The sequence below is a fragment of the Trichosurus vulpecula genome, chromosome 4, assembly GCF_011100635.1.
Source record: "Trichosurus vulpecula isolate mTriVul1 chromosome 4, mTriVul1.pri, whole genome shotgun sequence".
NCBI lineage: Eukaryota > Metazoa > Chordata > Mammalia > Diprotodontia > Phalangeridae > Trichosurus > Trichosurus vulpecula.
This window is the reverse complement of record NC_050576.1, coordinates 32269665-32384107: the sequence shown is the minus strand read 5'-3', so window position 1 is coordinate 32384107 and position 114443 is coordinate 32269665. Positions and strand designations below refer to the sequence as shown.

The 114443-nt window shown below is 42.3% G+C and overlaps 2 protein-coding genes across 2 annotated transcripts; both read left to right on the top strand.

Annotated features, from left to right (window-relative positions):
* The first annotated feature begins 21036 nt into the window (after window positions 1-21036).
* Window positions 21037-50546, top strand: LOC118846386 (cytochrome P450 4B1-like). Its single transcript, XM_036754887.1, has 12 exons — window positions 21037-21279; window positions 29483-29624; window positions 31536-31580; window positions 34844-34971; window positions 35231-35355; window positions 35698-35852; window positions 40960-41066; window positions 41729-41919; window positions 46076-46209; window positions 48131-48195; window positions 49110-49192; window positions 49682-50546. The coding sequence occupies exons 1-12, from the start codon at window positions 21091-21093 to the stop codon at window positions 49848-49850; spliced, it is 1533 nt and encodes a 510-aa protein (XP_036610782.1). The 5' UTR covers window positions 21037-21090; the 3' UTR covers window positions 49851-50546.
* A 13714-nt stretch (window positions 50547-64260) lies between these two features.
* LOC118848612 (cytochrome P450 4B1-like) lies at window positions 64261-96044 on the top strand. The gene is made up of 12 exons (XM_036757573.1): window positions 64261-64449; window positions 71957-72098; window positions 76986-77030; window positions 80008-80135; window positions 80395-80519; window positions 80834-80988; window positions 86034-86140; window positions 86803-86993; window positions 92018-92151; window positions 94053-94117; window positions 95032-95114; window positions 95604-96044. The coding sequence occupies exons 1-12, from the start codon at window positions 64261-64263 to the stop codon at window positions 95770-95772; spliced, it is 1533 nt and encodes a 510-aa protein (XP_036613468.1). The 3' UTR covers window positions 95773-96044.
* Window positions 96045-114443: the final 18399 nt, after the last annotated feature.

The following is a 114443-nucleotide window of genomic DNA, read 5'->3' as shown; positions in this document are numbered from 1 at the left end:
AGAGTTTAACTATGACAGTCCCATAGGTTTTCCCCACAGGATCTCCTTCAGGTGCTGATTGGTGGATTTTGTCTAATTCTACTTTCCCCTCTTGTTCTAATGCTTCAGGACAGTTTTCTTTAATTATTTCTTGTATTATTCTATCAAGATTCTTTTTTTGATCATAACTTTAAGGTAGTCTTATGTTTTCTCCTCTTGATCTGTTCTCCAGATCAGTTATTTTTGTTATGAGATGTTTTCACATTCTCTTCCATTTTTTCATTCTTTATATTTTGTTTTATTATGTCTTGAACTCTTATGACTTCACTGGCTTCCCCTCACCCCAATTCTGATTTTCAAGGAGTCATTATCTTCCTTAGATTCTTTCTTAATTGGTTGGATTTATTTTCATAATCTTCTTTTTCTTGGATTGTTCTTATTTTTTTTAGTTTTTTTCCTCAATCTCTCTCATCCAATTTTTAAAGTCTTTTTAAAGTTTTTTCTATGAATTCTTTTTTGGGCAGGTGACCATCTGTGGTTACTCTTTGGGGTAAGAGAGTTTGCTTTAGTATCCTCCTCTGAAGACAGACCACGGTCTTCTCTATTACCATTGTAACTATCTATGATTGGATTCTTTCTTCTTTTCTTACTCATTTTTTCAAAATTTGTAGCAGCTTATTTTTTGTAATCACCTCTAGTCCTGGGGTATGGAGGATGGTGCCTCTGGCTTCAGATCCTCCTTTAGTTCTCCCCTCTGGTCCAGCACTGAAATGACTTCCGGCCTCCTATAGGTGCCCACAGCCAGCAGTGTCCTCGCCCTGCGGCTTCTGCACTCACCAGGCATATTCTGGTTCCTTCTTGCCCAAGGCTGCATGTCTATAGCACAGTTAGATCTGGCCTTCCTTAACAGCAGAGGTTCCTTCAATCTTCCCAGGATCAGACACCCAATGCCTCCCAATGTCTGGGAGGTAAAAGTTCCTGTGGCTGGAATTGAGGCTGCCACCCAACCCAGCTAACCCCAGGGCTCACAGCTTGTTATTTAAGTAGAACTAGCCTGGAGATGTTTCTTCTTTAGAAGAATGAAACCTCATTTTTTTCAGACCTTCTCCATTGTCCCAAGAGGACCACTGTTTTCCTCCTATTGTTTATTTATAATCACTATATGTTTGCCCTGAGGTGCTATTTTATCTCACTTGTGGGGGAACCTGGAGAGCTTGGAATTTTCTGACCTACTCCACCATCTTCCCAGAGTCCTTTGTCATTTTTTATAAGGTAGAGTTGAACTCAATTCTCTGAGGAAATGATTTTTCTTAGTCTTTTCTATCCATCTTCCCACAGTTTCTCTTCAGCTTTCACAGAAGACTCCAGAATGTCAGTTAAACTATTAGTGAAATTTACCTCTATAGTCACTGTCCTTGAACCCCAGTTTTTGTATGGGATACTGAGTTTCCTTGTCACCTAATCCTCCTTTGGCAAAGGTAATGATTTTCTGATGACCATCCCCATCTTTTTACAAGACAGCTCCTAAGCCTTCCCAGCTACCATCTGTTTATAGGACAAAGGACTTATTTTACCCTGCATAGACCAACATTGTTACAAGTTCTATATATACCTACATACATACTGTGGAAAATATTATACTATTTTATATCATTTCTTATTTCAACTAGACCCAGAGCCTGAATTAATGAGTAACTGGATGAAGATCCATGACCTGGGCTTCTATGTTCTCTCTAAAAGTTTGCTCAGGAAATACCCTTACCACTGTCAACAAGGCCAGATACCTGTTAGCCATTAAGGGATGAGACCCTAAACCCAAGAGAGACTACCTCACTTAATATTAACTGACCTTTGTCAACATTCTTTCCATTAAGGAAAATCCTCTTCTTGTATCATGGTTAAACATACATGGGGGTCATAAAAAATGAGGTAATACAGGATTGCTAGGTCTGCTAAAATAACGTATATAAGTTTTCCCATTCCTTTGTTCAGACAGCCAGAGCTTGTGCTCTGACTCCTTGTACGTACAAGTAAGCTAGCCTAGCTATGCTCTAAGGGAAAATCAGGTTTAACAGTTATGGTGCTGTGAATTGGGTGGAAATGATGGAAACGGGACAATGCAGGCCAACCTTGCCAACACTTTTGGGCACCATAGGATTAATTTTTCCTGGAATTTTGGCCTTGACAAGGTGGGGGTAAGTTGTCTCTCTTCCCAGCTTCCAAAAAGGACTCCCACAAAATTGGTTGAAGTCTGAAAATTCCCTTTAAGCTAGCTCTAGGGGCAGGGCTCAAATCTGTGGTCAAACACACATAGATCCCCTGGAAACACTGATTGATCTAGAAAATTAACTATGGATCAGTCAAAAACTAGAATTAGAAGTCCAACCATTCCTCCACTCCCTCCCTTCCTTCCCTTGGAAGCCCGGATTCAGGGGAGAAAAACTTCACTTTGCTGTGCTTTTTCCCTCCCCCTCTGCCTCCCAGGAAAGGCTCTGATCCAGAGGGAGGTAACTCTGTTCTGCTTCCTCCATCTCCCCTTTCCCCCTTCCTAAGGGATAGGATATGGAGAGTCAGAAAAATCAGGAACACCAAGGCTTCTCCAAAGACCATAGGGGTGCTAATAGTGAACTCATGAAGGCTTCTAATTCTCTGTTGTTTAAACTCTGAGCTCAGTCTGTATTTGTTCTGTATTTGTTTTGTTGATTATTTGTTAACTGTCTGTGTGAGAGCCTGTGCTGTGAAATATCTATACCATGTAAAATCTGAAACACAGGTAACCAGAAAATTCTAAGGCTGCAGTTAGGGAAACAGAGACTCTTTTTTCTTTTTCAATGTCTGGTCTGGCCAACCGGACTTGAAGAAAAAAATAGAGCTGAAACATCTTAGCAGATTCTGGGATTGATTATTCATTAAAAAGTTTGGAAACTGATTAGTTGGAATTTTGGGAGACAGAACTACTGAGACTATAGATCACTCCAGGAACTCTCACTGGTGCTAAAACATTCTCCCGATGCTGATCACTTAGGTGAAGTTTACTTGAGTTACAATCATTGAGATCTTTCACCATTGTTTCATCTCTGACCGAGCCAGAGCTGTAGTAAGAGTTAGAGCAGTTAAAACAAACCTCTCTCATCCCAAATCAGATTAGAAGAGAATGCAGGAGAACTGTAGGAAAAACTTAAATCACCCTTCCCCACCTGGCAAAAGGAGGAGAAGGACAGAAATTCACAGACTGACAGTATCATGACATTCCTGTGCCCCATGGATACCTTTGCAGCCCATCCTTTTTGGCAAAGCTTGGAAATTGTCACCCAGGTCCTATGCATTCTGCCCACTCTGTCCTCAACAGCTGCAAACTGCCCTAGGCTCAGTAACTTCTGCAGTTGTGGGGGAAGTGTGAGGTAGATGGATTTGGACTTTCTGCCTCCCAGAATTGTCACCACTGGGATAATAGCTTCTGCTCTAGGTAACTTCACACTTCTTGTTCCAATTGCAAAACTGTATTTTAATCTCTGTTTGACCTGTTTCCTGATTTGTAAAGGGAAAAATAATAATGATGGTTGTTATGGGATCGAAATGATAACAATTGTAAAATGCATAACATAGAGTCTGGTATATGTTAGATACAACATTATTATTATCTCTCTCTGATTTAATGAAATTGTTAACTTTTGAAGTGGTTTTAAATACCAAAGGTAATAAGCTGAATAATTTGTATATGTGGAAATCTGGAAATGCAATAGATGTGATCTGAAAATTATTGTTTCTGTATTTCTAAACTTGTATTGTGTTCCCAAAATTCTCTTAGATTGTGAAATTTGAGAAGACCATTGTGTGGTAAGAAATGATATTATAGCAATTTTAAGCTGATTTTGATATATGTGAATTGGGTTTTCAAAGGGATGTGATAAAATTTGGAACTGTTATATGTGGTTATAACAAGTAAATAATTAATAATACTGATATTTAACCATGAGAACAGACTTTCTGTGTGAAAAAGTTTTCCATTATGAGAATATATGTGGTGATTTAAAGTTATAGTTTCAAATAATGATATGAAAGATTCTTTGTGCAAGGAGATTTAGAAATATGTTCACCTAACTGATAAATGGGTTGTTTCAAGTTTTAAAATGCATAATTATGTTTAGGGCACTGTTACATTTCTAAATTGTGTAATTTGACAAACAGATGTATCAGCAATATTGAAAAATGTGGTAATCTTTTACAATGCAGAGACTATTGGGCCTTAGAAATTAAAATGTTACCACTAGTGATTAAAATAATTCCTCTTATAATCTGGATGTTGTTAGATTAAGAATTGTAGTTAATTAAGAAATTGAGGTTATTAACTGAAACAAGAACTTTTGAAACCATCTAGTCATGAATTCTTATCAATCTTGTGTGGTTTCCTGTGTAGAGGAATTCTTATGGAAAAAGCTTTTTTAAGTCCTGGTAAACCTTGTTATTGCAATAAGGTAAATTTAATTGGGTATGTAATTATAGAAACTAAGTGTCCTCCACATTACAACATGTTTTTGACTAAGGAACTTTGTAATATCTAGGAATTCTGTGCAATATTTGAGAATGAGGACATTTGGCACCAACTTAGTTAATGAATTCCAGCATTTAAGGGTTAATTTGCTGTAAGGAAAAAGAAGGAGATGTCTATCATTTTAAAACCTTCTAAAAAAATTGTCTTCAGGAAAGTTTAGTGAGCATGCCTTTTAACATCAGGATAAAAAATTTTAAACTGTTTTTAAGAAAGAGAAATAATTCCAGAAATGTTTTGGAAAATGTGTTTGTGGTTTTAAGCAAAAGTTAGAGCTTATCAATGTATATAAGATTTGATTCCTGAGATGTCCCTTTCCTCAACCTGTGAGGTTGGTCATTAACCTCTTTGCTTTGTTTAAGCTGGAATGGATTCCAGTATACAGAGTTATGTCAGTAAAAAGTATTAAGTTATGAGCTATCTTGTCTTATGGTTGAAACATAAAGGAAGACTAAATAATGGGTTTGAGAGATTGGAAAGGTAAATAAAGGTTTTATTGGAAATACAAAAGGCAGATAAGAAAGTTTGGGGACAAATTGGAGTTTGCTAAGCCTCTCCTGTCTCAAGAAAATACTAGTTTCAGATGGTTTAAATAAGTTGGGAAAGAGTGTGAGGAAGTATTTAGAAGATGGAAGTTATGTAGCTTGATTTGATAATTATTAGCTCAATGAAATTTGGGACAGTCCTATCTGAAGGATATTTATTTGCTACTTAAGATTTTATGGGACTACAATTTAATATTGTCTTAAGCTCTGATTACAGGGATAGGTCATGTGAAGCCAGTAATGGTATGACAGGCATTACAAGCTGAGAATTTTTAAGGTGAATGTGCCTGGGAAAAAGTCTTGAAGACGACCTTGGACATAACCTAGGTAGGATATTCCTGACTCTATTTCCCAATTCTGCTATTTCCTTTCTGTAAAGGAAAATCCCCACCTGGTTACTCCTAAGCCCTGCTTCCAACACCTGGTGACTATAAGATTGGCTATCAGATATGACTCGTGCCTGGAATCAAACAGAGCTAAGGAAGTTCTTTCCTTCTGTTAAGATAAATGAAATTGTCCCTCTTTTGTTTCATAGCAAATTTATATTATCAAGAAGTTTTGTGAGCGCAATGCTAAATCCATTAGGTAATAGATGGATATTGGAATATCTCTGAGTTATTATAATAGGATACAGGAATGAATAGCTTACAATTTTAACCTATGTTCATCACCAAATAAAGATTAGAAGGATATAGAGATAACATCCTCCAAAAGGAGGAAATGATTAGACAAAGTAATAAGGCAAAGATGTAATGTGATAAATGTCTAATTAAATACGATAGCAAATTTTGAGGAAAAGGCAATAGGATCAGATTGATTCCTCTAAGAATTATATACAGATGTGTATGACTGGCTCCAAAATTTATCAGTCAATAAGTGTGTTTTGGTAATAAGATCTTAAATGTGGATTTTTGCACAAGAAAATTGTATAACATAGTGGTACAGGTGAAATTGTATCTCCTTTATTAAGGTATCTGTCTGATAATTTAAAAAGGAAGATGAATTCAATTTATGTTTGTACCTTCATATTTTAAAGGATTCTTATACCAGGTACAAAATTTAGGTAAGGACAGAAACAGTAGATGATATATAAACTGAAATACTCTGAAGTTTAAAAAAGGAGAGCCAAATTTAAGTGATTGTACTAAGTTATATTAAGTAAGTAAGAATTGTCTGAGAATTTGTAGATCTGAACCAGAGAAGCAGAACTCTTTTTTACTATCTAGGAACCAGGTAACTACAATCAGGCACCTGAAAAAAGGTGCTGCTTTAAATGGTGTGTTGGCAATTTCATCTTGCCCACCTGGCACACGATATTGCCTCAAAGTAATTATTTTAGAAGGTTTGGGCAAAGTGATTGGATCCATCTTGATTTTCCCCACTAAGACTGCATTAATGCCCATTTTCCTCACAGCAAATTGGTATTTCCCTTCTGGTAAATTTAAGGTCATACCCTTCAATATGTCTATTCCAATGAAGTATTCGGGAATAGGCACAATAACCACACTATATTCTTTCTTGGGCAACTGTCCAATTTTCATCATTAATTTAACTTGCCTGGCTGATATTTCAGTCCCTCCTAGTCCTGTAATGGTAATAGGAGTTCCATGGCTGAACTTGTCTGGATTTCCATAAATAAGGGTGGCCTCGGCCCCAGTATCTATTAATGCCTCAGTTACCGTACTTGACCCATTTTTCCAATATATGGTCAAGTTAATGTGAGGTCTGCAATCCAGCCTGTGTATTTCCTTAATTTGGACTGGGGCTCGGCCTGTTCCCTAGTATTCCCTTTCATGTGACTCACTTGGGTTTGAAGGTTCAACATCTGTAGCATTTGCAGGAGCAGTTCTTATTTCCCTATCTCTCCTGTTATCAAGTCCTTTATCTCTATACATTCTGTATAATTCATTGGTTGGAATGCCATCTATCATTTCAAAACCTACCCCTGCTCTCAATAGAGCAGTAAACATTTCTTTCCTTGTTACTCTCCTTTGGCGCCAAGTTTGCTGGTTATTCACCCTTCTCTCTCAAGGAGATCTATCCCTTCCCCAGTCACCTAAGTCATGTAACTGTAAAATCTTATTTATCACTGTTGTAAGACAGCTCCCTACTTCTCCAAGTAATAAATTCAAAATTAGTTGTTTATAAGCAGGGGGAGCTGTCCTAATTATTAAATTCCTATGAGGCAGTCCCATTGGATCATTGTAATATTTGTCTGCGGTTCCTATCATAATGGCAGTCTTCATCACCTCCTCCTTTAGTCTCATGATACAATCTCTAAGTGAATACCAGGGTCTGTGCTCAGTGGGCCACATAGAATCAGTAGCATATCTCTTATTGCATCCCACAGCGGCTAACGCCAACAGAGTAGTCCTGCTATCACCATCTCCTTGCTGATGATGTTCCCTAAAAGCTTGTTGAACTAGAGGATCATGGCTGATACCTATGAATCTCATACAGTCTGTCCTATCTACTGATATTCCACTGGCCCCTTGATCACTGAGTCTTACCATCCAAGATATTAATGGTTCTCCTATTCTTTGGCTGAATCTACTCAAAATATCTGTGACCTCTTGCGGTGAGAAATCTTCCTGAATTTCCCTTGTAACTGAATCTTCACCTCGGGTTTCATTCTCCCCCCACTCACTTCCTCTGCCACAACGGCTAGGACGAAGCAGGCAGTCAGGCTCTTTCTGGGCTGGGTTGGAATGCACTCTTGGCTTATTTGGTCTCCTGTTGCTCCTAGCCACATTAATAGAAAAGTTATCATTTGAGTCAGTTTGGTCTCCTGCTATCTGAGATTACCCTTCTTGCTGTGGGGTAGGAGTGCCCCCATGTCTTTCACTTAATCTCAATCTTTCGTATACTAGCCGGTAGGCTGATAACACTATCCAGCTTTGCCTAGATAGTGATGCCCCTGACTGAATCCCAACTTCTTGTAAACACTTTTCCAAATCCCTAGGATCTCCTCTCCGTAGCCTTGGTTCCCAGTTTTCACAGGGTCCAGCTTTTTTAGCCAATTCTTTTGCTAGGGAGGAATAAAATGGATCCTCCCATCCTGGGATATTCATCTCTTCCTCTGAAATTGTTCTGCTTCTAAATAGAGATCTTATACCTAGCGATCCCATTCTCATCGCCAAATGCATTAGGAGGGCAGAGTTTATAATCTCAAAGAGGATCATATACATGTCTGAAAGGTTCGGAACCTCCGGATATAAGAAACTCTCAAAGTAGAAGGCAGAAGAATCAAAACATATATTTAGGCTCCACAGTAACCAACCCATGAACCAGCAACCACATTTTGATATGTTGATCAAAAGCTTCCAGACCCAATAAGTACGCCTTGAAAGAGTAACCAGGAGGCTACAGAGAAGCATGATTGCATAAAGCAAAATCATGCTTCCCCCTCTATGGTAAAAAGATTACCCACTGGCCTGAAGTCCTTGTTCAGCTTCCTCCCGTAGGTCAGCTCTACCACTGGCAGCTCCTGCTTCAGCTGTGGCTGTGGCTGTGGCTATAGCAGCCTTTGGCTCCAACGGGAGCTGCTTTTAAACATCCGGCTTCTGCGGGGGTGTAAGGTACGCCGGGGAAAGCACAGGTTCTTTCAATTTGCTTAAGCAAGGTGAAGGGGTTGACCAGGAAAGCACAGGTTCTTTCCATCAGCTTAAGCAAGGTGAAGGGGTTGACCGGGAAAGCACAGGTTCTTTCCATCAGCTTAAGCAAGGGAAGCAAGGTGAAGGGGCCAACAAGCTTACTCCAGTCCAACATACAAACAGCATTCAGTTCAGGGGAAAAAGTCAAACTAGTCAAGGGCACTTGTTGACTAAGTGCTAAGGAGCCCATTTTTGGTTGCCAACACAAATGGACATTGGAAATAGGTAACTGGGATTTAAAGCTATTTTGTATACAAATTGTGCAATTAATTGCTGGAATTAAATCAGAAACATTGTAAGTTTTGTTAAGAATGGTTTATGGATTATTTTGTAAATGCCATCAAAGAGACATGGCATGACTAAAAGTTTATGATGCTATATGTACTGTGTTACTGGGATACAAGGAAATTTATGATGTTCAACATTGTTAATAATGATTGCATTACTTTGTATGGTTCATGTTTAAGTTTTCTTGGTTATCTAATTTGTAAATGTAAAGCATGTGAATCATCTAAGTCTGTACCTGACTCAATGTAGTTGTACAGTTTTGTGAATTATGGAAAAAAACTTTATTGTAATTGTTTAAACTCAGCCCTGTGTGGCTGGGATACTGAACCATTTATTGCACTGTTTGAACTTAGCCCTGCGTGGCTGGGACCTATGTTGTGCTGTTTTTCTCTCAATTATCAAATCATATGTGTTCTGGGAGCTCCTGTCAGATCTGATTACTTCTATAGCTGCCAACATGTGGATATGGACTCCTTGATCCTTCTATCACATCTGATGATTGCCCGTGCTCCTGAGTGGACATCTGAGACCATAGGACACCTTGCCCTCCGGTTTCAAAGAGCCTGAAGGGGACAGCATCAGAAGCAGGCAGCCCCTCCCGACACTCTGGACCAGAACCTGTACGAAGGACGGCTCCCTTTCTCAGTCCCTTGCATTCCCAAGACTGTTTACCTGTACTTTTGGTGTCTTTGGCTTATTGCCCCTTGCAACTTGCTCCCTCTGCTTGTTTACAATTAGTTTACAGTTACTGTCCATCTCTGGGGATGTCCAAACACAGAAAGAAAAGAAAAAAAAACCTGAATCCACCTAGATAAGGATTTTTAGAACTTTACCCCTGAGGAAGATAGAGGTTTTTCCATACCTTAATTGGTCTTCAGGTGAAACTTTCAGTTTGCCTTTGACCAAAACGAGGAAATGTGGAAAATATTATATTATTTTATATCATTTCTTATTTCAACTAGACCCAGAGCCTGAATTAATGAGTAACTGGATGAAGATCCAGGACCTGGGCTTCTTTCTTCTCTCTAAAAGTTTGCTCAGGAAATACCCTTACCACTGTCAACAAGGCCAGATACCTGTTAGCCATTAAGGGATGAGAGCCTAAACCCAAGAGAGACTACCTTGCTTAATATTAACTGACCTTTGTCAACATTCTTTCCATTAAGGAGAATCCTCTTCTTGTATCATGGTTAAACATACATGGGGGTCATAAAAATGAGGTAATACAGGCTTGCTAGGTCTGCTAAAATAACGTATATAAGTTTTCTCATTTCTTTGTTCAGACTGCCAGAGCTTGTGCTCTGACTCCTTGAACGTACAAGTAAGCTAGCCTAGCTATGCTCTCAGGGAAAATAATAAACAACATGGATTTTTCTATCACCTAGCTCTGTTGTTTCCTTCAACCAAATTTTCAGGTTTAACAATACATACACACATACATGCATATGTATATATCTGACACACGACTTCTAAAAGTTTTTGAGTATATTGACCTTTTATGCATTTCTATTTTAGGTTCTCTTTAATCAGGCCTGCATAACTTGCAACCCATGGTCTGCTTACAGCTCTTGGGCTGCTTATGGCAAACCAAAGGATTTCAAGTGGCCTACAAAAAATGTAGAGGAAAACTTTCTATGTGGAAGAAATCCTTTGGCATGCCACAGATTGTGTAAGCCTGTCTTTAATCATATATCCACTAGTAAGATTATTCAGGAGTTGAGCAAAGATGTCATTCTTTTCCAATTTGCTATAGTAAAATATAAATTCTAGAAATATTTTAAAGTCTTTTAGGTTATTTGGAAGTAGCCTTTTAAGGAGCGGCATTTTAAAAATTTTCTCTGGGTTAATGCTCAGTCCTTGTTGACTTAGTAAATGTAAAAGGCACAGGATGTGCTTGAATTTTCCCTTCCTTTTGGATTATGCAGAGAATGTACATATATTTTCTGCTGATTTCTAGTCCACCATTTAGAATGTAGGGACCCGACTTCTAGCCATGTGTGACTTGGGGAGATTTCACTGTGTACATACCAAAAAGTTTTTCATTGGCTACTACATTAAAATAACTGATAGTTCAGCTAGAACTTGGTGAATAAACACAGTGAAATCGGAGCCTCCATTGCTCATTGCTTTGCTTCTGTGACTGAGGAAGTTTTGCTTTGAGCTACCTCTCCCAGGTCAAGTCAAGGAAGGAGAGTTCCCCTCTCTCTCATCTGGCTGTCATGTGTGTGTGATCACATGGCTACTCCTTTCTCTTTCTTATTCTTTCATGATTTTAGACTGAGTATGCCAAGATGGGATTGTCTAAACCACTTGAGTTTAAAAAGGTCTGGAGTTGGCAGCTGCAATTGAATTAGCAGTGGCCACTAGAACAGTAGTGTATGAAGGCAACACCTACATTGAGAGAGCACAGACACACAAAGGACAGAGAGACATGAGGTGCTGGTCAGTTGAGAAAAGTTAGCTTCAGGGAACTTGACTCCTCCTGGTAGAGAGAAATGCTAGGTGAGGACTCCAGAAAGACATAGGTAAAGGAAGCCTGGCTGAGTGTCCCATATAGCATAGAGTTCTACATAAAGAGGTCATCATAAGGACTCCACAAAGAAAGAAAAGGACTTTCAGGCCTTTAAGTTGTGAGGTTCCCCTTTGCCAGACAGGTCCTCTATATGCCATAGTCACTAAGAAGGAAGGAAGGAAAGAAGGAAGGTAGGAAGGAAGGAAGGCATGCCAATCATGGCCAATAGGAAATTTGTTTTGTTTGACTGCACATGTTTGTAATGTAAGAGAGCGTTTTGTGTGTGTGTGTGTGTGTGTGTGTGTGTGTGTGTGTGTTTGTGTTTAATATGTCAGGAGGATAGTATGTTTCATCCAGAGCAGATAGTATGTTTCATCAGTCTGCAACTATGGTTGATCATTTCGTGGCAGGTAGTGGGTGCAGTGGACTGAGTGCCAGACCTTGATTCATGAAAACCTGAGTCCAAATACAGCCTCAGAAACTAGCTGTGACATTGGGCAAGCCACTTAATCTCTGTGTGCTTCAGTTTCTTCATCTGTAAAATGGAGATACTAACAGCACTTACTTCCCAGGGGTATTGTGAAGACTTAATCACATAATAATTGGCACGTAGTAATCACTATATTTAGCACTAAATATGGCAATAAATTTTTGCCTTTACAATAGTGCTGTTATTATACAAATCGTTCCCCTGGTTCTGCTCACTTCACTTCAAACTACTCCATACATCTTCCCAGTGTCTCTTTGTTTTTGTTTTTTTTTTAGTGTTTTCATGACCCACACAACTCAAATCAACAACATCTATTTTCAGGTTCCCATCCATTTTGTATACCTTCTCCACATACTCATGTGTACATGTGGTCATCTCCCACATTAGAACAGAAACCCCTTGAGGTCAGAGGCTGTTTCATTTTTGTCTTTGTATGCCCAGCACTCAGCTTTGTTCCTGGCACATAGTAGGTGCTTAATAAATACTTATTGATTGAGTGATTCTTCTTCTGTGGCCAGTTCTGTCAGTGGTTATTTCAAACCTTCTTTATCTCCTCAAGCCTCCTATGCCATTTCTTGCCTCCCTCTCTCAGAGGACCTGACTTCTTACTTTCCTGATAAAGCAGATACTATTCAGGATGAGAACCCTCTTCTCCTCAGTCCCACATCTCAGAACCACTTGTCACCATCCATTCTTTCTACTTTTGAGGAAGTCATCATTTCCAAGATCAGTTTCTCTACTTCTGCTATTGATCCTAGCCCCTTTCAGCTCTTATGGGAGTCAGCCATTCCTTCTCTTTGGCTTTCTATCTTTTATCTGGTACCATTTTTGCTGCCTAGACATAATTCTCCTCTCTTTAAGAAAACTCCACTGATCCTTGACTCCTTATGCTATCATGTCATCTGATTTCCCATTCAGAGTCGGATTTCTAGAGTGGGTCATTTGTATTCATTGATTCTACGACCCCATCATTCACTGATTTCTCAACTCTTTCCATTCTTGTTTCCCACCCCATTACTTAATGGAAATTGCTTTTTTCCAAAGGTTATTAACAATTTTAATGGCTAAATCCACTGGCCTCTTCCTAGTCTTCAACCCACTCAACTTATCTATACTTTTTTTTTATTTTTAGTTTGCAACACATGGTTCTACATAATTTTGAGTTCCAGATTTTCTCCCCTCCCTCCCAGCTCCCTCCCCAAGATGGCATGGAATCTCATATAACTACCATGTATAACTTCTCATTGAATTAATTTATACACTAGTCAAGTTGTGGAGAAGAATTATGACCAATGGAATGACTCATGAGAAAGAAGAAGTAGAACCAAGAAAAAAAAACAAAACCCAAAAACAAAAAGAGAAGAAAAAAAGGCGAGCATGAAGTGTGCCTCATTCTGCATTCATACTTCATAGTTCTTTCTCTGGATATAGATAGCATTCTCCATCATGAGTCCTTTGGAGTTGTCCTTGCACCTTGTGTTGCTGAGAAGAGCGAAGTTTGTCAGGGTTGGTCCTCACAGAATCCATATATCTGTGGTTGTGTACAATGTTCTCCTGGCTCTGCTCCACACACTCAGCATTATGTCATGTAGGTTTTTCCAGGTTGTTGTGAAGTCCGTATCATCCCCATTTCTTATGGCACAATAGTATTCCATTACCTTCATATACCACAGCTTGTTCAGCCATTCCCTAATTGATGGGCATCCCTTTGATTTCCAATTCTTGGCTACCACAAAAAGAGCCGCTATAAATATTTTTGTACATATGGGTCATTTTCCCACTTGTGTGATTTCTTTGGGATACAACCCTAGAAGTAGTATTGCTGGGTCAAAGGGTATGAACATTTTTATAGCCCTTTGGGCATAGTTCCAAATTGCTGTCCAAAATGGCTGGATCAGTTCACAACTCCACCAGCAATGTAACAATGTTCCAATTTTCCCACATTCTCTCCAGCATTTATAATTTTCCTGTTTTGTTATTTTAGCCAATCTGACAGGAGAGACGTGGTATCTAAGAGTTATTTTGATTTGCATTTCTCTAATCAGTAGTGATTTAGAGCATTTTTTCATATGCCTATAGATAGCTTTAATGTCTTCCTCTGAAAACTGCCTGTTCATGTCCTTTGACCATTTCTCAATTGGGGAATGGCTTGTATTCCTATATATTTGGCTCAGTTCCCTGAATATTTTAGAAATGAGGCCTTTATCAGAGATACTAGTTGTAAAGATTTTCTCCCAATTTTCTGCTTCCCTCCTAATTTTTATTGCATTGGCTTTTTTGTACAAAAACCTTTCAGTTTAACATAATAAACATTATCCATTTTGCATTTTGTAATGCTCTCTAACTCTTGTTGGGTCATGAATTCTTTTCTTTTCCATAAATCTGATAAGTAAACTATTCCTTGCTCTCCCAAAATACTTATAGTATCAGCCTTTACTCCTAAATCTTGAACCCATTTTGACTTTATTTTGGTATATGGTGTAAGATATTGGTCTATGCCCAGTTTCTGCCCTACCATTTTCCAATTTTCCCAACAGTTTTTGTGAAATAGTGAATTATTAGCCCAGAAGCTGGCCTCTTTGGGTTTATCAAAGAGTAGATTGCTAGAGTTGTTGACTTCTCCATCTTGTATTCCTATCCTATTCCACTGATCTATGCCTCTGTTTATTAGCCAGTACAAGGTAGTTTTGATGACTGCTGCTCTGTAGTACAGTTTAATATCTGGTATGGCTAGGCCAACTTCTCTAGCATTTCTTTTCATTAATACCCTAGATATTCTAGACCTCTTGTTTTTCCAGATGAATTTTGTTATTATTTTGTCCAGCTCAGTAAAATAATTTTTTGGTAGTTCAATTGGTATGGCACTGAATAGAGTAATTTAGGTAAAATTGTCATTTTTATTATATTAGCTTGGCCTAACCATGAGCAACTGATATTTTTCCATTTATTTAGATCTGACTTTATTCATGTGAAAAGTGTTTCATAGTTATGTTCATATAGGCCCTGGGTTTGTCTTGGCAAATAGACTCCCAAACATTTTATAGTGTCTACAGTAACTTTGAATGGAATTTCTCTTTCTATCTCTTGCCATTGGGCTTTGTCAGTAATGTATAGGAATGCTAAGGATTTATGTGGGTTTATTTTATATCCTGTAACTTTATTAAAGTTATTTATTATTTCAAGTAGTTTTTTTACTTGATTCTCTAGGATTCTCTAAATAAATCATCATATCATCTGCAAAAAGTGATAATTAAAGATAGATTTAATTAAAAGAGATAAGGAAGGACATTATATCCTGCTAAAAGGCACCATAAACAATTAAGCAATATCATTGTTTAACATATATGCACCAAGTGGTAAGGCATACAAATTCTTAGAGGAGAGGTTAAGGGAGTTACAGGAAGAAACAGACAGTAAAACTATAATATTGGGAGACCTCAACCTCCCCCTTTCTGAACTTGATAAATCTAACCTCAAAATAAATAAGAAAGAAGTTAAGGAGGTAAACAGAATTTTAGAAAAGGCAGATATGATAGACCTCTGGAGAAAACTGAATGGGGATAAAAAGGAATACACTTTCTTCTCAGTGGTACATGGCACATACTCAAAAATTGACCATGTACAAGGGCAACCTCACAATCCAGTGCAGAAAGGCAGAAGTAGTCAAAGCACACTTTTCAGATCATGATGCAATAAGAATTATTTGTAACAAAGAACCACAGAAAAATAAGCTAAAAATTAATTGGAAACTAAATAATCTAATTCTAAAGAATGAGTGGGCCAAAGAACAAATCAGAGAAACAATTAATAACTTCATTCAAGAGAATGACAATGATGAAACAACATACCAAAACTTATGGGATGCAGCAAAAGCAGTTCTTAGGGGAAGTTTTATATCCCTAAATGCTTACATGAATAAAATAGGGAAAAAGGAGATCAATGATCTGGGCATACAGCTGAAAAAGCTAGAAAAAGAGCAAATTGAAAATCCCCAATTAAATACTAAATTGGAAATACTGAAAATCAAAGGAGAGATTAATAAAATTGAAACCAAGAAAACTATTGAATTAATAAATAAAACAAAGAGCTGGTTTTATGAAAAAACCAATAAAATTGACAAACCTTTGGTCAATTTGATTAAAAAAAAAGAAAGAAGAAAATCAAAAATAAAAAGTATCAAAAATAAAAAGGGTGAGTTCACCTCTAATGAAGAGGAAATCAAAACAATAATAAGGAATTATTTTGCCCAATTGTATGCCCATAAATTTGACAACCTTAGAGATATGGATGAATATCTACAAAAATATAAACTGCCCAGGTTAACAGAAAAGGAAGTAAAATTTCTAAATAACCCCATCTCAGAAAAAGAAATTGAGCATGCCATCAATGAACTCCCTAGGAAAAAATCTCCAGGACCAGATGGTTTTACATGCAAATTCTATCAAACATTTAAAGAACAACTAATTCCAATACTTTGCAGACTATTTGGGAAAATAGGTGAAGAAGGAGTCCTACCAAATTCTTTTTATGACACGAATATGGTACCAATACCCAAACCAGGTAGAGTCAAAACAGAGAAAGAAAATTATAGACCAATTTCTCTAATGAATATTGATGCAAAAATTTTCAATAAAATATTAGCAAAAAGATTGCAGCAACTTATCTTGACAATAATACACTATGACCAGGTAGGATTTATTCCAGGAATGCAAGGCTGGTTCAATATTAGGAAAACTATTAGCATAATTGACCATATCAACAACAAAAATAGCAGAAACCATATGATCATCTCAATAGATGCATAAAAAACCTTTGACAAAATACAACACCCATTCCTATTAAAAACACTAGAAAGCATAGGAATAAACGGAACCCTCCTTAAAATTATAAATAGCATCTACCTAAAACCATCAACAAGCATTATTTGTAATAGGGATAAGCTAGATGCATTCCCAATAAGATCAGGGGTGAAACAAGGGTGTCCATTATCACCCCTACTATTCAATTTGGTACTAGAAACATTAGCTGTAGCAATAAGAGAAGAAAAAGAAATTGAAGGAATTAGAATAGGAAAAGAAGAAACTGAATTATCACTTTTTGCAGATGATATGATGATTTATTTACACTTTTTTGGTCTTTTTTTTCTATTCTTTTTTAATGGACATTTATTTGTTTATTTAATATATTTAGTTTTCAGCATTGATTTTCACAAGAGTTTTAATTACAAATTTTCTCCCCATTTCTACCCTCCCCCCACTCAAAGACGGTGTATATTCTGGTTGCCCTGTTCCCCAGTCAGCCCTCCCTTCTGTCCCCCACTCCCCTCCCATCCCCTTTTCCCTTCCTTTCTTGTAGGGCAAGATAAATTTCTATACCCCATTGCCTGTGTATCTTATTTTCTAGTTGCATGCAAAAACTTTTTTTTCTGTTTTTGAACATCTGTTTTTAAACCTTTGAGTTCCAAATTCTCTCCCCTCTTCCCTTCCCACCCACCCTCCTTAAGAAGTCAAGCAATTCAACATAGGCCATATGTGTATCACTATGTATAACACTTCCACAATACTCATGCTGTGAAAGACTAACTATATTTTGCTCCTTCCCAACCCATCCCCCTTTATTGAATTTTCTCCCTTGACCCTGTCCCCTTTTGAAAGTGTTTGTTTTTTACTTCTCTACACTTTTAAAACTAACGCCCCTTTCTCGTGGATTCCATCTCTTTCCTTGACTCTCTTCACACTGTTCATTACTAGTTTTCTTCTGTCAAAAACTCCTTCTCAATCCCTTTTTTAAAGGATTATTCATCTTCTGTCCATTGTGTGGTATCTCCCAAGTATCTGTCCTGGGTCCTCTCCTGTTCTCTCCCTAAACTCTCCCTTGATGGTCTCATCAGCTCCCATGGGTTTAACTATCATCTCTGCTGATGAATCCCAAACCCATACATTAAACTCTAATCTCTCTTCTGAATTTCAGTCCCAAATTGCTAATGCCCTTCGGAATTTCTTTATCTGGATTGATGTCTCAAACTCAATATGTCCACAGCTGAACTTAGGTTTTCTTCAAACACATCTCTCTCCAAACCTATCTAATTCATTCTCTGAAGTAGTTAACCAGGATAAAAAAAAACTAGGTGCTTTCTTGATGCTTCTCTCTCTGTCTGTCTTTGTCCCTCTGTCTCTCACCTCTCCCATCACCTTTTTTCTCTATTTACAGACTCTTACTGTATTTCAGACCCTCATCATTTCTCAATTGGAAGTGTCTACCTCTAAGCGGTATGTGTGTGTATGTGTGTGTGTGTGTGTGTGTGTGTGTGTGTGTGTGTGTGTGATTGCCACTAGTTACTGGGGGAAATGTTTATATATTTGTTTTCACTATATCTGTAAATATCCTTTTGTAAAAGCTACCCAGTGTTAAGAGGTTAAATGGACTTGAGATGCTAATTTCTGGCCCCCTAAAATAGGAAGAGCAGAATTTGTTGGGGCTTGAGTAGAGAGCAAAGAGACACCCGCAAAGTCCATAGGGTATCCTGGAACCCCGTGGGAAGCTGTAGTCTGCCTATCCCAGAGCAATCCTCCTTACACAATGCAAATTCTCTGAGGGCAGGGACTGTCTTAGCTTTTGGCTTTATTTCCAAAGTGCTTGTCATAGTGATGGGTGCTTGGGTGCCTGTGCTTGGACCCCAATTCCAAGATCACATTTCTCCCTAGCCTTAAAACCCTATCTCTGACAGTTTTCTCTGCAGTCCAAGGAATATGCCTAGCAATAACTCATGAGTAGTCCCCAAAGAAGCAAACTATCCCTCCCTGTTGCAAGAACAAGTTGAACACTGTAGAATTTCCCTTGTATGAACAGCATTGTGTAAGAACAGTTCTTGTACCAGCAGAACTCTCATGTACTGATTCATTTACCATATACAGTTGTATGGGACAGAATTTTTAAATAATAGGAGAGACATCTTTAAGAGAAACAAAGTAAATTTATTCTACAAACCTTGCAAGATTTGAGCACACGTCCATAATGGAGGAGGCGAGGTAAAAGGGAACCTGTCTTAATTTATACTCTTTAATGTAAAGATTCCCACCCACCTCTATCCCTTCTCACCATTGGCTGGAAGGTGGGCTTACAGTCTAGGTGCAAAAACTACACAGAGGACCAAGATTGATCTGGTCCATTCAGGTTTTTCCCTATCAGAATTCAACTGCCAGGGTGGCGTCTGAAAGTCTAGGAGAAGAAATGGGGTGGGGGAAGGAGAGACCCTTCCTGGAATAGAGAACAAATAGCTCACAGGAAGTTCATTATCTTCTAACATCTGAGAGAGAGGAGGAAGGACATGCCTTCCAAAATTGCAAGGCCAAATCCCCAAACCTCTCCATTAGACATACCCTGTGAAGTCTTCACAATTATCCATCCCATTCACAATTCAGAGGTCACACTATAGATGTCAACTCCTGAAGCTATCTTTTTACAGATATAATAGACCAAAAATACGCCTCCTAGGAACCCTCACCCCCTTCCCCAGTAATGAATGACACCTGTGAAGGTTGTGTGTTATCACCTAAGCAGCGTACTTGCCACATAATCCACAACTTTTCCTATATAAGCTTTAGCATCATTGCTATAAGGCTGCAAGTTCCATAAGGAGCTCTGCCTGCCATATTAGCATTGCAATAAACCTTTGCCAATTTGACTTAAAGAATGCTTGAGTCTATGAATTCTTTCCTGATGACCCTTTCCCATACTCCTGTTCTTGAGGGGTCCCTGAATCCCTTAAAATGTATCATTTCTTTGGTGCCCAATGTGGGGCATATCTGAGGTCTCAAGCATTCTCCTAGTCAAAGTAAGCCAGTAGAGGCTTGATAAATAAGTAAATGCTCATTCATTCATTCTCCTGGTGGTGATAGAGAAGGGAAAACAGCAGGGTTTCTGGACAAAGTCTCTTTCATTATGCAGGGGCTAGAAATCACTGGCTCTGCTCTTCTAGTTGGTTTCTGGTTATAATAAAAGATCACTTTCATGCTTAGCCTCCATGATCCAGACACTCCCCTCATTTCTCCTCTAAGGCCTGACCATCATGACTGATCTTTTAGTTGCTGGTCCTGATAGCCCCTCTTAGGCCTCTCCCTACTTGTAATACTTTCTGCCCCCCATTTCAAGGTTAGATGCATCAATCTTGCTGTTTGAAAAATCCAGGGGGAAAACCCCCTCACCCATCTGGGTGGTATCTGAGTGTCTTGAATTACTGTCCCTGTCGGTGGGGCCAACAATGGGCTAGGTAAGAAAATGAAAATATCTACAAAGTAATTCACAGGGGAAGGACCCTCATTTACTCCACAGGACAACTTATTAACAGCAGAATAAAGGCATCACCAGAGGGCACCTGGGATGGGTAGGGCAGCAATAGGAGAGGAACATCAGAAGCAGTGCTAGTTAGGGATTATGCTAAGAAGCTGAGATTCCACCCTTCCTAGTAGCGCATTTGATGTGGACTTGCTGAACAATCTCTGAGAAAGAGGGGGAAGAGAAGGCAGGGAAGGGTTGGGGAACATGAGGGTGGTGGCATAATGGATATCCTCTTTCTGTTCTTGTGTTTTGGTCAGAATTATTGGGCTGAAACTGGTTCTAGAGAAGTGAGGTATATTTGAGGGGGAGCCAGGTCATTTGTATCCAGGACTCACTGCACCATTGGTTACACCAGGTCGGGCATATTGCCCATGGCATACAATTCATTTAAACAAACACAAAGGCAAGGAGAAAGGTCTCCCAGAAGTTGCACTTTATTTCTTCTTGGGATTTATTGGCTTCTTTCTTTGGGACTTATTTGTTGCTTTGTTTTGGAGTCAATGCTGGAATTCTGGCAAGTTCACCAATGAAGAGATCAAAGTTCTCTCTCAGATTCTTTCCTCCCCACAGTCTGTATTGTGGACTAGTCCTGGGATCCAACTGTACAGAACACTGTTTGCTTAGGGTGTGGCCAAGAGGTGGAGTTCTGGAGTTGGTCAAGTGCTCAGGCCAGTGGTATAAGGGAGGAAGTCTGTCTCTAGCAGGACAATCCTTGTGTCCAGAGCAGAGCTCTCTCCATGTTCTCGTGGCTCTCCTCATGGCTCCCTGTGAGCCTCCCCAGGCTGTGGCTGTGGGCATCTTCCCTGGTCCTGACCCTGGGCTTGTTACAACTGACCCGAATCTTATCCAGGAGGCAGAAGCTTCTTCAAGGCCTAAAGAGCTTCCCTGGGCCACCCACACACTGGCTCTTTGGGCATTCCAAGGAGGTAGGTCCAGGCTCTTGGCTAGGGGTAAAGGCAAGAGTGATGGATTTGAAGAGGTAGAAGAAAGGCATATAAAGAGAAAGAAAGAAAAGGGGAGAGGGAAAGGAGGAAGAAAGACAAGAGGAGGGGATGACAAATAAAGGCAGAAAATGAAACACAGGATCTCAGTAATGAAAAGCTCAGAGGCAGCCAGCTCCCTTAATACCTGACCAAGACATTTCCCGCCCCCTGCCCAGAAGCATTACTGATGAATGAGTAGTAATCTGCCTCTGCTAGAAAGTTAATGGGGAACGGGAAGGAGAAGGGAGCCCACTACCTTCTGGCCCCACATCCCTTTCCCTATTAGACCAGCTCCCATTGTTAGGAAGGTTTTATGATGTCCAGGTGAAATCTGCAACAACTACTTGCCTCCACTTTCAATTTTTCCTCCATCTGCCCTTGGGCAGAGAGGAGTGAAAGAGTGGGAAGATGATTGCCAACACATTGGCCCTTTGGATTCCCTGGAGCTAGAGCTGTGCCTCAGGATGGAGAGAAAGAAGGAGAGGGCAAAGGAGAAGATAAGATCTGGTGATAATAGAGGAGAAAAGAGAAGAGGAGGAGAGAGACAAGGAAAGACAGGGAGGGGATTGCAGAGGAAGAGGTGGAGGGAGTAGAGAGGGGGAAAGGAGAGACAAAGAGGAGAAAGTGAGGAGGAAGAAGAGAGGAGGGCAGTGGGAAGGGGGAGAGGGAGGTGTGGGGATAGGGAGAGGATGAAGAGGAGGAGAACTATTTGTTTTTTTCCCTGAGAAATGGACTTTGGGCTTTTCTGTGTCAGTAAATCTGAGGCCTTTTCTCAGCTCTCACTCTCCTCGATTCTGACAAGCCTGTCCATCTGGACATTTTGTAGTCTCTTGTCTTCTGTACTACTCCTCTCTACAGGGTGTTCCTAAAGTCTGGACACATAGGAAAAAATGCATATTTTCAAGAAATGAAATGAATGAAATTTTCAACCACATTTTATTTAATTGGAATATTAACAAATAACATCTTCAATATGATTTCCATCATTTGTGATGGAAAGATTGAAGAAAAATGGCCCCAACACGTGAGCTTTCCGCAAACCACACCCCATCATAATTTTTGTGCTCCTTGCTGTTTGAAATGGTCCACCCAATGCGGATTGCTTTGGGACCGGTATTGAACATTCTATCTGTTAACCTCACCATCCACATAAAACAAAGCTTCATTGCTGAACAACACAGAGTGTTTGGTGAAACGGCTAATGAGATATTAATGAGATTCCCTACGTGTCCAGACCTTAGGGACACCCTGTACTGGTTCTCCTAGCTCGTCTTCTTTATCGGATCAGTGTCCAAGTCCTGTTTGTTCTCTTAGAGGGATGGTCCCAAGTCTCTGTCCCGAGCCTTTTTCTCTGCTCTCTCTACACTCTCTCCTGTGGTGATCCCAACAGCTTTCGTGAGTCTAGCCCATCATCTCCGTTCTGATGACTCTGAGGGCTACCTCTGCCCGTCCCCAGTCCCACATTGTTGTTGCCTTCTTGCCATGCCTTTCCCTGTGGCTGTCCCATTGGCATCTCCAATTCAGCAAGTCCAAAACAGAACTAGGTATTCTTCCCTCCCCTGGGCTGGCAGGTAGTGTCCCCAGGAGGCGGCTGGGAGGGAAGGTGGTTCTAGTACTTCAGCTGACAGGCTTCTACCAGTGTGCTCCCCACCCCATCATAATATAAAATCAGTATAAGTTACCCAGCCAGGCTTAATTGGCTTTTATAAAAGGGCATTTATGAGACGGATATTGTCAGAAGAGTTGGTACAAAACAACCCACAGTGTTCCCTCCAACCTGGGTACTTTCTCCCCTAAGTGCCTGTAGAAAGTATGCGTAAAGGCAGAGTGTATGTGGCAAAGGGGATCATGCGCACTTCCTGGAAGTCCTTTATCCCCTTCCTCGAGCCCTCATGATGATCCCCTTGGGCAGGGGAAAGCCCAGCTTTCCAATGGGCTCTTTGGAGAGTTGCAAAACTCCCTTCCTCAGAGTAGCTCATCCATCCTCTGTAGACAACACCACCAGGGCTTCCAACTGTTCCAATGAGAAATCCAAATCTCCTCATCTTTTTCCGTTCATGAGGTTATTCTCTGGTCAGTAACAGAAGAGGAGACCTGAAGTCTTCTTGTTTCTCCCCTAAGAGCTTAGTGGAAACATTCTCCTCCATCTGCAGCCTTGAATGATGGAATCTGGACTGCCTCACTCACTATTCAAGCCCATGGGGCATGCCGGAGTCTCTTTAATCAATCACAACATACTTCCTGTGTAGAATAATTTGATTTCCTTCTTCACAAATTGATGAACTAGCTTCCTTTGATGAATCACTGCCCATGTCTTGCTCCCTTAGCAGAGACTTATACTAGGCTGCACTCTGGGGGTCCCCATCTCTTCTCTTCTCTTCTCTTCTCTTCTCTTCTCTTCTCTTCTCTTCTCTTCTCTTCTCTTCTCTTCTCTTCTCTTCTCCTCTGTTCTCCTCTCCTCTCCTCTCTTCTCTTCTCTTCTGTTCTCTTCTGTCCTCTCCTCTCCTTTCTTCTCTTCTCTTCTCTTCTCTTCTCTTCTCTTCTCTTCTCTTCTCTTCTCTTCTCTTCTCTTCTCTCTCTCTCTCTCTCTCTCTCTCTCTCTCTCTCTCTCTCTCCTCTCTTCATAGTCACCTAATACAATTTTGTGGGTTCACCCTTAGTTCAATGAACCTAACAGATTGACTAATTGAAATGTTCACACCCATTAATCAATCCAACTCCCAGAACAATTATAATAAGGTACAGGCCTAATCATGTTGCTGCTTTGCCCCCAAATTGAGAATGGTTTCCCATTGCCCACAAATAACATATAAATGGCTCAGGCTGGCATGTTAGCCTGGGGCAGTAATCCCCAGTTGCCTCCCACTTACTCTTCTAGCCTTATTTAATAGTACTCCCCTTCATGTACTCCTTTTTTATTGGCACCCTCAGCCTCTAGCCATTCCTTCATTTTAAAACCGTATCTCCCATTCCCAAGCATTTGCAGAAGCCATTGCCCTTGCTTGGAAAGAACTCCCTCAGTTTGCCTCTTTAAATCCTTTCTCCAAGCCTCAGCTCAGAACTTGCCTTCCCAGTGAAGCATTCCCTGAGGCCTCTGCCTCACATTGGCTAATACTTTCTCTTTTCTCACTAAAATGGATAGATTGTGCTGATAGACATTCTTGTTCAGTCATGTCCAGCTCTTTGTTATCCCTTTTGGGGTTTTCTTGGCAAAGATATTGGAGTGGTTTGCCATTTCCTTATCCAGCTCACTTTACAGATGAGAAAACTGAGGCAAACAGGTTAAGTGACAGCTAGTAAGGTTCTGAGACCAGATTTGATCTTAGGAAGATGACTTTTCCTGACTCCAGGCCTCATACATTATCTACTGTGCCGCTTAGCTGCCCCAAACTGTCTTAATGCCTATTATAAACAGGGATACCTTTGGAACAAGCAGATATCACTTTACTGAGCAAAGTCAAGGCTGAGAACAGGGCCAAGACACATGCCAAACGTAACTAAAAGGGCTTTGCCTCTAGAGCTTTTGAAGTTGCCAAGATGGATGAGTAGAGTCCAAAGGCTCTCCATGGGTGACATCCATCTGAATTCATCTGTGGCATGGCAACAATATAGCACCATCCAAATGGCCAAGTCATGGGCATTTGTCTGTAGAAAGAGTGGTTTTGTGATAGCAATTCTGAAACATATCATGGCTATGCGAAACTAGCTTAAGGAACCCAGATTTAATAATCAACGTGAATTATACAAGGGAATATATAGACTATGCAATCCATCCCTGAAGGTAGCTAAAAAAACCCAAAGCTTGTGCAAGGCCTAACAATACATAACCTGATGGCTGGAATTGTACATGATAGGTTGCTCTTTTGCATTGACATACAAGTGGCAAATTTCCATACAGATCTAAAAATATTCTGGAGAACTCAACCACTGAAGAGAACTGAAACCAGGATATTATCAGAGACTTGCTGTTGCCCACAATCTCCTTGATGATATTTATTTAAAAAAACAACCTTAAGAGGAATGTTGTTACTAGATGGCACCATGCCAATGTAACAAGAGCCCATGTGTAGTGACAGGGTTCCACAAGTAGTGAGGTCCATATATAGTGAGAGCTGTCCCTCTGCCTGTAGGAAAGGGGAGTACCACTGTGTGACTCAAAGTGGGGAGGCAGAATAGACATCTCTTGCCTCTTCTCCTCCTCCTCTTCTCCAATGGAGACTTTCATTCTTGCCAGGAGGGGATGCAGGATGTTGGGGCTGGAGGTCACTCTGCTCTTCTCAGAGTGACAGGGTACCTCTAGAATAATATATTTCTCCTCCCTTCAATTTTGTTAGTCTAGGGAATATGTTGTAGTTCAATCTAACTTCTGCTCATTGCATCATTATTAATGGGGAAGGAGGACTCCAAGCTCTATATGCAAGGCTTGACCCCTTTCTGGTCATATACTACCAGTTCTACAATGAACACATGGGGCAAATAACAAAGAAACCTATTTATCCAAATGGCCGCAAAACAGACATTAAAACAGTGACCCTACAGGGGTGAACTTGCATCTTCATGCCTTTATTCAACTACAAAAATGTATTGTTATTTGTTCCCTCTGAGCAATTGTCCTTAGAAAGGAATAATAGCAAGGCAGCAGCTTGTCTCAGGACCATTTCTCTCTGAACCTCAGCAGAAAAGACAAGAAAGAGATAGCAAAGACAACAAAACCCACAATGATAATATAGGGATAATAGTGCTAGGTAGCTTGGTGGTGCAGAATGGTGGAGAATGTTCTATACTAAGAGTCAGGAAGACCTACCTTCAAACCCCACCTTTCAACCTAACTAGCTCTGTGACTCTGAGAAAGCCTCTTCACTTCTGTTTGTCTCAGTTGTCTTATCTATAAAATGGGGATGATGATAATAGTACTTACCCTCCAGGGTTGTTGTGAGGGTAAAATGAAGTAATATTTGTAAAGCACTTCACATACCTTAACTGCTAACTATTATTTGGCAAGGCAGCTACATGACAGTACATAGAGTGCCAGGCCAAGAGTCAGGAAGAGTATGCTAGCATATTTCCTGTGTGTGTGTGTGTGTGTGTGTGTGTGTGTGTGTGTGTGTGTGTATGTATTCTTCCTCCTTTGAATCAATTCTGATGAGAGCGAGGTTCAAGCATTGCCCCCCCATTTCCCCCTTTACTATAAAAGCTCTTCCTATTGTGCCTCCTTTATGTGAGAAATTTTTCTTCCATTCTCCCTCTCCCTTCCCCCTTCTCCCTCTTTCTCACCCCTACATTCTTTTCTTGGAGAGCATCCCAACATGATCAACGGACACCCACACCCTCTGTCTATGCAGATGCCTTCTAACTTCCCTAATAACGATAAAATTCTTAGGAGTTCCATGTATCATCTTCTCATATAGAAAAGTAATCAGCTTAACTCCATTAAGTCCCTTTCATTTTTACCTTTGTATGCTTCTCTTGAGTCTTCTATTTGAATGTTGAATTTTTTATTCATCTCTGGCCTTTTCATCAGGAATGCTTGGAAGGCTTGTATTTCACTAAATGTCCATTTGTGCACCCTCCCCTCCCCCCAGCTTGAAGAATAATACTCAGTTTTGCTGCATAGGTTATTCTTGGTTGTAATCCTAGCTCCTTTAGTGTCTGGAATATGTTATTCCAAGACCTCTACTTCTTGAAGGTGGAAGCTGCTAAATCTTGTGTGATCCTGATACAAGTTTACCTTATTAAAGTTTACCTTAATTTTCAAATGTAGCATTGATGAGTTCCCTATATCTACATCATTCTCTTTTGACAACCCTTTTTCTTCCTCATTGAAATTGTTTCATTGTATCTTTAGAATTCCCTTCTTGATTACTTTCCTTCCTCCTTGTGTTTCTCCCCATCTGTTCCTGTCCATGTCTTCCTCCCTTTTATTTCCCCATTTATCTTTTCCTCTACAATCCCTTCTCTCTCCATTTCTTCTCCCTCTTCTGATCCCCTCATCTCTTTTTCTCTACCTCATCCTTCCTACATCTCCTTCCACAAGTTACTCATTTTCTATATTTTACTATTACTCTGACAATTCATCCTCCCCACCACTTCTAACACATCTCTTATTTCTTCATCTCTTTCTCTCATAAGCTGAATTCAAGTCACCTTACTGAAGTGAACTTTCCGAGGTGCTGATTTCTGAGTCACTGTCAGTTAAATCTAAGTGATTCTGGAGAGCATGATGGGTACTGGAAATGGTTAAGTGTGCTGATCATCAAAAAAAGGAAGAGAATGAAATGTGTAAACCATAGACTTATGAGCTTGCCTTTGATTTCTTGCAAAATTCTGGAATATGTTGAAGAGATGGCTAGTGAGCATCTGCAAAAAGAAGTCATGATCACAGCAGATCAACCTGGCCTCAAGAAAAGATCATGCCAGACTAGTTTATTTCCTTTTTTGACAAGGTTATTAAACTAGTGGATAAGTGATTAAATTGCTGTTGGTAGAGCTTACCTAGATTTTAGCATAGCATTTGAATAAACATTTAATGCTACTTTTATAGAAAATGTCGGGGGGGGGCAGCGAGGTGGTACAGTGAGTAGAGCACCGGCCCTAGAGTCAAGAGGACCTGAGTTCAAATCCAGGCTCAGATACTCTGCACACTTATTAGCTGTGTGACCTTGGGCAAGTCACTTAACCCCAATTGCCCTTCCTTCCCCCTCAAAAAAAAAGAAAAGGTGGGGAATTTGAGTTGGATGATATGTAGATTTGGACCTGGCTAAATGGATGAATTTAACCTAGTCATCAATGGCTCTATAGAAATGTATTGTAGATCTGAAGTGGAGTATCCCAGAGACCTGTGCTCAGCCCTTTCCTGTTTAACATTCATACAAATGACTTGGATAAAGCATAGATGATATCCTTTTCAAATATATCACTGATGCAAAGATAGGGTGATTAGCTTACATACTGGAAGACAGGTTCAGGGCCCTAAAAGATCTTGACTAAAACAGGGCTATATTTTAAAAAATGAAATGTAATAAGGACAAATGGAAAGTCATCTATTGGTACCAAAAAATTAACATCACCAGTACAAGATTGTGGGGAGCAGGGGCTGCCCAGATATCAGTCTGTCTGGGAAAGGTCTGGGAATTTCAGTGGACTATAAAGCTTCATATAAGCCAGCATGGTGATATGGAAGCCAAAATTTTAACGTGGTTTTCACCTACATTAAAGAAGGAAGAGGACTTCGAGAAAAGGGAGATGATACTTACATTGTCCTATGTTCTGTATCAACTACATTTGGAATATTGTGTTCAGTCCTGGGCACTGCCTTCTAGAAAGGATATTGATGAGCTGGTAAATGACCACAGAAGACCAAATTGGTTAGTGGAAGGCCTTGTATCCATACTTGGAGGATGGGAGTGGGGATGTTCAGCCTGGAAGGAAGGCTCAGGAGGGTAACTGTCATCATGTAATAGAAAGGCTGTCAAGTGGAAGACTGTGTGTCATTGGCCCCACAGGGAAGAACTAGAGGAAATAAGTAAACATATAAAGAGACAACTTTTAATATAAGAAAAAAATTCTAATGTTAGAGCTATCCAAATGTTAATAATCCAAATTGGCTACATTGGGAGGTAGTGGGCTTACCCTCACTGAAGGTCTTCAAGCCGGGCTTTAACTGAATGATCACTTGGAAGTATGTTTTATTGAGGTTTTCACATGTTTTTTAGGTATGGACTGGACTAGGTGGCTGATAAAATACCTTGCAACTGAAATTCTATGATTCTGTGATTACTCCTCCCATATTTCTCTCTCTTCCTATTCTCAGTCTTCCTTATTTCTGCTTCCATCTTTCTTATTTTTTTCTTCCCATATCTTCTTCCCAATTTTTTCCCTTACATATCCACTTATCCTAGAACTTCTTCCTTCAAATAATCTTCCCCTTGGATTTCTTTCTTTGTTGTGATAGACAGCTCGTTCACTGATAGGGTCTTAAAGGACTGTCATCTGTCATAATACGTATAGAATTCTCTAACTTGTGGGAATTTGTTTTTGTCCTCTCCTGACCTCCAGTAACATGGTCTCTGTGATCTCTCTTCCCTTCACCCTTCCCCCTTCCTTCTTCCCCCTTCCCCCTTCCCCCTCCCTCTTTCTCCAATTGCAGATGAAGAAGGAAGGTGAATTGGACAAGGTTCTGTCGTGGGCCAACATTTACCCCTGTGCACACCAGCTATGGTTGGGGAATTTCCTTGGTTTCCTGAACATCTATGACCCTGACTACACCAAGGCTGTGTACAGTCGAGGAGGTGAGGGAACTTGAGACTTCCCAGTGGGGTCTAAAGTGGAGCCAGGAGGGTAAATATGGGAAAGAAGGAATGGAGAAGGGGAATGGGAGGGTAAAGGAGAGGGATCCCAAGTAATAGAATGCTCAGAGGCTTGAACTGTGGAAATGGCAAACCACTCCTGTATCTTTACCATAAAAACCCCAAAAGGGGTCACGAAAAGTTAAAAAAGACTGGAAAATGATTCAATAGCAACAACATTCATTAAATGTGTTTAGGTTGGAGAAGAGAAGGTTTAGAGGTAAAATTATAAGTTCTTTCAAGAATTTGAAGAGTCCTCATACAGAAGAAGGACCAGCCTTGCTCTACTTGGCCCCTGAGGGGTGAACTAATAGCAGGGGGGGAGAAGGAGTTGCTGAAAGGCAGCTTTCATCTTGATGTCAATATGGCAGAAGCATGGGGTGATCTACCCCCACTCTAGCTTCTCATATCTCTCATATAGTCATGTAGACATGTCCTTAGTCTCTTTGATGGTTATCTCACTCCCTAGCTTCCCATAAACAGACTACTACTTTGCTGCTAAACTAAAATTCTCTCAGAGTCCTAGAGGTAACACTATTAAGGGACAAATCCACTCTTCCTGTAGACCACTCTAACTATTTAGCCCCCACCAGTCCATTTCTATTTGAAAAGTCACTCAGAATGATACTTCTAGATCTTTAGCAGAACTATTGACTTAATAATAAGGCAAAATAAATAGTGATGATAATAGTAAAGGTACTCATATTTTAAAGCAGATAAACATGTCACAATCCATACATAAATCTGGGTCACATACTCTCACAAAACAATCAATATCTATTGGCACCAGTGCACATACACTTACAGAAATCTGCGAAGGAGGCAAATGAACAACGAAAAGCTGTGTGCTCAAGACAGCTCACAGATGTACAACTATAAAATTAAGTATGGTCTTTATATCTCAGGAACTGTTCAGAAATGTTCCTTGATGAATGGAATTTCTCTGTTGAAAAATTCCTTCAGCTAATAAGTTCAGCTGAAACTGTACTTGACTAATACCTTACTGGACAACATTTTAACCAATGCAGGTGATAAAGTTCTGAAGCCTCCTCTACCTCCTCCTACACTCTCTTCCTCTCTCTCACCTTTCTTCCTTCTGTCTCTGCCTCTTACTACAATTCTGTTCGGGGTTAGACTATGGTCAAATTGATCATACTTGTTCCATAATAATACAACAGCTCGGGTTTTCATATTGTCCCATATATTGACTTAAATGTTGTCCTAATCATTGAAGCTGATTGTCTTTTTCATTTGCTCTAAACTTCACAAATTTGTTACCAACAAAAGTCAGCAACAAGTGGCTCCGAATTCACTCAGATAGCAAGTGCTTCAATAAGTGTAACTCTCATAGGTTTGTGAGCAGGCTTAACTTGGCACAAGCACATCCACAAGCAATTGTTTACCATGTGCTTACTGTATTCCAGGCACAGTGCTAAGGGCTAGGGATATGGAGAAAAGCAAGAACAGCCTTTGACCTCAAGTAGTTTACCATCTAATCCAATCAGCCTTAAAGGGAAAGTGCCATAATGAAGACAAAATTCCTCAGAATTAGAATTAGCCACCAGGGGAATGGGCTTCCTGGGGATATGTGGGGGAGGTGGCAGCAGCAGTGCTGGATGTCACTGAAGTCAGTGCAGGATGGCCACTGGCCACAGATGCTGGAAAAGAGCTTCTTACTTGAGCAATGATTGGATTCGATGGCCACTGTAAATCCTTCTACCCCTGAGATGCGGTGTTTCTGAGCCTCTGGGCTCCTAGACCTAGACCTTGTATCCTCAGGGTAAAGACAGGATTGGTCCTATTCTCTGCCAGCCTGAGCATGCTTTCGCTGACTGCACCTTTTTCCCTCTACAGATCCCAAGGCCTTCGACATATATGGTTTCCTCTTACCATGGACTGGTGAGTGGGATTCCTCTGCCTCCCTTAACTCTCTCATCCCCTTTAGGTATGGTATGGAAAGCAGAAGTGCTGGTCTGAATAGTGGGATGATTGGATCTGGGGGAAGAAGCAAGAGTATCCAACCCCTTCTTCTTCTCCCTCCCCATCATACACTCTTTCAGTCTTCACCCTACCCATAGTCCTAGCTCTGTGCCAAATCCTGAGTTTGACCAAGCAGTCAGTGGGTTCTTCCTTTCCAGGAGCTCCTAGTTTCCCTGAGAAGATAAATCATGCATATGCCATCTTCCTAAGATTGAGCAAAAGCCTTAAATGGGAACTCAGGAAACCTGGGTCCTGACCCTGACTATGCCCCCATACCACCATGTGATCTTAGGCAAGACTCCTCCCCTGTCTAGACCTCTTTCCTCCTTTATAATAGAGGAATAATAATATATCCTCTGGTCCTTATAGGCTGGCTGGGAAGAGAGCACCATTATGACCTCTTGAGGAATGATAGCTATCTGAAACATTATCAGTGCAGTCTATCAAATGATCATATCAGGCCGTAGGATATCCTGGGGCCCAGCCCTCCTCTGCTTTGTATTTCACCTCTGTTCATTTCTGTGACACTCTATCTCTCCCTTCTTGGGACCTTCCTATATCTCTCCTCCTTATCACAGATATAGTTACTGTCTTTACTCAAATATTTTTTTCAAATTTTAATTTTCTTTATTATTCAAAAAACATACCCTTTTTATCTATTTTTTTGACTCTGTGCTTGTGCCTTCAACACCTTCACAACAATTTTCTGCTCCTCAATCAGGAAAGCACGCTTGATCCTGTCATGGACACACTTAGCACACATGGAGCTACCATAAGCCCTGCTGACATGCTTTTTTGTCTTCGATAGCCTCATAAGAACTTTAGGTCTCACTGCACGATCACCTCGAAGTCTTCCTGGGCATACACAACAGCCTGATTTTGGTGCTTTTCCAACTTTCTTGGTATAAAGGTAAACAATTCTGTTACCCAGGGTTCGTGACAGCCGAGTTTTGTTGGAAGCTGTATTGTAGGACAGCCTACAGTGATATTTCAGATGCTGAAACATTTTTAATTTTTGTCAGATCTGTCACTGGAAGAGCTTTACTCATATTTTAACACCTTGCAATGGCTTCTGACCCTTTCTCTCCAGTGGGCTTACTTTCTCCATGATTACCAGTAATCTCTTCACAGATACTATATCCAGTGGCTTTTCTTCAATCCTCACCCTTCTAGATGTCTCTGCCACTTTCGTGACTGTTAACCACTCCCACCTTCTGCATAGTCTTTCTTCCCTTTGCATCCTTGATAATTCTCCTTCCTGTTTCTGCTGCTCCATCTCTGACTATTTATCAGTCTCCTTTGCTAGATTACCAGGCTGCAAAGTATCTTACTTTCTTCAATAAGCATCCAGCAAATAGTAGCTGAATTCCATTGAGTTTATGGCTGCATCAACTCTCCAATTTGAGACTCTAAAGCAAATGTAAACATTCAATCAATCAGCAACCATTTTTTAAGCATTTCTTACAAAAATACAAAGATAAATATGGAGCAATCTCTGTCCTGGGGAGTTTATATTCTTGCGGGGTGTAGGTAGCAACCTGAACAAAGCAAGTAGGTACAAAGCGTAATTTCCGCTGCTGGTGGAAGACCCTAGAAGCTGGGGGTGTGGGGGGAAGGGGGTGGCAGGGATCTTTCCAGTCTTCTCTTTCCCACATGACATGCATTCTGGCCAAGTTTCTTCCAGCATTTCTGTGTACGTGCCATTCTACAGTCAATCCTTGACTTTGGGAGGGGTAAGGCTCCTAGAAAATGGTGCAAAAGAAAAAAATGCAAATGTTGCTACATTGAACATATGGGAAATAAGGGGCTAGGTACCTTTGCAAGTAAAGACTGTAATCTTTCATTAGAGATTGCTGAAGATTTGCTTTTCTGCCTTCAAATCTCAGTAACAAAACGTCAATGCTGATAATAAGCACTTTCTGGAGCAGATTCACAAACACTTTTATGACTGCTTTCCTCCTTTTTGTGGATATAACAAATCTTTGATTCACTGACACCAAACTTGGGCTGACAGTGGCTGAAGATACTGTAGCATCAAGCTTATGTAACCTTTATTTTCTCACTGAGCCACTTCATTGACTTTGCACCCTTGGCCTTAGAGCCCACAGGACTTGCACAATGCTTTGGGGGCAGGATTGCAACACAAAACTTGAGTTTTAAAGGCAACCAATGAAAATATGCAATGAATGTGTGAGGAGCTGTTTACTATAGTAGGGTGAAGAACCTCAGTGGCGTGCCCAGTAGACTACCAGCTGCTCCACACACTTGTAAGCATCACACCTCTCAGTTTTTCTGTACTGAGCATAGCTGTGAATGTGTGTGGTTGTCAACATGAAGCTGAAAATAAAGTTACTAATAGAATCACGTGAATGCTTGAAGTCACAAAAGTTAAAGGTGTGAATGTTGAAGATGGACTGTGTTTCTATGCCTTTGCACAAGCTGGCTCCAATGCCTGGAAGACTTTTTCTCCTCACCTCCAGCTCTTGGAATCCTCAGCCTCCTTCATGACACACCTCCCATGGAAAGTCTTTTCTGATCTTTCCAGAGTTTCTTTCTCTCCTGCCATTACCTTGCATTTACTTTTCCTAGAGTATTTGCAGTCCATTAGATTATAAGCTCCATGAGGGCAGGAACTGTCTTTTGCCTCTTTTTGCATCCCCAGTGCTTGGCACAGTGCTTGACATGTAGTAGATGTTTAATAAATATTTCTTGATTAATTTATTGCTACTTCCCCTGGGAGAATGTGAATCTGTTGTGTGGAGCCTTGGAGGGGTCATTGTGGAGAGAACATAAGGGTTTTTGTTCTTCTATTCCCATAGTGCTATGTGTTCTAACCTTCCTCTCAGCTCTAGAATTCTCTTTTCTATGGTCTCAAGTCCCTTCATGTTTGAACACTCTGTGTGTTCTGTGGCTCAAGGTCATTCCCAGCACTGCCATTCTGTCATTGTCTTTGTATGTTTTCTTAAGTAGGTGAAACCTCCCCAATGAAGTCTTATTCCATGACTAAGGTCTTCAGAAAACCCCTTCAATTTCAATTTTATTGAGGATTGACTGCGTGCTCCTAGAAGGTGGAATGGGCTCCTTATTCCTCTCAGTATTTCCATGTGCCTGAATCCTGGACAGGAAGTGACTGTCCTGATGATATTCTCTACTCTGTCATGTCTTCTCCCTCCTAATCCCAGGCATGGGCCTACTGGTTTTGGATGGGCCCAAGTGGTTTCAGCACCGGAAACTGCTCACCCCTGCCTTTCACTCAGAGGTCCTAAAACCATATGTGGACCTGTTTGTGGAGTCTACCAAAGCTATGCTGGTGAGAAGCTTCTTGAAGTCTTGCTCTAATCCTTGTCCCTCTCCTGGGGATAAAACTAAAGCTTGGGGTACCTTAGAGGGGAAGTTTAGGTTGGAGCCTATAGTGCTGCACTGGAGAGAATGTACTTTGGAATAGATAAGAGAAGAAAACTGGGTGGTTTGGGAAGGGGTACAGGAAGAGCTGTGAGCCCTGGGAACAAGTCCTGTAGGTCTATGGAGCTTGGAGTTCAAAGGGGTCTCTGATTTCCTATCTTTTTCAGAACAAATGGGAGAAGAAGATTCAGAAAGACAAGTGTGTGGATATCTTCCCAGATGTGGGTCACATGGCTCTGGACAGTTTGATGAAATGTGTCTTTGGAAGGAGCAGTAGGAGCCAGACACAGAGGTCAGTGAAAGCACCCTGAATGTCCTAGGGGAGCTGTCTTTACCTGTCCCCTAGGGAGGAAGCCCCTCGTTTGAGAGGAGACACAACCTTGTCCTGGGGAGCCTCTGTTTGGGGAGGAGAGACACAAATACCACAAGGAAATATCACTGAAGTCTGGATGGTAAGGGTCCTGATGGAAGATATGGGACTTTGAGTGATCCCCCAGTACAGAGCTTGCTTTTCCAACATGTCTAAGTCCAGGGGGGAGGGGAATGACTACTCAAAATGCCAAAACACAGCTATCCCTTCTTCCCTCCTCCCTAACCTAATTGCTTCAATTCTTCCCCTCCTTGGCCCCTGCAGTGACACCAGATATTATCAGGCCATCGGGGAACTCACCTTGTTGATGCAAGAGCGAATGGCAGCCTTCCAGTATCACAACGACTTCTTCTACTACTGGTTTACGCATCATGGCCGAAAGTTCCTTCAGGCCTGCAAGGTTGCTCATGACTACACTGGTGTGTCTTCAGCCTGGGGCTGCTCTTCTTTTATCCCACCTTCTCTCTCCCTCCTTCCTTCCTTCCTTCCTTCCTTCCATCCTTCCTCTTTCCCTCCCTCCTTTCTTTCTTTCTTCCTTCCTTCCTTCCTTCCTTCCTTCCTTCTTTCCTTCCTTCCTTCCTTCCTTCCTTCCTTCCTTCCTTCCTTCCTTCCTTCCTTCCTTCCTCCTTCCCTCCCTCCCTCCTTCCTTCCTTCCTCTCTCCCCCTCCCTCCCTCCCTCCTTCCTTCCTTCCCTCCTTCTTTTCTGTACTTTCTTCTTTCATCCCTCCTCCTTATAAGCTCTACCCCAAGGGTTATTCCTCATTACCCTTCCCCCATGAAGTGCAGCCTTTCTGTGACCCTGTGGCCCCCTGTCCTCTACTCTTTCTCTAGCGAAATCATGCCATATAACTCTTCCCTTTGAGGCTGGGGAGAATATTTCACAGAATCACAGAATCTCTGAGTTAGAGGAAATATCAGTGAGCATGTATACAACCTCTATCTGAGAAGGGAAGTTTACTACAACATGTCCAACAAGAGGTTATCTAAACTCTCATTTGAAGATGTCAGAGGATAGGAACACACTAGTACTCCAAGCATCCCAGTTCCACCTTTGGACAGCTCCAATTATCAGGAAGTTTTTGCTTATATGAAGGACAAATCTGCCCCTGAAATTTCCACCAGTTGGTCCTGGCTCTGCTTTCAGAGGCTGAGAAAAGTAAGTCTAATCTCCTTCCTATCTGATAGCCATCCAAATATTGAACACATGGTCACTCATTCTAGAAATCTTCCCTTCTCCAGGACAAACATGTTTACTACCTTCAATTAATCCTTATATCTCAAGATCTTTCATTAGTCCAGTCCTCCTCTTCTGGAGGCTGTCCTGTTTCTCAATATCCAGAACTGAATACAGTCATTCAAACGAAGTCAGAAAAGGTCAGCAGGTAACAGGACCGTCAGCTACATCATTAGGGCCTCTGTGCTTTTCTTGAAGCACACTGAGATCATGTTAGCTTTTCATTGGATGTTCTGTTTTACTCTCAACTCTTATTGTCTTTGTAGCTCCCTCAGTTACTCAGATCTTTTTCAGATGAACAGGATTCTCTCAGACATCTTGTAATTGTGAAGTTGATTTTTTGAACCAGAGCATTAAACTTTACATTTATCTATCCATATAAAAATTCATCTTCTTATATTTGGCTTATTGTTATACCCTTTGGAGATTTTTTTGGTTTTCATCTCCATGGCTAAATGCTGTTAATGGTCTTTCTCAGCTTTGTGATATCTTTATGTTTGATAAGCACATTATCTAGGTCTTTATCCAAGTAACTGATAAAATGTCAAAAGTTACATAGTTGACTGGAGAATGGATTTCTAGGGTAGTTTGTCTGAGATCGCCCTCAAGGTTCATACTGAGGCATTAATAATGACAAGCTTTTGGGTTCAGCCAAACTGAGATATCTAGTTTTGCTAGGAACAAGTCCATTTTGCCCACTAGAAAAGTATGCAAGACGTTTCCAAATGCTTTATTAAAATTTAGATCAACCATATCTTTAGCATTCCCTGAATAAACTAGCCTAGTAACATTGTCAAATAAGCAAATGAGGCTACCCTGACATAACTTACCCTTGATGACCTCTGGTAGTTTTTTAATCATCACTACTTCCTTGCTAAAAAAAACTACTAAATGTTTTAAGTATAACTTTTGTTTTTCATTACTAGTCATTTTCTAATACTTTTCATTACTGTGTGTTTCTAGTAACATAGGCAATTTCTAGATATAATCTTTCCTCCCATCTTCAGTCTTCACCGCCTAGAATGTAACCCTAACATATGACAAGAAATAACACTTCAGCAAAAAATGGCTGCACATAACAGTATATGCAAACTTATTTCCTTGTGGTCCTTGAGGTTTCTTGCCAAGAGAAATGGCACATGGATCTTGGGATCTCTCATTACCTGTTCTCAGGGAACAGGCAATGTTTTTGTTGATATTTCTTTAGAGTTTGGCTTCCTTTTTATGATGTTTCCATTTTCATTGTTGTAGTCATTGTGCATATCATTCATCTATTTCTGTTTATTTCTCTTTGAACCTCTTCATACAAATCTTCCCATGTTTTTTGGTTTCCCCAGATCTGTCATTTCTTGCTGAATGATGACATTTCATTATATTCACCTGTCACCTTTCCTAGCCATTCTCTAAATGATGGATACTCATTTTGTTTCCAGGTCTTTGCTGTAAATAAAAAAAGATGTGGCTATGACCATATTATTATATATTGGAACTGTGTTTCTGTCTTTGACCTCCACAAGCTATATGCCCAGTAATGGGAACAATGGGTTAAAGGTTACAAACAATTCAGTCACTTTTAGTGTGCAATTCCACATTGATATCTGGAAACCCATGAAAACTTAGAATTTGCATGTCTTGAATCATTATTGATTTGAAGTATATTTTTATGTAGTTTTTCATAACATAACATGTTTAAATCTTCTGGTTCTTTATTGAATGAAAAAAGAATCTTGGTCTTATAAATTTATGTCAATTCCCTATAGTCTCTTGGATATAAGACTTTTATCTGTAATAGGGAATGCAAAGATTTTCCCTGTTCAATAGTTTCTATTCTTATTCTATTTGCACTGACTTTGTGCAACAGATTTTACATTTTATTAATAAAAATTATTAGTTTTGTCTTTTAGGTACACCTCTATCTCAGAACAGCATAAGGGCTAGAGAGGTGTCTTTGTAGCCAGGAAGAGATGAGTTCAAATCTCAATTGCGACATATACTTGTGTTATTCTGGGAAAATTACTTAACCCCTTGGTGTTCTAAGTGACTCTTTATGACTGTATATAAGTTATGGTGAAGGAGCTGCTCTGTGTGGTAGAGGGAATTTTTTTTACTTAGGAGTTCCCTGAGTTTTATACCAATCAAACCACAGGGCTATTCCATAATTGTGACATTTGTCTCTATCTCTGTCTCTGTCTCTCTGTCTATGTCTGTCTCTGTCTCTCACTTTCTCTCTGTTTCTCTGTCCCTCTCTGTCTTTCTCTCTTTCTCTCTCTGTCTCTTTGTCTCTCTGTCTCTGTCTCTCTGTCTGTCTCTCTCTCTCCATATACATGTATGTTTGTCTAAGTGTATAATTATATATCATCAATTTATGTTTAATCTGTATCTTCATTCATGGCCAATTTTGCTTTATGGTTCAAGGCACCGGTATAAATCTATTATTTTTTTCTAGTTGTTTACTAGGCATACTTTGATATATGAATTGAAGCTGGCTCCTAGTTAAATTCAATTCAACAAACATTTGTTTGAGGGTCATACCTTCCTTTTCTAAATGATCACAACACATTCCTTGAATATTATATTATGGAATTCTATCAGGAAGCATTTAACTGATGAGTATGGCTTTAAAAAAATAACCTTACCTGCTTCCTTTCTTCAAAAATCAGGTCTACATTGGCTATTCTCCAGTCCTCCAGCATTTCTTCTGCTTTCTCTGATCTTTCTAAGGCCACTAAACTGTGGCTCAGCAAGCACACTCACCCATTCTGGTGGGTTCACCTTTGCCAGGTGACTGATAGGAACTCAGTGTAGTTCTCTTGGTACCATTTCCTCACGAATCATAGTTTTCAACTCCCTGTTGGCATTTTTTATTTAATCCTCTTTGCTGGGAAATAAGTTCTACATATTAATAAGATAGAAGCAAAAATAATGGTTGAACGGCTCTGTTCACTCTCTCTCTTCAGTTAATTACAGTCATTGCCACCCTGGACAGTGGACTTATCTGTCCCTTTAGCTCATTTTTCCTCTTTTTATTGTCCTTAGTTTCCTTCACCAGTCTTAGCTAATCCTGAAATAATGATAATAGCTAATGTTTATATATCACTGTAAAATTTGCAAAGCCTATATATATGTATATATGCCTATGTATACATACACAGACATATGTGTGTATATATGTGTGTGTGTATATCTATCTATCTAAAATTTGGTCCTCACAACAACCACAGTTCCTCTTATTATCCCCACTTTTCAGAGGAGGAAGATAAGTCTGAGAGAAGTTAAATACCTTAACTGGAGTTACACAGCTAATAAATTTCTGAAGCCAGATTTGAACTCAGGCCCTCCTGCCCCAGGTCTGACGCTCTATCCACTGGGACACATCTCTCTCTAACTTGACACTACACTTTAGGATCATGAGCTTATTCTCATCACATCCTCCCATCTTCTTTGCCTTCTCTAATTCTTCAGCAAATTTGTAATCTCATCAATGTAACTATTCCCCCCAAAGATGCAGATCCCAACCTATGCATCTCAACCAATCCTACACATGACTCTTGAATCTAAGTAAATTGATGAGTTCCCTGTGCATCCACATTGGTTTCCTTAGGTATCATCCTCCCTTTCCACTTTATTGGAACTATTTCTCTTTTGTCTTCAGGATTCTATTCCCAAAAGCCTCCAATCTGATGGGGGAAGAATTCCTCTGTGGAATTTTAGGCCATGAGATCTTATTTATTTTTTATTGAACCCTTTGAAATCTGTTCTCTTTAAATCTAGGGATTGTTAGGGATTCCTAGCTTTTGATGACAAACTCTAAAATGGAGTGGTAACTTCTCCCTAAGGTTTCCATCATTTCAGCACAGAAGAGGATATGTCACAGAGGGAAAAATCTACCAGTTTCCTCTGTCTTGCCCATTTACTTTTGTAGTTATGAAGTTCTTTGCCTAGTAAAGTGCCCTTTTCCTCTTACTCAGTGACTCCAGGAATTAGAAATCCTGATAGGAAGGCTCCTCTAGCTAACTAGACTAAGGGTTGGAGATTATTCCCTGTGGTACTCTCAGCACTCACGAGTTCTGAGTAATTCATTGGAGTGAGGGCTTGGCTGAGGCATCTATAACCCTAAGTCAATGTATTTGGAGGCAAGAGCCCTGGGTGGGTGTCAGGGGACCTGGCTCTTCCACTCACTCCATTTGATTCCATGACCTTGACTCAACGATTCCCTCCCGAGGATTTAATTTCCTTTCTGTAAGTTGGGTGCTTGCACATAAGACTTCTCCCACTCTGATTTCCTCTCACAGACCAGGTGATTAGGGCCAGAAAGGCTGCGCTGAAGGAGGAGGAGGAGCAGGAGAAGATTCAAGAGAAGAAACGCCTGGATTTCCTGGACATTCTTCTTGGGGCTGTAGTGAGTCTGAGGGGCTTCGAAGAGATGGGTCGATCTGGGGCTCGATTCAGGCAAACCAATGAGGGTCTTTAAGGTCCCCTTGCTCCAAGGAGTGTCTATCTCTCTCTTGTTCTTGCTTCTGTCCTTGTGCATTTGCTCGTTCATAAAATAGGAGGAGGGATCAGTGAGGAAAGACACTGTCTACCCAAGACTTTTTGTAAGAGCTGGAGAGGGGTGGGTAATTTGAACTTGACTTTGATTGATACAGAGGATGCAGACAGGCAGAGTGAAATTGGATCCAATATGTTGTAGTAAAAGGGGTACTGGATTTGGCATCAAAAGCTCTGGGTTCAAATCCTGATTCTGGCACTTAGCACCCATGTAGCATTAGAGAAGTCACTTCCCCAATGTAGCTTTGCTTTCCTCCTCTGCAAAATGAGATTTGGCTCAAAAGTCTCTAAGGTTCCTTTCACTTCTATATCTTATGCATTAAAAGGCAATTCAGGTAGAAGGATGGTCCTTCCTCCAGCCCCATCAAAAAAGAAGATCCCATTTCCCTGCTATTCAGGTTCTTTTCCTCCTATTTAGCAGCTTTTATTGAGGGGAAGTTCTTCTTGAAGTCTACTTTGAATCCTTTCTATTGTGTCATCCACTCATTGTGTCACCTCCATTTCTTCTGGAAGGATGAGAGCAAGATCAACTTGTCAGATGCAGACCTGCGGGCTGAGGTGGACACATTCATGTTTGAAGGTCATGACACCACCACCAGTGGCATCTCCTGGTTCCTGTACTGCATGGCCCTCCACCCAGAGCACCAACAGCGATGCCGAGAAGAGGTCCAGGACATCTTGGGAAATCGTGACACTGTCCAATGGTAAGCCTGGGTCTACTTTGTCTCAGAACTGACTGAGCAATGTGCCACAGGTTGCAGGCTCTACCATTTATTAAGGTTGTGGAAATGTCAAGGGTCTCTTTTCTCTTCTGGGACTTAATTTCCTCATATATAAATATGTATATATATATATATATATATATATATATATATATATAATGAATTGGACTAATGGATCTCTAAGGAATCTTGAAGGGCTAAATCTCAAATCCAATGACTTCATTCCTGTGGTTGATTCCAATGTCTTAGTATCCCCTGATCTTCCCCTTGTCAGAGTTTGAGGGAGCTCATTGTTATGGGACAAGTCCTCCTCTGAAATCTTCCCATTCCCCTCCCTACCCCATGAGGGACTTTAGGCCAGTTCCATCCCTGTGCTTGAGGTCTCCTTGCAGTGAGACTGGAATTTCCTGGAAACCATCTCATCTACTTCGGTCTACCCCAGTCTCCAGATTCCAAAGCTTGGGTGTTTCATTATTTTCTCAATCTTCCTAGGCTCTTGACTATTTGACAATGTCTCTCATGTTGTTCTTCACAGAATCACAGAATTTGAGTTGGAAGAGACCCCAGCTGTCATTTAGTCCAACCTGAGCATGAAAGGAACCTCCATTTTATTATATCCAACTACATGATTGTGTCTCTGCTTGGAGACCTCCAGTTGAGGGGGAGCACAATAGCCCAGGGGTCAGCCCACCTTTCTTTGGCACAACCTATTGTTAGAGAGTCCTTTCTGAAATCCAGAAGCCTTTGCCACTTGTCTCTCTACTTCTCCTTCTGACCTCCGAGGATAAGCAGGACCAATCTCATCCCTTCTCCACAGGGCAGCCCTTCAAACACTTGAAGACAATCAGGGTCCTCCTGATTCTTCTCTTCTCTACCTTGCACATGTCCAGTTTCTTTGACTGCTCCACACTTGATGGGGACTCAAAGCCTTTCCCCATCCTGGTGGCCCTCCTCTGGATACTCCATTCTATCCATGTCCTCCTTAAATCGTGGCATCTGGAAATCAACAGAATATACTGGAAGCTTTGCTAGCATCTGTAGTGTTTTAAGGTTTGCAAAATATTTTGCATATATTAAATCACTATTACTTCACAATCCCTCTGAGGCCAATTCTGTTAGTACCAGTCCCATTTTGCTGTTGAGGAAACTGAGTTACAGAAAGACTAAGCAACTATTCAGGATCATACGGGAAGAAAACGTTTAGGCAGAATTTGAAACCAGATCTTCTTGACTCGACCTAACCACCACACTACTTACTTTTATATGCCTCTGTTAGTGTAGCCCAAGATCACCTTGGCTATTTGGGCTGCTGCATCACACTGATGACACATACTGAGCTTGTGGTCCACTAAAATCCCCAGGTATTTTTCACATAATTTGTTAACTGTATCAGCTTCATCTTGTATTCATAGATTTTTTTTTACCAAAATGTGACTTTATTTTGGTTCTCAAATTTCATCTTTTTATATTCAGTCCAATGTTCTGGCCTGTCAAAATCCATTTGTATCCTTTTATCCACAGTGTTAGCTGTCCCTTTCAACCTTATGCCATCTGCAAATTTGATGACCACACCATCTGTGCTGTCATCCAAATCACTGATACACATATTAAACAGACCAGGGCCAAGCAAAGATTCCTTGTGGTATCCCACTGGGAACCTCCCGCCGTACTGATGAACTATTCTTTTGAGTCCTGCTATCCAACCACTTCTGAATTCATCCAATTGTATTATCATCTACTCTATATCTTTCTGTCTTCTCCACCAGACTAACTATTATCAAAAAGGCGGCTGAAAACTAGGCAAATTGTATCCAGAGGATTCCCCTCAACTACCAGTGTAGTAATCCTGTCCAAAAAAGAGATGATGTGAGCCTAGCATGACCTGTGCTTGATAAAGTGAGGCAGGCGCTTTGGGATCATTGCTTCCTTTTCTAGATGTTGGCCAGCCCCCAACATCTTCCTAAAGATTGGGGTAGAGGTTTCCTCAAGAATTCAGGAGAAGCACACTGACTTATAGTTTGCAGAATCTGTTCTCTTTCTCACTCCACCCCTTTTATAAAAATCTGGACATTTGTCCTCTATCTTGTAGCACTTCTCCTGTTTTCCATGATCTTTCAAAGATCACTAACAATGAATCATTAACCATATTTTCCAGTATTTAATGACCTGAGGATAAAGATCAGCATTGCCAGGGCATCTTAATCTTCGTAACTGCTTTCTTGCAGTCTCTTTATTTATTTTATGTGTCATGTCCATGTGAGTTACTTTTATTTTGTCCTTACCATGGCAAAGGTCATTCTCCTTGGCAAAGAAAACAGAAATGCAGCGAGAACTCCACCTTCAGTCTGTTGGAGGTCATGATCATCCTCTCTACCAAAAGCAACAGTCTGACCCTTCTCGGTTCTTCCTTTAACTCCCAATAAAGCCAAGAGAAAACCCCCTTCATGGTCCTTAGATTCCCTTACAAAATCTTAGCTTATTCTGAGATTTACTGAGACTATTGAAAAAAATCCTTCAACCATTTTTACAGGACTGTGCCACAGACCTGGCTCTGCTTCCATCTTCTACACATTTCTTTTTGAATAGCCTGTACAACCTCATCATTGTCTTCAGACATATCTCTCCTTTCTCATTAGAATTGTTTTCTTCACAATCTAGTCTCAATGTCCTTTTCCAATCTTATGTCTTCTCCTTTACATTTCCTATCAACAAATCAGGCCGGATACCCCTTTTTCCTGAACACGGGGCCTCATTCCTGTCTCCTGTTTTCTTGGTTTCTGCCTCTACCTCATGCCTAGCAGAAGAGATAAGATGTGCACCCCTGAGCAATAAGACTTTGAGGCCCCGAGGTTTCATCTGCAATGATGGTCCTCCTTTTGTCAATATAAACCATAGTTCTCTGTGATCTCCTCAATGGTAGTTATGAATTGGGTGCAGCTGGAAAAGTCCTTTCTCTGGTGGCCCAGATTCCAGCAAAGAGCATCTTTGAGGTGACCTGGGCTGCTTCTTCGATGACAGCACCATACTCTAAACCTCTTCAGCTTGGGAGAACATGCCAGAGGACATGTGTTTTGTTGGCCAGGCCTTGGAGAAGTCAGGATCTCATCCTCACCTCTCTCACCATGCCAAGAGAAGGCCTCAGCGCGGATTCATTCACAGGGCAGTCTATGACTTACAAGGCCATTGACCAAGGTCATACAATTACAGAATTTGAGACTCTCAAATCTAGGATAGAACTCAAGGGCACCTAATAAGGGCCTCAGTTCTACAACATCCCTGACAAAGGCCCAGCCAGCCACTACCAGAAGACCTCCAGTGAGGGAAGACTCCCCACCACCCAAGGCAGTAGGGCAATCCACTTTTCTCAGCTCTAGTTGGTGGGCAGCTAAGAAGAATGAATTCAGAATTTCTACCCAGTTCTTTGAATTCCAAACCAAGCTTTCTTTCCACTCCTGTTCCCTGCTGGAAGGCCTGGGCCATTTCCTTCTCTGTATCCTCAGCTCTTAGCCGAGGGCTCTGCATATAGCAGATAATCATATTTGTGCAGTTGAATTGAGCAAGGTCCTGTTCACTGTCTCCATGTCTTTCTTTCCTGAGCCCCCTTAGGCTGACTTCTATGCTAAGCACTGAGGGAGTGATCAGAGGCACTCAGGAATCTCTTATTCTGATGGGAAGAAGGAGGAAATGTCAAGAGGGTGTTTGTGAGATCGGAGGCTAAACCAAGGGCCAAAGGCTTTGTGTGCTTGAGGGGCTCAGATGACACATACTGGGGCACTCAGGGAGGGCTTACCCCAAGAGGGGCACATGCAAAACCTTAAAGGAAGGGTAGGAAGAGGCAAGGAGGAGGAGGGCGGGCATTCTAGGTAGGGGTAACCTGGGCAAAGGTGTGCAGGAAAGCATCTTGAGCAAGAGGTAGGGAGGAACAGCAGACAGACCCAGAAGCAGGACTGGACACTTGGGCAAGTCTACCACTAGGAATAATGTGGGGGTGGTATTCCAGACCCCTTCCCTTGTCTCTTCAAGCTAGCTGGAAGGTGAAACTGAGGTGTCAGGGGACTCCAAGTGGCTTGACTGTGGGGCTGCTGTACCTGCTCCACACTGACTGAGGTTTCTGGCCTGCTGCTCTCCATCCATGCAGGGAAGACCTGGGGAAAATGACTTACCTTACCATGTGCATCAAGGAGAGTTTCCGCCTATATCCTCCAGTGCCCCAGGTTTATCGGCAGCTCAACAAGCCTGTTACCTTCATGGATGGGAAGTCGCTACCTGAAGGTGGGATAAGGGTGTCCCTTGAGCCTGGGTGTGGGAGGTGGGAGGCCTGGGTCAAGTCCTGACTACTCAGACTTCCTTCACTGTTTGGCCAGGGCTTTTTTCCAAATGTCCTGCATAGAGAAATCCCATTTATCTAAACTCTCAACCACAAGCTTTTCTAACCTAGGGTAGGCCTAGTTCTCAGAAGGAAGAGGAAATGCACCCAGCAATGATGAGCTCAATGATGGCCACAAAGTCAGAACTCTCCCTTCCAGGGATTATTGACATCTATGACACATCTCTCAAGACCCAAATGGAAAGAATAGAAATGACAGAAATTTATTTAGTCAACCAATTGTCAAATATTTCTTAAGTACCTACAGTGTGCTAGGCACTGTGCTACATGATTTAAGAATAGCTAAGCGATTTATATCAGTGTCTATACCATAAGCCTCACACACCAGCTGACATAACTGGACACTAGGGAGGGAGATTCCAGCATTTTGGAGGAAGGGGTCAGAGGGTCTGGGGGGCATCTCACCTGTAAAGGAGGTGGGTTGCAAGGATAATAACTCCCTTCACCTATACCTGGAGTTCTGAACCTGGGTCTATGAATGTTTTTTTAATTAAAAAATTTAATCACTACATTTCAATATAATTGGGTTCCTCTGTAATCTCATGTATGATATTTCCTGCATTTAAAAACATGATTCTGAGGAGTGGTCCATAGGCTTCCCCAATCTGCCCCAGGGATCCATAACTCAGAAACATGGTAAGAACATGGCCCAGAATGTCAGTGGTAGGGCAGCTCTGAAGATGATTCTCACAATCTTTCCCTGGGGGAAGTTAGAGGATGTTAGCTAAGGGGTACCAGTCTCTGCCACCTGACTATACTGCTTTCCTTTCCCTGACAAACTGTGTTTAGAATCATTGACAAGGTAAAGGTGCCCTGGAGGGATGGGTGTATGTCCATGCACATCTAGCTCTGCTCAGACCTACCAGCGTGGCTCAGGAATGGTGACCTGGTTCTCAGCCATATATTGTTGACACAGAATCACTAGAGTTTTGGCCCCTCCTCCCCTTGTCCCTGGGGCCTGTTACTGGTTCCCATGCTCTAGGGATTCCTGTGGGGTCTCAGGTGACCGCCATCCCAGGACTAGAATGTCTGGTCCCTTGTGGCTTCCACCAACATTGCCTTCTGTGGGCCCGTCTGTGTCTGTCTCAAGCCCCAGAAAATGTTATAGTCTCTATTGGTGTCACTTCCCCCATCCTCTGTCCTTGCCTCAGTCTGACGTCAGCCCACTGGCTTCTCAAGTTTTGTTAGGGTTTGTTTTGGCTTTTTTATTTGTTTTTTTTCCTCTTGCTTTATTGCTGCCAAATCCAGGGAAATTGAAATCCTGGCCCTGCAGAGATTCTGGAAAGTTCTCCAGCTGTCCTGGTCCTTCAGGTCATCTCCTTCCTGAACACCTAGGCTGCCACCCCATGTAGTCCCTATTCCCCCCTATCTTCCTCAAGGAAACTTCTGCCACAGTTTGTGAGGTTTCCTGGGCCCTGGAGAGTCCAAGGAGATCCAGTCACCTCTCAGAGAAGATTCTAGACAGTGCTGCTCCATTCTGATGTTTTCAGATTCATAGAGGAGAACCCTAGACTAGGAGTCAGGAGACCTTAGTTGGAGTCCCCACAGAGCTCAACACATTACCAGAATGACTTCCATTCTCAGGGATCAGTTTCCTCATCTGTCAATCCCCATTTTAGGGACTATATGAGGCTGGCAGTATAGCATAATGGATAGAAGTCACTTAACTTCTCAGGGGCCTCTAAGACTTTTAGTTAGAGGAGTGGCCTGTCTGCATCGGTGGAACTGTTGACCCCACTGGGAGTTCCCCGTACCAATGAAATTACAAGACTGTCCTCTTGGGGCATATCTCTCCCTGTCCCACAGGCAGCCTGGTCTCTCTCCACATCTATGCCCTGCACAGGAACCCAACCGTCTGGGACAAGCCTGAGGTATCTCCAACCATGTGAACAGGATGGGTCAGAGGAGAGCATTCACAGAGGGGGAGGGGGAGGGGAAGGGGAAGGCTCATGACTGTTGGGGATAAGGGATGACCTGCCCTAAGTCAGCTCAGGAGTCCAGGCTGAGGTGCTTGGGAGGGGGAGGATCTGGGGACTCCTCCTGCTAGGAAAGAGCCCATTAGCTTTCCCTGTGACCTGCTTTTCCTTCTGCCTTCACTGTCTCTTCCTGTACCCTCACCATTCACTTCCCCTCCCATGCCCCTAACCTTGAAGGTATCTTTGACCCATCCGTCTCCCTCCTGCCCCCATCCAATCAGCTCCCAGGAGTCTATACATTCTCCCTCTGTGGAGATGGATGGATTCCATCTCCTGAGTCCATCCCATTCCTTTATTTCCACAGCCTAGTACAAACTCCTATGACCATCTTGCCTTCCCTCATTTCCCCTTACAATCCATCCATTGGAGCAGTAAGGGAAGGATAGTCTTACTTCTTTGTAAACTCAGTCATTGTTCTAATCATAAACCTTTAGTAGCTCCTGATTCCTCCCACGTGAGGTTCAGATGCTTCTGCTGGACATCTTCCAATCACCCCATTCCCCTTCCTTGGCACCATGTTGGCTCTCCAGGCTTATGTGAGATTACTGTTATATGTATATTCTGTCTTCTAGACATCAGCTTCTATACTACCATTATGTCCCAATGCCCTGTGTCCCACAGCCTCTACTCCTCAGACCCAACATCGTCTTGTCTCTGGAGTATATTCCATCTCCAGAATCACAGAGTCCTAGGCTCCAAAGTTGCATGAGACATCAGGGGTCTCTGGTCCACCCTACTGTCCAGGTTCACCCACCTAAGAAGTGTCAGAGGAGGGATTTGAAACAAGGTTTTCCTTCCTTTTGTTGCAGGTGTTTGACCCCCAGCGCTTCTCTCCAGAGAATTCCTCTACTCGTCACCCCTATGCATTCATTCCCTTCTCAGCTGGGCCCAGGTAGGTGCTGTCTCCCAGCATCTGGGTGGGGTGGGGTAAGGCACATCAATGCTGAAACTGCAGCCTCTCAAATGTATCCACCTACCTATTGTACCAGGGCAGACCTGGGAGAAATCTGCCTCCTGAGCCAATTCTCCAACTCCCACACAGGTGGGAGCTCTAAGTAGGGATGGCTTCCTAGGAGCCTTGGAAGAAAGAAAGCATGGCCTGCTGAGAGGAGAAGAGGTATTCTGACCTCAGGGTGTACTTGAGGGTGGGGAAAAAAGAAAAGGTTGGATCTTGCTTCTATTTGAGAGGCAGCTAAGAATGCTGGCTATAAAGTCAGGAAGACCTGAGTTCAAATTCTGCCTTTGATGGCTGCTATGTCTACAATCTGCTTATCCTGCTCCCATGCCAGGCTCTAGGAGCCTGAGCTTGTTTCTTTCTCCAGCCATGGAGCAATCCTGGCAGCAATGCTGATTCTGTGTTTGTCTCCCTCTCTGACTGCAGGAACTGCATTGGGCAGCAGTTTGCCATGACAGAGATGAAGACAGTCATAGCCCTCTGCCTCCTTCACTTTGAGTTTTCTCTGGAGCCCTCCAGGATGCCCATCAAACAGCTTCAGCTTGTCCTACGCTCTAAGAATGGCATCCACCTTAACTTGAAGAAGCTGATCTAGGAGGGAGCAGAGCCTGGAGCTCTGTCTTGTGCATGGTGGGGGATGGGGGTGGGACAGCGGTGGTGGTGGTAAAGTGGGTTTGCTGATACAGACTGAACATGGCTCTGACCTCCTGGGAGCTTAGAATCCAGTACAGGAATGAAGATAGACACCGGCCCTAGGGTGTTGATTTTTCTCTCTAGTTGGACACAAGAATATAGCTATATGTGCAAGCAATTGTTCTACCAGTATAGGAACATCTCATATCCTAACATGTTGTATCAGTTTGGAAGACCTCTTTGTGGTTTGTAGTTCAAACTCTTCATATTACAGGGGAGGAAACTGAGGCTCTGAGTTACCCTGCTTTCCTTCAAAGTCTGGTTCAGTGGCCACTCCTACAGGAAGCCCGTAGGACATTTTATATTCCCCAGTAAAATGGAAGCTCTTTGAGGGCAGGGCCTGATCCAGTTTTGTCTTTGTCCTTCCAGTACCTAGCATAGTGCCTAGCATAGAAGAGAATCCAGGTAAATACTTGTGAAATAAATTGTGTAGAGAACAGAATGAACAAAGGCAGAGAGGCTGAAGAGCACTGGGTGTTTGCAGGGTGCAGAGAGTTCAGTTTGGCTGGAGCTTGGAGAACATGGTGTGTGTATGTGAGGGTGGTGTTCGGAGGAGGAATAATGGTAATCAAATAGCTAAATTTATATATCACTTTAATATTTACAAAGTGTTTTATGTACATTATCTTACCTGAGCCTTACAACAGCACTATGATGTGGGTGTTATTAATAGCTCCATTTTATACATAAGGAAACTGTGGCTGGAAGAAGTTAAGAGCCTTGACCAGGATCACACAGATAGCAAGTGTCAGAGGACAGATTTCAACCCAGTTCTTCCTGAATCCTTAGGGCAACTACATGGTACAGTGGATAGTGGACTGGGCCTGCAGTCAGGAGACCTGAGTTCAAATTCAGTCTAGGATACTTAATAGTTGTATGATACTGAGCAAGTCACTTAACCCTGTTTGCCCCAGTTTCCTTATCTGTAAAATGAGTTGGAGAAGGAAATGACAAACTACTCCAATATTTTGCCAAAAGAAACCTCACATGGGGTCACAAAGTGTTGAACAGGCCTAAAATGACTAAACAACAACTTTCTGACTCCAAGTCTGTAAAGGCAGGCTAGTATCAAATTTCAGAAGTCCTTGAATATCAGGAAAAGGAGTTTGAACTTTGTACAAATGATAAAAGGGAGCTCCTGAAGATCTTTGAGCACTAGAAAGATGAGATCTGTGAAGAACGGATGGGGGAGGGGAGGGGCTTGTTAGGAGGCCCGGACTAGTGATGGTGAGGATTGGGTTCTTGTGGTGGCCTTGGGAATCGAAAGGAGAGCATCAGTGTGAAGGATGTGTAGGTAGAACTGATGGGACTTGGTTACTCAGTGGATATGAGAGACAGGAGAATGGAAGACTCCTCCAGGTTTGACCATGGGAGGATGGGTGCCCAGTGAGATGAGGAAGTTGGCAAGAACAGGTTTCAGGGGAAAAGGAAGAGCTTGGTTTGGGCATATTGGGTTTCTGGGATAGCAGGTGGAAAAGAAACAGAGCCAAAAGGAATCCCCACAGAGGAGCCTGGGGAAAGGGAAAGGAGCCAGGAACAGAAAGAGAGAAGCAGAGATCAGATAAGTGGGGTGTCCCTGAAACTAAGGAAAGAGATGAACTAAAGGAAGTGCCAAGAGGCACAGAGACTAAAGTGTCAGACATGGAGTCAGGAAGACGTCACTTCAAATCCTGCCCCAGACACTTTACCAGCTGACCCTGAGCAAATTATTTCCCTGTTCTGGTTTCAATGTCAACTAGGGACACATAACTAAAAATGGCCACAAGAACAAGAACCTTAATGGGGGGGAAGAGTGTGAAGATCAGATGACTCAATGCATCGAAGGGAATGGGGGAGGGGCAAAGGAGGGAGTATTTCCCAGGGTGTTCCACAAAATAAGGGCTTAATAAAATGTCTGTGGGCTGGAATGAAAATCAGGCTGTTTTTCAGGTGATTGCTAGTAGCTACCCTGCCCCCCCCCCGCCTCTTTCTTGACACACAGACATTGCATGTTAAAAGAAGACAACTGATCTGTTGGGAAGACTGTTGGGCCAATTCTGGAATCCATTGTTTGCATATCAAACACTAAATTCTGTTCTCTTTCTCTATTTTCTGCTTTAAGATAATTTTTCCAGCAACGCTGTACAATGCTTGGAGTTAGACAACACCTGGGTCTGAATCACATCTCAGACAGCTACTAAAGGCTCTAAAGTCCCTCCCAGCTCTCACATTCTAGGTTCTAAGATCTCTCCCACCTCTGACATTCCAGGTTCTAAGATCCCTCCCAGTTCTCATATTCTAGTTTCTAAGATCCCTCCTTGTTTTGACATTCTAGCTTCTAAGATTCCTCCCAGCCCTCACATTCCAGCTCCTAAAATCCCTGCCACCTCTCATGTTGTGGTTTCTAAGATCCCTCCCACCTCTCTCATTCTAGGTTCTAAGATCACTACCAGCTCTTAGCGTTTTGCCTGACACAAGGAAAGGATGGTACAAATATATATTTTATTGATTTTTCTAGCTAGGTGTCCTGTCCACAAGTATTCCACCTGGGTTCATAGACCAAGAAGGTTTCCCTGAGGTCATCTCGTCCATCTCTTTCTTTTTACAGATAAGGAAACTGAGGCCCAGGTTAGTTAAGCAACTTGCCCATGATCATGCAAAAGAAATAATAGTTAGCAATCACATAGTACTTTAAGGCTACCAAAACAGCTTTCTTATTCCCCATAACAATCCTGTGAAGTAGCTGCCATTATTGTGCCAATTTCAGAAATGAGGAAACTGAGGCTCACATAGGCTAAGTGACTGGCCCAGGGGTCACACTGTTGACAGGATCTAGCTCCAGCACTCTATCCACTGTGCCATCCAGCTGCTCTGAGGTGGGATTTGAATTCAAGTCCTTTGACAACAGAGCCATGACTCCTTCCATTGGGGACCACACTTGCTGCCCTAATTAATGTTTCTGTAGTTCCTTTGTGTGCCTGAAATCTCTTTGTATTCCATCCCTCCCTAGGACTCACTCCTTCTAGCCCTAAAGAGGGCTTGATGAGGATTAAAACATCTTCATCATTGCTTCCAGTCCTTCCATACTTAGTACCCATCATTGCTTTTGCTCTGGCTTCCTTTTCCTCTCTTCCCAATCTTCACACTGTGGTGAGAGTTTGACCCTACATACTTCTCTACTCTTTTCATCCCTTGCCCCCTCATCCTGTAACTATCTGATGGCTCAGCCTGTATGACCCTCACCACCTGCCCTCTGAGCACATGTTCTTGAACAGAACAGGACTAAGTCCTGCAGTCCAGCTGCCTGAGTCTGCAACAAATTTGTATTATCTAATCTTAAGGGGTTTTGTGGTATAATGCATAAAAAGGCAGGGATATCTGAAATATACTGGCTGTGTGACCCTGGGAAAGTCCCCCTGAGTGGCCATGCAGACCTCAGAGACTGTCCATAACAGCATAGGTGGTGATCTGTGTGGGGAGAAGGGCTTTGCTTGTCAATGGAATCACCAGTCTGATAGAACAAAACCTCATCTTGGCTCTAACTGCAGCACCATAATCCTTTTACACTCTTCACATGATTTCCCATCTTCCTGAGACAATCCCAAGTCTTCCTCCTCAAGCCTTCCCCCATCTCATTCCTTTTCTCAGAAGACCTGTTGTTATAATTGACTGAGAAAACAAAGATATTTCCTAGTGAGCTCTTTCTTCATCCTTCCTCTACATCTCAAGACATCTTGACACCCTTGAGAATCGGGACTTGGGGTGATTTTTACCTGTATGTGTGGGCCAATGTTGAATTTTTATTCAATGTATTCTGTTTTAAAACTATTAATGATTAAAATGCTTACTTTTTTTGCATGTGAACATATTTCCTGTTAACTATAGTGAAAGCTCAAGTGGTGTCTTCATATGTCTACTTTGATCATTAAAGTCTCTCAATAATTAATTAGGACTAATAATTAATTAGACAATTAATTCATAACGAGCCCCCACTCAATTTGATTAAAGATTACTTGTCTGACAAATGAGAAAATCTCTCTCCCCATAAGCTTTGAATTATTTCTCTACGTATACCCCGCCCCCAGCTTCCTGGTTTTAAAGAAACGCCAAGGTTCCTAGCTATACTATTTATTAATAATAAGAAATCCCAATAAAACAAAGAAACTTATTCTTATTTACAGTGTTATCAACCTCAGTACAACCGCTAACTTCTCCTTTATTCTAGAAACACTTTCACACCGTTTTCTTTTCTCAGGACACCAATTAAAGTCTCTTTTCCAGAATTTCTTTATGTTTTTATTTGTTTTATTTGCAAAATAATAGATGCTTTCTGCTCTCTTTGGGATATAGAACATGTATACAGATAAGTAAATGCAAGCAGTATGAAGTAGTACACATAATTTTCCCCCCATCTTTTTCTTAATTACATACTAAAACTTAAATTTACAATAAGAAAAGAAAAAGAAACATATAAACTTAAATATTGAAACTTAAATACAAAATAAGAAAAGACAAAAAGCATTGCCATGTGCACAGCAGAATGTAAGAGAGGATTCAAAACATAAGTCAATAATTTTCCATTTCAAGAAAGCCCATATAACAAATACTATACATGACGTTGAGAATTGGCCATCCTTTCCTTGTTTCCTTGTAAGTTTTCTTTTATTCTCTGCTGTGCACTTTTTACTTTGTTCTTTTTTCACCCTTCCTACCTCCCTTCCCCCGGAAGGCTACAATTAACCTTGTATACACACATACACACACACACAAACACACATACATGCATATATACATACATACATGTATACAAGCACATATACATGCATATGTAAACACAAACACACAAAAATACATACATATATAAAAATATATATATACCCATACATAAATGCATTTATATATGGATACATATACTGAGACGTCTATATTCATGCTCATATGTAGACAAATAGATTCATATGCATCCATGTAAGACTGTAGTATACTCATCTGTCCTCTGTTTCTCGGAAGGTAGCTAACCTCTTCCTTCATAAGTCCAAGTCTTTCCATATTTTTCCAAGTCCACCAGTCGACTCATCATGTCCTACACCATAGCAATATACCAACCTTATGCTATCTAGTTATTTTAAATAGTCCCAAATAACATTGATGAATATGGCAAACACAATGTACTTTCCCTATTTTTCTCTTTTGATTAAATCAATTTTAGCCTTAATTTTGCCTGAGTTTATGATTATCACCCCTACCCCCTTTTCCATAACAAATTTTGCTCCCAATCTTTATTTTGTATTTGTGCATATCTCTTATTTCCTATCTCTATTGGCTCCTATACTTTACTTCTTTCCACTAACTTATCCTCCTATCACTTAACCTAGCCCCCCTCCAAAGATCCTTCCCTTGTCTTCCCATTCCCATAAATCTAAACACCTTTCTAGATCCCCCTTTATCCTATTCCCTCACCTTCCCTTCTAAAGATCCCTGCTTTATACTCTCTCTCTCCTCCCTATCCCCTTTGCATTTTGTTTCTTTTGGAATTTAGTAGACTTTACTACCCTTCTAGATATGTATGTATTGTTCCATCTTGCACCATTCCTGATGAAAGTAGGTTTCCAGAACTACCAGCTCTCCTCCCCCATCTAATTCCTTTGTGTCAGTTCTTCCTCTGTACTTCATTTGTATATGACAATTACTTTTTTAGCTGTTCTTAAATAGTTTTACTTTTTAAAATCATATCATACTCAGATTTGCCACCAGCAGCTGTGGCATGGAATGGCTGGAATGCCGAATGCTGTAGAGAGTGAAAAGAAAACATGGGCCAGGTTGGGAGAGTGTAGTACAACCCTATTTATTGATCTGAGGGAAAGGTAGTAAGGTAGTAAGGTAGTAAGCAAAGCAATTTCTCATGAAAACATCTGGCAATTGTTAACTGCATTGCATGATTTCCTTGTATTTTGTTCCCTTGTGTCTGCTGTGTCCTCATATCAGCACTGCATCAACGGCCCTCCTAGGAACTGGATATTGTGCATGTACACATGGTGGGGGGTAGGAGCCCTGCTTCCCTCTGGTATTTTGTGGGTGCTGCAGCTCTAGAATTTGTTCAGAGCCATTTTTTACAGGTGTTTGGAAGGATCTGGGGGCAAGCTTAAGCAAGTCCCTGCCTTCCAGGCACCATTTTGGCTCTGTCCCCCCATTCTAATTTTCAGGGTGTCATTTTCCTCCTTGAGATGCTGGATCTCCTTTTCTAATTGGTTGATTTTTCCTTTCATAACCTCCTTGTTTTTCCTGGATTATTTTTATTTTATTTTTTAATTTTTTCCTCCATCTCTGTCATTTGATTTTTAAAGTCTTTTTAAAAATCTTTCATAAATTCTTTTTGGGCAAGTGTCCATTTGACCTTGCTCTTTGGGGGTTTCTCTACTTCAATATCTTCCTCTGAAGATGAACCCCAGTCATCTCTATTCCCATAATAGGTTTCTGCGGTTGGATTCTTTCTTCTTTGCCTATGCATTTTTTTGTAGTAATACCTCTAGCCCTGGGGTATGGGAAATGGTGTCTCTTGCCCCAAATCTTCAGTTCTCTCTTCTAGCCTGCAAACAAAGTCAAACCTCCAACTTCCTATAAGTGCCCACAGCCAGGAGCTTTCTACATCACTGCTTCTGCACTCATCGGGCATGTGCTGGTTCCTTCTCACCCCCACCACTCCTTGCAACACACCTGAGTCTGGCATTCCTCGTCAGCAGAGGTTCCCTCAATCTTCCTGGGTTCAAATGCATGACTCCCCTCACTATCCCAAGGTGAAAAGTTCCAGTGACTGGGGCCAAGGCAGCCTCTCAGACCAGCTAACCCCTAGGCTTGCCGCTAGTTGTTTTAAGTGGCTTCCCAGCTTGTTGTTAAAATGGCATGGGGTGGGGGGGGGGGGGAGCCAAGATGGCGGCCGGAAAGCAGGGACTAGTGTGAGCTCCCTGCCAAGTCCCTCCAAAAACCTATAAAAAATGGCTCTGAACCAATTCTAGAACTGCAGAATCCACAAAATAGCAGAGGGAAGCAGGGCTCCAGCCCAGGACAGCCTGGACAGTTGCTGGGTGAGGTGTTTTGCACACAGAGCTGGGAGCAGAGCAGAGTGGAGCAGAGCCCAGCATGGGCCGTGTAGACCAACCAGAGCAGGGGCTGGGCGGAGCAGGCCCTAGAGCCCTGAATCAGTGAGCTGTGGCAGTTACCAAACTTCTCAAACCACAAACACCAAAGACAACAGAGAAGGTTAGTGGGAAAAGCTGTAGGGGACAGAGTGAAAAGAGTTTGTGGTTCAGCCACCACCCCGGGGAACAGTGGGGGTGGTGCAGCTATAGAACTGCAGCTTCAGTTGCTTCTGGCCCCAGGCCCACCTGGTGGGAGGAATTAAGTGGTGGATCAGAGCAGGAGTGCAGAGCCTGCTGAAGATCTAAGTCCAGTGCGGGTTGGGGGTTCTTGGGAAAGGAGGAGTGCTGGTGTGGCAGAGCTAGCTGTAATAGCTCTGAAATCAATAGCACATCCCCCCCCCCCAAGCTTGGAACATAGTACTCTTTACTCTACAAGCAGTCATACCCCACTGAAAAACTCAAGGGTCAAGTAAGTTGGCTGGGAACATGGCCAGGCAGCGAAAAAGCACTCAGATTCACTCTCAGACTTTGGAATCTTTCTTTGGTGACAAAGAAGACTAAAACATACAGCCAGAAGAAGTCAACAAAGTCAAAGAGCCTACAACAAAAGCCTCCAAGAAAAACATGAACTGGTCTCAGGCCATGGAAGAGCTCAAAAAGGATTTGGAAAAGCAAGTTAGAGAAGTAGAGGAAAAGTTGGGAAGAGAAATGAGAAGGATGCAGGAAAACCATGAAAAACAAGTCAATGACTTACTAAAGGAGACCCAAAAAACACTGAAAAATATACTGAAGAAAACAACACCTTAAAAAATAGACTAACTCAAATGGCAAAAAAGCTCCAAAAAGCCAATAAGGAGAAAAATGCCTTGAAAGGCAGAATTAGCCAAATGGAAAAGGAGGTCCAAAAGACCATTGAAGAAAATACTACCTTAAAAATTAGATTGGAGCAAGTGGAAGCTAGTGACTTGATGAGAAATCCAGATATTATAAAACAGAACCAAAAGGAATGTCAAATATCTCATTGGAAAAACCACTGACCTGGAAAATAGATCCAGGAGATAATTTAAAAATTATTGGACTATCTGAAAGCCATGATCAAAAAAAGAGCCTAGATATCATCTTTCAAGAAATTATCAAGGAGAATTGCCCTGATATTCTAGAACCACAGGGCAAAATAGAAATTGAAAGAATCCACCGATTGCCTCCTCAAATAGATCCTAAAAAGAAATCTCCTAGGAATATTATCACCAAATTCCAGAGCTCCCAGATCAAGGAGAAAATATTACAAGCAGCCAGAAAGAAACAATTTGAGTATTTGTGGAAACACAATCAGAATAACCCAAGATCTGGTAGCTTCTACATTAAGAGATCGAAGGACTTGGAATACGATATTCCGGAGGTCAGTGGAACTAGGATTAAAACCAAGAATCACCTACCCAGCAATACTGAGTATCATGCTCCAAGGTAAAATGTGGATTTTCAATAAAATAGAGGACTTTCAAGCTTTCTCAGTGAAAAGACCAGAGCTGAATAGAAAATTTGACTTTCAAACACAAGAATCAAGAGAAGCATGAAAAGGTAATCAAGAAAAAGAAATCACAAAGGACTTACTAAAGTCAAACTGTTTTGTTTACATTCCTGCACGGAAAGATGATGTGTATGATTCATGAGAACTCAGTATTAGGGTAGCTGAAGGGAATATGCATATATATATATATATATATATGTGTGTGTGTGTGTGTGTATGTATATATGTATATGTGTGTGTATTTATGTATATATGTATGTGTATATATACATATATATACATATATATGTATATATGTATGTGTGTATATATATATATATATATACATATATATATATATATATATATGGAGAGAGAGAGAGAGAGAGAGAGAGAGAGAGAGAGGGAGAGAGGGAGAGAGGGAGGGCACAGGGTGAGTTGAAGATGAAGGGATGATATCTAAAAGAAATAAAATCAAATTAAGAGATGAGAGAGGAATATATTTAGAGAGGGAGAAAGGGAGAGATAGAATGAGGTAAATTATCTCGCATAAAAGTGGCAAAAAAAGCAGTTCTGTAGGAAGAGAAGAGAAGGCAGGTGAGGGGAAATGAGTGAATCTTGCTGTCATCAGATTTGACCTGAGGAGGGAATACCATACATACTCAATTGGGTATCTTACCCCACAGGAAAGAAGGAGGAAGAAGATAAAAAAAGGGGGATGATAGAAGGGAGGGCAGATGGGGGAGGAGGTAATCAAAAACAAACACTTTCGAAAAGGGACAGGGTCAAGGGAGAAAACTGGATAAAGGGGGATAGGTTAGGAAGGAGCAAAATATAGTTAGTCTTTCACAACATGAGTATTGTGGAAGGGTTATACATAATGATACGCATGTGGCCTATGTTGAATTGCTTGACTTTTTAGGGAGGGTGGGTGGGAAGGGAAGGGGGGCAATTTGGAACTCAAAGTTTTAAAAACAGATGTTCAAAAACAAAAGAAAAGTTTTTGCATGCAACTAGAAAATAAGATACACAGGCAATGGGGCATAGAAATTTATCTTGCCCTACAAGAAAGGAAGGGAAAAGGGGATGGGAGGGGAGTGGGGAGACAGAAGGGAGGGCTGACTGGGGAACAGGACAACCAGAATATACACCATCTTGGAGTGGGGGGAGGGTAGAAATGGGGAGAAAATTTATAATTCAAACTCTTGTGAAAATCAATGCTGAAAACTAAATATATTAAATTAAATAAAAAAAAAGAACGGCACCTAGCCTGGAGGTGTTTACTCCTGGGAACCAAGTCTAGTCCTGGGGTTTCTCTTCAGATCTTCTCAAACTGTCCGAGGAAAACTTGGGTTGTACCCCTATTTTTCTTTGTCTCCACCCACACTTTGCTTGTCCTAAGGTGCTTTTTTAACACTTTTGGGGGGGAAATCTTGAGAGCTTGGAATTTTCTGACCTATTCCACCATATTCCTAGAATCCTCTTCCATTTTTTCATTCTTTATACTTTATTTTATTATTTCTTGGTCTTTTATGACTTCACTGGCTTCCTGTTACCCAAATATGATTTTCAAGCAGCCATTTTCTTCCTTAAGATTCTGGATCTCTTTTGCTAATTGCTTGCCTTTCTTTTCATAATCTTGTTTTTCTTGGATTGTTCTTATTTTTTTTTTAGTTTTTCCTCAATCTCTCTCATTTGATTTTTAAAGTCTTTCTTAAGATCTACGAATTATTTTTGGGCAGGTGGTCATTTGACGTTACTCTTTGGGGTAGCAGAGTTTACTTCAGTATCCTCTTCTGAAGATGAACCCTGGTCTTCTCTATTCCCATATTAACTCTCTATGATTGGATTCTTTCTCCTTTGCCTGCTCATCTTTTTAAAATTTGTAGCAGCATACTTTTTGTAACCACTTTTAGTCTTGTGGTATGGGGGATGGTGCCTCTGGCCTCAGATCCTCCTTCAGTTCTTCCCTCTGGTATGGAAATGAAATGAAGACCTTCAGCCTCCTATAAGTGCCCATGGCCAGCAGTTACCTGCCCTGATGCTTCTGCAATCACCGGATGTGTATTGGCTCCTTCTTGCCTAGGGCTGCATCTCTGCAGTACATTTGAATATGGCCTTCCTTGTCACCAGAGGTTCCTCCAGTCTTCCCAGGCTCAAACTTTCTGTGGCTGGGGCTGAGGCTGCCACCCAACCCAGCTAACCTCAGGGCTCACAACTTGTTATTTAAGCAGAACTAGCCTAGAGGTATTTATTCTTCACAGGGATGAAACCTCATCCTGGGGTTTTTTCTTCAGATCTTCTCCATTGTCCCAAGAGGACCACTATATGTTCATTCCAAGGGGTATTTTGTCTCACTTGTGGGGGAAATCTGGAGAGCTTGGAATTTTCTGATGTACTCTGCCATCTTCCCAGAATCCTCTCCCATTTTTTATAAGATACAGTTGAACTCAGTTCTCTCAGGCAATGAGTTATCTCAGTCCTTTCTATCCAGCTTCCCACAAATCCTCTTCAACTATCACAGAAGTCTCTAGAATGTCAGTTAAACTATTAGTGAAATTTAACCCCATAGTCATAGTCCATGATGTTTTGGGTAACAGCCAAAAGAAAAAGAACTCCAGTTTTTGTATGGGATGATGAGCTTCACTGTCACCTAATTCTCCTTTGGCAAAGGTAATGATTTTCTGATGACTATCCCCATCTTTTTACAAGACAGCTCCTAAGCCTTCCCAGCTAGCATCTGCTTATAGGACAAAGAACTTGTTTTGCCCTGCCTAGGCCAACATTGATACATATGTGAGATAAATGATCAAATCTTTACAAGCTCTATACATACACACATACCTACGTATGTACATATGTATATATGTGGACCACCCACTCCAAAAATTTTTGAATATATTGACCTTTTATGCACTTCTGGTTTGGATTCTCTTTTTGGGGGGCGGGGCAGGGCAATTGGGGTTAAGTGACTTGCCCAAAGTCACACTACTAGTACGTGTCAAGTGTCTGAGGCCAGATTTGAACTCAGGTCCTCTGGACTCCAGGGCCAGTGCTCTACTCACTGCACCAACTAGCTGCCCCTGGATTCTCTTTAATCATATATCCACAAGTAAGATTTTTGAGTTCAGCAAAGATGTCATTCTTTTCAAATTTAATATAGTAAAATATAAATTCTAGAAACATTTTAAAATCTTTTAGGTTCTTTGGAATTGGCCATTTAAGGAGCATTGTGGGGTTTTAAAAAATTTTCCCTGGGTCAATGCTTAGTCCTTGTTGAGTTAGTAAATGTAAAAGGTACAGGACATGGTTGAACTTTCCCTTCCTGATGGATTATGCAGAGAATGTACATATATTTTCTGCTGACCTCTAGTCCACCATTTAGAATTTTGGGAGCCTACTTCGAGCCATGTGTGATGTGGGGAGATTTTACTGTGTCTACACACAAAAAGTTTTCTCATTGGCTACTAAGTTAAAAGAACTGATAGTCAAGGTACTACTGAGTTAGAATTACATGGATAAAGAAAGGGAAATCTGAGCCTCCATCACTCATTGCTTTGCTTCTGTGACAGGAAGTTTTACTTTGAACTAGGAAGAAGAACTCCCCTCTCTCTCACTGGGCTGCCATGTGTATGTATGTGATCATGTGGCTACCTCTTTCTCTTTCTCATGACCCAATTTCTTACTTTCCTAATAAAACAGATAATATTCAAGATGAAACCCTTCTTCTCCCCATTTCCATACTATAGAACCCCTTGGCACCATCTATTCTCTCTACTTTCACTCCAGTCTCTGAGATTGTTATTTCCAAGACTGATTTCTCCACTTTTGCTATTGATCCTAACCCTTCTGGCTTTTACAGGAGTCAGCCATTCCTTCTATTTGGCTTTCTATCTTTTATCTAACTGGTACTTTTTGCTGCCTAGACATATTCCTCCTCTCTATAAGAAAACTCCACTGACCCCGGACTCCTTGCTATCATGCTATCTGATTTCTCATTCACAGCCAGATTCCTAGAGAAGGTCATTTGTACTCATTGATTCTACTACTCCATTATCCACTGATTTCTCCACCCTTTGCATTCTTTTTTCTCACCCTATTACTTACTGGAAATTGATTTTTCCAAAGGCTACTAATAATTTTAGCTGCTAAATCCATTAGCCTCCTCCGAGTTCTCAGTCTACTCAACTTCTCTACACTTTTAATACTAACACCCCTTCTCATGGATACTCTCTCTTTTCTTGACTTCTTTCACACTGTGCATTACTAATTTTCTCCTTACCTGTCAAAACTCCTTCTCGATCCCTTTTTTCAAAGGATCATTCATCTTCTATCCATTGTGCGGTGTCTCCCACATTTCTGTCCTGGGTCCTCTCCTGTTCTCTCTCCCTACACTCTCTCTCGGTGATCTCATCAGCTCCCATGGGCTTAATTATCATCTCTGCCAATGCCTCCCAAATTCCTACATTAAGCCCCAATCTTTCTTTTGAATTTCTGCCCCAAATTACTAACCACCTTGAGATTTTCTTCACATGGACTGATGTTTCATACTCAATATATCCACAACTGAACTTAGGTTTTCTCCAAACACATCTCTCTCCAAAATTAGCTATTTCATTCTCTGAACTAGCTACCCAGGATAAAAAACTAGGCACTTTCTTGATGCCTCTCTGTCTCTCTGTCTCTGTCTCTGTGTCTGTCTCTGTTTCTCTCTTTGTCTCTCTCTCTCTGTCTCTCTCTCTGTCTCTCTCTCTGTCTCTCTCTCTCTCTCTCTCTCTGTCTCTCTCTCTCTCTGTCTGTCTCTCTCTCTGTCTGTTTCTCTCTCTCTCTCATCACCCATTTTCCCCATCTGGGTGATATCTGAGTGTCTTAAACCACTGTATTTCTGGGTGAGGCCAGCAATGGGCTAGATAAGAAAATGAAAATATCTACAAAGTAATTTGCAGGGGAAGGACCTTCGCTTACTCTACAGGACAATTTGTCAACAACGGAATAATGGCCTCACTAGAGGGCACCTGGGATGAGTAAGGCACTGATAGGGCAGGAACACCAGAAGCAGTGGAGTTCAGGGTTTGTGCTAAGAAGCCCAGATCCCACCCAACCTGGTAGTGCATATGATGTAGACTTGATGATCAATCCTTGAGAAAGAGAGGGAAGAAGGGTAGGGAAGGGTTAGGGCACACAAGGATGGTGGCAGAATGGATGTCCTCTTCCTGTTCTTGTGTTTTGGTCACATTTCCTGGGCTGAAACTGGTTTTAGAGAAGTGAGGTATATTTGGGGTGCAGCCAGATTGTTTGTATCCAGGTCTCGCTGCACCATTGGTTATATCCAGATTGGGCATATTGTCCATGGTTACACTTTTTTAAAACAAACACAAAGGAAAAGACAAAGGTCTCCCAGTAGTTGCACTTTATTTTCTCTTGGGGTTTATTGGCTTTTTTCTTTGAGGATTATTGGTTGCTTTCTTTTGGAGTTGTGGCAAGGTCATCAAAGAAAAGACTAAAACTGTCTCTCAAATTCTTTCCTCCCCTCAGTCTGTAATTTGGGCTAATCCTGGAATCTAATAGGAGATAATACCATTTCTCTAGGGTGTGGCCAAGGGGGTGGAATCCTACAGCTGGCCTGTGGTATAAGAGATGAAGGCTGTCTGTGGCAAGACAATGCTCCTTTCCAGAGCAGAGCTCTCTCCATGTTCTCACAACTCTCCTCATGGCTCCCTGTGAGCCTCCCCAGGCTGTGGCTGTGGGCATCTTCCCTGGTCCTGACCCTGGGCCTGTTCCAACTGACCCGACTCCTGTCCAGGAGGCAGAAGCTTCTTCAAGGCCTAAAGAGCTTCCCTGGGCCACCCACTCACTGGCTCTTTGGGCATGCCAAGGAGGTAGGTTCATGCTCTTGGCCAGGGGCAAAGGCAAGAGGGATGTATTTGAAGAGGTGGAAGAAAGGCATGCAAAGAGAGAGAAAGAAAAGGGGAGAGGGAAAGGAGGCAGAAATATAACAGGGGGTGATAAATAAAGGCAGAAAATGAATTACAGGTTCTCAATAATGAAAAGCACGGAGGCAACTAGCTCCCCTACCTGACCAAGCCATTGCCTCCCTCCCCAGAAGCATTACTGATGAGTGAGCAGTAATCTGCCTCTGCTTGAAGACTAGTGGAGAAGGGAGCCCACTACTTCCTCACCATACAGCCCTTTCCCCATTAGACCAGGTCCTACTGTTAGGAAGGTTTTCTGATATCCAGATGGAATCTGCTTGTCCGCAACAACCACTTCTCCCCACTCTCAATTTTTCCTAGTTCTACCTTTGGGCAGAAAGAAGAGCAAGAGTGGGAAGAAGATTGCACACACACTGGCCCTTTGGACTCCCTGGAGCTAGAGCCATGTCTCAGGATGGAGAGAAAGAAGGAGAGAGCAAAGGAGAAGAAAGGGTCCAGGGATAATAGAGGAAGAGATAGAGGAGGAGAGAGGCAAGGAAAGAGGGAACAGGGAGGGGATTGCAGAGGAAGAGATGGAAGGAGAAGAGAGGGGGAAAGGAGAGAGAAAGAGGAGGAAGCAAGGAGGGCAAAGAGAGAAGGACAGTGGGAAGGGGGAAGGGGAGGTATGGGGATAGGGAGAGGATGAGAACTATTTGTTTTGTCCCTGAGAAATGGGCTTTGGGCTTTTCTGTGTCAGTAAAGCTGAGGCCTTTTCTCAGCTCTCATTCTCCTTGATTCTGACAAGCCCGTCCATCTGGTCATTTTGTAGTCTCTTGTCTTCTGTACTATTCCTCTCTACTAGTTCTCCTAGCTCTTTGATGACTGTTTCTTCCAAGTCTTCTTTATTGGATCAGTGTCCAAGTCCTGTTTGTTCTCTTAGAGGGATGTTCCCAAGTTTCTGTCCTGAGCCTTCTTCTCTGCTCTCTCTACATTCTCTCCTGTGGTGATCACATCAGTTCCTATGTGTTTAGCCATCATCTCCATTCTGATGACTCTGAAGGCTACCTCTATCCATCCCCAGGGTCTCGCCATGCCTTTCCATGTGGCTATCTCATTGGCATCTCAAACTCAGCAGGTCCAAAACAGAACGAATTATTCCTCCTTCCCCTGAGCTGGCAGGTGGCATTCCCACGAGGCAGATGGGGGAAGGGCAGTTCTAGTACTTTAGCTGATGGGCTTCCACCAGTGCGCTCCCCACCCCTGTCATAATGTAAAATCAATATTAGTCACCCAGCCAGGCTTAATTGGCTTGTAGAAAAGGGCGTTTATTGGGCTGGTCAGAAGAGTTAGTACAAAACAACCCACAGCCTTCCCTCCAACCTGGGTACATTCTCTTCTAAGCGCTTATAGAGGGAGGATTTAAAGGTAGAGCATATGTGGCAAAGGGCGTCATTCACACCTCCTGAAAGTCCTTTGGTCCACTTTCTTGAGCCCTCATGATGACCCTTCCCTCCTCTGGGCTGGGGAAAGCTCAGCTTTCCAATGGGTTCCTTGGAGAATTGCAAAACTCCCTTCCTCAGAGTAGCTCATCTGTCCTCTGTAGACAAAGCCATCTAAGGTTCCAACTGTTTCAATGACAAATCCAAATCTTCTAATTTTTTGAAGTTCGTGAAGTTATTCTCTGGTCAGTAATGGAAGAGGAGACGTGAAGTCCTCTTCTCTTCCCCGCAAGAGATCAGTGGGATGATTCTTCTCCATCTGTAGCCTTGAATGCTGGAATTTGGACTTCCTCACAGTCTCTTTAATCAATCCCAACCGACTTCCTGTGCAGAATAATTTCATTTGCCCCACAGATTGATAAATTAGTTTTCTTCAATGAGCCAATGTACACATCTTCCTCCCTTAATAGGCACACATACCAGGCTTCACACCAACCCCCTTCTCTTCTCTCTCCCTACTCTCTTACTTAGTCACCTAATAAGAGTTTATGGCTTCCCCCTTAGCTCAGTGCCCTTGGCTGACTGACAATCAAATTAAAGTGTTCATCGCTTTTAATCCATCCTCCACACAACTCCCAGAACCAACTTCCTAAGGCACAGGTCTAATCATATTGCTACTTTGCCCCCAAATTGAGAATGGCTTCCCATTGCCTGCAAATAACAATAAATGACTCAGGCTGACATGTAAGCCTGGGGCATTAATCCCCAATTGGCTTCTACTCACCCTTCTAGTCATATGTCATACTACTCCCCTTCACATACTGTTTGTTATTGCCACACTTGCCCTCTAGCCAAAAACCTTATCTTCCACTCCCAAGCCTTTGCAGAAGCCATTGCCCTTGCTCGGAAAGTACTCCCTCAATTTGCCTCTTTAAATCCTTTCTCCAAGCCTCAGCTCAGAACTTACCTGCCCAATGAAGCATTACCTGATGCCTCTGCCTCACCTTGTCTAATACTTTCTCTTTTCTCACTAAAAAGGACAGATTGTGCTGATAGACTTTCTTGTTCAGCCACGTCAGATTCTTTGTGATCCCATTTGGGGTTTTCTTTACAAAGATACTGGAGTGGCTTGCCATTTCCTTCTCCAGCTCGCTTCACAGATGAGAAAACTGAGGCCAACAGAATTAAGTGATTTGACTAGGGTCACCCATCTGGTAAGTGTCTGAGGCCAGATTCAAACTCAGGAAGATGGGTATTCCTGACTTTAGGACTGGCACTCTATCCACTGTACCACCTAGCTACCCCAGACATTCTTAAAGCCTATGATAAACAGGTTTAACCCTCACTCTGTCCCTTGAATACCTTTGGAACAAGCAGACATCACTTTACCGAGTAAAGTCAAGGCTGAGAAGAGGTCTAAGCCACATGCCAAGTGTAACTGAAAGGGCTTTGCCTCTAGAATTGGACAAGATGGATGAGTAGAGTCTTAAGGCTCTCCATGGGTGACATCCATCTGAATTCGTCCTCTGGCATGGCAACAAAGAAACACCATCCAAATGGTGAAGTCTTGGGCATTTGGCTATAGAAAGGAGAGTTTTATGATGGCCATTCTGAAACATATAATTGCTATAAGAAACTAGCTTAAGATATTTATATTTAATAATCACTGTGGATCATACAAGGGAATATACAGACTGTACAACCCATAACTGAAGGTAATTAAAAAAAACAAAATCAAGGCTTGTGCAAGGCCTAACAAGACACGACCTGGTGGCTGGAATTACACATCATATGTTTGCTATTTTGCATTGACATACAAGTGACAAATTCCCATACAGACCTAAAAACATTCTGGAGAACTCAACCACTAAAGAGAACTGAAACCAGGATATTATCAGAGACTTGCTGTTGCCCACAATCTCCTTGATATGATATTCATTAAAAAACTCTTATGAGTAATATTATTACTAGATGGCACCATACCAATGTAACAAGAGACCATGTGTAGTGACAGGGTTCCACATGTGGTGAGGTCTGTGTGTGGTGAGGACTGTCCCCCTGCCTGTAGAATGGGGAATACCATTGTGTGGCTCAAAGTGAAGAGGCAGAATAGACATCTCTTGTCTCTTCTCCCCCTACTCTTCTCCAATGGAGACTCATTCTTTTTTTTTTTGCAGGGAGGAAGGCAGGGCAATTGGGGTTAAGTGACTTGCCCAAGGCCACACAGCTAGTAAGTGTGTCAAATGTCTGAGGTCACATTTGAACTCAGGTCTTCCTGACTCTAGATCCAGTGCTCTACTCACTGTGCCATCTAGAGACTTTCATTCTTCCAAGGAGGGGGAGCAGGAGGTTGGGGCTGGAGGTCACTCTGCTCTCCTCAGAGTGACAGGGTAACTCTAGAATAATATCTATCTCCTCCCTTCAATATTATTAGTCTAGGGAATATGGTCTAGTTCAATCTAACTTTTGCTCATTGTGTCATTATTAATGGAGAAGAAGGACTCCAAGCTCTATATGCAAGACTTGACCCCTTTCCCACCAAATGCCAGTTCTACAAGGAACACATGGGGCAAATAGCAAATGAACCCATTTATTCAAATAGCTGCAAAACAGAAATTAGGAAAGTGACTCTACAGGGGGTGAGCTTACCTCTTCGTGCCTTTGTTCAACTACAAAAATTGTATTGTTATTTCTTTCATCTGAGCAATTATCCTTAGAAAGGAATAATAGCAAAGCAGCAACTTGTCTCAGGACCATTTCTCTCTGAACCTCACCAGAAAAGGCAAGAAAGAGATAACAAAGACAACAAAACCCACAATGATAATATAGGGATAATAGTGCTAGGTAGCTTGGTGGTGCAGAATGGTGGAGAATGTTCTATACTAAGAGTCAGGAAGACCTACATTCAAACCCCACCTTTCAACCTAACTAGCTCTGTGACTCTGAGAAAGCCTCTTCACTTCTGTTTGTCTCAGTTGTCTTATCTATAAAATGGGGATGATGATAATAGTACTTACCTTCCAGGGTTGTTGTGAGGGTAAAATGAAGTAATATTTGTAAAGCACTTCACATACCTTAACTGCTAGCTATTATTTGGCAAGGCAGCTACGTGACAGTACATAGAGTGCTAGGCCTAGAGTCAGGAAGAGTATGCTAGCATATTTCCTGTGTGTGTGTGTGTGTGTGTGTGTGTGTGTGTGTGTGTGTGTGTGTGTGTATTCTTCCTCCTTTGAATCAATTCTGAGGAGAGTGAGGTTCAAGCATTGCCCTCCCCATTTCCCCCTTTACTATAAAAACTCTTCCTATTGTGCCTCCTTTATGTGAGAAATTTTCCTTCCATTCTCCCTCTCCCTTCCCCCTTCTCCCTCTTTCTCACTTTCTTAGCCCTACATTCTTTTCTTGGAGAGCATCCCAACATGATCAACAGACACCCACACCCTCTGTCTATGCAGATGCCTTCTAACTTCCCTAATAATGATAAAATTCTTAGGAGTTCCTTGTATCATCTTCTCATATAGAAATGTAAACAGTTTGACTCCATTGAGTCTCTTATGATTATGCTTTCATTTTTACCTGTTTATGCTTTTCTTTAGTCTTATATTTGATTGTCAAATTTTTTATTTGGCTCTGGTCTTTTCTTCAGAAATTCTTGGAAGTCTTCTATTTCATTAAATGTCTATTTCATGTTCCCCCCACCTTCCTGAAGAATAATACTCAGTTTTGCTGCACAGGTTATTCTTGGTTGTAATCCTAGCTCCTTTTCTCTCTTGAATATCATTCCCAAACATCCACTTCTTGAATGTGGATGCTGCTAAATCTTGTGTGATCCTCATCCAAGTTTACCTTTCTAAAGTTTACCTTAATTTTCAAATGTAACATTGATGAGTTCCCCATATATCTACATCATTCTCTTTTGACAACTCTTTTTCTTCCTCATTGAAATTGTTTCATTGTATCTTTAGAATTCCCTTCTTGATTCCTTTCCTTCCTCCTTGTACGTTTCTCCCCATCTGTTCCTGTCCATGTCTTCCTCTCTTTTGCTTTCCAATTTATCTTTTCCTCTACAATCCCTTCTCTCTCCATCTCTTCTCCCTCTTCTCATTCCCACAGCTCCTTCTCTTTACCTCTTCCTTCCTATATCTCCCCCACCAGCTCTTCATCCTCTGTGTTTTCCACTCCTCCATCAATTTATCCACCCCATGTCTCTTATTTCTTTTTCTCTTTGTCTCATAAACTGAATTCAAGTCACTTCACTGAAGTGAACATTCCAAGGTACTGATCAAAAAGAATGGTGGGTGTGATTTCTGGGTTACTGTCCATTAAATCTAAGCGATTATGGAGAACATGAGTGATACTGGAAATGGTTATGCGTGCTGATCATCATATAAGGAAGAGAATGAAATGTGTAAACTATAGGTTGACTTTGATTTCTTGCAGAATTCTGAAACATTTCATTAAAGAAATGGCCAGTGAACATTTCCAAAAGGAAGAGATAATCACAGCAAATCAAATCAACCTGGCCTCAAAAAAGATCATGACAGACTAATTTTATTCCCTGTTTTGATAGGGTTATTAAACTAGTGGATAAGTGATTAAGTTGCTGTAGGTATTGCTTACCTAGATTTTAGCATAGGATTTGATTAAGCATTTCCTTCTAGTTTTATGGAAAAGATGGAGAAATTTGAGGATGACATGTGGATTCAGACCTGGCCAAATGGATGAATTTAAACTAGTCATCAATGTCTCTATAGAAACTTGTTGTAGATCTCCAGTGGAGTATTCCAGTGACCTGTGCTCAGCCCTTTGCCATATAACATTTGTACAAATGACTTGTATAAGGCATAGATGATATCATTTTCAAATACACCAATGATGTAAAGGTAAGAAGGATTAGCCGGATGACAGATTCAGGGCCCTAAAAGATCTTGATAAGATTAACACTGGACCAAATGTGAAAAGATGAAATGTAATAAGGACAAATGGAAAGTCATCTATTGGTACCAAAAAATTAACATCACAAGTACAAGATTATGGGGAGCAGGGGTTGCCCAGATATCAATTTGTCTGAAAAAGTTCTGGGAGTTTTAGTGGACAATAAAATTTGATATAAGTCAGCATGGTGCTGTGGAAGCCAAAAATTTAATGTGGTTTTCAGCTACATTAAGAAAGGAAGGAGACTTAGAAAAAAGAGATGATAGTTCCAGTGCACTATGTCCTAGACAAACTGTACTTGGGATATTGTGTTCAACACTGGGCATTGCCTTCTAGAAAGGATATTGACGAGCTGGTAAGGGATCAAAGAAGACCAGCTCAATTAGGGAAAGGCCTTTTATCTATACCTTAAGGACAGGAGTGGGGATGCTCAGCCTGGAAAGAGAAGGCTCAGGAGCATAGTTATCATGTAATTGAAAGATTGTCATGAGGAAGACTGTCTGTTTGGCACCACAGGGAAGAACCAGGGGAAACTGGTAGAGGTTTAAAGAGGCAAATTGAGTTTTAATAGAAGGAAAAATTTCCTACCATTAGAGCTATCCAAATGGAGGATGGGCTGCATAGGGAGGTAGTTGGCTTACCCTCACTGAAGATCTTCAAGCCAGGCTTCAACTGAATGGCCACTTGGCAGTATGTTTTAGTGAAGTTTTCAGATGTTTTTAAGGTATGGACTGGACTAGATGGCTTATAACATCCCTTGAAACTCAAAATCTATGATTCTATGATTACTCCTTCCCTCATTTCTATCTCTTCTTCTTCTTAGTTTCCCTCATTTCCTTTTCCATCTTTCTCATCTTTTTCTTCCCACACCTTTCCCTTACACATCCACTTCTCCCAGAACTTCTTCCTCCTTTGAATCTTCCCCTTGGATGTCTTTCTTTCTTATAACAGATAGCTTTTTCACTGGTAGGGGCTGAAAGGACTGCCACCTGTCATAGTATGTATAGAATTCTCTAACTTGTGGGCATTGGTTTTTCTCCTCTTCTGACATCCATTAATATGGTCTCTGTGATATCTTTATCCTCCCCTTTCCCCCACTGCAGATGAAGGAAGACGGAGAATTGGACAAAGTTCTGTCATGGTCCAACATTTACCCCTGTGCACACCAACTGTGGATGGGGAAGTTTCTTGGTTTCCTGAATATCTATGATCCTGACTACACCAAGGCTGTGTACAGTCGAGGAGGTGAGGAACTTGGCTTCCCAATGGAGTCTGTGTCTAAGGGGGAATCAGAAGGGTAAATATGGGAAAGAATGAATAGAGAAGGGGAATGGGAGGGTTCATTGGAAAGGGACCCTAAGTATTAGGATGGTCAGAGGCCTGAACTGAAAGCCTTCAGTGAGGTAATAGAGGTGATAACCATCATTAAGGCTCATGCTTTCTCTGGCAAAAAGAACAGTGTCAGCTGAAAATAGCCAAGAAAAAAATGGCAAATAGAGAACTGAAGATCAAAATAAGTATAAGAAGTAAGACAGTGTCTGGCTGCTTTTACTAATCATTAGTCCAGTCAAATCATTAGTCCAAGGCAAATTCCTTGACAAGGTACTAAGAGAACTGGGATTTACAAATATTAAGCCATTGGCAATATTTTTAAGCTTGTGGAACATGGGATATGTACTACAGATGAGGAGATGGGTAAAGGTTCCAGTTTAAAAAACTACGAGAGAAATAGAATGTGGTCTGCATGTTACAAGTTGGTGATACTGACTTCAATGATTGTCAAGATTATAGAATGTATCATTAAAGAAATGGTTGCTAAACATCCAACAAGGAAGCAACCATGGAGCCAACATGGCCTCATCAAGAACAGGTTATACCAGTCTAAACTTGATTCCTGTTTGACAGGCTTCCCACCCATCCCAGTCCCACACAGAGATAATCATTCCCCTAATCTTGCCATCACTCAGAAGTATTCTACCTCCCTGTAGCAGTCAGCACATAGAATACACCAAATAACTGCTTGTGTCTGTTGACTGACTAACTCAGAAATTCTTCTTTCTGACCACATCTTATTCTTCCATCTCTCATTTTGCCTCAGTTCTCCCAAATTGATTGTAACCTCTAGTTACTCACCCCTCTCTGCTCTCACAGTCCACCACCTCTGGTCCTAGCTTTCTTCCCTTTGTATCCTTGTCCCTATGCTTAAGCAGTTCACCTTCTTTGACGTCCTCACCTTCTGCTCATGCCTTGCTAAATCCTAACTCTGAGTTTCCTTCCCAGCCATCTTCTCCACTTTGATTTGAGTGCTGCTGTTTGGTGCTTGATGCAATCACACAACTGTGCTGTCTGAGTCCATCACAAATTTATTGTATGTAATATTAATAGGCGCCCATGTCTGACAACAATCCTTTTACTTTTTAGTGACTGACCAATCACACTCCCTTCTGCGGCAGTTGTTCTAAAGCTTCTGCTCTCTTGCTAAACTTATATGCTGTTCCTGACCAACAAAAGACCTATTCTTATCTTTCAGTGAAAAAAGTGGTCATCTGCCATGAGTTCCCTATTCTACACTTCAAAACTCTTCCTCTTCTGTCCTCCTTTGCTCCAATCTCTGAGGAAGATATAATCCTTCTCCTTGGCAAGTTCAATTCCCCTGCCTGTTCCCTTGATTCCATTCTTTCTCATTTCTTCCAGGAATTTATCCCCTGGACAATCTTCAGTCTTATCTTTGTTCTTTCCTTATCCTGGACCCTTCCCTGGCACCATGGACAGGTCTTTGCAAGGTTTTTCATGTGCTTCAAATGCTCTCATACCTCATCCTTTCTTCTTAGAACCCTTACCTTTTTTGAGGCTCATATCAACTGTAATCTTTTATTAGAGACCTTCCCTGACATGCTGTAGTTGTCAGTATTATTTTCCTCTTCAAAGTCTCCTGAATTTCAACATCTGTGTATATGTTGTATCCCCGTAGGTAAACATAAAAGGAGGGTGAGTGGCTTCACTTTGCTTTTCTAGCACCTAGGACAGTTCCTCACCCATAATTGGTGTTTAAAATTGCTTGTCAAATTTAATTACATTTATTTGAATCTGAGGGATGCTGTAGATAGAATTAAGTTGGCTTTCATCAAAACATTTGTTAGTTTACCCAGGGTTTCCTTTGCAAATGTGATGGAGAAATGTGGGATAGGTTATAGTCCCATTAGGTGGATTTCGAACTGTTTGAATGGGTGGATCTAATTCAAGTTATAGGATTATGAATTTTGAGATGGAAGCCTCATGGGCTCATAGATTTATACCTAGAATCTAGGCATTATAGAGGCCATTGAGTCCTACTTCCTCATCTTCTGCCCCCTGCCCCCAAAGGCCTAGATAGCAGAGTGACCTGCCCAGGGTCCTACAGATAGTAACTAACAGAACCAGGATTTTTAACCTATATCTCTTTTTTCCAAATCCAAGACTTCTCTTCCTACCACATTAGTTCATAGTTGCTAATGGTACAAAGTCTTTCATACTGGCTCGCTGAGATCTATTATTGACATTGGGCAGTTTCAGGTTATTTTCCATTACTTGGGGCCAACCTTATCAGAGTTGGGAGGGAGAGTTAGCACAGCAGATAATAATGTCAAGGATGCATAAAACGTGAAAATATTCAAATGTTGGGCAGAATAGAAGATGTCGTTTAGTGGAAGCAAATATAAGATCTTACACTTGAGCTAAAGAAAAATCGCCTTTGCAGGTAGAAGATGGTGCCTTGATAACTGTTCATCTGAACTAGAGGTCTGAGTGGACTGCAAGCTTGCTGTGAGGGATATGGCCACCAAGAAAGCCATATAAACCAAGGCTACTTGAAAGGCAGAGCCTCCAGGACTAAGGAGGTGGTAGTTCCCTTGCCCTCTGCCTTCATTGGTTCCCACAAAGGGTCTTGTGTTCAGTTCTTGGGGACTATAGTTTGAAACAGACACTGATAAGGGGAAGAATGTCCAGAGAAGGTAAAGGCCTGTGTGTTCATGCCATATAATGAAATCGTGGGAAAAGCCCTGTATTAGGGGTCAGAGGAGCCGAATTCAAATCTTCCTTCTGATATTTCCTTGTGACCAAAGCTAGTCACTTAAGCACTTTGGGCCTCACTTTCCTCAACTGTATAATATGTGATTTGAAACAGTCCCCAATGTCTCTTCTAGCTCTAAATCCATAATCATATTCATTGGAGGGGGCAGCTAGTTGGCATAGACATCTTCCTGAGTTCAAAAACATTCTCAGACACTTAGTTGTGTGATCTTGGGCAAGTCATATAACCCTTTGCCTCAGTTTCCCCACCTGTAAAAATGAGTTGAAAAAGGAAATGGCAAACCACTCCTGTATCTTTACCATAAAAACCCCAAAAGGGGTCGCAAAAAAGTCAAAAAAAGACTGGAAAATGATTCAACAACAACATTTGTTAAATGTGTTTAGGTTGGAGAAGAGAAGATTTAGAGGTAAAATCATAAGTTTCTTTCAAGAATTTGAAGAGTCCTCATACAGAAGAAGGACCAGCCTTGCTCTACTTGGCCCCTGAGGGGTGGACTAATAGCAGCAGGGGAGAAGGAGTTGCTGAAAGGCAGCTTTCATCTTGATGTCAATATGGCAGAATCATGGGGTGACCTACCCCCACTCTAGCTTCTCATATCTCTCATATAGGCATGTAGACATGTCCTTAGTCTCTTTGATGGTTATCTCACTCCCTAGCTTCCCATATACAGACCGCTACTTTGCTGCTACACTAAAATTCTCTCAGAGTCCTAGAGGTAACACTATTAAGGGACAAATCCACTCTTCCTGTAGACCACTCTAACTATTTAGCCCCCACCAGTCCATTTCTATTTGAACAGTCACTCAGAATGATACTTCTAGATCTTTAGCAGAACTATTGACTTAATAATAAGGCAAAAGAAATAGTGATGATAATATTAAAGGTACTCATATTTTAAAGCAGATAAACATGTCACAATCCATACATAAATCTGGGTCACACACTCTCACAAAACAATCAATATCTGTTGGCACCAGTGCACATACACTTACAGAAATCTGCGAAGGAGGTACATGAACAACAAAAAGCTGTGTGCTCAAGACAGCTTACAGATGTACAACTATAAAATTAAGTATGGTCTTTATATCTCAGGAACTGTTCAGAAATGTTCCTTGATGAATGGAATTTCTCTGTTGAAAAATTCCTTCAGCTAATAAGTTCAGCTGAAACTGTACTTGACTAATACCTTACTGGACAACATTTTAACCAATGCAGGTGATAAAGTTCTGAAGCCTCCTCTACCTCCTCCTACACTCTCTTCCTCTCTCTCACCCTTCTTCCTTCTGTCTCTGCCTCTTATTACAATTCTATTCAGGGTTAGACTATGGTCAAATTGATTATACTTGTTCCATAATAATACAACAGCTACGGTTTCCATATTGTTCCATATATTGACCTAAATGTTGTCCTAATCATTGAAACTGATTGTCTTTTTCATTTGCTCTAAACTTCACAAACTTGTTACCAACAAAACTCAGCAACAAGTAGCTCCAAATTCACTCAGAGAGCAAGTGCTTCAGTAAGTGTAACTCTCATGGGTTTGTGAGCAGACTTAACTTGGCACAAGCACACCACAAACAATTGTTTACTAGGTGCTTACTGTATTCCAGGCACAGTGCTAAGGGCTACGGATATGGAGAAAGGCAAGAACAGCCTTTGACCTCAAGTAGTTTAGCATCTAATTTTAATCCAACCAACCTTAAAGGCAAAATGCCATGATGAAGGCAAACTTCCTCAGAATTAGAATTAGCCACCAGGGGAATGGGCTTCCTGGGGATATGTGGGGGAGGTGGCAGCAGCAGTGCTGGATGTCACTGAAGTCAGTGCAGGATGGCCACTGGCCACAGATGCTGGAAAAGAGCTTCTTACTTGAGCAATGATTGGATTCAATGGTCACTGTAAATCTTTCCACCCCTGAGGTGCTGTGTTTCTGAGCCTCTGGGCTCCTAGACCTAGACTTTGCGTCCTCAGGGTAAAGACAGGATTGGTCCTATTCTCTGCCAGCCTGAGCATGCTTTGGCTTCTCAGAGTTGCCTTCTGACTGCACCTTTTTCCCTCTACAGATCCCAAGGCCTTTGACGTATATGGTTTCTTCTTACCATGGATTGGTGAGTGGGATTCCTCTGCCTCCCTTAACTCTCTCATCCCCTTTAGGTGTGGTATGGAAAGCACAAGTGCTGGTCTGAATAGTGGGATGATTGGATCTGGGGGAAGAAACAGGAGTATCCAACCCCTTCTTATTCTACCTCCCCATCATACACTCTTTCAGTCTTCACCCCACCCATAGTCCTAGCTCTGTGCCAAATCCTGAGTTTGACCAAGCAGTCAGTGGGTTCTTCCTTTCCAGGAGCTCCTAGTCTCCCTGAGAAGGTAAATCATGCATATGCCATCTTCCTAAGATTGATCAAAAGCCTTAAATGGGAACTCAGGAAACCTGGGTCCTGGCCCTGACTATGCCCCCATACCACCATGTGATCTTAGGCAAGACTCCTCCCCTGTCTAGACCTCTTTCCTCCTTTATAATAGAGGAATAATAATACGTCCTCTGGTCCTTATAGGCTGGCTGGGAAGAGAGCACCATTATGACCTCTTGAGGAATGATGGCTATCTGAAACATTATCAGTGCAGTCTATCAAATGATCATATCAGGCTGTAGGATATCCTGGGGTCCAGCCCTCCTCTGCTTTGTATTTCACCTCTGTTCGTTTCTGTGACACTCTATCTCTCCCTTCTTGGGACCTTCCTATATCTCTCCTCCCTATCACAGACACAGTTACCATCTTTACTCATATTTTTGTTTGCTTTTTGGCAGGGCAATTGGGGTTAAATGACTTGCCCAAGGTCACACAGCGAGTAACTATGTGTCAACTGTCTGAGGCCAGGTTTGAACTCAGGTCCTCCTGACTCCAGGGCCAGTTCTCTACTCACTGAGCCATTTACTCGTATTTTAACACCTTGCAATGGCTTCTGACCCTTTCTCTCCAGTGGGCTTACTTTCTCCATGATTACCAGTAATCTCCTCATGGATACTATATCCAGTGGCTTTTCTTCAATCCTCACCCTTCTAGATGTTTCTGCCACTTTCATGACTGTTGACCACTCCTACCTTCTGTATAGTTTTTCTTCCCTTTGCATCCTTGATAATTCTCCTTCCTGTTTCTGCTGCTCCATCTCTGACTATTTATCAGTCTCCTTTGCTAGATTACCAGTCTGCAAAGTATCTTACTTTCTCCAATAAGCATTCAGCCAATAGTAGCTGAAGTCCATTGAGTTTATGGTTGCATCAACTCTCCAATTTGAAACTCTAAAGCAAATGTAAACATTCAATAAATCAGCAATCATTTATTAAGCATTTTTAAGCATTTCTTACAAAAATACAAAGATAAATATGGAGCAATCTCTGTCCTGGGGAGTTTACATTCTTGGGGGGTGTAGGTAGCAACTTGAACAAGGCAAGTAGGTACAAAGCGTAATTTCCACTGCTGGTGGAAGACCCTAGAAGCTGGGGGTGTGGGGGGAAGGGGGTGGCAGGGATCTTTCCAGTCTTCTCTTTCCCACATGACATGCATTCTGGCCAAGTTTCTTCCAGCACTTCTGTGTACGTGCCATTCTACAGTCAATCCTTGACTTTGGGAGGGGTAAGGCTCCTAGAAAATGGTGCAAAAGAAAAAAATGCAAATGTTGCTACATTGAACATATGGGAAATAAGGGGCTAGGTACCTTTGCAAGTAAAGACTGTAATCTTTCATTAGAGATTGCTGAAGATTTGTTTTTCTGCCTTCAAATCTCGATAACAAAACGTCAATGCTGATAATAAGCACTTTCTGGAGCAGATTCACGAACACTTTTATGACTGCTTTCCTCCTTTTTGTGGATATAACAAATCTTTGATTCACTGACACCAAACTTGGACTGACAGTGGCTGCAGATACTGTAGCATCAAGCTTATGTAACCTTTATTTTCTCACTGAGCCACTTCATTGACTTTGCACCCTTGGCCTTAGAGCCCACAGGACTTGCACAATGCTTTGGGGGCAGGATTGCAACACAAAACTTGAGTTTTAAAGGCAAACAATGAAAATATGCAATGAATGTGTGAGGAGCTGTTTACTATAGTAGGGTGAAAAACCTCAGTGGCGTGCCCAGTAGACTACCAGCTGCTCCACACACTTGTAAGCATCACACCTCTCAGTTTTTCTGTACTGAGCATAGCTGTGAATGTGTGTGGTTGTCAACATGAAACTGAAAATAAAGTTACTAATAAAATCACGTGAATGCTTGAAGTCATAAAAGTTAAAGGTGTGAATGTTGAAGATGGACTGTGTTTCTATGCCTTTGCACAAGCTGGCTCCAATGCCTGGAAGACTTTTTCTCCTCACCTCCAGCTCTTGGAATGCTCAGCCTCCTTCATGACACACCTCCCATGGAAAGTCTTTTCTGATCCTTCCAGGGGTTCTTTCTCTCTTGCCATTACCTTGCATTTACTTTTCCTAGAGTATTTGCAGTCCATTAGATTATAAGCTCCATGAGGGCAGGAACTGTCTTTTGCCTCTTTTTATATCCCCAGTGCTTAGCACAGTGCCTGACAAATAGTAGATGTTTAATAAATGTTTCTTGATTAATTGTTTGCTACTTCCCCTGGGAGAATGTGAATCCGTTGTGTGGAGCCTTGGAGAGGTCATTGTGGAGAGAACATAAGGGTTTTTGTTCTTCTATCCCCATAGTGCTATGTGTTTTAACCTTCCTCTCAGCTCTAGCATTCTCTTTTCTATGGTCTCAGGTCCCTTCATGTTTGAACATTCTGTGTTCTGTGGCTCAAGGTCATTCCCAACACTGCCATTCTGTCATTGTCTTTGTATGTTTTCTTAAGTAGGTGAAACCTCCCTGATGAAGTCTTATTCCATGACTAAGGTCTTCAGAAAACCCCTTCAATTTCAATTTTATTGAGGATTGACTGCATGCTCCTAGAAGGTGGAATGGGCTCCTTGTTCCTCTCAGTATTTCCATGTGCCTGAATCCTGGACAGGAAGTGACTGTCCTGATGATATTCTCTACTCTGTCATGTCTTCTCCCTCCTAATCCCAGGCATGGGCCTACTGGTCTTGGATGGGCCCAAGTGGTTTCAGCACCGGAAACTGCTCACCCCTGCCTTTCACTCAGAGGTCCTAAAACCATATGTGGACCTGTTTGTGGAGTCTACCAAAGCTATGCTGGTGAGAAGCTTCTTGAAGTCTTGCTCTAATGCTTGTCCCTCCCCTGGGGATAAAACTAAAGCTTGGGCTACCTTAGAGGGGAAGTTTAGGTTGGAGCCTATAGTGCTGCACTGGAGAGAATGTACTTTGGAATAGATAAGAGAAGAAAACTGGGTGGTTTGGGAAGGGGTACAGGAAGAGCTGTGAGCCCTGGGAACAAGTCCTGTAGGTCTATGGAGCTTGGAGTTCAAAGAGGTCTCTGATTTCCTGTCTTTTTCAGAACAAATGGGAGAAGAAGATTCAGAAAGACAAGTGTGTGAATATCTTCCCAGATGTGGGTCACATGGCTCTGGACAGTTTGATGAAATGTATCTTTGGAAGGAGCAGTAGGAGCCAGACACAGAGGTCAGTGAAAGCACCCTGAACTAGGGGAGCTGTCTTTTTGGTTTGAGACGAGACACAGCCTTGTCCTGGGGAACCTCTGTTTGGGGAGGAGAGACACAAACACCACAGGGAAATATCACTGAAGTCTGGATGGTAAGGGTATTGTTGGAAGATATGGGAATTTGAGTGATCCCCCAGGACAGAGCTTGCTTTTCCAACATGTCTAAGTCCAGGGGGGAGGGGAATGACTACTCAAAATGCCAAAACACAGCTATCCCTTCTTCCCTCCTCCCTCACCTAATTGCTTGAATTCTTCCCCTCCTTGGCCCCTGCAGTGACACCAGATATTATCAGGCCATCGGGGAACTCACCTTGTTGATGCAAGAGCGAATGGCAGCCTTCCAGTATCACAACGACTTCTTCTACTACTGGTTTACGCTTCATGGCCGAAAGTTCCTTCAGGCCTGCAAGGTTGCTCATGACTACACTGGTGTGTCTTCAGCCTGGGGCTGCCCTTCTTTTATCCCTTCTTCTCTCTCTCTCCCTCCCTCCCTCCTTCCTTCCTTCCTTCCTTCCTTTCTCCTTCCCTCCCTCCCTCCTTCCTTCCTTCCTTCTTCCCTCCCTCCCTCCCTCCTTCCTTCCTTTCATCCTTCCTTCTTCCCTCCTTCTTTCCTTCCCTCATTCTTTTTTGTACTTTCTTCTTTCATCCCTCCTCCTTATAAGCTCTATCCCCATGTCCCCTTACTTCGTAGCCCCAAGGGTTATTCCTCATTACCCTCCCGCCATGAAGTGCAGCCTTTTTGTGACCCTGTGGCCCCCTGTCCTCTACTCTTTCTCTAGCCAAATCATGCCATATGACTCTTCGCCTTGAGGCTGGAGAGAATTCACAGAATCACAGAATCTCTGAGTTAGAGGAAATATCAGTGAGCATGTATACAACCTCTATCTGAGAAGGGAAGTTTACTACAACACGTCCAACAAGTGGTTATCTAAACCCTTCTTTGAAGATGTCAAAGGATAGGAACACACTAGTACTCCAAGCATCCCAGTTCCACCTTTGGACAGCTCCAATTATCAGGAAGTTTTTGCTTATATGAAGGACAAATCTGCCCCTGAAATTTCCACCAGTTGGTCCTGGCTCTGCTTTCAGAGGCTGAGAAAAGTAAGCCTAATCTCCTTCCTATCTGATAGCTATCCAAATATTGAACACATGGCCACCCATTTTAGAAATCTTCCCTTCTCCAGGACAAACATGTTTACTACCTTCAATTAATCCTTATATCTCAAGATCTTTCATTAGTCCAGTCCTCCTCTTCTGGAGGCTGTCCTGTTTCTCAATATCCAGAACTGAATACAGTCATTCAAACGAAGTCAGAAAAGGTCAGCAGGTAACAGGACCGTCAGCTACATCATTAGGGCCTCTGTGCTTTTCTTGAAGCACACTGAGATCATGTTAGCTTTTCATTGGATGTTCTGTTTTACTCTCAACTCTTATTGTCTTTGTAGCTCCCTCAGTTACTCAGATCTTTTTCAGATGAACAGGATTCTCTCAGACATCTTGTAATTGTGAAGTTGATTTTTTGAACCAGAGCATTAAACTTTACATTTATCTATCCATATAAAAATTCATCTTCTTATATTTGGCTTATTGTTATACCCTTTGGAGATTTTTTTGGTTTTCATCTCCATGGCTAAATGCTGTTAATGGTCTTTCTCAGCTTTGTGATATCTTTATGTTTGATAAGCACATTATCTAGGTCTTTATCCAAGTAACTGATAAAATGTCAAAAGTTACATAGTTGACTGGAGAATGGATTTCTAGGGTAGTTTGTCTGAGATCGCCCTCAAGGTTCATACTGAGGCATTAATAATGACAAGCTTTTGGGTTCAGCCAAACTGAGATATCTAGTTTTGCTAGGAACAAGTCCATTTTGCCCACTAGAAAAGTATGCAAGACGTTTCCAAATGCTTTATTAAAATTTAGATCAACCATATCTTTAGCATTCCCTGAATAAACTAGCCTAGTAACATTGTCAAATAAGCAAATGAGGCTACCCTGACATAACTTACCCTTGATGACCTCTGGTAGTTTTTTAATCATCACTACTTCCTTGCTAAAAAAAACTACTAAATGTTTTAAGTATAACTTTTGTTTTTCATTACTAGTCATTTTCTAATACTTTTCATTACTGTGTGTTTCTAGTAACATAGGCAATTTCTAGATATAATCTTTCCTCCCATCTTCAGTCTTCACCGCCTAGAATGTAACCCTAACATATGACAAGAAATAACACTTCAGCAAAAAATGGCTGCACATAACAGTATATGCAAACTTATTTCCTTGTGGTCCTTGAGGTTTCTTGCCAAGAGAAATGGCACATGGATCTTGGGATCTCTCATTACCTGTTCTCAGGGAACAGGCAATGTTTTTGTTGATATTTCTTTAGAGTTTGGCTTCCTTTTTATGATGTTTCCATTTTCATTGTTGTAGTCATTGTGCATATCATTCATCTATTTCTGTTTATTTCTCTTTGAACCTCTTCATACAAATCTTCCCATGTTTTTTGGTTTCCCCAGATCTGTCATTTCTTGCTGAATGATGACATTTCATTATATTCACCTGTCACCTTTCCTAGCCATTCTCTAAATGATGGATACTCATTTTGTTTCCAGGTCTTTGCTGTAAATAAAAAAAGATGTGGCTATGACCATATTATTATATATTGGAACTGTGTTTCTGTCTTTGACCTCCACAAGCTATATGCCCAGTAATGGGAACAATGGGTTAAAGGTTACAAACAATTCAGTCACTTTTAGTGTGCAATTCCACATTGATATCTGGAAACCCATGAAAACTTAGAATTTGCATGTCTTGAATCATTATTGATTTGAAGTATATTTTTATGTAGTTTTTCATAACATAACATGTTTAAATCTTCTGGTTCTTTATTGAATGAAAAAAGAATCTTGGTCTTATAAATTTATGTCAATTCCCTATAGTCTCTTGGATATAAGACTTTTATCTGTAATAGGGAATGCAAAGATTTTCCCTGTTCAATAGTTTCTATTCTTATTCTATTTGCACTGACTTTGTGCAACAGATTTTACATTTTATTAATAAAAATTATTAGTTTTGTCTTTTAGGTACACCTCTATCTCAGAACAGCATAAGGGCTAGAGAGGTGTCTTTGTAGCCAGGAAGAGATGAGTTCAAATCTCAATTGCGACATATACTTGTGTTATTCTGGGAAAATTACTTAACCCCTTGGTGTTCTAAGTGACTCTTTATGACTGTATATAAGTTATGGTGAAGGAGCTGCTCTGTGTGGTAGAGGGAATTTTTTTTACTTAGGAGTTCCCTGAGTTTTATACCAATCAAACCACAGGGCTATTCCATAATTGTGACATTTGTCTCTATCTCTGTCTCTGTCTCTCTGTCTATGTCTGTCTCTGTCTCTCACTTTCTCTCTGTTTCTCTGTCCCTCTCTGTCTTTCTCTCTTTCTCTCTCTGTCTCTCTCTTTGCCTCTCTGTCTCTGTCTCTCTGTTTGTCTGTCTCTCCATATATATGTATGTTTGTCTAAGTGTATAATTATATATCATCAATTTATATTTAATCTGTATCTTCATTCATGGCCAATTTTGCTTTATGGTTCAAGGCACCGGTATAAATCTATTACTTTTTTCTAGTTGTTTACTAGGCATACTTTTATATATGAATTGAAGCTGGCTCCTAGTTAAATTCAATTCAACAAACATTTGTTTGAGGGTCATACCTTCCTTTTCTAAATGATCACAACACATTCCTTGAATATTATATTATGGAATTCTATCAGGAAGCATTTAACTGATGAGTATGGCTTTAAAAAAATAACCTTACCTGCTTCCTTTCTTCAAAAATCAGGTCTACATTGGCTATTCTCCAGTCCTCCAGCATTTCTTCTGCTTTCTCTGATCTTTCTAAGGCCACTAAACTGTGGCTCAGCAAGCACACTCACCCATTCTGGTGGGTTCACCTTTGCCAGGTGACTGATAGGAACTCAGTGTAGTTCTCTTGGTACCATTTCCTCACGAATCATAGTTTTCAACTCCCTGTTGGCATTTTTTATTTAATCCTCTTTGCTGGGAAATAAGTTCTACATATTAATAAGATAGAAGCAAAAATAATGGTTGAACGGCTCTGTTCACTCTCTCTCTTCAGTTAATTACAGTCATTGCCACCCTGAACAGTGGACTTATCTGTCCCTTTAGCTCATTTTTCCTCTTTTTATTGTCCTTAGTTTCCTTCACCAGTCTTAGCTAATCCTGAAATAATGATAATAGCTAATGTTTATATATCACTGTAAAATTTGCAAAGCCTATATATATGTATATATGCCTATGTATACATACACACATATATGTGTGTATATATGAGTGTGTGTATATCTATCTATCTAAAATTTGGTCCTCACAACAACCACAGTTCCTCTTATTATTCCCACTTTTCAGAGGAGGAAGATAAGTCTGAGAGAAGTTAAATACCTTAACTGGAGTTACACAGCTAATAAATTTCTGAAGCCAGATTTGAACTCAGGCCCTCCTGACCCCAGGTCTGACGCTCTATCCACTGGGACACATCTCTCTCTAACTTGACAATATACTTTAGGACCATGAGCTTATTCTCATCACACCCTCCCATCTTCTTTGCCTTCTGTAATTCTTCAGAAAATTTGTAATCTCATCAATGTAACTATTCCCCCCAAAGATGCAGATCCCAACCTATGCATCTCAACCGATCCTGCACATGACTCTTGAATCTAAGTAAATTGATGAGTTCCCTGTGCATCCACATTGGTTTACTTAGGTATCATCCTCCCTTTCCACTTTATTGGAACTATTTCTCTTTTGTCTTCAGGATTCTATTCCCAAAAGACTCCAATCTGACGGGGGAAGAATTCCTCTGTGGAATTTTAGGCCATGAGATCTTATTTATTTTTTATTGAACCCTTTGAAATCTGTTCTCTTTAAATCTAGGGATTGTTAGGGATTCCTAGCTTCTGATGACAAACTCTAAAATGGAGTGGTAACTTCTCCCTAAGGTTTCCATCATTTCAGCACAGAAGAGGATATGTCACAGAGGGAAAAATCTACCAGTTTCCTCTGTCTTGCCCATTTACTTTTGTAGTTATGAAGTTCTTTGCCTAGTAAAGTGCCCTTTTCCTCTTACTCAGTGGCTCCAGGAATTAGAAATCCTGATAGGAAGGCTCCTCTAGCTAACTAGACTAAGGGTTGGAGATTATTCCCTGTGGTACTCTCAGCACTCACGAGTTCTGAGTAATTCATTGGAGTGAGGGCTTGGCTGAGGCATCTATAACCCTAAGTCAATGTATTTGGAGGCAAGAGCCCTGGGTGGGTGTCAGGGGACCTGGCTCTTCCACTCACTCCATTTGATTCCATGACCTTGACTCAACTATTCCCTCCCGAGGATTTAATTTCCTTTCTGTAAGTTGGGTGCTTGAACACAAGACTTCTCCCACTCTGATTTCCTCTCACAGGCCAGGTGATTAGGGCCAAAAAGGCTGCGCTGAAGGAGGAGGAGGAGCAGGAAAAGATTCAAGAGAAGAAACGCCTGGATTTCCTGGACATTCTTCTTGGGGCTGTAGTGAGTCTGAGGGGCTTCGAAGAGATGGGTCGATCTGGGGCTCGATTCAGGCAAACCAATGAGGGTCTTTAAGGTCCCCTTGCTCCAAGGAGTGTCTATCTCTCTCTTGTTCTTGCTTCTGTCCTTGTGCATTTGCTCGTTCATAAAATAGGAGGAGGGATCAGTGAGGAAAGACACCGTCTACCCCAGACCTTTTGTAAGAGCTGGGGAGGGGTGGGTAATTTGAACTTGACTTTGATTGATACAGAGGATGCAGACAGGCAGAGTGAAATTGGATCCAATATGTTGTAGTAAAAGGGGTACTGGATTTGGCATCAAAAGCTCTGGGTTCAAATTCTGGTCCTGACACTGAGCACCTGTGTGGCATTAGAGAAGTCACTTCCCCAATGTAGCTTTGCTTTGCTCCTCTGCAAAATGAGATTTGGCTCAAAAGTCTCTAAGGTTCTTTTCCCTTCTACATCTTATGCATTAAAAGGCAATTCAGGTAGAAGGATGGTCCTTCCTCCAGCCCCATCAAAAAAGAAGATCCCATTTCCCTGCTATTCAGGTTCTTTTCCTCCTATTTAGCAGCTTTTATTGATGGGAAGTTCTTCCTGAAGTTTACTTTGAATCCTTCCTATTGTGTCATCCATCCATTTTGTCACCTCCATTTCTTCTGGAAGGATGAGAGCAAGACCAACTTGTCAGATGCAGACCTACGGGCTGAGGTGGACACATTCATGTTTGAAGGTCATGACACCACCACCAGTGGCATCTCCTGGTTCCTGTACTGCATGGCCCTCCACCCAGAGCACCAACAGCGATGCCGGGAAGAGGTCCAGGACATCTTGGGAAATCGTGACACTGTCCAGTGGTAAGCCCTGGGTCTACCTTGTCTCAGAACTGACTGAGCAATGTGCCACAGGTTGCAGGCTCTACCATTTATTAAGGTTGTGGAAATGTCAAGGGTCTCTTTTCTCTTCTGGGACTTAATTTCCATATATATATATATATACATATATATATATATATATATATGTATATATATATAATGAATTGGACTAATGGATCTCTAAGGAATCTTGAAGGGCTAAATCTCAAATCCAATGACTTCATTCCTGTGGTTGACTTCAATGTCTTAGTATCCTCTGATCTTTCCCTTGTCAGAGTTTGAGGGAGCTCATTGTTATGGGACAAGTCCTCCTCTGAAATCTTCCCATTCCCCTCCCTACCCCATGAGGGACTTTGGGCCAGTTCCAGCCCTGTGCTTGAGGTCTCCTTGCAGTGAGACTGGAGTTTCCTGGAAACCATGTCATCTACTTCGGTCTACCCCAGTCTCCAGATTCCAAAGCTTGGGTGTTTCATTATTTTCTCAATCTTTCTAGGCTCTTGACTATTTGACAATGTCTCTCATGTTGCTCTTCCCAGGATCACAGAATTTGAGTTGGAAGAGACCCCAGCTGTCATTTAGTCCAACCTGAGCATGCAAGGAACCTCCATTTTAATGTATCCAACTACATGATTGTGTCTCTGCTTGAAGACCTCCAGTTGAGGGGGAGCACAATAGCCCAGGGGTCAGCCCACCTTTCTTTGGCACAACCTATTGTTAGAGAGTTCTTTCTGAAATCCAGAAGCCTTTGCTACTTGTCTCTCTACTTCTCCTTCTGACCTCTGAGGATAAGCAGGACCAATCTCATCCCTTCTCCACAGGGCAGCCCTTCAAACACTTGAAGACAATCAGGTTCCTCCTGATTCTTCTCTTCTCTAGCTTGAACATGTCCAGTTCCTTTGACTGCTCAACACTTGATGGGGACTCAAAGCCTTTCCCCATCCTGGTGGCCCTCCTCTGGATACTCCATCCTATCCATGTCCTGCTGAAATCATGGCATCTGGAAATCAACACAATATACTGGAAGCTATGCTAGTGTCTGTAGTGTTTTAAGGTTTGCAAAATATTTTGCATATATTAAATCACTATGACTTCACAATCCCTCTGAGGCCAATTCTGTTAGTACCAGTCCCATTTTGCTGTTGAGGAAACTGAGTTACAGAAAGACTAAGTGACTGCTCAGGATCATACAGGGAGAAAACATTTAGGCAGAATTTGAAACCAGATCTTCTTGACTCGACCTAACCACCACACTACTTACTTTTATATGCCTCTGTTAGTGTAGCCCAAGATCACCTTGGCTATTTGGGCTGCTGCATCACACTGATGACACATACTGAGCTTGTGGTCCACTAAAATCCCCAGGTATTTTTCACATAATTTGTTAACTATGACAGCTTCATTTTGTATTCATAGATTTTTTTTTTACCAAAATGTGACTTTATTTTCGTTCTCAAATTTCATCTTATTATATTCAGTCCAATGTTCTGGCCTGTCAAAATCCATTTGTATGCTTTTATCCACAGTATTAGCTGTTCCTTTCAACCTTATGCCATCTGCAAATTTGATGACCACACCATCTGTGCTGTCATCCAAACTGCTGATACACATATTAAACAGCCCAGGGCCAAGCAAAGATTCCTTGTGGTATCCCACTGGGCACCTCCCGCCATACTGATCAACTACTCTTTTGAGTCCTGCTATCCAACAAGTTCTGAATCCACCCAATTGTACTATCATCTGCTCTATATCTTTCTATCTTCTCCACCAGACTAACTATTATCAAAAAGTTGGCTGAAAACTAGGCAAATAGTATCCAGAGGATTCCCTTCAACTACCAGTGTAGTAATCCTGTCCAAAAAAGAGATGATGTGAGCCTAGAATGACCTGTGCTTGATAAAGTGAGGCAGGCACTTTGGGATCATTGCTTCCTTTTCTAGATGTTGGCCAGCCCCCAACGTCTTCCTAAAAATTGGGGTAGAGGTTTCCCCAAGAATTCAGGAGAAGCACACTGACTTATAGTTTGCAGAATCTGTTCTCTTTCTCACTCCACCCCTTTTATAAAAATCTGGACTTTTGTCCTCTATCTTGTAGCACTTCTCCTGTTTTCCATGATCTTTCAAAGATCACTAACAATGAATCATTAACCATATTTTCCAGTATTTAATGACCTAAGCATAAAGGTCAGCATTGCCAGGGCATCTTAATCCTGTTAACTGCTTTCTTGCAGTCTCTTTATTTTATGAGTCATGTCCATGTGAGTTACTTTTATTTCGTCCTTACCATGGCAAAGGTCATTCTCCTTGGCAAAGAAAACAGAAATGCAGTGAGAACTCCACCTTCAGTCTGTTGGAGGTCATGATCATCCTCTCTACCAAAAGCAACAGTCTGACCCTTCTTGGTTCTTCCTTTAACTCCCAATAAAGCCAAGAGAAAACCCCCTTCATGGTCCTTAGATTCCCTTACAAAATCTTAGCTTATTCTGAGATTTACTGAGACTATTGAAAAAAAAATCCTTCCACCATTTTTTACAGGACTGTGTCACAGAGCTGGCTCTGCTTCCATCTTCTACACATTTCTTTTTGAATAGCCCATACAACCTCATCATTGTCTTCAGACATATCTCTCCTTTCTCATTAGAATTGTTTTCTTCACAATCTAGTCTCAATGTCCTTCTCCAATCTTATGTCTTGTCCTCTACATTTCCCATCAACAAAACAGGCTGGATACCCCTTTTTCCTGAACACGGGGCCTTATTCCTGTCTCCTGTTTTCTTGGTTTCTGCCTCTACCTCATGCCTAGCAGAAGAGATAAGATGTGCACCCCTGAGCAATAAGACTTTGAGGCCCCGAGGTTTCATCTGCAATGATGGTCCTCCTTTTGTCAATAGAAACCATAGTTCTCTGTACATTTGGTAATGCTAATGCTAATCCATTGTGCTATGCACGCGTGGGTTCGAATCCCATCCTCGTCGCCAAATGTATTAGGAGGGCAGAGTTTATAATCTCGAAGAGGATCATAAACATGTCTGAAACGTTCGGAATCGCCGGATATAAGAAACTCTCAAAGTAGAAGGCAGAAGAATCAAAACATTTATTTAGGCTCCACAGTAACCAACCCATGAACCAGCAACCCCATTTTGATATATTGATCAAAAGCTTCCAGGCCCAATAAGTACGCCTTGAAAGAGTAACCAGGAGGCTACAGAGAAGCATGATTGCGTAAAGCAAAATCATGTTTCCCCCTCTATGGTAATAAGATTACCCACTGGCCTGAAGTCTTTGTTCAGCTTTCTCCCGTAGGTCAGCTCTGCTACTGGCAGCTCCTGCTTCAGCTGTGTCTGTGGCTGTGGCTGTAACTGACGTAACTGTCGTAACTGCCTCTGTAACTGCCTCTGGCTCCAACTGTTGCTGTAACTGTCGCTGTAATGGCCTGAAGTCTTTGTTCAGCTTCCTCCCGTAGGTCAGCTCTGCTACTGGCAGCTCCTGTTTCAGCTGTGTCTGTGGCTGTAACTGTAACTGACGTAACTGTCGTAACTGCCTCTGTAACTGCCTCTGGCTCCAACTGTCGCTGTAACTGTCGCTGGCTCCAACCGGAAAAGGAAAAGAGAGAATCTTCCAGCTGTCCTCTCCCCTCTTATAGAGTTTTTGACATCATCAAGCACCGCCTGAACGACCAGGGCCGATTGGTTCTTGACTTGGCCCCTCCCCCTAGCGTAGCCGTTAACACCTCCCCTCAGCCAGCCCCATGACTCATCACACAGGCAGTTGTCTGCTTCCTGGAATGCTCTTTGGGCTTCCTGCCCCGGAAGAGCAAGCCACAGTGTCCAGAGGCTCAATGAGGTAAGCTGAGTCATTCAAAGAAAACAAAGGCCATTCTGGCTACACTGGACCATACTATAAACCTCTTCAGCTTGGGAGGACATACCAAAGGACATGTGTTTTGCTGGAAAGGCCTTGGAGAAGTCAGGATCTCATCCTCACCTCCCTCACCATGTTAAGAGAAGGCCTCAGTGTGGAATCATTCACAGGGCACTCTATGGCTTACAAGGCCAATGACAAGGTCATACAATTACAGAATTTGTGACTCTCAAATCTAGGATAGAACTCAAGGGCACCTAATAAGGGCCTCAATTCTACAACATCCCTGACAAAGACCCAGTCAGCCACTACCAGAAGACCTCCAGTGAGGGAAGACTCCCCACCACCCAAGGTAGTAGGGCAATCCACTTTTCTCAGCTCTAGTTGGTGCGCAGCTAAGAAGAATGAATTCAGAATTTCTACCCAGTTCTTTGAATTCCAAACCAAGCTTTCGTTCCACTCCTGTTCCCTGCTGGAAGGCCTGGGCCATTTCCTTCTCTGTATCCTCAGCTCTTAGCCGAGGGCTCTGCATATAACAGATAATCATATTTGTGCAGTTGAACTGAGAAAGGTCCTGTTCACTGTCTCCATGTCTTTCTTTCCTGAGCCCCCTTGGGCCTAACTCTATGCTAAGCACTGAGGGAGTGATCAGAGGCCCTCAGGAATCTCTTATTCTGATGGGAAGAAGGAAGAAATGTCAAGAGGGTGTTTGTGAGATCGGAGGCTAAACCAAGGGCCACAGGCTTTTGTGTGCTTGAGGGGCTCAGATGACACATATTGGGGCACTCAGGGAGGGCTTACCCCAAGAGGGGCACATGCAAAACCTTAAAGGAAGGGTAGGAAGAGGCAAGGAGGAGGAGGGAGGGCATTCTAGGTGGGGGCAATCTGGGCAAAGGTGTGCAGGGAAGCATCTTGAGCAAGAGGGCAGGAGGAACAGCAGATAGACCCAGAAGCAGGACTGGACACTTGGGCAAGTCTACCACTAGGAATAATGTGGGGGTGGTATTCCCGACCCCTCCCCTTGTCTCCTAAAGCTAGCTGGAAGGTGGATCTGGGGTGTCAGGGGAATCCAAGTGGCATGACTGTGGGGCTGCTGTACCTGCTCCACACTGACTGAGGGTTCTGGCCTGCTGCTCTCCCTCCATGCAGGGAAGACCTGGGGAAAATGACTTACCTTACCATGTGCATCAAGGAGAGTTTCCGCCTATATCCTCCAGTGCCCCAGGTTTATCGGCAGCTCAACAAGCCTGTTACCTTCATGGATGGGAAGTCGCTACCTGAAGGTGGGATAAGGGTGTCCCTTGAGCCTGGGTGTGGGAGGTGGGAGGCCTGGGTCAAGTTCTGACTACTCAGACTTCCTTGAGTGTTTGGCCAGGAGCTTTCTCCAGCCACTGTCAGCCACAAGCTTTTCTAACCTAGGGCAGGCCTAGTTCTCAGAAGGAAGAGGAAATGCACCCAGCAATGACAAGCTCTTTAAGTCCTTTTACTGGCCACAAAGTCAGAGCTCAACCTTCCAGGGATTATTGACATCCATGACACATCTCTCAAGACCCAAATGGAAAGAATAGAAATGACAGACATTTATTTAGTCAACCAATTGTCAAATATTTCTTAAGTACCTACAGTGTGCTAGGCACTGTGCTACATGATTTAAGAATAGCTAAGCGATTTATATCAGTGTCTATACCATAAGCCTCACACACCAGCTGACATAACTGGACACTAGGGAGGGAGATTCCAGCATTTTGGAGGAAGGGGTCAGAGGGTCTGGGGGGCATCTCACCTGTAAAGGAGGTGGGTTGCAAGGATAATAACTCCCTTCACCTATACCTGGAGTTCTGAACCTGGGTCTATGAATGTTTTTTTAATTAAAAAATTTAATCGCTACATTTCAATATAATTGGGTTCCTCTGTAATCTCATGTATGATATTTCCTGCATTTAAAAACATGATTCTGAGGAGTGGTCCATAGGCTTCCCCAATCTGCCCCAGGGATCCATAACTCAGAAACATGGTAAGAACATGGCCCAGAATGTCAGTGGTAGGGCAGCTCTGAAGATGATTCTCACAATCTTTCCCTGGGGGAAGTTAGAGGATGTTAGCTAAGGGGTACCAGTCTCTGCCACCTGACTATACTGCTTTCCTTTCCCTGACAAACTGTGTTTAGAATCATTGACAAGGTAAAGGTGCCCTGGAGGGATGGGTGTATGTCCATGCACATCTAGCTCTGCTCAGACCTACCAGCCTGGCTCAGGAATGGTGACCTGGTTCTCAACCATATATTGTTGACACAGAATCACTAGAGTTTTGGCCCCTCCTCCCCTTGTCCCTGGGGCCTGTTACTGGTTCCCATGCTCTAGGGATTCCTGTGGGGTCTCAGGTGACCGCCATCCCAGGACTGGTATGTCTGATCCCTTGTGGCTTCCACCAACATTGCCTTCTGTGGGCCCATCTATTTCTATCTCAAGCCCCAGAAAATGTTATAGTCTCTATTGGTGTCACTTCCCCCATCCTCTGTCCTTGCCTCAGTCTGACGTCAGCCCACTGGCTTCTCAAGTTTTGTTAGGGTTTGTTTTGGCTTTTTTATTTGTTTTTTTTCCTCTTGCTTTATTGCTGCCAAATCCAGGGAAATTGAAATCCTGGCCCTGCAGAGATTCTGGAAAGTTCTCCAGCTGTCCTGGTCCTTCAGGTCATCTCCTTCCTGAACACCTAGGCTGCCACCCCATGTAGTCCCTATTCCCCCCTATCTTCCTCAAGGAAACTTCTGCCACAGTTTGTGAGGTTTCCTGGGCCCTGGAGAGTCCAAGGAGATCCAGTCACCTCTCAGAGAAGATTCTAGACAGTGCTGCTCCATTCTGATGTTTTCAGATTCATAGAGGAGAACCCTAGACTAGGAGTCAGGAGACCTTAGTTGGAGTCCCCACAGAGCTCAACACATTACCAGAATGACTTCCATTCTCAGGGATCAGTTTCCTCATCTGTCAATCCCCATTTTAGGGACTATATGAGGCTGGCAGTATAGCATAATGGATAGAAGTCACTTAACTTCTCAGGGGCCTCTAAGACTTTTAGTTAGAGGAGTGGCCTGTCTGCATCAGTGGAACTGTTGACCCCACTGGGAGTTCCCCATACCAATGAAATTACAAGACTGTTCTCTTGGAGCATCTCTCTCCCTGTTCCACAGGCAGCCTGGTCTCTCTCCACATCTATGCCCTGCACAGGAACCCAACCGTCTGGGACAAGCCTGAGGTATCTCCAACCATATGAACAGGATGGGTCAGAGGAGAGCATTCACAGAGGGGGAGGGGGAAGGGAAGGGGAAGTCTCATGACTGTTGGGAATAGGGGATGACCTGCCCTAAGTCAGCTCAGGAGTCCAGGCTGAGGTGCTTGGGAGGGGGAGGATCTGGGGGCTCCTCCTGCTAGGAAAGAGCCCATTAGTTTTCCCTGTGACCTGCTTTTCCTTCTGCCTTCCCTGTCTCTTCCTGTACCCTCACCATTCACTTCCCCTCCCATGCCCCTAACCTTGAAGGTATCTTTGACCCATCCCTCTCCCTCCTGCCCCCATCCAATCAGCTCCCAGGAGTCTATTCATTCTCCCTCTGTGGAGATGGATGGATTCCATCTCCTGAGTCCATCCCATTCCTTTATTTCCACAGCCTACTACAAACTCCTATGACCATCTTGCCTTCCCTCATTTCCCCTTACAATCCATCCATTGGAGCAGTAAGGGAAGGATAGTCTTACTTCTTTGTAAACTCAGTCATTGTTCTAATCATAAACCTTTAGTAGCTCCTGATTCCTCCCACGCGAGGTTCAGATGCTTCTACCGGACATCTTCCAACCACCCCATTCCCCTTCCTTGGCACCATGTTGGCTCTCCAGGCTTATGTGAGACTACTGTTATATGTATATTCTGTCTTCTAGACATCAGCTTCTATACTACCATTATGTCCCAATGCCCTGCATCCCACAGCCTCTATGCCTCAGATCCAACTTTGTCTTGTCTGTGGAATATATTTCATCTCCAGAATCACAGAGTCCTAGGCTCCAAAGTTGCATGAGACATCAGGGGTCTCTGGTCCACCCTACTGTCCAGGTTCACCCACCTAAGAAGTGTCAGAGGAGGGATTTGAAACAAGGTTTTCCTTCCTTTTGTTGCAGGTGTTTGACCCCCAGCGCTTCTCTCCAGAGAATTCCTCTACTCGTCACCCCTATGCATTCATTCCCTTCTCAGCTGGGCCCAGGTAGGTGCTGTCTCCCAGCATCTGGGTGGGGTGGGGTAAGGCACATCAATGCTGAAACTGCAGCCTCTCAAATATATCCACCTACCTATTGTACCAGGGCAGACCTGGGAGAAATCTGCCTCTTCAGCCAACTCTCCAACTCCCACACAGGTGGGAGCTCTAAGTAGGGATGGTTTCCTAGGAGCCTTGGAAGAAAGAGAGCCTGGCCTGCTGAGAGGAGAAGAGGTATTCTGACCTCAGGGTGTAGTTCAGGGTGGGGAAAAAAGAAAAGGTTGGATCTTGCCTCTATTTGAGAGGCAGCTAAGAATGCTGGCTACAAAGTCAGGAAGACCTGAGTTCAAATTCTGCCTTTGAGAGGTGCTACAGCTACAACCTGCTTGTCCTGCTCACATGCCAGGCTCTAGGAGCCTGAGCTTGTTTCTTTCTCCAGCCATGGAGCAATCCTGGAAGCAATGCTGATTCTGTGTTTGTCTCCCTCTCTGACTGCAGGAACTGCATTGGGCAGCAGTTTGCCATGACAGAGATGAAGACAGTCATAGCCCTCTGCCTCCTTCACTTTGAGTTTTCTCTGGAGCCCTCCAGGATGCCCATCAAACAGCTTCAGCTTATCCTACGCTCTAAGAATGGCATCCACCTTAACTTGAAGAAGCTGATCTAGGAGGGAGCAGAGCCTGGAGCTCTGTCTTGTGCATGGTGGGGGATGGGGTGGGACAGCGGTGGTGGTGGTAAAGTGAGTTTGCTGATGCAGACTGAACATGGCTCTGGCCTCCTGGGAGCTTAGAATCTGGTACAGGAATGAAGATAGACACAGGCCCTAGGGTGTTGATTTTTCTCTCTAGTTGGACACAAGCATATAGCTATATGTGCAAGCAATTGTTCTACCAGCATAGGAACATCTCATATCCTAACATGTTGTATCAGTTTGGAAGACCTCTTTGTGGTTTGTAGTTCAAACTCTTCGTATTACAGGGGAGGAAACTGAGGCTCCGAGTAACCCTGCTTTCCTTCAAAGTCTGGTTCAGTGGCCACTCCTACGGGAAGCCCATAGGACATTTTATATTCCCCAGTAAAATGGAAGCTCTTTGAGGGCAGGGCCTGATCCGGTTTTGTCTTTGTCCTTCCAGTACCTAGCATAGTGCCTAGCATAGAAGAGAATCCAGGTAAATACTTGTGAAATAAATTGTGTAGAGAACAGAGTGAACAAAGGCAGAGAGGCTGAAGAGCACTGGGTGTTTGCAGGGTGCAGAGAGTTCGGTTTGGCTGGAGCTTGGAGAACATGGTGTGTGTATGTGAGGGTGGTGTTCGGAGGAGGAATAATGGTAATAAAATAGCTAAATTTACATATCACTTTAATATTTACAAAGTGTTTTATGTACATTATCTTACCTGAGCCTTACAACAGCACTGTTGCAGTCCGAGTTAGAGCTCAGCCCTGTCCTCCTCAGACCTCCAGGCCCAGGGGCCTGCTGAGATAAACTCAGGGCTTTGGGATGTGTGTGGAGCCAGGAGGAGGGGTCTCGCCTTTGTTGCCTCCCTGGCAATTCCAGGTCTTTGCCCGTGCCTGGACCTGCATGACCACGTGGAACTTCCGGCTGCCTGACCACGTGGAGTTTCCGGTTCTTTGCCTGGACTGCCTGCCGGCAGGGAGCTTCGGGTAGTTCAGGAAGAGAAGGAGAGGAGAGTAGGAGGAGTCCTGGTGGTCCTAGTTCTCAGGTGAATTGAATTTTACCTGTCCTTCGCCCACGTAACCAAAGAATGTACTTACGTCACTAAAGATATAAATGTGCTGCTTGCTGAAATAATAAACGGAGTCCTTCACCATCTTCTCAGCTCCCGCCCCATACATTGTCATCGAGATCAGGTCCTTTGCTTAGGCAAAGGCCTGGGGCTTGGGGGGAACCCCGAGCATAGTTACCCCCATAACAGAGCACTATGATGTGGGTGTTATTAATAGCTCCATTTTATACATAAGGAAACTGTGGCTGGAAGAAGTTAAGAGCCTTGACCAGGATCACACAGATAGCAAGTGTCAGAGGACAGATTTCAACCCAGTTCTTCCTGAATCCTTAGGGCAGCTACATGGTACAGTGGATAGTGGACTGGGCCTGCAGTCAGGAGACCTGAGTTCAAATTCAGTCTAGGATACTTCATAGTTGTATGATACTGAGCAAGTCACTTAACCCTGTTTGCCTCAGTTTCCTTATCTGTAAAATGAGTTGGAGAAGGAAATGACAAACCGCTCCAGTATCTTGCCAAAAGAAACCTCACATGGGGTCACAAAGTGTTGAACAGGCCTAAAATGACTAAACAACAACTTTCTGACTCCAAGTCTGTAAAGGCAGGCTAGTATCAAATTTCAGAAGTCCTTGAGCATCAGGAAAAGGAGTTTGAACTTTGTACAAATGATAAAAGGGAGCTCCTGAAGATCTTTGAGCACTAGAAAGATGAGATCTGTGAAGAATGGATGGGGGAGGGGAGGGGCTTGTTAGGAGGCCCGGACTAGTGATGGTGAGGATTGGGTTCTTGTGGTGGCCTTGGGAATCGAAAGGAGAGCATCAGTGTGAAGGATGTGTAGGTAGAACTGATGGGACTTGGTTACTCAGTGGATATGAGAGACAGGAGAATGGAAGACTCCTCCAGGTTTGACCATGGGAGGACGGGTGCCCAGTGAGATGAGGAAGTTGGCAAGAACAGGTTTCAGGGGAAAAGGAAGAGCTTGGTTTGGGCATATTGGGTTTCTGGGATAGCAGGTGGAAAAGGAACAGAAGCCAAAAGGAATCCCCACAGAGGAGCCTGGGGAAAGCGAAAGGAGCCAGGAACAGAAAGAGAGAAGCAGAGATCAGATAAGTGGGGTGTGTCTGAAATTAAGGAAAGAGATGAACTAAAGGAAGTGCCAAGAGGCACAGAGACTAAAGTGTCAGACATGGAGTCAGGAAGACGTCACTTCAAATCCTGCCCCAGACACTTTACCAGGTGACCCTGAGCAAATTATTTCCCTGTTCTGGTTTCAATGTCAACTAGGGACACATAACTAAAAATGGCCACAAGAACAAGAACCTTAATGGGGGGGAAGAGTGTGAAGATCAGATGACTCAATGCATTGAAGGGAATGGGGGAGGGGCAAAGGGGGGGTATTTCCCAGGGTGTTCCACAAAATAAGGGCTTAATAAAATGTCTGTGGGCTGGAATGAAAATCAGGCTGTTTTTCAGGTGATTGCTAGTAGCTACCCTGCCCCCCCCCCCGCCTCTTTCTTGACACACAGACATTGCATGTTAAAAGAAGACAACTGATCTGTTGGGAAGACTGTTGGGCCAATTCTGGAATCCATTGTTTGCATATCAAACACTAAATTCTGTTCTCTTTCTCTATTTTCTGCTTTAAGATAATTTTTCCAGCAACGCTGTACAATGCTTGGAGTTAGACAACACCTGGGTCTGAATCACATCTCAGACAGCTACTAAAGGCTCTAAAGTCCCTCCCAGCTCTCACATTCTAGGTTCTAAGATCTCTCCCACCTCTGACATTCCAGGTTCTAAGATCCCTCCCAGTTCTCATATTCTAGTTTCTAAGATCCCTCCTTGTTTTGACATTCTAGCTTCTAAGATTCCTCCCAGCCCTCACATTCCAGCTCCTAAAATCCCTGCCACCTCTCATGTTGTGGTTTCTAAGATCCCTCCCACCTCTCTCATTCTAGGTTCTAAGATCACTACCAGCTCTTAGCGTTTTGCCTGACACAAAGAAAGGATGGTACAAATATATATTTTATTGATTTATCTAGCTAGGTGTCCTGTCCACAAGTATTCCACCTGGGATCATAGACTAAGAAGGTTTCCCTGAGGCCATCTATATTAGGAAGGCAGAATTTATGATTTCAAAGAGAATCTCATATGTGCCTAAAAGGTCCGGAACCGCAGGATATAAGGAATTCTCTAGGCAGAAGGCAGGAGAACTAAAGCATGTATTTACACTCCACAATAACAAGCCCACAAACCAGCATCCCCATTTTGATATTTTCATCAAAAGCTTCCAGGCCCAGTAAGTCCGCCTTACAAGGGTAACCAGGAGGCCACAGAGAAGTGAGATGGTATAAGGCAAAATCGTATACATGCTTCCCCTCTACGGTAAGAAGATTACCCACTAGCCTCTAGTCAGCTCTGCTACCAGCAGCTCAGCTTCGGCTGTAGGCATCTCTGGCTCCAACCGGAAAATGAAAGGAGGATCTTCAAGCTGTCCTCTCCCCTCTTATAGAGTTTTTGACATCATCAAGCGCCACCTGAACGACCAGGGCCGATTGGTTCTTGACTTGGCCCCTCCCCCTAGTGTAGACCACGTTAACACACCTCCCCTCAGCCAGCGCCACGACTCATCACACAAGAAGCTCTCCGATCCCTGGCATGGTCGCTGGGCCTCCTGCCCCGGAAGAGCAAGCCCCAGTGTCCAGGGAAGCTCAACGAGGCAAGCTGAGTCATTCAAGGAAAACAAAGTCCATTCTGGCTACACCATCTCGTCCAGCTCTTTCTTTTTACAAATAAGGAAACTGAGGCCCAGGTTAGTTAAGCAACTTGCCCATTATCACACAAAAGAAATAATAGTTAGCAATCACATAGTACTTTAAGGCTACGAAAACAGCTTACTTATTCCCCATAACAATCCTGCGAAGTGGCTGCCATTATTATGCCAATTTCAGAAATGAGGAAACTGAGGCTCACACAGGCTAAGTGACTGGCCCAGGGATCACACAGTTGACAGGATCTAGCTCCAGCACTCTATCCACTGTGCCATCCAGCTGCTCTGAGGTGGGATTTGAATTCAAGTCCTTTGACAACAGAGCCATGACTCCTTCCATTGGGGACCACATTTGCTGCCCTAATTAATGTTTCTGTAGTTCCTTTGTGTGCCTGAAATCTCTTTGTATTCCATCCCTCCCTAGGACTCACTCCTTCTAGCCCTAAAGAGGGCTTGATGAGGATTAAAACATCTTCATCATTGCTTCCAGTCCTTCCATACTTAGTACCCATCATTGCTTTTGCTCTGGCTTCCTTTTCCTCTCTTCCCAATCTTCACACTGTGGTGAGAGTTTGACCCTACATACTTCTCTACTCTTTTCATCCCTTGCCCCCTCATCCTGTAACTATCTGATGGCTCAGCCTGTATGATCCTCACCACCTGCCCTCTGAGCACATGTTCTTGAACAGAACAGGACTAAGTCCTGCAGTCCAGCTGCCTGAGTCTGCAACAAATTTGTATTATCTAATCTTAAGGGGTTTTGTGGTATAATGCATAAAAAGGCAGGGATATCTGAAATATACTGGCTATGTGACCCTGGGAAAGTTCCCTTGAGTGGCCATGCAGACCTCAGAGACTGTCCATAACAGCATAGGTGGTGATCTGCATGGGGAGAAGGGCTTTGCTTGTCAATGGAATCACCAGTCTGATGGAACAAAACCTCATCTTGGCTCTAACTGCAGCAACATAATCCTTTTACACCTCTTCACATGATTTCCCATCTTCCTGAGACAATCCCAAGTCTTCCTCCTCAAGCCTTCCCCCATCTCATTCCTTTTCGCAGAAGACCTGGTGTCATAATTGACTGAGAAAACAAAGACATTTCCTAGTGAGCTCCTTCTTCGTCCTTCCTCTACATCTTGAGACCTCTTCACCATCCTACAATCTCTTCTCCTTTATTCTGGTCTCTGATGAAGAAATGGCTCTTCTCCTCAAAAGGCCACCTTTGCCACCCTTCTCTCATTTCCTTGATGCCATGCCTCTTTTGTATCCTCTGGGAGATGGCTCTCACGGTCCTTCTCTTTTTTAACCTTCAGTCTCTCCAAATCTTCTGGCTCCCTCCCTACTGCCTGTAAATATGGCTGCCTCCCTTATCCTTTCTTGAAGAAACCTCTCATTTAACCCTATCATTCCTTAAAGCTGTGGTCCTACATCTGTCCTTCCTTTCACAACAAACTGTCTGTTCTCTGGCTACATTTATTTTTCTCTCATTAACTTCTCCATCTCCTGCAGTCTGGTTTCTGACCTCATTAATCAATTGAAACTGCCCTCTCCAGGTACCAATGATCTCTTAACTGCCAAAGCTAACAGACTTTCTGAATCTTCCTCCTTTGTGGCTTCTCTGCAACATATGACATTATGGACCAATCTGTCCTTTAGATACTCTCTTCTCCCTGGATTTTAAGCTACATTGTGCTCTCTCTCTCTCCCTCTGTCTCCGTCTCCCTCTCTTCTTCTTTCTCTCTGTCTGTTTCTGTCTCTCTGTCTCAGTCTCTCTCTCTCTGTCTCTCTCTCTGTCTCAGTCTCTCACTGTCTGTCTGTCTGTCTCTCTCTCTGTCTGTCTGTCTGTCTGTCTGTCTCTCTCTCTCTGTCTGTCTGTCTGTCTCCCCCCCCCATTCTTCTACCTACCTAGCTGCTCTTTTCCATTCACTTTGGCTGGATTATCACCCATCTTCTGTCTCTAAACTCTTGTTCCCTCGGTCACGGAAGACACGAATCTTAGAAATATGGGTAAATCTACCTATCTCAAAGGTCAGTTTCCTTCCCCAAGTCTCTTTGCTCTTTGTGGGGATGGTCAAAATCAGGTGACATTCTGTTACGGGCCAAGTTAGAGCCGAGCCCTGCCCTCCTTGGACCTCCACGCCCAGGGCCTGCTGAGATAAACTCAGGGCTCTGAGATATGGGTGGAGCCAGGAGGAGGGGTCTCACCTTTGTTGCCTCCCTAGCAATTCCAGGTCTTTGCCGGGACCTGCTTAAGCACACAGAACTTCCAGCTCTCTGTCTGGGCTTGCCAGAGCACATGGAACTTCCAGTTCTTTGCCTGGACTGCCTGACTGCAGGGAGCTTCGGGTTAGCACGGGAAGAGAAGGGGAGGAGAGTAGGTGGAGTTGGGGCTGTCCTAGTACCCAGGTGTCTTGATTTTACCTATTCTTTCACCCACGTAACCAAAGAATGTACCTACATCACTAAATATATAAAAGTTTGCTGCTATCCTGAATAAATCGGAGTTATTTACCACCTTCGGCTCCCGCCCCATACATTGTCCGCAAGATCAGGCCCTTTGCTAGGCAAAGGCCTGGGTCTTGGGGGGCGGCGGTAACAGACTCCCCCGAGTTGGTTGTTGAGGCGGAGGACTCACAACAACATTCTGCAGCCACTGTCCCCTAAGTTTCATTCTTACCCAACAGAGCTCTTCAGCTGACAAAATTGCTGTTTATACCTCCAGAATGTCTTTGACCTCTACCTTTTCCTCTCCACTCATTCACCAATTCAGGCCCCAGTCAGTCTTCACCAAGAACATGGCAGTAGCCTCTGGCTTGGTCTCCTCTCAATTCTCTTCTGTCCTCAGTCCAGTCCTCCACACCACTGCCAACAGTGATTTTTCTAAGGCGTAGATATGGTCCTATCACTCCATTTCTCAAACTCTAGTGGCTCCATATGACCTCCAGGATCAAAGTTAAGAAATCTTCTGTGGATGTTTAATATGCTTCCCATGCTGGCTTCAGCCTGTCTTTCCCAATGGATTGTGCATCACTCCCTCCCCTAAAATTGTTGGCAGAGAAGCTCTGGCTCAGGCACAGCATCCTCAGTCCCTAGAGAGTTCACTGACACAGAACACCCAGAAAATGGTTTATCCAGTTCACCCTCAAAAGAAAGCACTAAACTTCTTTCTCCCTCTTGGCTTGGCCCTGATAGCCCTTGTTAGCAATACTTCCGGGCCTAATGGGGCTGGGGTTCCTGGGCTATCTGTGCTGAAGAAGGAGGCAGCAGCTACTGGGGCTGGCCACAGCTGACTCATTTTTCTGCCCATGAGTTGGAGAGCATTTAACCTCCAGAGACACCTGGGGAAGTAGATCTAAGATGGGGGAGCAGGGAATCTGCCTGTCAATCCATGCCCTGCTTACCTGTCAGCTTTATGTGAAGACCAGCACCTCCACTGCTGGAGTGTTTTGTAGGAACAAGAATTGGGACTTGGGGTGATTTTTGCAAGTATGTGTGGGTTGATGTTGAGCTCTTTTATTCAATCTACTCTGTTTTTAAACTATTATTTATTTCAAAGCTTAATTTTTCCATGGGAACATGTTTCCTGTTAGCTACAGTGAAAGCTCAAGTGATGTCTTCATATATCTACTTTGATCACTAAAGTCTCTCAATATTTAATTAGTCTAATAATTAATTAGAGTAATTCATTAGTCCTGAGCCCCTACTCCATCTGATTAAATATTACTTGCCCATAATTGGGAAAATCTCTTTTCCCATAAACTTTGAATTATCTCTCTACATGTAACCCTACCCTCCACCAATCTCCCAGTTTTAAATAAACACCAAGATTCCTAAATATACTATTTATTAAAAATAAGAAATCTCTATAAAACAAAGTATCTTATTCTTACTTACAGTGTATCAGCTTTGGTATAATTGGAAACTTCTCCTTAATTCTAGAAACACTTTCACACCACTTTCTTTTCTCAGGACAACAATTAAAGTCTCTTTTCTAGGATTCCTTCATTTTTTATAAGCGTTAAATTCGGTTCTCTCAGGAAATGAGTTCTCTCAGTCCTTCCTCTCCATCTTCCCACAATTTCTCTTCAGCTACCACAGCAGTCTCCAGAATGTCAGTTAAACTATTAGTGAAATTTGGCTCCACAGCCATTGTCCTTGATGTTTTGGGTAACAGCCAAAAAAAACAATTCCAGTTTCGGTATGGGATAATGAGTTTCCCTGTCACCTAATCCTCCTTTGGCAAAAGTAATGATTTTCTGATGAACATCCCCATTTTTTACAAGACAGCTCCTAAGCCTTCCCAGCTAGCATCTGTTTATAGGACAAGAGACCTGTTTTTGCCCTGCATAGGCCAACATTGACGTATATGTGAGGTACGTGATCAAATCTTTACAAGCTCTATACATACACACATACCTATATATACATATATACACACATACAGACAGACATACATATGTATATATGTACACACATACACACACACATAAATTGACCTTTCATGCACTTCTGGTTTGGGTTCACTTCGATGACACAAGTTAGGTTATTCAAGAGTTGAAGAGAAAGATGTCATTCTTTCCAAATTCACTATAGTAAAATACAAATCCTACAAACATTTTAAAATCTTTTAGGTTCTTTGGAATTGGCCATTTAAGGAGTGTTTTTTTTTAAGTTTTCCCTGGATCAATGCTCACTCCTTATTGAGTTAGTAAATGTAAAAGACATAGGGCATGCTTCAATTTTCTCTTCCTGATGGATTATGCAGAGAATGTACATATATTTTCTGCTGATTTCTAGTCCATCATTTAGAATTTAGGGAGCCATGGTTGACTATTACTTTGTGTTAGTTATTACTAAATTTTCTGTCTTTACAATAGTGTGTTGTTATATAAATTGTTTCCCTGGTTCTATTCACTTCACTTCAAACTAATTCTCATATCTTCCCAGATTTTTTCCCCTGAAACTGTTCCCTTCATCCTTTCTTACAGCACAATAGTATTCCATTATGTTTATATACTATGTTTATATACTATATGTTCAGTCATTCCCCAATTAAATGTTTATATACTATGATTTGTTCAGCCATTCCTCAATTAAAGGCATCTCTTCAGTTTCTAATTCTTTGCCAACACAAAAAGAATTCTTATGAATATTTTTATACATATAGGTCCATTTTACTTGAAAAAATCCCTTTGAGGGTACAGAAATAATACTGGTATCATTGGGCTGAAGAGTAGGTACAGTTTAATAGCTTTTGCTTTCTAGAATGGCTAAACCCATTCGTAGCTCTGGCAAAGGTGAATAAATGTTCCTGTTTCCCACAGCCCCTTTAGAATTTATTTTCCTTTTTTGTCACCTTAGAAAATCTAATAGGTATGAGATTGAACCTTGTTTTGGATTTCCTTAATTATTAGTGATCTACAACATTTTCCATATGGTTGTTGATAGCTTAAATGTCTTTTTCTTGTGATTGCCTGTTCAAATCCTTTTACCATTTATCTATTGGTGAATGACTCTTTTTCTTATACATTTGAGTAAATTCCCTTTATGTCTTTGATGATGATGATGACATTTATCAGAAAAACCAGAGTCTTTTCCCATTGGACTCACTTTTCTTCTTTGGCCCACTTCAACCAGCCCTACCCCAGACAGACCATTCCCAGTGTCTGACCCAGACTTCCTAGGACATAGAGGAAGAGGAGACAGTGTTATGTTACTAAAAGGCCCTATAGATAGAGTGAAAAGAGAAGATGAGAATGGAAGAAAAGAGCATGTGGAACCCTGATCCTAATCCTTACAACTGAAATTGGTATGAGCTTGAATTATTCTTTTTATCAAAGCGATGGAATATACTGGAAATATCTCTCATGCTGTCTCTGGGTGTGAAGGAGAGGAGAAATATGGCTAGCCAAAGCTCATGAAAGAATTTGGGCATGTAGGTAGTAGATTTGGGTGTCTAGGTAGTAGACATCCTAATATGCCTGGAATGACCACCTTTTCCCTCTTTATCTATTGAATTGCTACATGTCTTTTACATTCAATAGTCAAGATACTCAATCTGACCTCTGATTTCATTGATTCAGAGATTCCCTCCACCATTACTCAGATGTATTCCACTTCCTTATTTAGAAATGCTGACATTAAGCTATATGACAATAATATCCCATCATTCTCTTTCCCAATGCTTCACCCTATCTAAATCTAGCCTTTCTTTTCTTTGAAGCCTCTAATCCCCCTGCCTCTGAGTCATTAGTTCTGACTTTACTTTGTTCCCTTTCATTCTCCACCTTATAATTAGTATTTCAACTCTAAAGTGTCTTAGGCTCTCAAATCTCCCTTCCCTTTGTCATATTGCTGCTCATTTCTTGCCAGATTTCAGCCCTGGTTCCTCCCAACATCCATCTCTTCAGTTCCACTCATGAGCTTCTGAATGGAGCTGGGTAAAGTCATCCAACTGCACTGATTGCATACCTTATAAATCTACGCTGTCCAATTTGTACTGGGCCCTCACTTCAGTAAGGCAAGTCTTTTATTCTTGCCTAATTGATTCCCTGTCTCATTCTCTATAGAAGCTATTCCAAAGCTTTTCCATTTTCAAACCTCCTACACCTCCTCCTGTTTTCTCTCTCAGCTTAGCACCTCAACTCTTTCCTGGTTTTCCTCTTCCCTCTCTGAGTGCTCTTCAGCCTCCTTGGCTGGATCCTAGTCATACCTGCTAACCATGGGTGACCACAGGGATCTGGCCTGTATTCTCTTCTCTTCTCTCTCTAGACTATTTCACTTGGTGACCTCATCAGCTCCCATGGTTTTAATCATCACCTCTATGCTGATGATTCCCAAATCTAGTTATCCAGTCTTCTATCTCCAACTTCTATCTGCCTATTGGACATCTCAAACTGGATGTCCCATAGATATCTTAAACTCAATATGTCCCAAACTGAACTTTATTATTTTGTCTTTCCTTCCAAACCCATCCCTACTACTGTTGAAGGTACTACCATCCTCCCAGGCACCCAAGCTCACAATGGAGGTGTCATTTTCAACAACTATCTGGCACATCTGTTGCCAAGGCCTGTAGATTTTACCTTTTTTACACTTCCTTATACACCCCCTTCTTTCCCCTGACACAACCACCACCCTGATGCAAGCCCTCATCACTTCACATCTGCACTATTACAATAGTCTTCTGTGTAGTGGCTCTGCTTCAAATCCTTTTCCAGCCCACCCTCCTCTCAGCTACCAAAGTGGTCTGACCATGTTCCCCCTCCACCTCCCACTCAGACACACTCCTTGTGACTTCTAGAATCAAATATAAAGCCCTCCGTTTGGCTTTTAAGACCCTCCTTTTCCAGTCCTTTTACACTTGCCCTCCCCTGGCCCCACATGGTCTATGATCTAGTAACATGGCTTCCTTGTTCCTCAAATAAGATGCTCCATCTCTCCATTCTGGGTACTTTCTCTGTCTGTCCTCCATGCATAGAATGCTCTTTCCTCATCTCTGCCTACTGACCTCCCTGGCTCCTTTCAAAATTCCACCTTCTACAAGAGGCCTTTGCTGATTCCCCCTTAATTCTAGTGCCTTCTCTTTATTGAATATCTACAAGTTGTCCCTCTCTGTCTTTTTTTTGTCTGTAGCTGTGTCCATGTTGTCTCTCCTGTTAGACTGTGATCTTCTTGAGAATGGTGCTCAGCATAGTGGCTGACATATAGGAGGCTCTTAATAAATGCTTGGTGACTCACTTGACTAATAGTACATGACAGACTGAGTATCCGAAAGGATCTTGACAGGTCCCAGAGCCTTGGGCTGGATCTGATAAGATGAAACTCAGAAGTAAATGTAAAGTCTTGTACTTGAATATAAAAACCAGACAAACAAATTACACAGGAATAAGATAGCAAGGTCATAGATAGGCAACAGTCTGAAAAAGATCTGGGGTTTTTAGAGGACCACAAGTCACAGAGACATGACCCTATAAATCCAAGAGAACAGCAAATGATGGAGCAGCATCTGACCTAGGAGACTAGAGAGCCATCATGAAGCATCAAGTGTATGGCAGCATCAAGATTAGAAGACAGGGTCCCTGCAGTATTGACTAAGCGACTTGCCCCTTCAAACCCAGCTCAAAGTAGGTACTTAATAAATATTTATTGACTAAATGACTGACCTAACTGTGAGTGTTCCCCAAACTTCTCTCCTAGGCCCTCCTACTGTCCATCTATGTTCTCTCTGTCTGTCTGTCTGTCTCCGTCTCTGTGTCTCTGTCTCTCTATATCTCTGTCCTGTGTGTTCTGATACTCTCTGTCTGTTTGTCTCTCTCTCTCTCTTTCTCTCTCTGTCTCTGTAACCTCTTTAGCTTCCATGACCTTAATTTTCATCTCTATGCAGATGAATCATACATTTATATCCAGCCTCTGTCTCATATCACCAATTGCTTACTGTACATTTCAAATTGGATGTCCTGGAGATATCTCAAGTTCAGCATGTCCAAAACTGAATACATCTTTTAAGATAATAATTGAGTTTGTGTCTCATAACCCCTTGAGCATATAGGGGCATGTAACAACAATGTTACTAGTAGCTATTGTGGAGGTGAAAGACCAACAACACCAGTACACAGGAGGGCTGCTAGCACAAGTTCTTTGATCTGCTTTTCTAAGGAAAGAAAATTTAAGTGGTTAACAATCTCACTTTAATTAAATATATATATATATACCATTCACTTAGTTCAGGGGGAAAAGCCAGCACTCTGAACTTCAGAGAGAATACAAACAGAAATTACAAGCATACATTATATAAACGGACCAAATCACAATACATAGTTACCAGAGAAGCACCAACATTTGGGTTTTTCAAAGCCCGGGCCAGGGGGGTGGCTTTCAACAGCTACCCAGAGTCTCTTCACCAACACTTTTTCAATGAGTGTGCCCCCAAAGGCAAGACGTTAACCTCTGATCTTGTATACAAAAAGTCTCAGGGTCAAAGGGCATCACAATCATGCTACTCAAACCCATGTGAACTAGGCTTTCTGGTTTCTTAAGCAGGTCAGAGACTCTTGACTCAACCAAAGGAACAGAAGACCACAAAAAGTTCACTTTGCTTGCCATTACATTTGAAAGGCAAGACTCATTAAAGGTACTTGATTACCTCAGCATTCCAAAAGAGAAAACAAAAAATTCCTACCCTAATTACCATAACAGGATGACTATAGGAGCATAGGAAAGAGCCAAGAATATGCCCAAGCATGGAGGACATGATGACTTTGTGTGTTGGTAAGCAAAATGGGGTCCTTAGCACTTAGTTCAACAAGTGCCCTTGAAGAGTTTGGCTTTGTGTCTTTTGAGTAATTCAGTGTATTTCATTGAGTCTTACTAAGTGCTAAGCCCCAGGCCCAAACCCCTGTTAGGTGTAAAACCTTAGTGGGTGTGGATTGGCAACTAAGGTGGGGCCCAAGGTGGGGCTAACTCCAGGGAGGGCCTAGTTTACATGTCTGGGACAGCAGAGGCTTTTAGACCACGTGGGTTTAAGTCGCCTCTTTGTGACGATTCTAGGTCACGTGGGTGTCGTGTGTGTGACTCACCCCTGACGCTGAAAAAGATATAAAACCAGGGGTTGGACTCCTCTTCCTTGGAGCTCTTCCCTACAGCAGTGGTGGCATGCATGACTCTGGGCCAGCCCTTGTTCTGAGCTCCCAGGCTGAACCTAGATGTTGGTAACTATGAATCTGTATTTGGTCTGTCCTTTAATGTTTGTAATTTGTTGGTAATTTGCTCTGAAGTTCAGTGTGCTGGTCTCTTCCCCGGAACTAAGGGAATGATATTTGTATGCTGAATTAAAGTAAGCTTATCAACCCCTTTAACCTTGCTTTCCTTATTAAAGCAGATCAAAAGAACCTGTGCTATTGGCAGCTTTCTGGGTGCTGGCTGTGGGTGGATCTTATACACCCACAGAAGCTGCTAGCCGGATTGTTGAAACACTTTGTCCCCAAGTTGTGGATATGTGAGGCTAGTGTGAGTGAGAAGTCCAGGACAACACTGGGCCTGTTGGTCTGGGAGGATGGTGGTGCCCTCAAAAGGAATGGGCAAGTAGATAGACAGCACAGTGGGTAGAGCACAGGACCTGGAGTCAGGAAAACCATTAAATCCACCCTCAGACACTTACTAGCTGTGAGACCCTGGATAGTTCCCTTCTCTCTCAACCTCAGCCTCCTCATCGGTACAATTGGGACAATAACAGCCCCTGCTTCCCAGGGTTGTTTTGAGGATCAAGCGAGATATTTGGAAAGTGCTTTCAAGCCTTAAAGTACCACACAAATGCTAGTTGGTATTATTATTTTACTGTTACTATTGTACAATTATGTGGATTCGGGATTGGTTGAATGTTTGGACTCAAAAAGGAGATGTTTGGGCTTAGAAGGTGGTCTCTAGTGAAACGCCCCAAGGCTTTGCACATGAATGTGCAGTTCAATATTTTTATCAATGACTTGGCCTAAGGCTGTCAACCAGGCAAAGCTCACCCCTCAAAATGCAGAGGAGTCCAAGTTGACTTAGAAGCAGGAAAGTTTTATTAGCAGGAATGTCAGACACTAGTGCCAAGGCCCCCAGTACCAAGCATGAGGGGACCCACTGCTTAGGAGAGGCAGAGGAGATTTATGCTGGAAAACCACAAAGGAGAGGTTCAGAGAGGGCTTAGGAAAAGAATGGACAGTCTTTCCCATGAGCATGTGTGTGTGTGTGTGTGTGTGTGGGGGGGGGGAGCAGCGGGGTGGCACAGCTCAGCAAAGTCAGCCAGTGAACAACAGCAAAGGCATCTGGGAGTGAGCTCATTGCAGGCTCCTGATTGGCTCCTTTCTCACTCTCTATCCAGTGCATCTGCCTGGTAAGGCAATTCATGGAAAACAGACCTGTTAATCTTGGGAGTTCTCTCACAAGGCCTAGATGACACCCTGAATATGAAGCTGGAAGGGATAGGCAAATCACTAGATGATAAATAGGATTCAGAAAGAGACCCTAACAGTTTAAAATGTTGGGCTGAGTCTAGTAAGACAAAATTCAATAGTAATAACTGTGAAGCATTACATGTGGGCTCAAAAATCATCTGCCCAGTTACCTGATGGAAGGAGTAGGGCACCCAGGAACAGTCTTCTAACTTGGAAGATGGCTTCCCCAGAGAAGACACTCTTTTTCCATGGTACCCTTTCTGACGACATATCCCCTAAAACATAGCCCACAAACCCCCACTTTTTGTTTACCTGTATTATTCATCCAGGGAAACTAGTTAGTTCAAAATAAAGGGATTTAATGAAATAGTGCCTTAAGAAAAGTAGGAACCATGGCAGAGCCAAGATGGTGGCTAGGAAACAGGGACCTGCTTACATTCTCCCCCAAATCCCTCCAGACACCCATAAAAATGGCTCTGAACAAATTCTAGAGCTACAGAACCCATGAAATAAGAGAGGGAAATAAGTCTCCAGTCCAAGACGGCCTGGGTGGTCCCTGGGAAGGATCTATTGCACTGTGCTAGAAGTGGAACACAGCCCAGAGTGGGCCGTGCCAGGACAGACCAGACAGGGAGTTGGGTGGAGCAGGCCTTGGGGCCATGAATCACTGAGCTGTGGCAGTTACTAGACTTCTCAACCCAAAAAAGTCAAAGACAAAGGAAAAGGTTAGTGGGAAAACTGCTGGATGGGGGTGAGAGAAGTGGGCAGTCAGGCCCCAGCCCTGGAGGTGGTGAAGGTGGCCCAGTGGTGGCAGTGGCAGCAGCAGGAAGCTCCTGTGGCTGCTTTCAGAGCTCCAGTGTCAGCTGCTTCTGGAGTCCCTGGCCCATACAGTGGGGGGAATAGAGTAGTAGTGCAGGGATTGCTTTGCTGGTGCAGAGGCAGCCCAAGGAGGTGCTTTGCCCTCCTTGGATCTGGGTCACAGTCCTGGTTGGCAGTACTTGGGAGAGGAGGAGCACTGGTGTGGCAGAGCTTGCTGTGTAGAAGCAGCTCTGAAAACAGCAGTGCAAGACCCCTAAAGCTTGGGACAAAGTACTCTCTGCTCTACAAGCAGTCATACCCTGACAAAAAGCTCAAGGGTCAAGTAGTTCACTGGGAACATGACCGGGCAGTGAAAAAGGACTCAGACTCAGACTATAGAATCTTTGTTTGGTGACAAAGAAGATCAAAACGTACAGCCAGAAGAAGTCAACAAAGTCAAAGAGCCTACATCCAAAGCCTCCAAGAAAAATATGAATTGGTCTTAGGCCATGAAGAGCCCAAAAAGGATTTGGAAAATCAAGCAAGAGAAGTAGAGGAAAAATTGAGAAGAGAAATGAGAGTGATGCAAGAAAATCATGAAAAACAAATCTGTGACTTGCTAAAGGAGATCCCAAAAAATACTGAAGAAAATAACACCTTAAAAAATAGACTAACCCAAATGGCAAAAGAGCTCCAAAAAGCCAATGAGGAGAAGAATGCCTTGAAAGGCAGAATTAGCCAAATGGAAAAGGAGGTCCAAAAGACCACTGAAGAAAATACCACCTTAAAAATTAGATGGGAGCAACGTGGAAGCTAGTGACTTTATGAGAAATCAAGAAATTATAAAATGGAAACAAAAGAATGAAAAAATGGAAGACAATGTAAAATATCTCATTGGAAAAACCACTGACCTGAAAAATAGATTCAGGAGAGATAATTTAAAAATTATTGGACTACCTGAAAGTTATGATCAAAAAAGAGCCTAGAAATCATCTTTCAAATTATCAAGGAAAACTGCCCTGATATTCTAGAACCAGAAGGTAAAATAGAAATTTAAAGAATCCACTGATTGTCTCTTGAAAAAGATCTCTAAAAGAAAACGCCTAGGAATGTTGTTGCCAAATTCCAGAATTCCCAGGTCAAGGAGAAAATACTGCAAGCAGCCAGAAAGAAACAATTTGAGTATTGTGGAAACACAATCAGGATAACACAAGATCTAGTGGCTTCTACATTAAGGGATCGAAGGACTTGGAAAACAATATTCTGGACATGAAAGAAGCTAGGATTAAAACCAAGAATCACCTACCCAGCAAAACTGGGTAGGACAAAATATGGATTTTCAATAAAATAGAGGACTTTCAAGCTTTCTCAATGAAAAGACCAGAGCGGAATAGAAAATTTGACCTTCAAATACAAGAATCAAGAGAAGCATGAAAAGGTAAACAGGAGAGAGAAATCATAAGGAACTTACTAAAGTTGAACCATTTTGCTCACATTCCTACATGGAAAGATGATATTTGTAACTCACGAGACCTTTCTCAGTATTAGGGCAGTTGAAAGGAATAAGTTGAATACGAGAGGATAAGTTGAATACGAAGGGATGTTATCTTAAATAAAATAAAATTAAGAGGTGAGAGAGGAATATATTGGGAGAAGGAGAAAGGGAGAGAGAATGGGGCAAATTATCTCACATAAAAGTGGCAAGGAAGAGCATTTCTGTTGGAAGGGAAGAGGGGGCTCATTTGAAAAGGAATGAGTGAATCTTGCTCTCATCAGATTTGACTTAAGGAAGGAATAACATACACACTCAATTGGGTACCTTACTCCACAGGAAAGTAGGGGGAAGGAGATAAAAGAGGGAGGATGATAGAAGGGAGGGCAGATTGGGGGAGGAGGTAATCAAAAGCAAGCACTTTTGAAAAGGGACAGAGTCAAGGGAGAAAATTGAATAAAGGGGAACAGGATAGGATGGAGGGAAATACAGTTAATCTTTCACAACATGACCATTATGGAAGTGTTTTGCATAATGACACATATGTGGCCTATGTTGAATTCCTTACCCTCTCAAGGAGGGTGGGTGGGGAGGGAAGAAGGGAGAGAATTTGGAACTCAAAGTTCTAAAAACAAACGCTCAAAAAAAGTTGTTTTTACATGCAACTGGGAAATAAGATATACAGGCAATGGGGTACAGAAATCTATCTTGCCCTACAAGAAAGTAAGGGGAAAGAGGATAAGGAGGGGGAGTGGGGTGACAGAAGGGAGGACAGACTGGGGAAAGTGGCAAGCAGCATATATGCCATCTTGGAGTGGGAGGGAGGGTAGAATTGGGGAGAAAATTTGTAACTCAAAATCTTGTGGAAATCAATGCTGAAAACTAAAAAAATTAAATAATAATAAAGTATGGAATTCAGAAAAAAGAAAACTAAAAATATTAAATAAATAATAAAATTTAAAATTAAGAAAGTAGGAACTTGGCAGCTAGATGGTGTAGAGAGTAGAGCACCAACCCGGGAATCAGGAGGACCTGAGTTCAAATCCAGGCTCAAACACTTGACATACTTATTAGCTGTGTGACCTTGGGCAAGTCACTTAATCCCAATTGCCCTGCCTTCCCCATTCCAAAAAAAAGAAAAGAAAAGTAGGAACCAACACACCTTGTCCGCCATAACCCCAGTGCACATTCCATCTGCCAATGGATTCTGCCAATGGGTCTAAGAGCTATTAAAGGTTCAACCTGCCATGGAAAGTGCAGACAAATATATGTAATATGCCTGGAAGGGAATCCATTAGGAATTGGTGTTGCCAGGGGTCATGCAGGGAAAGATGCTCTATGGGGGACCCACATGAACAGGTCACAGACTTGAAGGGACAAGTCACAAAGCCCATATTGCCAGGACATTGATGTCTTCTAGTCAGGTCATCCTCCGGCCACCATAGCACCTGGTCCACATGGATCTCCTGGTCTCCAAGGCTGAATGAAGCTCAGTCAGTTGCTGTTCCCCTGGATGTAGCCCTTGGCTCTGCTGGGCATTGGTCAGAGGATGCCCTTTAGTCTCCAGTTCCTGGCTCAGCTGATGTCCTAAA

What these genes read in the sequence shown, in the direction of transcription:
- LOC118846386 (XM_036754887.1), top strand. Translation starts at nt 21,091, where the DNA reads ATGTTCTCGTGGCTCTCCTCATGGCTCCCTGTGAGCCTCCCCAGGCTG. An exon ending in TTTCCTCTTACCATGGACTG is followed by an intron (nt 31,581 to 34,843) that starts GTGAGTGGGATT and finishes TCCTAATCCCAG; the next exon opens with GCATGGGCCTACTGGTTTTG. An exon ending in AATCGTGACACTGTCCAATG is followed by an intron (nt 41,920 to 46,075) that starts GTAAGCCTGGGT and finishes CCATCCATGCAG; the next exon opens with GGAAGACCTGGGGAAAATGA.
- LOC118848612 (XM_036757573.1), top strand. Translation starts at nt 64,261, where the DNA reads ATGTTCTCACAACTCTCCTCATGGCTCCCTGTGAGCCTCCCCAGGCTG. An exon ending in TCTTTGGGCATGCCAAGGAG is followed by an intron (nt 64,450 to 71,956) that starts GTAGGTTCATGC and finishes CCCCCACTGCAG; the next exon opens with ATGAAGGAAGACGGAGAATT. An exon ending in GGTTGCTCATGACTACACTG is followed by an intron (nt 80,989 to 86,033) that starts GTGTGTCTTCAG and finishes TTCCTCTCACAG; the next exon opens with GCCAGGTGATTAGGGCCAAA.